Source organism: Spea bombifrons, chromosome 1 (genome assembly GCF_027358695.1).
Source record: "Spea bombifrons isolate aSpeBom1 chromosome 1, aSpeBom1.2.pri, whole genome shotgun sequence".
Lineage (NCBI taxonomy): Eukaryota > Metazoa > Chordata > Amphibia > Anura > Pelobatidae > Spea > Spea bombifrons.
The window spans coordinates 102,996,025-103,140,203 of NC_071087.1; the positions used below are offsets into that span (position 1 = coordinate 102,996,025).

The 144,179-nt window shown below is 38.3% G+C and overlaps 1 protein-coding gene across 3 annotated transcripts; it reads left to right on the plus strand.

Moving 5' to 3' along the window:
* The first annotated feature begins 47,856 nt into the window (after positions 1 to 47,856).
* On the plus strand, positions 47,857 to 110,837 carry LOC128497067 (transducin-like enhancer protein 4). Of its 3 annotated transcripts, none has more exons than XM_053466948.1 (21): positions 47,857 to 48,015; positions 50,295 to 50,392; positions 51,561 to 51,624; positions 51,819 to 51,863; positions 63,859 to 63,921; positions 67,505 to 67,579; positions 79,843 to 80,047; positions 80,281 to 80,297; positions 95,675 to 95,794; positions 96,490 to 96,543; positions 96,703 to 96,855; positions 97,489 to 97,618; positions 98,101 to 98,291; positions 98,580 to 98,656; positions 99,185 to 99,434; positions 100,332 to 100,579; positions 104,712 to 104,859; positions 105,090 to 105,240; positions 106,035 to 106,111; positions 107,825 to 108,290; positions 110,032 to 110,837. In XM_053466948.1, exons 1-20 carry the CDS (start codon positions 47,971 to 47,973, stop codon positions 107,930 to 107,932), a joined length of 2,319 nt encoding a protein of 772 aa, XP_053322923.1. In that variant the 5' UTR covers positions 47,857 to 47,970; the 3' UTR covers positions 107,933 to 108,290; positions 110,032 to 110,837. The 3 variants fall into 3 exon arrangements, with proteins under 3 accessions (XP_053322923.1, XP_053322929.1, XP_053322938.1); XM_053466954.1 differs by having other exon boundaries at positions 79,846 to 80,047; XM_053466963.1 differs by lacking the exon at positions 67,505 to 67,579.
* Positions 110,838 to 144,179: the final 33,342 nt, after the last annotated feature.

The following is a 144,179-nucleotide window of genomic DNA, read 5'->3' on the forward strand; positions in this document are numbered from 1 at the left end:
ATGAAATATTAAACACACACTACAAGGACATTTCTACCATTTAAAGGAAAACATGACATGTATTTGTATTCAGACGTGTCTGAATGATTGAAAGGGTAATGGGCAGATACTTGAATTGGTTGACTTGGGAGGTAGCTTACAAGTCTAAACTGTACTAGGCAGGCAAGGAGTCTCCCTGTGAATCCATCATGCCTCCCCTCCCAAACTCAAACTTATCCTCACGTGTTTTAGGACAAATAATTTAGTTTCCAGATTAAAAAAGCCACTTGGATTCTGTTAGAAACAAGATGACAGTAAACAAAATTATTGGATGCATTTTTATGTATGAAAAACTGATTCTAAACGTAGCCAACTTTGGGAGGCAGAAGATTCCCTATTCCAGTGCAAGTGGATAATCATGTATGGTTCATGCAGACTAAATACATTGGGACATGTTTGGCATTTAATTCAATCAATACATGAGATATCCTATTTTTTTTCCCTTTCCACATAAATTTCAGATATAAACACTATTACATAAGTTATGGTGGGTAAAAGGTGATGGAAACCCTTCCACTTAAATTTAAGGGGTAGTAGAAGTATTATTAAACACTCATCTACACACACCAGACAAGCCAGAAGGCTTGCTTTTCCCTCAGAAAGCTCATGGTGCTTTCGCAACCACAAGGGATTCTGGGTAGGCACATGCAAACAAGGTTAACAATTATCACCTTTGCCTCTATATCCACTTTATACACTGAAACTGTCCAAGAATAGCATACATTATTCTTAAATGAATCATTAGATAAACTTAGGTATGTTTTGGCATGATGTAGACATTATATTAATCATAGCCATTAAAGATATACATTACTTGAACCATTTCCTTAACTGATCTAACAAACACATTTATCTTAAGATGATTTAAAGTATGCCCTTAGTTGTCTTAGTTAGAGATTTCTGAGAATTTACTAATTATGAACTGCTAATATCACATCATCCGCAAACAGAATTATTTTACGTCGGTTTTTTTATATTTCAAATGGTTTTCTATCCAAAGACACTAATTTTGGCCAGTGGCTCCAATTCTAATATATACAGCCAAGGAGACAAAGGACATCCTTGTCTAGTTCCTTTGTTGATTCTAAACCAGTTAGGAAAAACAAAATTCCACAGGCAAAACTAATGAGGCTGGTTTATAAAGCAATTATGACCCCCAGTGTTTGGTCCAGGAAGCCAGAAGAGGGTGTGACAGAACCCTCCATCACTGGGGCCCCTGGAGAGGCCTGAGAGCCAGCCTCCTCCCTATTGACTATGGGCCCAGGCCTTGTAGAGACTTCTGTGTGTGGACACAGGGGTTCAGTTTCTACTGATTTCCCTCATGTTTTACTACTCATGTCAGCTGGACATCCTTTTGTAGGAAGAAGGCTGATTATCTTTGCATTGTTGATTTTATAGGTGTGAAATGTTTCCCCTGTTATAACACAACAGGTAGCTGTTAATCCTGTGAGCTCCTACTATCTCTGTGTCCTAGCCATTGTCTGTCTCAAGCCAATTATATGTCTATCATCGTTCCATGTCTACGTCCCCAACTAATGTAATTATTTATGTCTCATGTCATTCTGTCCTTCCCCCGGATATTGTGTTGCAGGATTTAATCTAATTACTTCCTTCCTGACATGGTAATTAGATCATGTGATATTTGTCTTGCCCCTTTTCTTACTTGTGTATATATCGCTCTGTATTTGGTTTAAATAAAAAGAGTCCTGTTTTCACCTCAACATGAGTCTTGCATGATGCTTGGGATGGGCTGCTATGATCCTTTATTGTCCTTTTAATTTTAAAAGGGGTTATTTTTTGGTGTCCCGGCAGGAGGAAGCAACGATTGGCGGGAGTACCCAGTCGGGGTACAGGTCGGTCCTGTCACAGAGGGCAAAGTGAATTAAATTCAAAATATGTTCAATCGACCCAATACAGTATGAACCCTTCTGACCGGTTCTTCCACAAAAACAAAAACACTTGATTCTGGTGGATTATTCTGGGTATTTATGGTTTTAGTGTTTCTGATAATATTTTAGAATACAATTTAACAAAGATGAAACATTTAACATTAACAGTTTTAGAAACTGTAACACCACTCATGTAATATACACTATTATTTGTGATGGTGGGTGCAATATATAGGGCAAACTACTAGACAGTCAAAAATACTTATTTTAGAACAGGAGTCTTACACAATCTAAAAATACAAATCATTCTGTCCCCCAATACTTTAACACGCTTTCAAAGGGACAATTTAGGGGGCATTTTTAATCGGTGACTGAAATGTATTGTCCGGTGCCCAAATTCACTCTCTAACTTACTCTCTGTCAGGAACTGAGTCCATACAGACGACTAAGCGCCCAAAGATGGAGTTCAGGAGGTATTGCGCAATAGCGGAGATGGATAGGGCCTGGTGCAAGGCGACTGCACTCTCCTGGGTGTTGAGCCCCTAGGGTTGTGTGGCCACATACCAGGGCCCTGACATAGCAGCGGATGTTGTCCAGAACAAAACAAAGTGATATCCTGCAGGAATGAAACATAGCTCTCCAGACGAATGTGCAGGATGCTGTAGGCTGGGACAAAACAGCAGCGCTTCAAGTGATGTCCTCTCCCCTGATTGAAAATAGAAGAGAGAGGATAAAAAATAGAAGATGAAGAACAAGGAGGTGCAGAAGCGGAAGTGGTCATCAGAGAAAGTAGGGAAACATTTAGAGAACGTGAAAGCTAGAGTGAACGAGAATGTGAGAGTGTGAGTGAGGGGGCCCACAAATTTCCGACAAAAATGCTGAGCTTTATTTGGCTATGTACGGATCTCAGAGTTTGCCAAAATTCTGTATATTTGCAATTCCTACAAATTTGAATACACAAGTCTATTATATATATATATATATATATATATATATATATATATATATATAAATACACATATACATATATATATATATACATATATTTATATATATATATATATATATATACGGTATATATATATATATATATATATATATATATATATATATATATATATATATATATTGCAGTATGTATGATGATATTATTACTATTTATGATAGTAAAGTATAGAAGTTTAATTAATGTTTAATATTTGTTATTTAAGAAATAACAAAAATAAAATGTGTGAATAACTCAAAAATCTTTTGTCTTTATACACTGAATATAGAAAAATTAACATGATTTTTCTCATTGCTTGTCATGTTTAATACATTTAACGTATCTAGGCAGTTAAGAAACAGACTTTGGAAGCTATTTTGAATGTCGAAGGACTTATGTACTCCTTTCCAGTGTCCCAACATTTTGTAGTTTCATGTCTATGATCTAAAATGTTTTCGTTACAAGGTATTGATAAGGTAGTCAAGTAACTGAGATATCATCTCTTATATTGAAGAGGTGTGTTCTATGTTTTTACATAAGCCATCCTGCACACACACTTCACTACACACTTTAAATGTGTTTTCATATTTTTTGCAGATGGAGATTTGATTTGATGTTTATTATCTTGGAATCATGAAGGAAAGAATAAAACTAAGCGCTGGCCACTTTTTTTGTGCAAGCACCTGCCCATCATTTATTGAGTGAAGACGTGCATTTTTTGACATGAGTGCCAATCCCACTTTTATTTGTAAGGACTAATGAGCATTTCAAATTATGTAAAATATATAGTGTGATAAGTTAAAAAAACATAAAGGTTGTGTTTAGGATAACATATAAATACAAACTATTAAAACCATATTAAAATCAGCAAGTATGAAGCTACTCATCTTCCCAACCTGGAGACCGCAACAGTATATGATTATTAGGAGTTCCTTGGATAGTTGAGCAGAAAAATGTAATTGATCTACTTTTATAAAACAGAGTTTTGCTGACAATGATAGGTGTAGCTAATAATAACACACTTAGAACGCTATTACATACCTCCAGTAATCTCTATTGGGATTGTAAAAACAAAATGTGGAGCAGACGATCACAATCAAGGCAATACAGATAAGAAGTTGGGGCTCAAGAATTAATTACCTTCCACACAAAGGGACTAAACAGCTGTCTATGGAAGAACTGGAGTATTCAACAACAAGTATATAAGCATCTTGCAGCCCATTAGTGGAGAAAAATGTATTAATGTTTAATTCATGTCATATATTAGGTATAATCATTCCTTAGTGTATATGTGCCGGTAGGTTTAACACATGTTTAGTTTTAAAGAAAATACTTATTGCTTCACTGGGCTGATTTTATTTACATGGAAGAGATACACCTGGCAAAATATCCAAGCACTCACCTTAGATTAGAAAGGTAAGATTACAGGCAAGTATTTTTTATGTAAAGAAGAAACATCTGTTAGTTTGGACAATACTATTCTGTGCAGTGAGTGTCCTATTCAGTACACTTATCCTGAGACTCACAGAGAAGATTGGTCTGACTGCTGACGAATATATAAGCTGGTATTATTACTGAAAAGGCAGAGGTGGGATGCTATCATTATCATTATTTGGGGACGCTTACATTATTATGGTAAGCCCCCAAGGTAGAGCTGCAGATAATTAAAAAGTAATAGTAAAACAAATTTCCCCAAACACAGTGATTTATTCACATTTTGTTATGTTTGGGGCTATATACTGAGCCTGAAGGTGGTACAGAATAACTCCTATCAGTATTTACTGAGCCTGACAGTGGTGCACCACAACTCCCATATATAGTGAGCCAGACAGCATGACTCCTACCATTATATATCCAGACACAGACAGTGGTGTAGTATAACTCCTATCATTATATAGCATGCCAGACACAGATGGTTGTACAGCATGACTCCCATTACTATATACTGAGTCATACACAGATGGTGGAACGGTATGACTCCTATCATTATATAGCAAGCCAGACACAGACAATGGTATACCATAACTCCCATCGCTGTATACTAAACCAGATATTGACGGTGGTACAGCATAGCTCCCATCATCATCACCATTTTCATTCGCATTTTGTTCCTCATTCACTCTCACTCACACTCTTTTACATTCTTACTCACTCTTATTCATGCTCTCTCACTCAGTCTATGACTTATGCTGTCTTACACTCTCGGGCTCTCTTACTTTCGCATTCTCTTAGGTCTCTCACACTCTCATGTTGTCTACACTCTCACTAACATGCTCTCACTCTCACATTCTCATTCACTCTTAGTCCTGTTCTTTCAAACTGTTGACCCTTTCATAAGCTGTACTGAGACTCCACAGCTCAGTGAAGAGAGACAAGAGATGCCAGGACATCTGCTGGTACAAAATTTTGCCAGGACAGTGCCTCAAAAATCGGAACAGTGCAAAATCTGGATAGTTGGCAAGTATGATTTGTGGTGAAAAGGGACCCAATCAAGTATAGAATAAAAAGATCTGCTTTGGATGGATGCAAACTGTGATAGATATGTAACAATATACTGAAGAGTTCTTAAATTGAATCTGTTTGACATACAAGCTAATCTTAAAACTCTGGCAATAACTTTGGTCCTCACCATGTTTGACAGCACTGTAATCAGGGCCGACATCAGTGAGGGGTTTAGTCAGAATTGCCCTACTCCTCTGGCAGGAGTAGATTAACAATGGGCCCCTGGTATCAAAGGGCCCCCACTTGCTGCTTGCATGTTGCAGTGCGGTTTTTGTATTATCCTGCAGGGCAGATTATGCATACAGTCCTTGTGCTGGGTGATGTGGGAGGTTAGGTGGGGGCCAGACTCCATTATGGGCATCAGTGATGTCAGCTTCCTACTTCCTGTCATCTGAAAGGATCTGCCAGTAAGAAGCTCTTTCTGTACTCACTTACATTGCTTCGCAACACTTTGATTCTGTTCTTTTTCAGCCATTCTGTTGTAGATTTGCTGGTGTGCTTGGGACATATGGCCTCACATTTGAGTCTAGAATACTTTAGTATACAGAGGAATTTGTGGGCGACTTAATGACTGCAAGGTTCCCAGGTCCTGTGGCAGCAAAAACAGCACAAATTATCACCCCTCCACCACCATGCTTGACAGTTGGTACACCATGCTTGACAGGTGTTTGTGCTCATATGCTGTGTTTGTTTTCGCCAAACGCGGCACTGTGTATTAAGGCCAAACATCTCCACTTTGCTCTCGTCTGTCCAAAGGACATTGTTCCAAAAGTCTTGTAGTTTGTTAAGATGTAGCTTTGCAAACCGAAGGTGGGTTGCCATGTTCTTTTTAGAGAGAAGAGGCTTTCTCCTGGCAACCCTTCCAAACAAACCATACTTGTTCAGTCTCTCTATAATTGTACGGTCCTGAACCTTAGCATTTTACATGCTAACTGAGGACTGTAGAGTCTGAGATGTTTTTTGCAATTTCTCTGAGCACTGCACAGTCTGACCTTGGGGTGAATTTGCTGGAAGGTCTTGAATGTTTTCCACTTTTGAATAATCTTGATTGTTATTATGCCGTGATATGTAAAACCATAGATTTCAAAGAGGGTGCACTTTTTCTTTCATACAACTATATATATATATATATATATATATATATATATATATATATATATACCATTATATAAGTTACGGTGTGTAAAGGTGATGGAAACCCTTCTTTTTACATTTAAGGGGTAAGTATTATTAAACACTCATCTACAGACACCAGGCAAGCCAGAAGGCTTGTTTTTCCCTCAGAAATCTCATAGTGCTGCCACAACCACAAGGGATTCTGGGTAGGCGCATCCAAATAAGGTTAACAATTACCACCTTTGCCACTATATCCACTTTATACATGGCTCCCTTGAAAGTTATTGCCCGCTGTACAGGACAGCCTTTAGACAAAACTCAGGAAGAGGTGCAATAGCCAGATCACTACTCATGGACAGCTGTTTCGTCCTTTATGGGACTCGTCAGCATGAGGTTGTGATACTGACTTAATACTTGAGGCTTGGGGTAGCTAAGAAATACCATTTTATGTTATATATATATATTGGAGAGGGAAGCAGATGGATATGACACGGTGAGTATAGAAACAGAGGGGTATGGACACCTAAGTGAAGAGTGACGTGGACACTGATGGGAGGAGGGGGCACAGAGGTATAGACACACAGGTGGGGTAGGAGGTAGATATTGGAAGGGGTGGCAGAGAGGTATGGGCAGGGTGGGTAGAGTGGTATGCGACAACCAACTATCATTGTTTACCCAGAAATCACCGTCAAAGTGGATAGAGGCCACAGTCAGACACAGAATGGTGTGAATATGGCGGGGCAGAGAAAAAAGGATACTGGATGAGAGGGTAGCAAGGGGTATGGACACTGAAGAGGACAGGAAAATGGAAATAGGGGACTGGGAAAGAAGTGTCAATGTCTCAGAGAAGTGGTTGTAATGCTGATGTGGTGCCTAGCCACACATCTGTACTGGGGTCAACAACTGCAACCATAGCAGTAATGACAATTAAAATGACTAAAATATCTTTAAAGCTACTGGCTCTAGTATAATTAAATCTAGTGATACCTATTGTGTTATAAAAGACGGTCCCCTAAGTCCGAATACCTAATAAAATTCTGTAAGGGTAGAACATTTGATGAAAATATATTGTGTGCTCTATTGGAATTTTATAAGAAAACATTATCAGTTTCCTTAGGCACAGAAATGTGATGATGGAGTAATATAACAGTGTATTTTTCGACTGGGCATTGATTTCATGGTTTCGGATATCTGCCAGGTTAGCAATCTTCTTTATAATATATAATTTTTAAGATAAATGGTCCTGCTGCTGAAAGGTTAAACTAGTAGAGGATAAATAGATAATTAAAGTCACACGTACTGTCACAGTCCAAGTGCTATTAGTATGGCAGAAAAAAATACTGAAAGTCTAATCTTGTCATTACTTTACTGCAAGATACTAAACATATGTTCATATTTTCATATGTAACATAATATGGTAACATAACACATAACACAACAGCAATCTGCCAGAAAGTTTGGAAATAAGCAGTAAGTCCGAAAGTCATGATCAATCCTTGTATCACACTCAAACATTAATCAATCTGTTAGGATAAGGCATTACCATTTTTTATGTTAAGGAGGTAGAGATAATCCAGGTCAAGGGAGATGTTTGTTTCAAATGGTTCTTTCTCCATCAGATCTGATGAGATAGCTATAGCTCTAACTATAGACATGTGCAAATGGACCACAAATGATTGGGACAAACTTTTCGCTTTGTTTTTGGGCAACAAATTGCCTGGTGCCCACATTCACTTTCAAACACTCACTCTCTCACACTGTCACTCATTCTCTCACACTTTCTCTCATTCTCATTCACTCTCTCATGTTCTCTAAATGTCTCCCTTCTTCGTCTTCATCTTCTATCTTCTCCTTTCTCTACTCTCTTCAATCCTTAATCTGGTATCTTCTTTCTTCGTCCGCATCTCTGTGGACATAACCCGGCACCTTCTGCCAAAATGGCGGCGCCACGGTAACGTCCTCGTTTTGATTCCATTTTTGTTCCATAATAAATTTTAAATGGCACTTGTTATACACAAAGACCTAATAATATTAGGAGGCACTCTTGATGTAAAGGGTGTTAGATATTACAATACATCCACACTTTTTAAATCGTTGATCATGCTGAGCCCTATGGGTAGAATTCAAAGCTTTTATTCATTCATATTTTTATATTTTCTGATGCAAGCAAAGCTGATCTATTAAAGTCTTAATGAACATTGTTCCATTACCAAAAGAGAAAAAAAACACTGTAAATAGGCATGATATATACTGTAGTCTGGAATTTGTGTTCTCAATAAGTAGGAGGAAAAACCTTAAGAGGTCTTGAATACAGGAACATAATCAAATATTGTGTTTATAATACAAAAACTATTTGTCTTTTCTTTTTTCCTCATTACTGTCAAGATAACAGAATATTAGCTTTAACTGTACAAGGAATCTGAGAATTAGCAGGAAAATATATATATAAGGTAAGTCCTATCAAGAATAATATTATCTTCTTTTCAACATACCTTTCTGCAGCAACAAATGTTCAAGAATAAATATATTTTAACTGCTTTTAGTAGAACCAATATTAAATTTACAAGATGTGAGATAGTGTTCCCATTACTATCTTATGAAGGTTGTAACCTTCACATTACTGGCTATTACCGCCTTCCTTGGTGCAGAAAGTCTGTTATGGAAAGCTAATACGAGTACGGCTCGTGTAATGAAGAAATTGGAGTTTTAGGCATGGGAACCCACAGCTCTTAAAGAAGGAGCTGAGAAGATATAGATAAGATTAGTGACATATGTAAGGGCACAGATACTGTGACAAAGTCTGTCCAGCTGAAAAGGTTGGATGCCATAGTAATAGCAATCCTGTGTTCTACTTAATCCTCCCAGATAAGCTGTTCCATCCAAAATTATCAGCTTCAATCTTCAGGGTATCAGGGTGGAAATGAAGTTGCACACTGCTTTGATTCCTCATCCAGAAATGAGAAAGTGCCTGAAAGATCTTTATTTATTCCCTTCAACTAAAATATTCTTCAAAAAGTGGCAATATGCTAGGAATAGATGCAGAAAGTGTCCTTTTCTTTGATTGACAGTCTTGATATAAAAAAATAACTATTTTCTTGACATTTCAGGTATTATAAGATTACTTGAGGTGGAAAAAAACATTTGGAAATACGTGGTATATTTTATGCAGATTTTTCATAGTGCTGTTAAATGTTAAAGTCCTATTACCAGGTAATTTAACTACATAACTTACAAGCAAAGAGAACAAATGCATAAAACAGTATAAACAATTTTAAAGTAATGACATTATATTGAACAGCTTTTTTAATGTACAATTGAGGTACAGGTATTTAATACAACTTTAATTACAAAAGAAAGTGCCATGTGTTTGAAAGTCTATGTATAACAATAGATCTCCATTTCTATGTATTCTACTATTCTAATAGAATCAAACTATTCTAATAGATCTACTCTTTCACATTTTATTCATATTGTGAAGTTATAATTGTATCCAAAAAAAGAGGAGTACAGAACAGCCAGAAAAGGGCTACTTGTTGTGTAGCATTTTAAAGAAAAATAAATCAATTTCCTGCTATGTGAAGATATAGCATTGCATCCCAGTGTTCTGCAGTAAAGCGCATAGACCATTATAGGGACAGCTTTGTCCAAATATTTCTGGGGCCTGGCACTCTGCTTCTAAGTGGGCCTGTTGGTGGAAATCCTTTGATTTTTCCATTGGGCTCTATGGACATGAACCAATGTGTAACTGTGAGATCAGTAAAATAGATTGTAAATTCACAATAGTAGGGCCCTGTTCACTTTCTGTTCCAATATATTAAAGTCTATTAATACTATTGTTCATACTTCCACCGTTCCCTATTGTAAAAGGTCTACGAAATCTGCTGGCATTATAAAAAAAATAAAATAATATAATGGTGTGAAATGTTGCCTTGCACACTGAGCTAAACTGGCCCAGTGTTTTCTTGTGGAATATGGAAATTGGGACTGATCTGAAGAATATAAGGATGCTTTCTAAAATATAGTAGGAATAGTCTGAGCTGTAATGTATATTTTCGCCTACAACATTTCTAAAAATACATTTTTTTCCTTTATTTGCTATAACAGTCTATATAGTAACTGGCTTTTTTTGGATAGCTTACAGTAGGTTGTGGTCTGAAAGATCATGTATGCTTTGGTGTTTAGTGGCACTTTGAAAATAAAATGTAAATAAATGACCTGTAGAACACTGTAGCTACTATTAGTAAATAATCTGCAAGCTGCTTTAAACATAAGTATACTAAAGCTTAGCCACCCAGACTCTGGCTTCTGGCAGCAATCATAGCCCCACATGACAGACGGACATGGATTTCCTTTCTATTCTAAGGGTTAAACTCATTGTATTGCAACACAGTAGCGCACTGTATATTTAATACCAGCTTACATTATTATAGAACATGGTTTTATTTCAGCTCTGTGACTCAAGTAGGAGTATAAGAAGCTAAGACTATATGATTGCTAAATAGGAAAGGGGAGGGAATAGGATGTTCTTGCTGAATGGGGGAGAAGATTACATAAATTGAGGGGAATGATTATGTATTTCACACAGACAAAAATATAAAGCTAAATCGTCTGGGGCAGATGAGGGAAAGGCTGTATGAGTTCAGGTATAAATTGGCCAGCACACAACTAAGTATAGCACTGCTGGAATAGTATCATTTGCAAAGTGATTTGGTCTTCCAATAGAAAGTTATCCCTCCAGCGAAAGCGAAGAAAGTTACACAGGTCGTGGGTCACGGCCATTAGTTCACTTTGTTCATACAGAAACAGTGAATTAGACAGATCCTTCTTACAAAGTTGCAAACGCATATCACATAACAGCTTTTGACATCCTTGCTTCTCTTTTTGAAATAAACAATAAAAAGATGTTGGTTGTAAAGATAAGGAAGTTGCAGCAGCTAAGGTACCCTGCTGCTTTATATTGCACATAAGTGTCTAAGGAAAGTCATGTTTTTTTGCAATGCACAAAACTCCCTTACTGTTTTTCTATACAGTAATTGTAGTCTTCTTAATACCGATCATTAGAAAAGGGGGACATCTAAGGATATATTGTGGTAAAAAAAAACATGTAATCATAATGAAAACATGGAACAAATTACACATCTTTCAGATGATCACAAGGCAAACACGTTTTTTATGTGCTGTTTTGAGATGTGCCCCAGGCTTTCCTTGCACAGTCAAAATTAATGCTAGAAAGAATCTTCTTTGGGGAGCAGTAACTATCTTCTGCTTGGTTTTTGTTGAACACAGTGTGTGAGGGGCAACTGCCTGACGCCAAAATTATTGTGATTAAGAAAATGAACATGTTATTAAGGGAAGGAAATTGTAGCTTCCAAAATAAGAACCCATGGGGAGAATAACAAAGGCTGCAAGAGAAGTCTTAATCCGTCCTTTAATGTATGTCATGTATCGGGGTCATTAAAATACTTCATTGTCATTGTGGCACGAAACAACTCGCAGACCAAAAAATACTTGCACATTAGCACTGCTTAGGTATTTCTATAGGTCCTTAAATGTAATAATTTCAAAAAACAAAAAAAACTGCTTATAAGTGACATCTCAAGGTGGATGAGAAAGGACACCTTCGACCACAAATGTATTGATTGGTTTGGGATTGCTCCAACAGCAGGATTGGTGTCCTGCCTTCAGTTGTCCCGACCAATGTCTAGACAGAGTGGCGGGTATGATATGGCCAGAACTTTGTATTATGTCAGTGGGACAAGATATGGCGTTGTTCTGCCATCATGCAATATGGGAGGATCATGGTCGAAGTTTGTATCACTATCTTAACTGAAACATTCCCAGGAGCAGGCGGTAACTGTGTTTTTTTGATAATGTGCTAAAAACTGTTTATGAAATGCAGAATAAATTGACACTCGTAAGTGTAAGTGTACCATTCATTTCAATATTATTGTCAAAAGGATTACGTGTAAAACTGAAAGGAACCTGCAGTCAACAACAGGCTTTGCGATACACATTCCACCCCATGCACCACATTCACCATGGATTCACATGAGTCAATTAATCCTGTGTCTGTTTAATATTGGGGCTGTAGAGGGTATCTGGCATTCCTCATTGGTCCACAGAGCTGTGTGCTAACTGGACAGCTTACAACCTTTTCTTATCCCAACAGCCAGTGAACAAGCATGCCACAACTAATATTTTGGAACATCAGGAGCTTTGTTTTGTATTTTAAAGGCTGACAGGATACTTCAAGCAACAACTTTTGTGTTGTAGATATTGACAGCATACCAGAAAAATAACTGAAGTCACTAAAATGTAAGTTTTTTGTGAGGGTGTTAGACTTTACAGTTTGTGAGTTTCAGTTCAATTTAACCTTGCATGCCCTCTCCAGAAAACTCCAAATATTTACCCATTCCCTCAAAAATACATTTCAGTGGGAAAAAAAATATTTTCTTTTGAAATAAATGAAACAGGGTCCTTAGGACCTTGTGGGTAAGGGCGTCGGCCACAGCTACCACAAACAGAAACAATCCAAAGAAGGGGGGATTCTGACCTCCGCCACCAGCCAGGGGTGGGCAAACCATTGGTCCTGGAAGTATGCTCCCATGCCAACTGATCCAGACACCTCAGTAAACAGGTCTAGCTCCGTGTTTGTACATTCTGCCTGTTGCCAACAGGTTTTCCCATTATACGTATCCTGGGAAGACTACCATATACCCATATCTGCCCCAATAGAGTGAGTTATACAGATAAAATGAGTGGGAGACCAAACACCAACAGCTGTCTAAGATAAACACCTACAAAAAGTCTGGCCCATGGGTGTCAAGCAAATGCCAAGTGGCCCAATGACATCTGAACTTCTTTGAGCTGGATTTTTTAGAACTCCTAATCCTGGCTAACTGTTATGACAGAGCCTCTAACTTAGCCTGTAGAATCCTAAAGACCTATGCAACTGTATCTTTTTCTATTCCCTAAAAAATAAAGAAAAAACATGGGCCCTGAGTTTTCCTCTGTGCCAGCGGCACTCCAAAATCTCAAGCAATCCTCTTAAATGTAAATAGAAAATTAAAACAGATGTCTGAACCCGCTACCAGCAGACAGAAATGGTCAAGGTAATAAAGCAGCAAGGAAGAACCCGATTCCTGCCAAACCACCCATTCCAAGAATGAAGCAAAAATACCTCATTCTAATAACAAGATATTGTGCAGACCATAGGCGAACATATACTTAAACAATAGAACCCTTGAAAGAAGTAGCCCAACAAATGAAAGCAATCCAAATGGATGAGCAAAAGATGGAAAGCCAATTCGATATCTGCCTGCACCCAGCCAATCGAACTAACCCCAAATTTCTGTCAAAGGAACTATAACGAACTCTGCACTCCTCCCTTGCAATACCACGATAAGCAGACAAACCCACCAGGTGAGATAGGTGATGAATCATCTGGAACTTCCCAGGACCAACCTCACTTGAGATACCCTCAAGTTGTGGAAAGACTTTCCCCTGAGCTGGAAAAGTCTAAAATAATAAGAACTAAATAATAATGAAACAACCATTATTATTTATTGATTTATATAGCACCATCATGTTATGCAGAGCTGTACAATGGCTAAACAGGACAGAACAAGTAGTGTATCATATCACAATTTGGACTTACAAACACAAAAGGTAAGGAGGGCCCTGCTTTAGCAGCTATTGTCAAATAGCATCAGTGGTCACACGCACCTGTGATCTAACCTTATGTTGACCGCTATGTAATAATCTCCTCTTTTCAATTATATAATTTTATCAGGAAACAGGTCCATATGGAGTATTACCATTTTCAGTCATTGTACTGGTCTTTTGTACTTTTGTAGACTATTCCTGGACTAGTTGTAGACTGGTGTATACTTCAGCACAAATTGTTTACATACTACACAGTTCTGTATTTTGTTATAAATAAAGAATCAAAAAGAAGAAGAGAGGTTGTCTGATAATCATATATTGGCCATTGTTTTGCTTATTTTTGTTTGGTCGCAGTACTGCTTTTCATAGCAAGGCATATTGCAAAGGAATGGACTTAATGGAGTTAATTGTGTGCTGTTTGTCTAATAGAATTTCACCTTTGATCAGAGATGGCAGTGTTTTATTGTTACTAGCTCATTAAGGCATTCAATACCAATGAAATTTTCATACATATGGTACCGCACATAAATAATAATTACCCTCATAGCATTGAAAATGTTAAGCAATACAGCAACAAAATGGAATTCTCCACTATAATAGAGCTTCCAAGTGTGAGCTATTAAGTCTCTTGTAGGAGTGGGTGGCTGACCTTCCCACTTCACACTTTTAAATGACTATTACTAAAAAGTTAGCTTGTGAGAGGAAGCACAGCTCCTAATTACAATGAATTGCCTATAGAAAAATGTACTTGTGCATACACAATGTGCAGCAACATGTAAATCAACTAAGACCAGTTATAATTCTAATTAGATTAAAAAAAAAACGATTATGGCTTACAGGAGATCTGCTATCCTAAAGGATAGATTTACCAGGAAAAAGAGTGATACAACACATGCTGGTAGTTGGCTTCGTTTATCAAATGGTATGTAACATGGTGGTCGATGTCTGAACTGCAATTATGTCACAGTAGGTGGGGTGTTTACACATCTATGCTCAGGCAAACAATATGATATCCTTAATTACATATATTGTCAATCTCACCATGCTGTTTACTTACTAAAGTACTTACAAAATTGGGATTGAACAAATCTCACCCTCTATTATGGGAATTAACCGTGAGACACAATTGGGGGAAAAACTGAAGCATTTTTCGATATATACATTGGATTCACTATTACCTAGGGGACATACTAAGGATAAGAACTTCTCCCCATTCCTATAATTACTTGTTTCTAGTATCTAATTTTACTGAGGGAGGGAGAGTGTATCATGACTAGGGGTATTGGGTTAGGCTGGAGTCTCTGTGCAGGGACAGGTTCAGGCTTAGAACTCGGAATGGGGCATGCAGGTGTAGACAACTGTCTGCTGCAACTTTAGGCTATTTCTTAGGCGCCATCTACAGGAATAGGACAACAGACTTGGGAATTGGCAGACAGCAGCAGACGGACTGAGGAATGAGCAGACGGACAGTGGAACCTGCAGACTGACCGGGGAACAGGCAGGCGACAATGGAGGCAGATGAGATTGGAGTCAGGCTAGCCAAGGTCATACACGGATGAAACAATTGCACAGTACTGGAGAATAATCCAAAGAATAATCAAAGTCCAAGCCAAAGCACAAAATCTGGATAACCACAATCAAACAAGGTGCAAAGGGCAAAAAACTGGAATACAGAGTCTAAGACCATGGCTTTAAAACCAGGAAATACACAGCATAATCAAACAGGATTCACAATAATTCAGGGCTATGAAAACAATGCTCCAGCAACCTTAATTGCCACAGGTGTGAGAAGAACACACACTTGACCAAAAAATGAAAAATTTAAAAAGGCATTTTTTCCCCTCACTTTTATTTAAAAAATCTTTTACTCATCTAAAAAAAGTTAATGAAAAAGTTGCTTTGTTTCTCAACGTATAGGGCAATAAGTACAAGTAGTGTTTTTTTTTAAATCTGGCAATTCTGTCCCCATGTCCTATTTGAAGCTGGCCAATTAAATTTACCTGAATCGGACCATATATTTTTGAAACTACATACCCCAGAGTATTTAAAATAGTGGTATTTAAGACTTTACATGCACTAATTCTACAACCAGCCTTTCTCAAACTTTGTGGTACTAATTTACATTTTCACAGAAATTGTTTTTCAGGTATAATTTTACAGCTCCTGGTATATGTCACTTCAAAACAACACTCCAGCATTTTGGAGGTGCTCATTCTTTTTCTTTTCATGTTGGCATCTGGTCAGTCTGTACCCATGTCCTATTTGGGACATCTTTGAATATACTATATACTATGCTGAAGCCCCATTCTCTCCGACACCAGACATAGGGTCTCTAACATCCTAGGCAAACAATGTCTCCATCCAGCATGCATTGGCTTGCTGCACAACTTTAGGTTGTGGCCTCCCTATGAGCCTATAGTAGGGACAGACCTGTGTTTAGAGACTTAGAATGATCCAAATCAAATTAACACTGTAAAATTGATTCAGTTTACATTAGCTAGTTTACAAATAGCCTTTGTATTTCTTTAAATATAGATGCAACAGAAGGTGAAACAAAAATAGGAATAAGAATAACAAAATGGGATATCAAACCTCCCAATAAAAAGAAAAAGAAAATAATGTTACACTTCAGAGCCATGACTTATATATGAGGAAGTATGAGTCAACTTTACAAATATGTGAGTTTGAATGGAAGTATGCCAGTTTAACACTAATACCTGAATCGGACCATATATTTTTGAAACTACATACCCCAGAGTATTTAAAATAGTGGTATTTAAGACTTTACATGCACTAATTCTACAACCAGCCTTTCTCAAACTTTGTGGTACTAATTTACATTTTCACAGAAATTGTTTTTCAGGTATAATTTTACAGCTCCTGGTATATGTCACTTCAAAACAACACTCCAGCATTTTGGAGGTGCTCATTCTTTTTCTTTTCATGTTGGCATCTGGTCAGTCTGTACCCATGTCCTATTTGGGACATCTTTGAATATACTATATACTATGCTGAAGCCCCATTCTCTCCGACACCAGACATAGGGTCTCTAACATCCTAGGCAAACAATGTCTCCATCCAGCATGCATTGGCTTGCTGCACAACTTTAGGTTGTTGCCTCCCTATGAGCCTATAGTAGGGACAGACCTGTGTTTAGAGACTTAGAATGATCCAAATCAAATTAACACTGTAAAATTGATTCAGTTTACATTAGCTAGTTTACAAATAGCCTTTGTATTTCTTTAAATATAGATGCAACAGAAGGTGAAACAAAAATAGGAATAAGAATAACAAAATGGGATATCAAACCTCCCAATAAAAAGAAAAAGAAAATAATGTTACACTTCAGAGCCATGACTTATATATGAGGAAGTATGAGTCAACTTTACAAATATGTGAGTTTGAATGGAAGTATGCCAGTTTAACACTAAGTAGTTTTCACACAGAAATATCCATCTAGTTCTTAAGACTAACATCTAGAACATTGTGTCTGGACTATATCTCCTGTTTTTCTAATACTGTACACCTAATTTAGGCTAGTCAGTTTTAAGGCACAAACTACATGGGATGTTGGGTTCATTGCTAAAAAAAATTACCAAAATGGTATCCTTGTTGTAAGTGACATAGTTCCAGACACAGTAAAACAATTTAACATAAAACAGGTAACATGGCTCTAAAAAAGATACATTAAACAGACAAACTATATAGTAATCATGGGCATTAAAACCAGAGACAGAGATTACTGTATGATTACATTTAAGTAAGTCTTAAAACTGCCCGTCTTCCAAAGTGATTTGTAATATATAAACTCAAACATTCCTATATCTACAGAATCTTATTTTACCATTCCATGCGAAGGATGTTAGAAGAGTAGAAACACAGATGTTCATTGAATATCTCAGTGTCTTTCCACCTATTTGGTGATCTTGGTCTGTCCACTGCTCTAATTTCTACTTACATGCTTACAAGACTTCTAAAGGGCTGTTTCATCATACAGAATGCAATTTCCTGACTTGGTTTATCCTACTCTCCCTTGCCTTCTGTCCTTCAAAAGTCCCTCAAGTCCCACTTCTTTAGAGATGTCTGTAAACTGACAGGTAAACCTATGTCTAGTTCACCTTTCTTAGTCCTGTTCCTGCAATAGAACTGTATTTATGTCCAACAATATTGTTATTTATTGAGCTAGTATTTACACAGGGTTACACTTGGATGGTCCATGTCCATGAGTGGCACTTTTACCTCATGTGTAATATACCATAACTCAATCTACCCTAGAATGTCCGGTCATTGGAGCAGGGTCCTCTTTACCTTTTGTTTCTGTAAGTGAAAATTATGCTATACTTGTTATGTGCCATTTACCCATTGTGCAAAACTCTGGAATATGATGCTGCTATATAAATCAATAAATAATAATAATCTCTCATTGGACCTTTCTATTCAATTACGACTTACTACTACATTTCAAATAAAGGATATTAGAAGAGTGGCAACACAGATGCTTATGGAACGTCTCTCTTCAGACCTCCCTAGAGTTGATGTGTGGTGGGTTAAGGAGTTATCATTAGATAATCTCCTTTGAAGACTTCATGAAATCCTGGTTCATCCCTCTTGGTTGCTGGATATAGCATGACTGACTTCCCATTAGTATTAAAGAACTGAAATGTCAGTGTAGTCAGCTGGACTAGAATACATAGAATTTACTGATAAGTAAAACCTATTCGCACAGACTACTTATGTAACACCGAGTTAATGGATTGGTGATCAGTGAAAGCGGCTGTTATTAAACATGCTAATGGCTTTCTGTTTCTTTTTTTTGCCAGATATCTTATTTGAGTAACTCACATGTTAACACAGTTTTGATTGCAGGAAGTATCGGTTAATTAAGAGATTACAACAATATACTCTTATCATTTTTCTCCACCCCTTTCCTTGTCAGGCTGTATACAGAGACAGAAATGTTAAATAGGTAGTCAGTTATTTCAAAGCCAGTTAAATATTTGTTTTATATACAACCACACACTGAATGTTCTTTCTAACTTGCTGAGCTGCCAAACATAGCCCATTCAATTCATTTGTGGATCAGTTTTGATCAGATGGGATTTTTTTTTGGCATTTTACTAACCAATAGAGTTAAGTTTCTGTACTTCATTTTTGTTTGAATACATTTGGTAGAGTCAACATAGATGTCTTGTGGAAATGTGCTTTAAACATTGATATCGGTCGTTTAAACAAAGAGCAATGTGCAACAACGCATTTACCATCATTGTTCTGGTTGTTTGTTGAGGCTTTTATTTCATTGTACTCTGTACATTTGTCTAGCTTAATGCCCGCTACAGAAGGTGTGTAATGGAGCATGGAAAAGTTTTAGGGAGATTCCTGTTTAGAAAGAATTATTGAACCAGTGTAAATAGTTCTTGTTTGTATAACCATGGCAAGTATTCCAATGGCATGAGTGAAACTGCTCTCATTATGTATTTAGGCCTAATATATACATTAGTGCTTTTTTATATATAAAAATTGTCTTTATTATATACTTATAACGCTGCAACTCTTTTTATGAAGCAGTGCAGCAGTGCAATATGAAATTTCAAACACAACAGCAGCTAGGAGCCAGAATTACACTTTTATAGGTTTTTACTTGGAGCACCCAATGTTTATGCATCATAATCAAAGACGTATGCTTGTTTCTGCTTTATTACACTGTTCACTTGAGATGTAGAAGCCAGGACAGTTGCCAACTGCTTTGGATAAGCCCCTTATTCTCAGCGTGATGCTCTATTTTATTTCACTTTCAACAATATTTTTAAATACACCATTTTTTTTTTTTAAGGTAACTTTTTTCAGTTTCAGTAAGTCTTTGTCAATAGTCTTTAATAAGATCCCATTTACAAGACATCTTTTCTGATTTCTAGTGGATAATAGCTGACACTTGCTGGAAAAAAAAATAACCGAAACGGCGCATTTCTTGAAAATAAATGGTTGATGTTGAAGACTAATCACTTACTTACTTTACTTACTTATACATAATGTCACGTTGCATGAGGCCACCAACTGTCTACCTCTAGAAGAAGGCCAGCCCATTTTGGACTGACCTGAAGAGTTCGTCCCAGACCAGGGGCTATTGCTTATAGGAGGTGCTGTGGCATTTCCTTGTTATCCCATTGTGTATATGGGATAACAAGGCGCCCAGAACAGACTGTCGACGAAGCGGAAGCAGGAGCAGCAGTGGCGGCGTTGTGCCTGGCCCTCGCCTGGCCCTCGCGGGTGCCGGGTATTCAGGTGACACTTTTGTTGCCAAGGTTTAGACATTAATGGCTGTGTGTTGTTTGAGGGGACAGCAAATTTACACTTTTATACAGGTTATGCACTCACTACTTTACATTGTAGCAGAGTGTCATGTCTTCAGTGTTGTCACATGAAAAGATATAATAAAATATTTACAATATGTGAGAGGTGTATGCGGGCTTTTTTCGAGATACTGAACCTGATCACTTCAAAACTATTTTTAATGCAGCTTGAAGATACGTCTAAAAATTGAAAAAGCTTAAATGAATTAGGTGAGGTTCTTGAATTTAAAGGAAATAACAGCATTGTACTGAAGACATAAAGTTGGTACATGATTTGGCATGATTTTGATTCCATAGGCGCTATTTTTATTGTTTTCCTTTTTTACAACGTCACGCATATATTTAAGTAGTCTGTGTTTATTACTGTGATTACAATAAAGTTTGAAGAAAAAATGTTTTGGGTACATTGAAAATTGGGTGTTTTTCCAACAGGAAATGATATTAAATATACTTATGAACAATAGAGCAGCAATGTAAAATCAGATTTGTGCAGAATAGAATAAAGTGCAAATGCTTACATCTCATATAGATTTAATCTGTTTACAGCTATAACCACTGTAGAACTTCCCACACTGAATTTGAAAGGTTTAGCAGCTATATAATTAAATGATCCTCAAAAGAAAATGACATTCTTAAATACAATAACAATGCTAGAATGGGGTACTATTATTCTTCATTTTGCATCTGCCTATAGTTACATTGCATTATATTCTTTTATAAAGCACCAGCAGTGTTCTATTACAAAAGGGGAGGGTGAAAAATATCAATAACATTAAAATTGACAATAATATTAACACATGCTTGTACAGGACACGTGCTCTATGCTCTTTAGTGGATGGAGCGGATTTCGATAATTGTTTGCGTAGGCTAATACCAGATTGGCGTGAAATGCATCAGAAAATGATTGGCGTGAAATGCATCTTTCTTTTGTCCCCTGGGGGCTCATACAACATCAACATATTGTTGATGAAGCAATAAAGTTTCTGGATTATACATCATTCTTCATGTATTGGCTTGTACCAGTCGATACAATCAGCAAACTCTGCTTCTTTCCAGTAATCATAGTTACATAGTTACATAGTTATATAGGCTGAAAAAAGACATGCGTCCATCAAGTTCAGCCTTTCATATATCTGTTAATTTGTTGCTGTTGATCCAAAAGAAGGCAAAAAAAAAACCCCGATAAGTATCCCTCTCTTTGTCTCCTCTGCACAGTATTTCTTTAAGTCCATCTTTTTACTTATCCTGTGCAGGTCACAAGCACCCACTCCTGTCTGTATTTCCTCCTTGGCATTGGAGGAGTTTGTAGTTATTTAATTTTTTAAATATAATATATAAAAGTGTCAAACATGTGGTGACTGCTTTTTCCTTGAGAGGTTCTTTCCTAATCAATCTGACATGTTTCATTTTCTTGCGGTTTGAAACATACAAAGCCGTATCGATATCATGGGATTAAGTACAGGACAAAATGTGATGCATTATAAATGTTTTTGTCAGTTTTTCCAATATCTCTACATAATAGCATGCTGTTCTTCTGTCTTCTTTCTTCTCTCCAAGGACATAACCACTTCCACTAACTTCTCCCTGTTTGGAGGGGGTTACCATTTTTGCAGAAGTTCACCAGGAGGTCTTGTTCGTGGAGATGCAGATGAAGAGAGAAGAACAAGATGAAGAGGATCCTAGAGAAGAGACACGGAAGTGGTGAAGGTAGGGAAACCATAAGAGTATGAGTGAGAGTGAATGTGGACGTTGGACAATTCATTTAGTTTCCAGATTTAACAATTCCCCAGATTTCGCCCGAAAACAAATGGGCTCAAAACAAACCAAAAAATGTGCAAACAGGGAAAAGAAAAAATGTCGGTGCGCTAAGCTAGTCACAGGCTCAAATAATACAAATGTGTAATACGAGGCCTACCAAACAGGTGTAAGCATGCTGCAAGAAACAGTGTATTGGCTGTACAATGTATACAAAAAACAAAAACTGTCTGTATTATTTGAGCCTGTGACTAGCTTAGCGCACCGACATTTTTTCTTTTCCCTGTTTGCACATATTTGAGGTTGTTGGCTCCTCATCAGTCTGGTTGCAGCTTGCTGTCCAGGGGTTAATGGGCAGGAGGTTTAATTGCACCTCCCCCAACACATTAATAAGGTTTTGGTAGCAGTATAAACTGCTTTGTGTGCCCACTATGTAGGAGGTGAGAGTAGGTTCTCACCCTACTGAGAGTGTGCCTTGACGTGGCGGGTGAGCTTAATTATGCTTTGGCCAATTCATATAACCAAAACTTCTCATTTATATTATGTTTATATATTTGTTGCCAACTTTATTAGGGTAAGAAGCGCAGACAGTTTTTGTTTTTTGTAAACCAAAAAATGTGTCCAAATTTTTGGCCCACTTGCACACATCTAATTTATATACACTGTAAATATAATGGCATGTATGGTACCAGCATCAATCCGATCATTTAGTAGCATCTAGATCAAAAAACATCCTAAACTAATTGGAAAGGAGATTTGCTATTAGATATGAAATTACACAAGTATGTATCAGCTCATTGTAATAAATTAGTGACTCTTCTGTAAATTTCCTTTGAAAGTGATATATGAATCATCTGTTTTCGCCACAAACTAACTGGAGCATTATTTTCCAGGCAGTAATGAATCTTTTCCTTGGAACTAATGGAAGGAGAATCAAGGAGAATCTGTAGAATGCATTTAATGATATTTTCTGTTATAAAACTTACATTTGAAAAATGTATAATTTTTATCTTAAATTGTCAAACAACTCATCAAATTATGCCTGGTGTGCATCATAAAACTTATCAGAAAAGATTTTAATATTTATGGCCTGAAGGAGACAGGATAATGGCAGGCACATTAGAAACATAAAAATCCTGCACATTCAGAAATTTTAATGGGCACAAATGTGATGTTAAGAAAAATAAAACACAAGTGTTAGGATTTCCTAAAGGCTAGGCACTGGCTTAACATGAACTGAAATTTATGCTACGTTCCTGCTACTCTGCTCTCAACCTTGCTAAAGAAACCTACTTCACCTCCCTCATCTCCTCCCTGTCTCATACCCCTAAATGACTCTAGGACTTTCAATTCCCTTCTTCGACCTATTCCTACTACCCCTTCCACTAACCTCAATGCCTCTGACATATATTTCAATAATAACATCGAAACATATCGATATGACATATCTGCACAGTAACCACCCTGCCCTGATCCCCCCCTCTGACTATGCGCCCTCCTACCCACTGACCTCTTCTCCCTTCACAACATTACATACATTCTCTGCTGTTACTGAAGAGGAGGTGCTCTTCTTCTTTCCTCTAGTCCAACCACATGCCCCCTTCCCATCTCACCCAGTGTCTTTTATCTACTCTTGTCCCTACTCTAGCTCATATCTTCAACCCTTCATTCACTAATGGATCTGTCCCATCCTCCTATAAGCATGCTACCATTACTCAAATCTTGAAAAAGCCCTCCCTTGACACAACTAATCTGTCCAATTACCGTCCCATCTCTCTACCTCCTCTTACCTCTAAGCTTCTTGAAAGAATTGTTTATACCCAATTAACTAAGTTTCTTGATTCTAACTCCCTGCTTGACCCTCTTCAATTTGGTTTTCACCCTCAACACTCTACTAAGACCGCCCTTACTAAAGTTACAAATGACCTACTCACTGCTAAATCCAAGGGCCACTACTCCATGCTAATCCTACTGGACCTTTCTGCTGCTTTTGACACTGTGGATCACCCTCTTCACCTTCAAACTGTTCATGCTTTTGGTCTCTGTGACACTGTTCTCTCCTGGTTCACTTCCTATCTCTCTTATCGTACCTTCAGCGTCTCTGTCTACAGTAACACTTACCCTCCCCTCTCAGTCAGGGTAACCCAAGGCTCAGTCCTAGGACTCCTTCTGTTCTCTCTTTACACTTCCACACTTGGCAAACTAATCTCATCCTTTGGCTTTCAATACCAACTGCATGCTGACGACAACCAGATCTATCTATCCTCTCCTGATCTCTATCCCTCTGTCTTAGTTTGTGTAACTAACTGTCTCGCCTCTACCTCTACCTGGATGTCTGCACGTTTCCTGAAACTCAGTCTCTCCAAAACTGGATCTCATCTTCCCTCCCTCCAACGCTAAAATCCCCCCATCAGTCTCCCTCAATGTTAATGGTGCTATCATCTCCCCATCTCCTCATGCCCGCTGTCTTGGTGTCACCCTTTCGTTCACCCACTTACATTTAGTCCATCTCTAAAAACTGCCCTCTCCATCTTAAAAACATTGCCCGCATCCGTCCCTTCCTAACACAGCATGCCATGCCCTTATTATCTCCCGCCTTGATTATTGTAATTCTGTCTTAGCTGGTCTCCCTCTCAACTGTCTCACCCCTCTACAATCCACGATGAATGCTGCTGCCAGACTTATCTTCCTCTACCATCCAGATACGCGATGTCTACTGCACCACCTTGATCAATTATTTTAGCCACCCAATCAAAGAAATCAATAAAATTTGTTTGGCATGATCTTCCTGAGGTAAACCCATGTTGTTTTTTATCTTGAAACCCATGTGAAATAAAGGGGAATAGAAGATGGGTATGAGGCATGGTAACTGGATGTAATAGACGTAGGGTGTGATGGTTGTGTATTATGGGCATGTGATGGCTGGTAGGGTTACATAGTTACATAGTTATATAGCCACTGGTCAGAAAGAAGAGAGAAACACTAACAAAGAAGGACAGAAGAAGAAGAGGCAAGAGAAGGAGCAGAAATATGAAAAAGAAGACAGGGACGTGAAGTGGTTGGCAAGAAAGTGAAACATTGAGAGAGAGTGAGTGAGAGTGTGAGAGCTTATGCAAGAGTGAGTGAGAGCGTGTGACAAAATGAGCAAGAAAGTGAGAGAGTTAAGAAAGCAAAAACATGCAAACAAAATTATGGGAAATGGGTGTTATGCTGTACCACAATCAGTGCCTTGATCAGTATATAGTTATGGAAGTTATGCTATACAACCGTCAATGTCTGACTCATACATATAGTGATGGGAGTTATGCTTTACCACAATTAGTGTCTGGCTCAGTGTATAGTGATGGGAGTTATGGCATACCACAATCAGTGCCTGGCTCAGTATACAGTGATGGGAGTTATGCTGTACCACTGTCAATGTCTGCCACAATATACAGTGGTTAGAGTCATGCTGTACCACCATCAGTGTCTGAATCACAATATAATTATAGGAGTCATACTGTACCGCTGTCTGTGGTGTACCATATCAGGGAGTACCTGTACCGAGGAGCATGAAGCTTAATCTCATAGGGTCATGTAACATTGAGTGTCTCTGTCCCTTTTGTTGCCCCATCCTTTTTGACCCACAAGTATGGCCGATATTTTTTTAAGAAAAAGATGGCATCCATAGCAACAACACCTGAGAGGATTGAGACCAGTGCCCCTTCTCTGTGGCTCAGCAAGAGGTGCCTGCTGTTCAGATCAAAAGATCTCCCTTCACCATCCATTTTTCCCGGGGCAGTCATACAGCCTCCCCCACTCCCCGCACGTATGACTTCCTGGTGGTCAGACTCCAAAGACACGTTCTTTGGAACTGCAAAACAGCCAGGCTGAGAGGAGTGCTGACTGGTAGGAGGCCTAAAACTCTGAGAGAAGACCACTGTGGGTATAATCTGGGTAAATTATGTGTCTATGTGTAGTGTGTAATCTGGGTGCTTGAGTAAACCTTGTGGGTGCAATCTGGGTGCTGGGTAAATTTGACGGATGCAATCTGGTCCTCTGACAAGTCCCATGTGCGCTATTTTGGTGCTGGACAAGTCTTGTGTATTCAATCTAGGTGTCAGGGCTGGCCTATGGGGTTTGTGACCTGTGATCCATGCCTGCAACTTGGGGGTTTTCAGATATTATTTAGTTTATCTATACCTTCAAATGTTTCCATGTGTTACTTATTTAATCTATAACTGAAAATACAGGGTTTGTTTGTCTTATTCAGTTGATCTATACCTGCAATGCTGTGTTTCCATATGTTGTTTATTTGGTCTACACCTGAACTACACGGAGGAGGAAATAAGACATGTGCGCAGGAGAGAACAAAGGCACTCTGGGGGTGTTGATGGGGGGGCTCACAGGCAGGGCCGGCCCTGCCATGGAGCAGAGTGGGGCGGCACTTTTGAAGAGGCGGCACTTTGCCGCCCCAAGCGCCTTTTTTTTTTGAAGTGGAGGAGAGAGAGGGGCACCGAGTGGTTTTCGCTTATCAAGTTTTCAGTACCTGCTTGGCGCCCCTCTCTCTCCTCTGTGAGCCCTCTAGCTCGGTCTGGGTGCTGGCTTGTAATACCGAGAGCCGGGATATGATGTCATTTCCGATGCTCAGCAGTGAAGCAGCGTGGACCACGGCAGAGCAGGGAGACTCTCGCCGCAGGACTGCTAGGAGGTAAGTGAAGTACAAAGGGGGGTAGATAATAGGGAGGGAGGGATGGAGGGAGGGAGAGGGTAGATAATGAGCAGTGGCGTCGGCGTCAAACTTCGCCCCAGGCGGCACTATATCTTGGGCCAGCCCATCTCACAGGGCACCTGAACACCTAAGGCCATCCCTGATCACAACTTGCACGTCCATTACTAGTCGCTAAGCAGACCCTCACCAATTATTTACTGTGCAATTGGCATAGTATTGTACTCCTCCTCTGCTATGCATGTGTGGTGTGAAAGAGGGAAGACCACACTGACTAAGACAGTCTCCTCCTAATCTAAAGAGTCAGTGCGACAAGTACTTTTGTTTTTTTTGGCGTTGGGGTGGGTGGCATGACTGTACGCTAGGGAGAGCAAGGGGGTCCAAGCAAATGCCTTCCTATGGTCCAATCAATGTTAAAGATGGCCCTGTGCTTATTAGGCCAGTCTTACAGATCAGCACACAACATACATGAATATAAAAGTTTCACCCTGCTAACTACATTATTGAGTGTGTAAAGAAATAATGGAAGCCATTCCCTCTCTTCAAGCCATATCTCTTCAAGATGGAATTATGTAACAAGGTAAACCCATATTTCCGGTACTTCTTTCAAATAAACCAACAATCTCTTTCAGACAACTGTCACTTCTCAATATATCAAGATTAATTAGAGGAAACCATGTGAAGTGATAAGAAAATGTTGTTGTGCTCTTTAACAAAGTCAAATATTTACATAAAATCTAAACTTCTTGGAATTTGGTTTCAGCTGTGCAAAAGTTATATGTATTCCTTCATCAACATCTTCATTCATTAGGGTCTCTGTTAAGACTATTAAAAAACACATACTCAATAACACAGAGGTGGATTAATAAATTGGAAGATTAATAAATCAATAACCCAGACTTACTTATTAGTTCCAAAGATAATGTTTCCTGGTGTTATCTCTTCTGAAAGCAAATTGATAGCGTGTCTTTATCCAGAGCACAAGTTGATCTACAACCAGTTTGGTTGGTTGGCGAGTATAGTAGTGTGCCCTAGCAGTACATCTACTACTTCCAACTAAATATCATCTACTATCAATGTAAAGTATTTTTGCACTAATGTACACCTTCACTGAACCTATATGATTAAAATGTTACTATAATTATTAAGGTTGAAACAGACACATTAAGTTAAACATTCTTACAAAAATGGGGAAGTCCATTCGTGATTCCAAGAGAAGTCACAAGAATTCCCTGTCAGGCCCAACTGGGACCACGTACCTCACCACGGGGTCCGCCACCCCGGAACGCGGTTCCTGTCGGCCAGCCTCCGGACGAAGAGTCAGGGATCCCTTATCGCGGGAACCGTCGGGCAGGAGTTCTAATCCTGCCCGCGGGTCTCCCGGTGACGCCGCGGCCTTACCTTGTGGCAGGCCGCAACCCCGACCTCGCGGTCAGTGCGCACGGCGTGCCGCGCACGCACTCGCGCTCCCGACGAGGAGGGAACGTGGCTTAGTCCCAGGGGTTGTGGCCACCCTCTTGGTAGGAGACCAGAGGGAAGGGGAGGAGGTGGAAACTCCCATGTCCCCCTCCTCTCAGGTGTATCTGGAGGGAGGGGATCAGGTGCTTCAGGTGGGAGGGGATCAGGTGATAGGGGGTGCACTACTCAATCACTGCCCCTATATAAACCCCACAGACCTCTCTCCCAGTGCTTCTTAGTTAAACTGAGTACCGTGAAGTACTGTCTATTGCTACCTAGCTGCTTTATACTGACTCCTTGGATTTTGACCTTTGGCTTTGTTACCCGATACTGCTGTCTGTTACCTGCCTTGACCTCTGGACCGTGACCCTGACTACTCTTTTGGATTTGCCCCTGTGTTCCCTTGTTGCTGGACATTGTGTGGCAGCACCTGCGCTCCACTCCGCTCCCCCCCAACCTGACAGCGTGGATTATTTTTATAGGTATTGTAATAATAATAATAATAATAATACCATCAATACTTTCTGTCCATTTAAAGATTAATTCTCTGACTATAACAGTTGCTCTGAATATTTCCTGTTAGAAATAGAAATCGAATGTATGTCTACATATTGCTGAAGTCATACCAAAGTTGACCCTTTCCTTGAGTAAACAGAACAAAATATAATTTACTTACACAAACATTCCCCATTTAAGCTATCACCATACATAAAAGGAAAATTCCACCATGATTTCCCTGTATGTGGCATATCTGTATTATCAGTAGGTTACATAGCAGTATGTTTTAGCTGACATTAGAAGTTTATGTGTATTGAGACAAATACGAACACAGTTTGCTATATTTCCAACAACAGGAGTGATGTTTCTATGTCAAAGAGGCGTCCAGGGCACGAGCACTCACTTGAAACATACAAAAAAAATATAGTTACTACTTATCCAATGTTTTGTCTACGGACATTAACAAAAGGCTATAACAGTATGGTAGGAGTTCCCCTTTAAGAAACAACTTCTTAATCTTTTCTAAATAAGCAGGTATTGGCTTGTCCAAGACAATTAATGATTGATTACTGGGGGGAAACGTACATTCAAAAAAACATAGTTCACTGGATTTTGTTTCAACATAAACGTATCTTTACTTAGCATAAGTTTGTTCAGGTTAAAATCAATGCCGTATTTAATAAATAAAAGGAATTAAATACAGATTCTAATTACACACTAATCTAAATATTCCCTGAAGCAAGAGCTTAAGGCTAAACATCAAAATTAATGCCAAATCACTGTCGCAGGTAACACTTTTTATTTGCTACTTGTGGGAAATTAATCATGGACAGATCTGTTTATAAATCATTTAACTGTGACAAAGTCCAGATGGCTTGTTATTGATAAAATGTAAGATAAAATCAGTCACTATGCAATAAGGTGCTACAATATGTAGTGAGAAAACACCTTATATTTTTCTCCTTGAGCATAAAATACAATTCTGTATATACACAAAGGTCTAGGGCCATAGGACTAAAGAGCAATATTTATGACAAATTGTAATTTTAAGTAAATGTAAGCTGATTGAGGAAAATACCTTACTTCAATAAACTAGCTTGAAATAACTTAACCAAAACACACTTTTAAAAGAACAGAAATAGTTTATTGCATCAAAGACAACAAAAGAGCAGATACTTTGCCAAAGGGTGCTTCAACAACATTGTCAGGGATGCCCATGACATACTATACCACAACAATGTAGTGGGTAAAGACATGCTGGAACAGCAAAGTGCCTTCCCCAAACCGTTGCTACAAAGATGGAAGCATTATGCATTTCGGTAGGTAGCGTTCTCCTGATATGTGCCAAACTCATTTTCATACATTAGACTTCCAGATAGCAACACATAATTTATCACTCCAGAGAACATGTTTCTGCCGCTCTATAGTCCAGTGGTGGTGTGCTTTATACCACCCCAGGTGACACTTGGCATTATAGAGATCTTGGACTTGTGTGCAGCTGCTCAGCCATTGGAAAGTAGTCATGAACAAATGAGCCAAAAACTATTTGGACCAATTTTTCTGTTCGTTTTTGGTCCATTCATTTTCGGGCAATGATTTTTTTAAATCATTTTTTTAATCAATCATTTTTAATTTTGGAATGATATTTGTTGCCCAGTGCCCACATTCACTCTTGTTCAATATCTCTCTCACACTCTATAAATGTTTTCCTACCCGCTCTGCTGACCACTTTCCCTTCTCTTCTCTCCTTAATCTTCTTTCTTCATCCGCATCTCCACGGACATTACCTGGCAACTTCCACTGCGGTGATGTCCTCCCCAATCCTCCAATTGGGGGAGGGGGCATGCGGTGACGGCATCTCCACGATCCTCCAATCAGAGAAGAGGAAGTCACTGCAAGCGCAGTGATTGGCTTGCAGTGACGTCCTCTGCCCCGACTGGAGGATCCAGGACGTCACTGCTGCACCACCATTTTGGTGGTAGTTGCTCAGTTATGTTCACCGAAATGCGGTCGAACACAGAAGATTAAGGATTGAAGTTAGAAGAGAAGTGAGAATATAGAAGAAGAAGAAGATCTGGATGCAGAAGAAGATACAGAAGCTAAAGTGGTCAGCAGAAAAGGTAGGGAAACATTAAGAGAGCGTGAGAGAATGAACTAGAATAAAAGTGTGAGGGAGAGCGAGAGTGTGTGCGTAAATACAGACCCACGAATATCTGACAAAAATTCTGAGCTTTTTGCTTTGTTTTCGGAGGCTGAAAATGATGTGCATGTACTGGCTGTCTGAGCATGATAGGAGTGTGATTGCTAACAATTGCTAGCAGCTAACATCAATCGCACTCATATCATGCCCAGGCAGCCAGTACAATAACTTTATGTAATTTATATATTTTTTTAATTTGGGGCTCCAAAATTAAGGTGTGTCTTATACATGGGAGCGTCTTATACTTGGGGAAATAAGGTATATTGGCTACGTTAATTTGTCAGCACCAAGGTATAGGTTTATGATGAGTACTACAATGTAAGAATTGGCAATGCAATAGGCCCATTTTATAACAGGTGGTTTCCCAATCAGTTTTAAGAACTAACTTTTTTACCCCTCTCTCCGCAGCCTCACAGCAGTGCAGGTGTTCAGGATATCCTTATAAGTATAGGTGAATTAGTTTATGGCTAAGTCATTTTGACAGATCACTCTGTGCTTAAGTGAGGATATCCTGCAAAAGTGCACAGTTATGCGTCTCCAGGGACTGCAGCTAAAATCCTCCGCTTTAAGAGATTACTACTTTCAGGAAGGAGCAAAATCATTTAAATGCCAGAACAAGTTTCCAAACCAGAATTGTGGAACAGTTGATTTTTTTCTTTGGATAGTTAGGGGGCATCTTACCGATTTTGGAAATACATTTTAATGTATCGTAGGTTTCCAGTCTACCTAACGAACGGACAGGTACAATACATACGTGATCCTTTTTCTATATTATGAATTTATTTTCAACCTATGGGATCTTCTTTGTTGTTCATAGCAGGATTAAAAACATTTTGTGATAACACTGTTTGATTGGTTCCCTTTTTTATATCTTGTAGATTTAATCTCTTAATGGCATAGCCATAGATGGGATTTCATAGAAAGACTACATTAGAATCCTGCAGGAAGTTACACTCTGTCCAGATTGGGATGTGTGTGTTGGGGGTGTCATAAGAGGCAGCAATGGATGGGGCAGGGCTGGTGCAAGGATTTTTTCCACCCTAGGCAAAACATAATTTTGTGCCCCTCCCATTTTGCCACTTACTGAATGACCGTGCTTCTAATGAATGCCCCCGTGGGCGGTTTGCAGCTGCCGGCACCCCCTCCACGTAGGCGTCCTAGGCCTATTTTGCCTATAGGTGGCACCGGCCCTGGATGGGGGAGTGACTTAAGGTGTTATCACTCACCCTCCTTACCTGAATAGTGTGAAAGCAGGACAATGGGCCAGCTACACAGGACAATGCCAGAAAATGTGGACTATTCCACAAAAGCTAGGTATGTTGGAAGCTATGTGCTTACCTATCTCTATCTGTAGTGTTCCAGCAGGTTGCTCATGTGCCTCTAGTGCTACACCTATATCAGTTGTAAATCTATTCTGACAAATATCTTTATGGTAAAGCAACAAAAAAATAGTGTATAATGTCAGCAAGAAGGGAATTGGAATATATTTAACCTCAACCTGAGTTCGTTTAAGTCTTTCACAGCCAACAATGGTACGTTGTTAACAAGGGGCTCAAGTGACTACCACCTATTTTCTCCAAATATTTGATTTGTAAAAACCCAGTTTCTATATGAACTGGTGCTGCTTATTTCTGAACTGATTGGCAGCACATGCAGTGATAAAGTTTGACAGCTTACAGAAACACATTAGTGTCCCATAAGCTTTCAGATGACAAGGGGCTGTCACACAGGGGGAAATATTGCTGATCAGGTTAGCAACAGCTATCTTTTAGCTGCTCCCTAACTAAAATAAAATACACATGAAATCTCTGCATGAATCCTGTGTCTGTAGTAACAGGTCCATCCTTCAGTGTGGGGGGGGGGCAGGAATATGCTTGGCCACAGCTAAATTAACTTGTTAGAATGCAGTACAAATCCTCTAATCTCTCCCCAGAAGCAGGGATCAGAATTTTTAAAGAAATAAATACCCTCCTCTATATACACAAACGAAACAAAATAAACACACCACATAACCTTTTATAAAAATATCAACACTTGAACTCTTTGTGACAACTCAGCATGATGAATATCACTATAACCATAAGCCACAAGAGCATCTCACATAAAAAAATGTTTGCAATATTTGAGGAAAATGTATGTTTTATGCCAAGATTATATTTTCATTTACCAAGACTGCAATATGCTATGAACTGACACCTAGGGGGCGCCGTCTGCACTCTGCATCTATGTAAAACTGCATATATCCCAAATTTTCAACAGGGAGTCGGGCTTTTAAGAAAAATAATTTATTTTCCTTCCTTTTATTATTTGGTTTTGCATCTATACTGAAATAGTTGTTTTTTTATTGTTGCATTTTTTATATATCTTTTTACATCGTATGATGTGCTAAACTAGGCATTTATGAATAATTTTACTTGTCCTGAAAACAGGCTGTCAAACACATATTTCAAAACTGGGCCTGCCTCCACCAACCCTCAAAACGTGTTAAAGGAACTTATGTTCACTGATCTTGTGACCCCACTCTAATTGCTGAAAAAAAATCCGCTCCAGTAGCATCTAGTTCTTTCACAGAGCCATGCTCAGTTTGCTCATCTTATATGTACAGTCCTCTACTTTAGGGGGTTACATCACTAAAGGTGTGGGTTACAAATGGAAATACCCCCCTTCGCATTTAAACATACACTGGATAGGCATAAAGCTATCCTGAAACTTTACTTTAGGGAAAAGGGGTAGACTAGATGTGATAAATGGTTTTTACCTGCCGTCAAATTTTCTATAAAAAAATTATGTTACAATAACAAATTATGTTTTCTCTTAGCATATCAAATTTAATTGATTAAATCTACATCTAGGTTGTGCCCCATTTGGATTTTATAGATTAATCGTGTAAAGTTATGTTCACAATTTTGGCCAGAAACATGAGACATTAGAGCAAGTACCAATAGGTTGCTGCCATATAAGCCAAAAAGGCGTTTTTTTAAATGTTTCTGTGTTACTTTTGTGAGCTTAAAACTTCAGAAGAAAGAATAATGTGAGAGCTCTCCTCTTGATTTGTTTATCATACCAAAGAATGCAGAGGATTAATCACATAGCTCCTGACTACATAAAAGGATGGAGGAAAAGGGGCAGCAATGCAGACTTTTTCCCATGAATCAATGAGGCACAAAGTGCTTTCTTCACTAATCCTCTTTCTCTCCCTGAAAAACCTCACCTAGTACTGCCATATCACTTGTTCACACATGCATGCACGCACACATATGCATTGAATGTTCACTATTGAACTCTAATGGCTCCCTTGTGCCGTGATAGGTCAGCAATCTAAAATGGCAGAAGCACAGTGTTTCACATGGCAACAAAAGGTAGACCTATCAACAGGGGCAAGCCTAGGGTTAGTGGTGCCTGGATGCAGTATTTCTTCAAGGCCCATCTGTAACTAATATGCACACATAAGCAAAATTGCTCTAACACCAACTTACTCTAACACCATTCATTAACCCATACCTGCCATACACTAACTTTTGTTCATATGCTCCACTTGCCCTAAGTGTGCCCCCTCCCAAATCATACATGTGGTGTCCCAATTCTGTTGCCCAGTTTTACAGTTACCCTTCAACACTTACCACAATTTGACTTGTGCATTCGTCTTCGGGCGTACATGAAAACGAACACGAAGAGTGCGTTTTCGTGTTCGTTCCTAAGACATGAAGAAGAGAAGATAGCGGCGGTAAAACGTAGACGAAGACACACAACACGAAGAATCTTTGGGATCGTCTTCGTCTACTAATCTCCCTGCTCCCTTCCCAATCTAACCTACCTTATCGCAGGAGTTGGCGGAAGCGGAAATCCGTAGGTTCGCCGTCAGGGGCTAAAGAGCAGTGCAAGTGAGCCTATTGGTCGCCTGCAGGGACCTCCTCTGGCATCAACCAATATTCGCGGAATACGAAGACGAGCACGAAGACAAACGCGAAGACCCCCCCTGGTGCCCAAGTCTAACCACAATCTTCTTTCTCTGCCCTAGTAAACACTTATGGCAGATTTCATAAAGATGGAAATGTCAAGACTTCAGCTAGGATGGAATTTACAGCAAGTGCAGCATCAATGGAAGCAACTGAGACAGTGTCTGGCATGTCAGTAATAGTAAACGAAAGAGAACTGAAGGATATTCCAAAAAAACAGCATACAGGAAACACACACAGACTCAGTTGGATAGTGAAAGAGGAAAATTGAAAAGCAAACAGAAGCAGGCTAAACAAATTAGACAAACAAAAGCTAGAGAGGAAGAGAGGATAGCCAAGTCAGTAAGAAGGGTGACAACATTCTTTAAGTATATTAGTGAAAAAAAGCAAAAATGGGTATTGTAAGACTTAAGACAGAAGCAGGATCATTTGATGGGGAAGGGCACCAGGATATACTGGACTGTCCAAATAATTATTTCTGCTAGGCTTTTACAGATTTTATCAAATGTAAAAATAGACAAATTTCTAGGTAAAGATGTCTCATGGCCAAGGGTATTAAAATACCTTAAGTGCATCCACTCCCTAAACTCCCTAAACTAAAATTAGTCACCATCAGCATAAGTTCCAGCAGTTCATGTAGTACCGCTGTACCAAATGAGTTACGGGGAAGATTCTGGGAATCCATAGGCATGGAAGTCTCATTTAAATAGCAGGGAAATAATTGGAATGACTGTAATGACTTAAACGTTTTAAAGCAGCGTTGATTGATTTTAGGGAGATCGTGTTAGACCAATCTAAAATGCCAGATAGGCAAGGAATCTATCGCATAACCCTCTGGCACTGAAAGGATTAAATAACACTCAAAAGGAGGCCTGATAGGACACTGTTGTAAGCAGAAAAAACGTTTGTGAAAGAGGCTGTTGACAGAAGATACTTGTCCTGTCAACTAGAGCTAACCTACACCTGTGACCTTCCGCACCACGCCTGAAAAGCTAGCAGCACAGATACAAACTAAAGTTGGCTCTTCCTTTCCTTCGCACAATATAACAATGTCAACATTAACATTGTGTCTGTAAAAACAATAAAGGCATATTATCTACACACTGCGTTGTTTCAAAACAAACACAGCAAAGTGCTCATTATTCTGCAGAACTGGTTGGAACGATACATAATTTAAAAGAAAATGGATTGAGGTATTAAATTAGAAGACGCTCCCCAGATTACATTTTTTTTTTAATTATTATTCTAAGTATTTTTTTTATTTTTTAATAATGCTTTGTTGAAAATTTGCCTTTTGCTCGTTAATTAAATATAAATGAGGACGGTTTAATTGTGAATTTAGCTGTATGATATGAGAAGCCAGATCCTACTGTACTATATTTGTACTGTACTTTCATTATTAATCAATCAATTCAGCATTAAAGAGGAAGAAATGTATCATTCCTTTTTTTCACCTTTACATTTTGTTTCTTAATTAACAGCCTTGACAGCTGATGCACAAGTTACTGTTTGAAAACTCATGACATGAATGACAATATTTTTGACCGTAGTTTATTTGTTTAGTGGTCTCCATATGTTACTATATTCCTCTATTGCTATACAATATTAGCATTGAGGGAAGCACTATAAACCCTAAAAGATCTTAGGGGAATTATTAACCAAACAGTGCATTTTGCATATATCACATAATCTAGGTGGTACATTTAATTTATAACTAGATACAGAATTGCGACAGAATAACAAATTTACCATAAAATTGTTAGTGCAATGACAGTTACCAGCATGTTACTGTACCCTGCAATGTACAATACAGCCTTCTGGGTAAATTCTGTAAACTTACGATCGCTGCTGTACAACAATTGTATTTACTACCTGAGTGTATACATTCCAGTGTCTCAGGCAGTGTTTAACTCCTTAAAGACAGAGCTGATTTTTGTTAAATTTTTTTGTACACTTTGTGAAAATGGCTATTTTAAGATTTTTGCTGTGTTGCTGTTTAGCTGCAATTTTCTTCTGTGTCATTTAGTGAACTCACATAAATTATATATTTTTTCAGGACTATCATAATTTACTATAAAAAATATGGTGAAATATGGGGAAAATGTGAAAGAAAGTTTTTGGGTTTTTTTACTTTTATTTGAAAACTCTTACACTCACCTATGAAAATTAATGAAAAACCTGCTACATAGATTCTAATATTTATCCTGAGTTTAGAAATACCCAATGTTATTGCTTTTTTTGCTTTGTTTTGCCAGCTATCGGGCAATAAGTATCTGAAGCAAGCAGCAAAACCAATTTTTTCAAATCTAGTGATACTCCGCCCAACTTGGTACATCTTTCAGCCAATTCAATTAACCCAATCAAACCTATGTAAACAAAAACTAGACACTCCAGGGTATTTCAAGTGCTGATACTTTAACTCTTTTCATGCACTAATTCTATCACCAGCCTTTGTCAATGTTTGTGGTAGTATTTTTTGGTGTTTTTTTTCCACCCACATAATTTCTATTTAACCTGCAAGGGGAGACCCTCCTGGGAACTCATTTATTTTTTAGTGGGTGCCGCCATCTTGTGAGAGGCAACACGTCCCTTGCTATGAGGCTTGTGGACCACAGTCCTGGTGTGGGTTTTTGTTGTCTCTGAATGCCTCAGTATCAAAGCACTGATCAACAACAATTGTTTTAAAGTAGGAGTCTGCCCCCATAGGGCACATGGGGCACATTGTCATTGCAGAGAACAATCATTCAGGCCCCTGCAGCAGTTCTCGTGTTGCTGAATTCCTCGATATCGAGGCATTTCAGCAACCATATTTGGGAGAAGAAGACTATCTCTGATTGCTTTCCAAACCTGATTAAAACCATGAGGTGCCAGACACACAGCATTTTCATGATGCACCTGCCATTTGTCACCAAGAGGTTAAAGTACAAGTATGCATTTTCTATATCTGTCAAATGCCGTGGGAAGAAAGTGCTCCTGCATAGAATATATAAGGGGTAAGATTCTACAGAATTGCAAGTCAGGACAAAATTTAAAGGGACCACTCAACTATCATATGCATTAATCCCTTACAGACAAAGGACATAATATTAGGTCCCTGTAACCAGGGCTGCGCCGTGGAGGGTGCATGGTCCCAGGTGGCAGTGAGCAGAAGAGAGATAGGGGCGCTCATGAAAGTTTTGAGCAACCTCCTCTGCTCCCTGTCACCACCCACTGAATACTAATGTGTGCACTTTTCACTTGATCACATTTTGGTAGTTTACTGTTTATTTGTTGATCTGTGATTAATCAATGTTCATATTCTTAATTGTGCATCGTGATGGGGCAACCTTTCATAGTTTCTTCTAGCTGGTCCTTTTATATATTAAACTGGCCCTTAATAATGTATAATTACTGGACATGATTGCCTACAACTACTTGGTGTAAAAGACTAAGCTTGCACCAATGGCCCAGGACATATAATTAAAAAGTGATATTAATATACTGATGTGATATTGGGAGGTATGCTGTACCACCGTCTGCATCTATCTTGCTTTAATGATAAGAGATACACTGTACCGCCATCAGTGTCTGGATCACTACATAATGATAGGCGTTGTACCGTTGTGGTGATGGAAGTTGTGGTATAACACTGTCAGGCTCAGTATATATATTAATGAGAGTTCTACTGTACGACCATCAGGCTCAGTATACATTGATAGGAGTTATGCTGTACCATCTTCAGGGTCAAAATGTGAATAAATCACTGGATTTTTGTGTGTGGTGATTCTATTTTCTTTAACTCTCTGCAGTTTTGATATCAGGAATTTCCTTGCTATTTGGGGGAGGGGGCACAATTTTCTGTTCTTGCCTCTGGCATAAAAAGGGCTAGCTACAGCTTTTCCCTCCTTGCTCAGTGGTTTCTTTAAAGTCAGGGCGCCAGATTTCACCGCCACATTAAGTGGTTGGGGGGGGCAAATATATGACTGACAACCTGTTTGGGCCCAAAATGGCACTGACAAGCTGTTTTGGGACAAAGGTGGCACAGTGGGAAGCGAGTGACATGTTACATGGTGAAGTCAGTGGACCTAAAGAGGTGGAGCAGAATTACAATATTGCCACACCCAGCCGGGGGGGACCAAAAAGTTTTTACACCCAGGTGTTAGGGACCCTAGGCTCGGCCCTGCCTGCAAAACTGGCCTTTAAGATTTAAGGACTTAATGCCCTCTAATACTTTCACTAAGCCACGATCAGTGGCAGGACTGTTGCTGCTGCTAGCTACCTGGAGACTCAGGCAGACCTGCAGCAACCAATAGGAGGCACTTCACCTATCAACATTGTCTTTGGCCGTTTACTGCCTCTCTCTGCTTCAAAGTGATCGTGAAGCAGGGAGAGGCAAAGAACCCCTTTCTCTCTTTAAAGTTCATTTCTTGGAAACCAATCAACTCATTTCACTTCGTCTATCTGGAGATGATACTCAAATCTACTTATCTTCCCCTAATCTCCATCCTTCTCTCATGTCCTATATTACCCACTGCTTGCCTGCTATTTATTCCTGGATGTCCCAACGCTACTTGAAACATAATCTAAAATTGATCTTATTATCTTCCCTCCTTCCATCTCCACCTCAATACTTGAATTCTATTAAAATGACTATCTCTCCCTATTAACCAGGCCTGAAGTCAGTCATCTTTGACTCAGACCTCTCTTTAAATCTCTCCTCGAAAGTGTTCTTCATCCCTCATATTCAATCACTCGATAGATCCTACAGATCGCACCTAAAAAAACACCTCGAACATACGTCAATTCCTCAACCGAGAACCCACAAAAACCTTGGTTCATTACCCTCCTCTTCATCTCCTCCCTCTTCAACTATTGCAACACGTCTCTGGTTAGCATTCCTAAGTCTCAACTCCTAAGTCTCCCCTGCAATCACTCCAAAATGCTGCTGTTAGGCTTATCTTCCTTACACGATGCTCTTCTTCCGCTTCCCCGCTCCCTATTACATCAAGAATTCCTATCGCACAAAGCCCTCAATGATACAACTTCTCCATACATTTCTGTCCTCATAAGAAAATAGTCACCCTACTCGATCCTTTATATGGGCTAAGGTTTTCTCCCTCACTTATTACCTCTTCCTTGCATCACTTACAAGACCTTGTTTGTGCTGCTTACTTACACCAAACCTTCAAATTTCACTCTCTCAATATTCAAGAAGAAAAAAAAAACCAATATTGTCTATGGCACTATCTCTGCCTCTTTCACCAACCCTTAGATTTCTCTACACCCCATTCCCTCTAGGCCCTCTTTACCTAATGTATCAGTTGGACTAAGTCCATTAATTTTTGCATCCTTTGAATATATATGTGATTGCAACAAGTGCTACATAAATTGGTGGGACTATGTAAATAAAAAATGATAAGAAAGCTGGAGTATTTTTTTAAAATAATAATTTGAATTGTTGGCTTATCTCTCTGTTACACAGTGATCATCAGCCTTTGCACAGTAACATGTGTTTTTTTTTTTTTTTTTTTTTTTAATACACATAGCATTGTGAGAGAGAGGGTTAGCAGGACATATCCTACTGCAGATCCTTAGATTTAGGACCAACATTCAGAAAAATAGGCCTCATTTTCGTAATATACTTTTTATACTAAATGAGGACATCTCTCATATATATATATATATATATATATAGTTTCTGAAATAAGTCATACTTATCCAGAAGAAAATTAAACATATATATAATTTGTGTGGTCAAACTGAATGAATAGGAAGTTACACTTGAAAACAAGATAGCAAAAGTACTAAAAAGTCCTTAAGTGATTATAAAAAAAAAAAAAAAAAAAGCAAAACACCCTTAGTCCTTAAGAGGTTAAAGTGCATATGATGGCTGGAGTGTCCCTTTAAGTATTCAAAGGACAGCATAAAATATTTCCTAATATATAATTTGTAAGGCTAAAACATCTTACATTACTAAAAATGACGTAAAAACCATCACAGTCAAATCTATGTACACACCAACAAATCCACACTAAAATGACAAACCTCATTGAGGTTGAAATAGATATTTAGTTAACATTTAATATACATTTGTCAAATTTGCCAATATTTTTTTTACGGTCCCCTGCAATCCAGTACAATAAAATGTATGTAATTATGTTTACAGATTATATATATATGTATAAGAATAACACTATGGGAGCAGCCACCTTTAAAGAGCTATTTGACTTTTTTTCTATCTGCATAAAATGTTTAAATACCCTTATTTATATTAAAAGCAACCATTTCCTTGTTAACATTTATTTAAAAAACAAATGCCTTGACAAGCGAAACAATGAACCACGAAGGAGGTGTTATACTGCAACTTCTGCCAAAGGTGAGCATTTTAAAAAAAAATTACTAATGTATATAAGTCACGTGTGATTGTATCTTTTACTAAACCAAACTAAAATGTAATATTTAAATAGTTGCTAATGTGTAGGGTGACTAAAGACCACATTCATCAATTAAGAGATTAGCTCCCAACTGGCCTTGAAGCAAACTAAGGTCTGCCCTGGTCACTTTCCTTGTTGGTGTTAAGAGGTCATGAGAAGAGAGCCAAATAATTGCTTATCTGCCACTTAGAGAAACAAGATCTCATTAGCACAACCATGAGGGGAAACAAAAAGCAGAAACTACTAGAATGAAGGGGGTGGTGAAAAGGTGGTGTGTATGCGTGTGTGGTTGGAAGGGATTAAAAGTAATTTTAATTTACATCTGCAAGACACAAAAATAAATCAAATGACAATCAACAATAGAGAGGCAACGGGGTATTATGAAAACTCCTAATCTCAATTTAAAAAGCTTTTTAAGCAGGTTTTAAATTGTGAAATAACCAATAAAACAGTTTAAATGGATGGTTGTTTTCTTACAATCAGATCATACTTCTGACTCAATCCATCAGGGCTTTCTTTTAATTACAAGCTTCATGTAACTACATGTTTAACTCTGGCTTTGCCAGAATCACTAGAAGCCCTTTCTAAATATACCATAATGCATAAAATGTAGTTTATTCTTTTAGTTTTAAATTAATTATAGACAGCATATTTTGATTCTTTTTATGATTACAAATAGGGCCTCAAGAGATCTATTAAAGTTGTGTTTTTTTTTTTGCACGAACAACGCTAAAGCTCAACCGTCTTTAGCTAAATGGAGGGCTAGACCTTGTAAAAGAGCCAGCAATTTTTACAATAAATGAAGATTATTAACATGCTACCACAGCATGGGAATAAGAGAAAACAATCAAAAAACCTAAATCCCATAATATTCACAGTAAAAACGCCCAATACCTTGCTAAGGCTATTCATTTTATATAATGCTGTTTGGTACTAGAGAATTACTACTAATACTAATGGGCACATACAGACTACTAAGGTATGTCACGATAAAGTACTTTTTGAGTTACATTTATCTTAAATATCTTAAAGCAGAAATGCATCTTGAGGAGGCCCATGTGTATTTTCACTAAACTGTGTGTTTGCAGCCAGGATATTTGAAGGGTCAAGCATGGCAAGTTTTTAGGTTTTATTAAATACATGATACAAAGATACAGGGTTCATTTGATGACTTTAGTTATACAGTAGGTGATAATCCTGTGTACTTATGAGGTCTTTCTTCACAGCACAGCTGTTTCTGTTCTGGGATTAAAGCCTCGAACTAGGCACAAGCTTATTTTTGCTTGGCATGAACCTCCAGCAGTATGACAAAATAAAGAGTGGTTAATTGTGCAATGCTTTTAGCGTGGATTATTAGCTAGCAGAACTCACATGGACATCCAATGTGTTAGCCATAGGCTAGAATGCATTGTAAATGACCTACATAGATCACCGTTGTGGAATACGATAATATTCTACCCTGTACTAATGAAATTAACCAGTCTTTAACAGAGTTTACTAAATGAGGATGAAAGAACAGTTATGTGAGCTGTGAAATCGACACCGACCGTGGGCCCATTAAATGGTAGAGGGGTCATATGAGAGAGAGCCAGTCTGGCTTGTTTGAGTTTGGAAACTGGGTACACTTAACCTTTTATAGATCCAGTCTGCAAGAATCACTACAGAATAAAGTTCTAAATAAAAAACTAGATGTACAATAATGGGGAAGTAGAATTCATATATATGGGAAAAAACATTGTGGTTTGCATCTTTAACATGAATTAACATGCTCTGAATGTAGGATATTTTTGAAATGAAAGGTTGATCATGAAACAAATCTTGATGGTCTTTTAAATGTTGAGTCAACGTGAACATTATAAGACAAATGAATGCATAACATCTGCCACTGACCCAAAATGCCCCTCCTTCCCCACTTATGTTGAATAAGAGGGGCATTAACTTGGGCGTATCAGATGAACATGGACAGGGTGACCACAGCATTTTTTTATTTATTGATTTTTTTTTTTTTTTTTTAGACGGTACACATTTCTCACGTTGCTGACCAGCATATATAAAGTTGTACCCTATAGTATGTAAGAAATACACAAGTAATTTATCACGTTTGCGTGAATTTGTACTTTTTCGTAACTATGACATAACGTTTAATCAGGGGATCATCATCCCTTCATGTCACATAGCTTTATATCAAGTAAAAGGCAGCAGGGCACTGAACCATTGTAACCATTTTGTACTGTGGATATAAGAATAGCAAAACTCAGGGCTGTGGATTTATGAAAATAAACAACCGTCCTAAAATAAAATTAAAAGCATAGACTTCTGGAGGAGCTGCAGGTTGACAGACAACGTAAGCAAAGGCTGGTATCTAATGGGTTCTCCAGCCCTGCCTGTTCGAGTTTGAGTCTGTATTAAAGTCACATGGGTAGAACTAATCTGTCTCTTGCCATATAAAAAAACGCAACTATAAACAGGAAGCTTAAAGAGATATAGATTTACGATTTAAGGCAGGGTGTAGCAGGCCCTATTAAGATCCATCAAGTGACAAAACAAAGTCATAAATATGCAGAGATAATACTTGAATAAAAAAATTATTTTTAGAATATTTTCAAGATATTTTTACAGGGTGCATTGTAAGACAAAGGCAAATTACACCTATCGAACAGTATATATAGGATGTTAATTTTTTTTTTTTTTTTACCCAGTGCACCCAAACTATTGAGATTTTTTAATCTGGTCTCAGATGAATGCAAGCTGCCATGTAAAATGGCTCTTTCTTATGCAAGTTAATGGCTGCCACAAATGTGATAAGGGCTAAAGCAGGCAATTGCACCACACATCCTTTTCAGCCACATACACAGACTTATTTCTCATTTGTCGGTTTGACCATTTACAAGTCACATTACACCAATTAACATTTATTATGAATGCTTGCATAAACACTGCCCAGTTGCTAAGAACATGCAAAGGACAGTAACACAAGCCCAGAACGTTGGCACCATACACTAGTATCACATTTCCATAGCACAAGTGCCGGCGATTGGGGTAACCTATGAAGATTACGCTTTTCTGTAGCGTAGCAAGGTTTTGCACCTCAAAAGGTGAGAATTACCAAAAATGTGCAGACCAAATGATCAAATATAAGACTAAGTACTCATTTCTATATCACATAACCAATTATCTATGTTGTTGCTTTGTCTAATGAATACAAATGGCCTATGTTTATCTGTGGTTTTTGTGAGTGGGGGGGAGCTAGTAAGAAAAAAGAAAGAAAGTTTAGCTTGGGTGTCCATGGTTCCCATATCTTCCGAAGTGGTTTACAAGCAGTGAACTCAGTGTTCACTATAGCTATGCATTGCCTTTCTTAGGCGGACTTCAGACACTAAGGTGTTAAGGTCACTAAAGGCAGGGTTAGGAGGAGTTGTGTTCGAATTCCAGTGAGTTTCTGCTGCAGGAAGAGCTTGGCGGGCCATGTGTAATGTGTACGTTTGAAAGTTCCCTTGCGCACTGAATAATGTATTATACAGGGCCAGAATCATGCCAGTATTGTGCCTTTTGAATAATGACTCCAGTGAGAATAAAAACACACAACTCTCATGGAGACTCTTCCTTTAGTGAATAGATCCTCCCATTCACAGCATCCGCATCTACACGTCGTCTATGACACAATCACTGCTACGCGGATGGCTCACAGATCGGGGAGCACGGCCATGAAACATAGTAACTTTAAAATGTATTTCTCTTTATGCCACTTTTTACAGCAAATCTTACATACATTGCGGGAGTTCCCCTTTGATGCACAACTAGGAATTCTAGTAATTCTCAGCAACAAAGCGATGCGGCTCCAACAGAAAATAAACTAAAAAGGTCATTAATGCTAATTTCATAGATATAATAAGCAAAACAGGGTTTCAAGAAATTCCAGCAAACACCATCACATTGGCTGAACAGCCTTGTTGCCAGCTGCCTATTAGGGTGTGTCAAACTCTTTGATCCTATCGGCCCATCAGTAAACTACCAGTGAAGTCAAAGGCTCAGCTCCCACCGCATGTACCGGCCCCCAGGCTCATATTCTGGTCTAAGCCAGCAGGTCCAAAGAAGCAGCAGAATGCCTTTGGTGACCTTCCCTCTGCTGCTCAATGGGCTGGTTACAAGGGACATCTCTGGTATCTCACAACCTGCCCATTAAGCCATGGAGGGCCATGCCTAGGCGGCACAACCTCCACAAAGTGCCTTACATGGCGATGTGCTCCTTTAAGACGTGGCGCGCAAAAATATGACATCATGTAAAGGATGGCCCCAGGCACGCTAAGGGTGTGACACAATGTCATATCCTGGTGTGCCGCAGTGAGGGCGCTGCCCTGCGTCTGCCCTCCGGCAGCGCCTGAGATTAATATGCCGGTGCTCGTAGCACACGCAGAGCCTTAGCATAGCATACAGCGCCACTGCAAAACATGCAGAGCCATGCATTTGAAGTAAGGAAAGGAGTCAGTCATCCATGCAGCATGTTGGGTCTGTAAATAGCACAGCACAGCTTCTCCCTCCACCCCCTCTTTTTTCACATGAAAATTATGCCAGCTCCAGTGGTGCGTAAAATTGGTATGAGCAAAGGGAAGTAGGTTACGCCGGATCCTTCCTCTCTGCCTTCGCTGAACGTGGAGTTTTCAGCACGGTCCACAAGGCCTAGTAGCCTTGTCTCTTTAAGGAGACATTGTACCCTAATTAGCCAGCATTCCTTGATGTGGCTGATAGCTAACATAGGACATGGGAGCGAGAGGAGGGGAGGGGGACGTGTGGTAATGTACGACTACAAAGAGGAACCCCCCTCCTCCGCCTTCTCTCAGCTCCTCATGCCTCCATGCTTGTTTTCACCACAGATTGCCACACAGAGCAGCAGCGACTCATCCACAGACTAGCAGCTAGCAATGAGACCCACGTTACTTTGATTGACAGCCGGACAAATGTTTCCCCTGTTCGAGCGCTCGTTAAGAGAGACTCCAGCCCATTCACCCCCTCCTTATCACACCGCCCAAGGCGGGGTTCCAAGATAACTTGTGCTCCCATTGGCTGAGCTTAGGAGGCCAAAGAGGAGAAGGATGAATCGGATACGTCTTGACCCCACGTGGGGATGAGCCAGTGACAAGGGGGTTCGTTTCTATCCTCTTATTGGCCAGTAGGGAAATGATAGGCAGTCATAGGAGAGTGGCGATTAACGTTCCTATGCTTCCTATTGGTCAACCTGGCCACCATCCGTGGCGTCCTTGGGCGGCCTCTAGCTTACTACTGACTTCTGGGAACGGTAGTCTTTTGATATGTTCTGCGTCCTTAGCAAGAGCAGTCGCAATACCAATAAATGGACTACATATCCCAGCAGGGCTTTGTGTTTTCGCTTTAATGTTGTGAATATGTATCAGAATGTTAATGATTTGCTGCTGCTAAATTTGGTCATAGAAGTCACCTACACAGAGCGTGTTGTTGGAGCTGCTGAGAGCGGTAGCTTTTGGTTGTGATTTTTTTTCTCCCTCTTCCTTCCGTCGCTTGTTCGTTTCCACCTCTGTTCCTCATCAAAGTGTATGGCTTTCGATCGTTTGAAAGGAAAAAAAGAAGTAAAAGAATCAAGCGATTGAAGGGTATTTCTTCGCTGAGTGGGAGGAAGAAGAAGAAAACGGTAAAGAAAAGGGGAAGGCAATAAAAGAAAGAAAACATTAAGCGATGGGATTTAAGGATTGAAGGGAGCAGACAAGACAACAACGAGTGATCTGAAATCCTTGAGATTGGAGAGGAAGAATTCAGATCTACCGGGGAGCAACTTATTGTTACACCGGAAAAAGAGAGATCGGAGAGTCGGGTCGTTAAGCGGGTCGTCGTTCCTTTAATCAGACTCATCAGAAAGTTGTTGTTTTGTTCTACGGAAGCCTAGGTGTATTTTTATTATCTATCCCGATTGAATATATTTTTATTGGCTTTACTTTTTATGTTACCGTGATCGTGGGGATCAAGACCTTCCTCGATTTGTTATCGTTTCTTCAGGTTTTTTTTTTTTGACAGTTCAAGAAGGGGTGACAAGTGGGAGCCTAGAGGTGGAGGGTGTCACGGAGCATCTCTGCGTGAAGACAATGCGAGTTCGATCGTAACATTTGAACGCGATCTTCGTGTCCGTGGAATGTGGAAGGTTGCGGTTTGGGGATCGGAGATACCCTCGGGCTGAGCAGCAGCAGCAGCAGCATCATTAGCATTACTATTAACAGAGGGACCCCCGGGGGCAGCAGCGTTATTAGCTGGATCACAAGCTCAAACTCTTCCCACCCCCTGCTTCTCTCCACCTCCCTTTTCCTCCTTTACCCTGGTCACCGGGGGAATACCCCCCTCTCATCTCACGTGGGCTTCTGCAATTAGTAAATGAACCTTAGTGCTCTTGGGAAGAGGTACCTAACAAGCGGCTTGGATGATTCGAGACCTGAGCAAGATGTATCCCCAGACCAGGCACCCGGTGAGTACACTGACAATACGTGCTGATGGGAGGGGTGAGGGTGTGCGGGCGCAGTGTGATCTCCCTTCCTCCTCTTTACCCTTCCACTTAACCCTTTCACTGCGCTAGGCGTTAGCGAACCTCCGGCAGCCAAGGGGTGCAGTTGCACGAGCTCGCTTTTAACAAAGTAGCCGTTCGGAACCCGGAAGGGCTATGCAGAAAAACCCTCTTGTCCTTCAAAGGGTTAACCCCCCCCTCGTGTGTGTACAGAGCTCACAGTGTAGTGTGATGGTGGACCTCCATGATTTGGTGCGATGTGTTCCTTTGTTCCATCCTGTCATGGCTTAGCGTGCGATACTCGGTCCCCTCTCTTCGCCCAGCATTCCTGATCCCTCCCCTCGTACTAAGCTCCTGTCCTGTCCCTCATCTGGGGTTGCCTTTAAATCCCATCCCCCTTCCTTTTTTTAGGGGGGGGGGGTTTAGTCTCTTTAGTAGAGATAAGAAGGAAACTGTTTTCTAGGCAACAATGTAACATTTCTTATGTTAAAAAAAAATGAAAAAGATGGTTGTGGTGGTAGTAAGGGGGGAATCCAGGTCATTGATGACTGAGGCTCGGTTGTTATAAATGGGACAGTTGATGGTGGAGCTGAATGAGCCATTATTTCAGCAGGGAAGACTCCCCCTCATTGAGTGAGCTGTAACATTTGGTGATTGAAATTCACCCCCCCCCTTTCTTCCCTCCAATGCTTATATTGGACAGCTCTGCCCTCCCACCCCTCTTACTGCCTTGCTTATCTTGGATGATGTGATTTCCCTCTCTCACATACTGTACTATGAGGCTTTTCTCACTTTGTCATGTGCCTTCACACTCCGTGACCTCTTATTATCCGTGGCTTCATTTCCATTTCAACATATATGCCCATTATAGCACACAAAACCCATCAAATATTTGTCTGTTGGAACCGTTTGGCCTCATTGTAGAAGTATTCCGATGCTTGATAGAGGGAAAAAGGTTCTAATAGATTTACATAATTCTACAGCGAAAGTCCAATTAAAAGGGGGAAAAAAATCTAAATGGACAGGTGGGATGTCCTCTCCATCGCTTGCTTTTTTTGGTTCTCTAACAGCAGGATATACAGCTCTATCCAAACAAGTCAACCCAAGTTCTCAGCTTTTGGTTCCTCTGTATTGGGAATTACCGGAGAAGACATTATTATAATAATTAAGGGCCAAAATCATTTCGAAGATTTTGCAGTGATGTCCTAACAAGTTTGGTCTCCTGGCGTTTCCGGCCATTAGCTCGATTGTAATTGGAACAAAACGTTGATCCTTTAAATATGCTATTGTGTAGACACTGGAGTTACCAGCAGATAGAAGATTGTCCGCCCCGCCGTCTGATCTCTTCTCTCAAATGACCTTACTAAAGGAAAATATGTGCTTGTGTTGTGGCCATTTTCTCGTAGACAAAGCCAAATTAATCTGCAGAGTGGCTGAAATAAGAGAAGCGAGAACATCTCTGCCTTGTTTGTTTTTTTTTTTTTTTTTCTTCTTCATTTGACTCAAAAGTACTGATCCTCAATAGGGACATTATATCCTCCAGCCCTAGGCACTGGTGCCAGATGAATCTCGGCTTTGTGGCTCTGTTTCTTTCAAACAAACAACAAGGAGGAGGGAAAAAAAATTTATGCGGCTTAGTACCTTTTTTTTTTGTCTTCAGTACACTTTACATTGCACACTAGTTTCATTCCTTTTATTTTCTTTTTTTTTTTTTTAAAGCCCTTGTTATTTTCTACATCAGTTTAGGTGTCGGAATGAGTACCCACTGTAAGAATTATTTTATTTCTGGAAAAGCCGACTAGGTTTTTTTTTTTTTTTTAAGCCACACAGCTGGGGGATCACATCTAAGGAAGCCATGATAGCCAAAAAAGAGGTTACGCTGCGCAGTTTAACATTAATTTTTTTTCGTTGCTTTTTTTTTTTTTATTGTGAAAATATTTTAATTTCTATTTTATTGTATCTTTTGTGTTATGCCATTCGCAACCCGCATTTTTTTTTTTTTAAATTAAAAAAAAAAATAATAAAAAGCACTTGTTTGTTACAGATGGCCTTTTATGAGTTTATTGTACTGTATGATTGGGAAACACTGCTTTTGTTTGTGTGTAAACTCTTTAGACCTCTTGGACTTTGGCTCTGTGCGGGGATTATAACCATCTTCTTTTTTTGATAGGGCGAACCCATGCCGTTTTGGCAAAGCGGCGGCTTAGACTGATACATTTCATAATTAATATTTATTGTTTTAGGCTCCGCATCAGCCAGCTCAGCCCTTCAAATTCACCATATCCGAATCGTGTGATCGGATTAAGGAGGAGTTTCAGTTTTTACAAGCTCAGTACCACAGGTAATGCTGTTTACTTTAGCTGATCCTTGTGTTTGCTTAGCCCTTGTTGTCAGTCTATTTTGTGTGTGTGTGTGTGTGTGTGTGTGTGTGTACATAAGGCGTTAACTGTTGAAAGGGCTTGGCTTCTTCCTATAGGAAATGCGAGTTAAAACACCTTCACTCCAGAAAGCCAAATATGTGGCGGAGAATAGCCATTATCTACAATTACAAGCATGTGCTTTTATAAACTGCTGAACTGTTACGACAATGGCATGAATGCACCGTTGAAGTTTACTTTGCGGTGACCTCACCTGTGTGGATTACCTTCTTCGCTGTTGAGATCAGAGGTGCACAGTTTAAGTCATGATTAAGCAGCACTTGGCATGTCGAGAGTAGGGGTTCAATCGGTATCCCGCTGAGCAGAACAAAACAAGACGCGGTTGACTTATGCGTTACCGGAAGGCTTCGCTAACCCGAATCCGACGACTTTACGCACCTCCGGCGACCAGACGGGGAACCTCCGGCACAAAAAGGGTTACTGCAATCAAAACCCTCTCTTAGTCGCGATTCTGTTTATAATGCCGGATTACGTTTTTAATCCCCTTTCATTTGAACAACATGCAATACATGCCATCGCATCAGTGAAAGGATTAAATAAATCGGGGTGTGTTGGTTGAGAGAATCTCCGTTTTGTGGGAATAAATAAAGGTGTCTCGGAAGCCGGCATACGGTATACACACACACAGCATGTCTCATTGTATTGTGTATTATGCAATATATACATATTGTATATATTTATTTATCCTAATGTACACAATGCCCCTTGCAGATATTTCCAGTTTCCCAGGAAAACGCCATTCTTCTGGAAAAGCGTTAATTAAAAATGATATTTTTTGGAATATGTTAACCAAGTAAAAAGCACGCTTGTTGTTGTGCTTTTTTTTTTAATGGTTAATTGTTAAGCTTTTCCGATGTAGTGGAAGGCACTGATTTAATGTGAGCAAGGGGAAAAGAACTGTATGTTATTACTGAGCCATTAGCGTTAAATGCACCCAGTGCACCCCCTAGTTCAGGATGTCTACAGGGGAGACGGCTCTGCTGTATCACAGGCAAAACCAGACCGCATTGCTTCTTGGTGGTTGAGTTCTGTAAGTCGCCGGGATGCATAATCTTTTCTTCGTTCTTTTAGCTTAAAGCTGGAATGTGAGAAACTGGCCAGTGAAAAGACAGAGATGCAGCGACATTATGTCATGGTAAGAAAACCGTAGCGTAAATTCAAATTGTTACTCTGACGTTCTTTCTGTTTTTGTTTATTTTTGCATGCCACGTGTGGAATTGTTTGATGTAGCGTAATAGATTTAAGTATGGAGTGCTCCATATGTTCTATATCATTCTCTCTTTTAAAAAAACATGCAATAATGTCTTTTTTTTGTTGTTTTTTTTGTAGTACTACGAGATGTCGTATGGTCTGAACATTGAGATGCATAAACAGGTATGACAGGCTATTTGCTTTGCTTCATCTTAAATAAATTTAATGCAAAATCCTCTTATGCTCCAAGATATATGTCTGTCTGTCTATCGATGAATATATAAATTGTAAACTATGGAAGGGCTGAGCTTCTATTGATTATGGTGGGTTTCTCCTTAGGTAGTATGTAGGTGGTATTGCTTTATTTATTTTTTTTGGAAAAATTATCTTTCGTGCTTAAATCGTTCTACTACGTTATGTTTTCAGGTATTGCTTGCCCAAGGGTCATGATATATATATATATATATATATATATAGATATATATAGATATCTATATATATATATATCTATATATATATATATATTATATTTTATATTTTTTTGGTGCTCATAAAACCCATTAATTGTCTGTACTTTTCCCCATGTGTAGGGTCGTACGATAAATGGTTTCTCAAATTGCAAAGAGTTAAAAATCAAAGCAAAGCGTTCTCTTTTGCTAATTAGAAATTTTTTAGAGATAAATGACATTTTAATTCCAAACATTGCACAAACAATTATGTTAAGGGCTCCATTTATACTTAAATGGGGAAGTTGTATGTGTAATTATGATTGGAATGGAGGATTACTGAGGATTATGTTTAATTAGAATATAATTTTCCATTACTGTCGTTTTATTTATTTATTATTTGTTCAAATTAGTAGTGTAAACAACACGGCCACACTTACGGACCCGGTCGTCTGCTTGTGGCCCCGATGAACCGCCGCATCAGACCTGCTTAGTAATTATTGTTGTAATTGTGGTGTCGGCTTTGAGTTTTTGTATGTCACCGTTTTGCAGCTGGGAAATTAATTAGTTGCGTTTAAAGAGTTTAATGATTTAAGATTTAGTGGTAAATGTCATGCTGAAGAATCGTGTGCGTTTTTTTTTATTATTGCTTTTTAATAATTCCCGCGTTTTCATTGGGCTCCGTTTATTTGTTTTTCACAAGGGAATTTTACGAGCGTGATTATGCTGTCATATCCGCCCCCCCCCGCTTCCCAATTGCTCTCGGATTCTCTTGGTTTTTAAAGCTTAGACAAGAAGCCACGTAATCCCCCTTCTACTCCAGAATTGATCTTTATACAGGTTTCCTAAATGCAATCTTACACAAAATCCTGCAGGCTGTTTATTGCATTAAGAACTACAGACAGCCTTTGCAAAAATCACCTACTTACTATATTTTCTTCTAATCTCTGCTTCCTCCTCCTTTCACCAGACCAGGAGGGGGGGAGGAAAAAGTAAGGGGGGGGGTGTAATATCTGTCTTTGTTTTCATCCACTAGACAGACGGCCTTGGCTCCTCTCGGGCTCTCATCCAGATGTACTTACTCGATACCCTTGTAATAGAAAACAGGTTCTATTTCTGTGAAGTTGCCCTGCGGCGTAATTGGACAGAGTGCTCCAGATCGGATAGGTTTATTAGTCTCCTGCCTCTTGGGGTTCGGGAACAGAGAGATCCAGAGACCTTTTAGGAGCACCATATTAATTTAAGGGGTTGGGGGGGGGATTGTAAGATTGCGAGCAGGGTCCTCTTTACCTAATGTATCGGTTTGTCTTAGTCTGTCGATCCTAGTTTCGTCGTACCCCTTGAATAAATGTATCGTATTAAGCGCTGCGTAAATTGTTGGCACGTTCTAATAAAAAAAAAAAATAATAATAATAATGTAAATGTATCCTTTATTGTGACGAGCTTCTCACTGCGGTCATTGCGCTGGTCTTTGGCACCCGCGGTGTTAAACATTCTTGTTATTTCACGTTTTTATTTTTTTCTCCGCTGAATCCCGTCTTGTTTTTTTTGGCCCGTTCTAAATATGACTTTTTTTTTTATTTGACTTTTTTTTTTATTTCTGGGATATAATTTCATTGGAAGAGAAAACGAAGGCTGCGATCGAGGCAGAGCTCTGTGACTTGGCAAATTGATGAAAGGATAAACACGTAGAGCGCGTTTAACTATGTGGGGTCGATGTTTCCAGCCCCGGCCCTCCCCTTTTGTTTTGATGTTCATCATCAGTCTTCCAGCGTTGATTTTGATAGAAGACTATTAAAGCGAAACCTATGGGGAATTTGTCATTCTGAAAGGAAAGCTAATGCAATTAGTACCAATTAAACTACATTTAGTAAATTGGATTTAATCTTAATTAAGCCTGTGTAATGTTGCCAATTTTTAACAATTATGTTTGAGAACATAATTAATTTAAATTTTGGTAACTGAGTAAATAGTGTTCGACTAGATGTAAAATACATTTTTATTTATTTACAAGGAGACGGGAAGGTCTATGACGGGGGGCTGTGGAAAGATGTTTTTTATTAAAAAATTAATATATATATTATTGTTTGGTGCTGAAAAAGCAGAATTAAACACAACTGAAAACCGACGTTGAGGAGAATACAAAAAGATCAAAAAGATGGGACATTTTTTAATTGATTTCTTTTCTTTGTGATCGGAGGATATCTGATGACAGGGATGCGACTTGCGTCAGTACAGGAGGCAGTTAACGCGTAAGGGACTTAATGCAACCACTCCGTCCGGCTCTGGCTCTCGAGGGCCGTAGACTCACAACGCTCCCAGTTTAATCCTTAGCAAAAGCGAAATTGGAGAAAATCCTAAAACCGTCAGTATTATGGCCCCCAAGCAAGATATATGTACTTGCTGGAAATGTAAAAAAAACCCTTTGTCCGTTGGCAGGTTTAGTGGTTCCTTTCAGTGCAGCGAAGGAGTTAATCGAAGCAGCGTTGGCTGAAATGAATCTGGCATTCTTGCCATGTAAATTTTATTGCTGGAATTGGGCAACAGCCATTTTGAAGTGCTGCTGAAATATTAATTGAGCAGACATGAAAGGGCTCGGCTGCCTGATAGGATGTCATAATCGTAGCTGCAGCAGTCGATGGTAAATGATGATAAATGACATTAGAATCCTTTTAGCAAACTGTAATAACTTCAAGGAGGGAAGCGGTATGGATTTGCATTATATCTGATACCCTCTAGTACCAAGTGGATTGCCAATACTGCTTGTTTAGCATTTTCTAAGGGCAATAGGATATTGATTTTTGACTTACAAGGAATGGCTCTATTTTCACCATTGAAAAGTATTGCAGGTTGTTAAGAAGAAATTGACTTGAAGAGGTCTGACTGCTGCCCATCATGGAGCAAATAAAGCAGAACTGCCGGAGCATGGTGGAGCGGCGAGATGGGCCCTCAGCAATTTGTTGCTATTAATTTACCATGCTCGACAGCAAATCAATCGCCATCTACTTCATCTGCTGGAGAAAATGCTGTCCAGGGCAGATAAAAGGCCCTGCGTGCTACAGTGAATGGACTGGATTTTTCCGAAAGGAGGCTGAAGTTAATGTGTAAATAAGCAAAATCAAAGCCGTGGCTGTGGAAGAAGCTGTTTTTAATTAGGCAGGGTATTTTTTTTTTTTTGCGATCTGTATTTTTTTTCTTCTTCTTTAGAATAGCTGGGACTCGCCGAGCATGAAAGATTTAAACCATGTTGAGGCACTGTGTGCGCTGAATCGTAACTTACACCACATTTTTTTTTTTGAAACTCTACCCCACACATTTAATTTTTTTGGGGACATTATTATTACATTGGGCTTCTAGATTAATCCCTTCGACCCAAGACCTTTTATTATATATATGTTGCCTGATTTATACGCCGATATCGCATGTTTATTTTCACCTTCTCCTTAGCATTTTCTCCAATGCCTTGCGAAGCTAATTAATTAATAATTACATAGACATGTTTAGAAACCATGGAAAAAAGGCCAATTTCTGTTCAGATTTTGTGTGAACCAGCTCGGTAACCCCTGCCCGGTTTCGCAGGCTTCTGTGCAGCTGCACCCATGAAGTTACGTGTTCTCTGTATCTGCCACGGTGGAAAGAACGCTCTCCTTATTTAATCTTTAAACTGTTGGCCGCGGCGTACCGATGTTTTGGCTTTATGACTGTGATGAAGGGTTGCATACTGCTTACGGGGATATTTCCGAGCTGCACCTGTGTCTCTAATTAGTTTGGATTGTTTCAGCTATTCTTTTTCTCGCTGTTTTATTAGCTGTTCGCTCCTTTTGAAACTAGTTACCAAGAGGCCATTTGCTTCTAACTACATTGTTGGGAAAACTAATGTTTTGTCATAGAAGTGGCAGGCTTACTATATCCACGTCTGCAGTTGTCTCTCTCGTTGTGATTAATTGAAGGTGCTTAGCGGGTGGTCCATCGGAAGCCCAATTTGTTTTACTGTATTTGCCGATGTGTCTCTCTCTCACTTACCTTTGGTTAACACCCTGCACCGTTCTATAATCTATGTTGGAAGGGAGTGTACAGAAGTGAGGGTTTCACTTCTGTTAGCGGTTCTGAAAAGTTCAGATCAGTATTTCCTGGAAAATTGGAGAAATGAAAACTGCTGCTGTTGGCTGTGGTCAGTTTTTAAAAAGAAATCTGTCATGCTGTCAAAAATGCAAAAGGTTAGTTAAATTTGTGTTTTCGTCGGCCTTTCGTATCAATACTATTGAGATCATCTACATTTTAGCTTTGGGATGGGAAGGCGTATTTTGATTTTTATCAAAAATGGACCGATTATGATATTTAAAATATATTTATTAAGTCGGTGAGTCACCTGTATGAGGGGATAATGACTTGTACGGGTTAGATGCTCTTTAAAGTAGCCCCGTCAACTTGTATGTAACTGTTTACTGAAGGAAATGAGAAATATACATGGATTAAAAGCCCATTTTATGTGCTTACCTTTTCATGATTCCCATGTTTATTCCGTCCCATCATATCTCCCCCTTTGGTTAGTTGCTGATTGCTGTTGATTGGTTTAGGCAGCCTTCATAATGGTGGGAGAAGATAACAGAGATGCTGGCCATGCCACTCTGAGGCACAAGTTTAAGCAACAATTCTAGGCTATAAGTAGTTTTGATTTAGAATTTTGCAATGTTAAACGATGTGACCCTTTTAAGGGCGAGTAGTGTTTTTCTACGATTACAAGGATCCTATTTGAAGCCATTTGGTCACAAATGGTCTGTTCATTTACGGAAGTATTTAGCTCTGCAGTTGGTGATTTATGCATCCTGTTAGCATCATTTAATGTTATAATGATCCATTTGTTTCTGTATAGAGTCCTTTGAGACAAGTGTTTCTTTTTCGCATATAAGTGTTTTTTTTTCCCCCCTTTAAATTGTGGTAATTCTTTATCTGCGCTGTTAACGCAAGAACGCTTACAATGCATAGTCAAGATCAGTTGACTATAAACTACCACTCCTATACCAAACGCTATGAAATATCAGACAAGACAACCACAGACACATGTCTGTCATCGCATATTAATTTAAATTATATTTTTTGCGTGAAGAAAATCAACCCACAAAATTAGCAGGTTGGTTAAGGAACTCCCATTTTTTTTCCTGGCAGTTTGATCGCCGCGCAAGTGCAAATAGCAAGTAGTGATTATCTTGAAACAAGATTGTAAATGAGTAGTTCACCAACTCTACAGCTCGGTCATTGATATGCTGGCAACTTTCTTAGGTAAACATAATAGCTGTAATCTGTCTGTAATTGTCACGCTATAAGCTATAATATTGTCAAAAATCATATATTGTACTTTCTAAAAAAGAAGCGAGTTACCAGAATTTCTGCAGAGTATCTGCAGTCGCTTTTTTTTCTTGCGTCCTTACGGGCTTTGAGAAAATATGGCAGGAACACTTTTAAGAGACCCAGACATTACTGTTTACTGCATTTTGGTAAACCAAAGTATTACTCAGTGGCTTTATGCCACATCCATTAAACGGTGCAGAAATGTGGTTTTGCAGTCTTCAGCAACCAAGCAAAACATGTTGTGTCTTCAGAGCTTGGTTTCTGTTCCTGTAAAAAAAAACAAAAAACATTTTTTTTTAAAAGAAATATGCTATATCTGAGTCTTCTGATAAATGACAAGTGCAGGATATGGAATATCACATGTTTTATTTTATTGGGCCTTGTCCATCCTTTACGTAATAGTCTCTTATCGTTAGGCCAACTTTTCATAATACAAATTTCCAAAAGATTAATTATCAACATGTCTTAATATCTTCATGCCATCCATTGCGGACAGTAATTATGGAATAAGCTATATTTGGCACAAGTTATCCTTTATGTGAGTACGTACGTCTTCCCTTTATATTATATTATATATATATATATATATATATATATATAGTCATCTTAAGAATATTTATTTCAGTGCAGCCAGCTGCCATAATGGCATTCTTTAATGCGATTCTATGTCCCTCTGGGGTAAATGAATAAGGAATCTGCTACCGTACACATTATTGTTCTTATCTGGAATTTATATCTTTCAAGGCTAAAATCTGTTTTTTTTTTCTTCTTGGAGGAAGTGGGTACGCTCGTAGTTTTCATGTATAGTGTGAGAGTATTTTTATTGTTCCTTGTTATCGACAACATGGTGAGAGGGGAGAAAGTATAAAAGCCATTCTCTAGCTGTGATTACTGCATCGCCAGAGGGACCTTCAGATGTCTTGCATAGGTGGAGAATGCATAAATCTAAATGTGACAGACTCTGCGTGTTCCTGTACTTTTCTATTAGATTCTTCATTACACTGCAGGCAAATCTGATACTGAAGGAATTAATGGAGCATAATGCTTTATTTAAACACTTTCATTACCAGAATGGTATGTTGCACAATGTTTTGGCCACCATCTCTGGTGCTCCAGGGGTTGTATGTACCATTTACTGTACCAGCGGATTTCCGTACAGCTGACTTCTTAAGGGTTGTTGAAGATAAACTGCAGGTTTTGTGTAAAGTATGATTCCGGTGCAAAGTTTGAAAATCAATTTTACCACCATAGTAACCAATAAAAGGTTCCCATTTACCAGTCACAAGACCTTCCAAAACTTCGCACCAGAATGACTTTTTATACAAAACACACAAACCCTATAGTTCTTAGGTACTTGTTTATATAACTAGCATTGGTTCTGTTTTTGCTGGCATGTTTCGGTATTCCATACATGTTGTTGTGTTTTGAGAGAATAATGGTAGACATTGTGGCCAGATTGTATCCCAGTCTACATCCAGGATCAGCACATCTCTTGGTGCAGCACACAAATCAAGCCAATTTGTCTTCTGAATGCCTAGGTTGACTTTGGCACCCAGAGGGATTTATTGCTGGGGTTGGCAGAGGGTTCACTCTTCTACACCAAAGAGGGATTCAAGGTCAATAATGCCTGTCAGGGTAAAGGAAAAAAAATAATGGGACGTGTATAATAAATAAATGTCCTACCTTTTACATGCAGTGATGTATTCCTGCCTAGGCTGACAGGTCCAGGGGGCTAAATATTATTCCATGCCACTTTACTGTGGATAGATAGCCAGCTAGGGAAGTCAGAGGCCATCTTTTTAACCAGATTATTAATTCCACTGTGCGGATCTGTGCCTATCTGGTATCACCTCCATAATATCTGTACCCCATAATGCATCATTCTAAAGGGGGTGCTCACCACAGAGGATTTATGATGCTAGGAAGAAAATCTGCTGTGTCAGGCCTACACCTTTGTGTAGAAATTAAACATTGGAGTTGACATTGCAGATTTAAATATGACTCTCATATGCCCAGAATATGTTTAGTTGCTACATTTTCCCTTTTTAATCTGAAGTAGCTGTGAGATAATTGGCCATATTTCTCCATATTTAACCATCCAGATTATTTGACCTTGCATTAACATGCCTGGCACTTGAACAATCAAGTTCTCAAACCTGTTAATGTAATGTATCACCCTCCTAATCATTCTTAACCTTTGGAGCTAATTAAAGGATGGTAACCATAATGTCAAGGAAATTCCTATGATAATAAAGATGGTAATCTTTAGCCGAAAAATAAGAATCTGAAAAGCCTGTACCCAGGTCTACAACCGGTAACAAACTTGATGTTTTTAACAGAGCAAATACTTTTAATTATGTTTTTTTTAATCTTTATTTATTGTAGGTGCGTGCATTCATGTTTGTTTTCTCAAGTATTCCAGATACGCTATTACAATATATAAGCTAAAGTAGATTTTTGTTACATTCCCTTCCTGGTGCTTTCATCCTGGCTGGTACATTTATTGTTTTGTTCTCAAAAATGTTGCATGGTCACAGCATATTATAAATTAATTTATTGACAAATACACAAAAAATCGTACTCCCCTTTGGCTACTGTTCCGTTCACATGCCTACCAAATATCAATAACCTTTTAACCGTATTTTTTTGTATATCACATTATTATATTTCAAGGCATTTTGATCTTTTGCCTCCTGGTTATCAGACTGTTTGTTTAAGCAAATTGCTGACCTTGTGAAACATATTGTAATTTTATGACATTGTGATAAATGTTGATTTTATTTAATTTTTAACTGAACTTTATGACTTGTAAATAACTGTTCATCTAAGCGTTGGCGAAAGCGGCTTGGCTTACGTGTACAGTTTACTTCAGCTTATCGACTTTATGGTATGTTAATCTTGCACGATTAAAGGTATATGTTTTTTTTTTTTCCTTGGACATTGATTGACTCATAAGTAAACAAAGGCAAAAGCACTTGAACACTCTTGGTTTAATCAGTTTGCTCAAGCACTCCAACAAGCTGTCAGATTAGAAAGTTTAAGTTCAACTGATCTGCCCTTCAGCGTGGACTGGTGTTAGATCATTCATCATGACATATGGGAAAAACATTACCGCTGACGTAAATAAGTGCATCTGTAAATTAACACCTTTGCTAAAGGTCTTTACCAGTAGCAAAGTAAATGTTATACGGTAACCAACAAACAATAGACATGCAAAATGTGCGTTTTTGTTCCTTGGGGTGGCATTATTGCCGTATAGTGAGTGCCGTGACTGTGTCTATAATGTACCTATGTGTACACTAGAGTATTTTCCAGCTTGTCGGTGGTTAGCAAACACGGACATTTCATCTGCGATCAAGACAGTCATTATTGATTTGACCTGTGCTGCTATTATCCTTTTGTCAAATGCGATGGTGTAAGGATAAGGTCCGGATGGCTTCAGAGGTATATGTAACAGCATTGCCATTTTCTTATATTGACTTTAATACGTCACCACCACCCACTCTTGTCCTCCTTAGCAGACCTGCCACTGAGCAGTGATGTGCATTTTCTAAGCAGGAATGATGTATTGATTGAACGGTTGACAATAACAAGTCCCTTTTTGCTTGTTTTATGAATTATATTTTAACTACGGAGTTGATAGCCGAATACATGCACAATGCAGCCTTTTGATGTTTCGGTGTATGAGTTTAAAAGCCTTTTTTTATTATAAATATATATTTTTGTTATTTTGCATTTGTGGCTGAAGGGAATAATAGGTGACATCTGCTTTTTTTTATTATATTGCGAGAGATTTTCGATTTCACAAAGCCAAACTGCTTCTACCGGTAATAATTTAGCAGCTGTTGATATGGAAGGTTCTTAATGCATTGAATAGTATTATAACGTGTAGCGAGCCTAATAGCTTTTTGAAATCTGTAGTGGGATAAACATGATCTTCATGAATGTATGTGTTCAGGGATGCGTGACCCACATAACCTACTAATTTGATTGGAAGTTAGAGGGCTGGCATCGACTGATGGATAGCAGATTAGAATCCCGTGGTTTACAGGCTACAAATGTGTTGTCAAGCAAGATTTATCGGACGCAATCAGAATTTCAAGAGGTTGAATAAAAATTCCAAAGAACAATTTATGTCCCCTCCTTCCGTCTTGTATTCATTTTTTTTTTGTTTCTTTCTAATTTTGTATTGTGGTTTAGTATGAAAGGGAAAGTACATGTATATCTGATGAATCTTCTCCCGCTCCCTAAAGCTGTCTGTCTGTTATTCATCAGAAAGCAGGTCGCAGTTCAGTGAGCAGAAGAAAGGATTTTAATAGAAGTTGTGCCAAGGGCTGTAATGCATCATTTTAGGGCCCTAATTACATTACAATGACAAATATCAATGGTGACAACAGCAATAACCTGCATCCTTTAATGGCTATGCTGGAAAAAGAGTTTGGGCTCTGCGCCATTAGTTCGGACTCCGTTTCAAAACATAGACCATTAGGAGCGTGTTTCCATAGCGTTACTGGGCCCTAACCGAAGCCCCAGTATCTAGACCTGTGAAAAAAGCCTTTCAAAAGCTTGGTCTCATGGGACAACAAAGGCAGGTCTGATGATCCATGCCAGGGGCTTTGTTTCCAAGGCAACAGAGACTGTCAAATGGGCAGGGAGGTGGTTAGGGGGGGGTAGCGCTCAGATTAATATTGAGAAAATGCTGATTTAGCAGAGAAGCAGCCCCAACCTCTCTCCAGTAGCCAGCAGCCTCTAATTTAGGTACATGCCGGACATAAATACACGTGTATAGGTTCACTCTTGCCAGCTATAGATGTTTGCCTTTGTGCCTCACTAACAGGGCCATAGGGCACATCTCGCTTAATTCAGTGTTATTTCCACAGTGAGGGCAGTTTGCACGAGCCCGTAATTATATAGTGTGTCGACCATGGCCTCTGACCCCACCGTCATCATATATCAAGGAAATCTCCCCGCATTACCTGTACATTATACAGGGCCTGCAAGGGTCTGAGCATTGATCATGCGTGGCAAACTCCTGCATTGTCCTAATACACGAGTGACGTTCTTTCTGTAAGGATTTAGCAATAAAATAAGATTGATCTTTTGAGTACGCTTTGTATTTTCTCGTCTTATTAATTGAAGGGAATTCTCCAAAGTATGGATATACTTCTATGTGTGGGTACAGTGTTTGGGCTAGCACACCTGCGCAGGCTCATTGCATAGCAGCTGTCAAAGTATTATCTCCGTTTAGCAGGTGAACGTGGGTTTTGACGCTGTACGGCTGCAGGTAGCTTGTATGGGACTTGTAGATTTGGCAATTGTTCAACTACACATATTAACACTTGTTTGAGAGTTCATTATTATTTTAAGGCACAGGACGTTTTTAACCCTTACTATGATACCGCAGTCTCAAATGGTGTGCACAGCCAAGTTCTCATTAACATTGATTAACAACATGCGGACCGGCTCAGCGTGCGTAGTTTTGAAATATGTACATTTTTTTTACACTGAGGTGCAACCGTCAAAACACCTATCACATTGTGGCTTTAATCCAGCTAATCATTTTTAACCTGGAGGCTCTAAGTGATGGGACGTTCAAGAAATCTCTGTTCATCAGTTATGCATTATGCTGGGAAGGCTCAACCCTTTCTGTAGGAGAAGTACACCACGGTTGTTCCTTCATAATGTATAATGAAATCAGGGAGTGAAGCCACATATGACCTTCTAATACTTGCTTTGCTAAATAAGCACCATAGGCTCATTTTGTCTGGATCATGCATGACCTTTATACATTCTAAAAAAAAAATGGTGAACCTTTTCCTTTAGAAAGCCACCAATTAAACATATCACTTCTACGAATCTTCTGCTTGTTATCGCAACGTCCTTTCAGTGAGTGCAGGGTTGTATTTTGTTTGTGTGAGCATCATTCCGTCTGTGCAATCTGCTAGCTATGTGTAAGATAAGCTATACATACTTGAGCAGTTAACTCGTTAGATGGTGTCAAATGCCACGCGGATGTACGCATTAATGAGTCGCTGTCAGATTTCAAGGCTGACTTGGCATCTTCTGAAAGGTTTCAGTGGTCTACAGATCTAGCTCTAAAGACGTTGGAAACAAAAAAATGCAAATCATGAATGGAAATTTTGGCTAAGCTTTCATCAACACAAAAAACTTTTTGAGAACTAGCCTTATTAACATAGTGCTGAGCTGAACGGTTTGGACGCAAGCCACCCACTTACGGCAGATCTGTGGTTGCTCCACAACTTAACATTCTCTTGTATTCCTTGCTTTTAGGACTCGATCTATCGCATTTTAATACATTCCTTCTATTTCTTGTTGGACAAATGTTTTCTCTAATGAAACGCTTTTATTTATTTTTTCTATAGGCAGAGATCGTCAAGAGGCTGAATGCAATATGCGCTCAAGTCATTCCTTTTTTGTCCCAAGAGGTAAGATAAGTTTGAGGAAGCTTAGTTAAGTGATACTATGTATATCACATAAAAGCATAAGGAAAAAAATAAGCCTTCTACCCCCCCACACACACACCCTTTCCCTTATTTATCTCGCTACCTGATCTCATAATGCTTATATTTCATTTTTTTCCATTTCCACCATGGCATCTTATTAAAATTCAGAACAAAATAATTTAAATGCACTTATACAGTGGAAAATGTCATAATGCTCTGAGCGTGATGCTGCTGTTTTTCCTGTCATGCACGCTCACTGTTGCTCAGAATTTTGAGTGTTTATCAGAATGGCATTTAATAGAGTAGATTGAAAAATTGCCAGAATTGGCAGAGAACTGTTCTGTTCTCTTGATGATAGGCATTAAACGTTGGCAGAAGTGTGGTTAGGCATGTCAACTGGAAGTGCTTCTGAAAGTAAATAAAGCGAATGAAGATTGTGGCTAACTGGTTCTTAAACACACAAAAAATATTATAATATTAAATCATTGGCTTATCCCGCTTTATAAAAAGAAATGTTCATTTTGGCAGAGGTTGATTGTGCAGTATGAACGCCTGAGATCTGGATGGAGCAGTCCAGTGTTGAGATTGTAATAAGTATAATGTATTAATAGTTACTTGATATTGGTTGGAATATGATTGTGGTTAGGTTTCTGGCAGAAATTGGCAAATAAGTTATTTAATGAAATTTCTGCCAGTTCCACTTGTCTAAATACTGGAGGTGGAATTTAGTGTAAATTTCATAATTTTTGGTCTTTCTTAGTCATGTGTGCATGAAATCACTTGACTATTGAGGTTTTTGCCGTGTGTGTGTGTGTGTGTGTGTGTGTATATATATATATATATATATATATATATATATATATATATATATATATATATATATATATACATATATATATGTGTGTGTGTGTGTGTGTGTGTGGATTTTCACAAAAATAAACAAAACAAAAAACTCAAGATGAGAAATTGAAAACTATGAGAAAAGAGCATGCCATTGTACAAGAAGGTCATTGATGGGGATCATATAGACCCAGAATTTACAAGTGTACATTAGTTCTCCTCAATCCAAAAATTCAACACGCCAATCTAGAAAAAATATAAGCCAGGGATTCTTAGTTTAATTCTGGTCCAGGAAGTTGAGCGGTCTGACCTTTTGGCTTCCTACAGGTTTTTAATTAATAGTTTGTTAGAAATCTACTGTTTTGTATCCTTGGAATATAAATGATATCCTAGTCCTAGTTATGAAATCTTTATTGTCTAAAGTCCTTGTTAAACATTTTTGTAACTTTTGTTTACCAAATTATGCAGGTAGCACTTAAAAATGCCAAAAAGCTTTGTTTCTGTTTTCCAACACAATTTTAGGAATGAGCCATTTTACTGTACCCTATGAATTTCAGAAAGCCTGCAAATAATTGCACACTGTGATTTCATTCAATAGATCTTGGGCTCAGTTCAATGACGTCTAATCTTTATTTGGCGTTAAGGGTGGTTTGAAATGCATTGTTTGTCATTGCCTGTTTAAACTCCAACTAGGGTTTGTGGAATCGGGCCTGCAATAATGCAACGCTGAAATCAATAGAAAACACATTCTATGTGATTTAATTGTATACAGTTTTATTTTAGATGTATGCTTTAGATCATGAAAACTAAGAAACACATGCTGCATTAAACACCCTGCACATATGCAGACAGGAGGGGATATGTGTATTGTAGCATGAAGAAGAAGCCAACTTACATTCTAAACTATGTGCCGTTGAATTAGATTTTCGTATTACCACATCAGTCACTTCCATAAGAATGGTTTCTTATGAAATCATATACTTTAGTTTCATTCCTGCACTTCACGTGTAAGAATTATTGTTACTTCTTTAGATAGTAACTATATTAAATGAATTTCATAGGTATCAATCATCTAACATAGGAGTAAACAAGCATAAAAATAGCAAACCTAAAAGTACACACATAGAAGTTTTCCTTCTTGTCAGCCGCATTGGTTTAATTGTGGAAGCAATGCACTCTATGAGTGCTATGAGTATGAGATATGACACTTCAGCAGTTAGTGATCCTTTTTTTATTTTATATCTTGGTCTTTAGTGTGTGTGGCCTTCCCTTTCATCAAAAGTCTAGGTCAGTGTGTCAGCTAGAGTGACCACATTGTCCACTTTTTCAAGGAAAACTATATGTGTGGTATATATAAACTCAGAAGTGATTCAGTAACTCAGTTCTACAACCCATATACTGCAGTGCAGCAAAATGTAAGTGTATGTGTGTCCTGGAAAAAAACACTAACTTGGTCATCTTAGTGCCAGAGTGGCTATTTGATTTATTTGCTGTATGTTTTCCAGGAGTTTAACTCCTGAATCTAAGACCTTCTTGAAATCTATGTGGAAAACCACAGAAATAGGATCACACAATAAACACAGACATAGATATACTTTACACTCTGTGTATGTGTGGTGTGTGTTTATATATATATATATATATATATATATATATATATATAATATATATAACGTGTGTGTATATATGTATATTTATATATATTGATTATTTGGCGATATTCTGATTGCCTTCTTTTATCATTTTGTTGAACAGATTGTAACATCATTTTCCTAATTGGCCCATACTGACTTTAATTCTGCCTCATTAACCAATATTTCATTCCCGATGCTTCCAACTCTGATTTGCTTGCGAAGTGGATAGCCTGGTGATTAGAAAATGATCTATTCAGTATGACAGCAGAATGCTGCATTTTCTGTTTTAATTTTAACACAAACAACTTGCCTAAAAATTGTTGTTTACCTGCCTGGATAGTTTCTGTTTTAACAGAAAAATCAATATTTGAATGCTCACTATAATAGTAAGATAGTACATGATATTCGCTGCCTTGTGTGTATTAGGAATCTGTTTAATGAGGTATTATTGTAACCTCCGTGTGTATGTTATGCCTGAAATGTAAAATTTAGGGTTAAAAAAAAAAATCACTAAAGTTAAATGGCAAAATATATGATGCGATACATTTTAAAGGCAATTAAACCATTTTCCCTCTTCCCTGCTGATCTGTGGTAAACCACTTTCATCCGTGCCATTTCATGAGGTCACGCAAGAGATGTGTATGCTCTGAACGGTTTATTCCGACGCAGCGTGCATATGTATATAATGCAGTAGTTCCAACAGCTAAAAAATGTTTACTTTTGGCTCGGAGCTAAGGGAGAGAAAAAAACCGAGGTTGTTGTTGTAAGGAAATCCTTAAAAGGGTCATTTATCAGCATCACCCCCTCCAAACCCGCATATGAAATTGTGCTCAGTCTTGAAAATGCATTAATAAGCTGCTAAAGAAAACCGTGCGTGTTTAAATTCTGCACTCTGACTTTGGCATGTTTACAGAAACTGCTTGCTCAGGCCAGAATTTCTCTCGCCATTGTTGGTGCGCAACTCCCATCGAGTGCTGACTGGATGCGATGGGAGTTGAGGCTTCCAACGGCAGATACGATACAGTTTGACAACGTAGGCACCAGAGCTCACAGGAATGTGTTTTTCAATTGTTCTGTATTTTTCTTCTTAGCACCAACAGCAAGTAGTACAGGCGGTGGAGCGTGCCAAACAAGTGACAATGGCAGAATTGAACGCAATCATTGGGGTATGTTTTCTTTCTGTTCTAAATAATCATTCATAGTGATAACCTAGAAATGTGAAAACATAGTGGTATTGATTGCACAATTGCTGTTCTTTGCTAATTGAAACTGGTATGGCTGTTAAATGAAGTATCCACAATTGAGACATGGATATTCATTTAGGGGATATAACCAATAACCTAACCTAAATCATCTTAGAGTCTTCTTGCTTCCGCGTTATATCAGTACATTGATATATTTTAAGGTGTCCTCTATTCAGCAGAATTAAAATTACTTTTTTTTTTTTAAAGTATTTAGCACATTTTAAAAATAACTAAGTGTCTTTACATTCACCCTGAAAGTTTAGCTGTTCTTTTAATTTCTTGTAACTTATTTGCGGCTGGTGAATTTACTAGAAATGAAGTCCGCGGCAACAATAACAAGGTGATCTGTTGTTTGCCCTTTACACCTATTGATCAGCGTGTTGAGTCAAACTAAAAAGTGCATCCTGTGTAACTTAGCGAGTGACATCATGACCTGACAAAGGCTGCTATCTTCTCACACAAGTTAAATAAAGCCAGACAAACACTAATGGATTGGTTTATGCCTTTCCCACCCTTCTCCTATCTTGTTGTAAGAGGAAAATAAAATAAACCAGAAAACAGAACGGATTCCGTGTGTTAGCACTAGACAAGTTAGCTGTATTATTAACACGTTCTGTCGGTCGGCGGATCTGGGCAGTCCTTTTGTTTACATTTACAACCCGCGAGAGAGACAATGAAATATTGTCTGTTTCTCATCACAATGCAGAGGTGAGAAATCATGGTTTAATAACACTTTATTCACATCTATAATTATACAGCTGGTGTTGGCCGCTAAGTTATTCTAATGAAGGCACTACAACTGTACTTTTCTTATTTGCCCCCCCTCCCAAATGCTTTTTTTCTTTTGTGTATAGATTATACATAAAAGTCTTTTCCTCTTTTATTCAGTGTATCAAACACACTTTGAAATGCTAATTATTCCATTTACTTTCATTAAAATTCAAATTGCTGAGTGAAGATGTGGATAAGGGTCGCAGAATAATCAATCTGAAGTGAAGATATTGCTACAATTATGCCTCTGTCTTTTAACAAGGAAACCAGCCCTCTCTGATCCTTGCTGGCGGAGGTAAAGTGCAATGTTCTGATTGCGGCCTGCATTTAATGGGCTATTTCTTATTCTGTTTTGTGCCCCTTTGACCGCAGGAGAATACTGGTAGTCAATTAAGGGTTATAAATGGAGAAAGAGTAACCTTTTATTTCCTGTGAAGTCCCCCCAATAAAAAAAGATAAATCTGAAAAAGCCGTGATCAGCCATGCATTACGCTTGCTGCGTTTCCTTGCCTAAGAGTGAAAAGAGGCATTTCCCACCCTTTCTGTTTACTTATTACTAAGTATTGCTTTAGTATTCTGGAAGCGGCAGTGGCAGTGAATTTAGTGGTCTGCATCGAGGATGAACATGCACTGAGGTCTGACATGGCCCTGAATAATATGAAGCTAATACTCTTGAGATCTGAACTGCATTATTGAGGACCAGATCTTCTTACAGGAGATGCTAAATAGGGTTTGCCCATCATAAAGCATAGTGACGATAGTGTTTAAATGCTCCTGGTTTGGTTGATGCGCCCCAAATTCTGATGTATCACAGACATTATTTCAAGAATCCAGTAGCATTCAAGGTCGTTATTCCATGTTCTGTGCGTGGAGCTGCTTCAGAGAAGGTCCAAAGGCTTGTCAGCAGGTTCCATGAACTAAAGATCTAAAGTTCTTCAGGTGACACTGATGTCTCATGCTCCGAAGTCACTGGTTGAGGCAAGGAAATAAATATATTTGGCAAAATCCAGATATAACCTTGCTTTGTTTATAAAACAGATAGACACCATCATGTAAATGAGGTGGAAATATGTGCTTTGAGTAAGAATTTACACTCATTGATATGCATTTTTCCCCTTTTCCTTCAACCGGCTATTGGAACAGATTGTATGTTCTGCACTGCTGATTCTCATGCTGCAGAACTTAAACAGCAAATTGTTTGCAGACTGTGCGTTGTCTGAAAAAAAAAAAAGAGAATGTTTTTCCTGAAACTTGATTTTCTTTGTCACTGTAACAAACAGCATTGTTCCAGTGCCTTTATATTCAACAAATGTAAACCCCAATTTATCGGCAATTAATTCAAAAATAAAAAAAATTAATTGACTTAAGTGGAATGATGCTACATTTTATCAGTAACTTTTTGCATTCTGCAGTATATTTAATGATCCTATACAATTGTATGATGATTCCTCCTCTTGCTTTGGATCTTACTTTGGAATCCCAGTAGGGGGAAGAGAGTGGAAAGAGAGGCTTTGGTAGATCAATTAATTTATTATGTAGGATCTGCTGCTAAACTGAGCTTTGCTAAGATAAGGGAATGCTCAATTCAATATTCTCTAAACTGCTACGTGATTAAATTCAGTATTATTCCTGAAACTCTGTAGGTGTTTATTCTTGTTCTTCATTAAGGAAACTAGTAATGCAGTTTTGTCCATTTCATCTAGGTACCGAACATCCTTAAATCTGGTTTTCAAGGGGCGCAGCAATTTAAGATTGTCAAGGAGAATAACCATTTCTGACATCCCTCTTCTTACATTTTAGATATAGATCTTGGATAGTGATGCTTTTGTTATGGTTATGTTCTATTTGTATGTATATTTTTGTTGTGGGCCAAATGATAAAATACTCCTTTTTCCAACTGTGTAATGTCTTGGCTTATTTTATGGACTGAAAAATAAGTTGTGTCGTTGTATATCACCAGTTCATTTTGTATCATGTTTACCTCTTGTCCTAGATCTGAATTGGTCTACCACATTTTCATGTTTTAGTTTTAGTTTTCTAGTACCTTCCAAAACAAAACAAAAAATGGATGCATCTGGTGACTATCATTATTTGGTCCACCTTGATTCCCCACTGTGATATGAACTTGCCAAAGCCAGTGTACACTTAATTGTTATCCCATTTAAATCCTCATGTACGGATTTGTCTTCTTCTCCCTTCATGCTCACTAGTCAACTCCCATCAACTCTTTTTAGCTTATAATAATCTCAGAAGATTTAGCTTGGCCAGCTACGTGGGTTTTCTGCCGTTTCGGTCACATGAACACGGCTTGATTTTCTTGGGGGAATATATATATATATTCTGTGATTATGTACTGTTATCAAATGCTGTCTAAATGGGCAGTACTATACAAATAAATTAAGACTGAATAAGAGCAGTGGCACACCTGCCACTGTAACTTTGAATGGTTAGGGTTTTATTTATTGTAACTTTTATTAGCCATGTTTCCAACAATATTCTTATTTTTTATATTCTTCCCCTCATTATGCCCAACGCTGATGTAGAATTGGGGATGTGTGACTATCTTTGTCACTGAAATCCGTGCTTAGTCACTATTTTATAAGCCATTCAGAGAACAAATGAATGTATCTATCTCTTTCGTGACTGCATAGAAGCTTTAGAAATAATTTCAACCCCCAACTGTTAAATAATATTAACCTCTGTCTCTTATGCCCATGCAGATGCATTGAATACTTGAAATATTCTAAAGCACTTTTAAAGCAAAATTGCCATTTTTAGACATGTTATAGCCTTGTGAGAGTCTCCACCAAAAGTGATTTTATTTAAAGTTAAAGGCCCTTATTTTTTTATGTTTTTTCATCAGTGTCTCATCAGTCTTGCATACCTGTACAACAAATACCATATTAAATGGAAATCGGTGTCACTTTATTTGCTGTTGTGTTCCATTTTGTGATACGGGACTTCTTTGCATATTTAAGCATGCTTTCTACAATTTATGTCTATTGGCCTATTTTTGGAGGCCATTTTGTTGCTCTAGGTTTAGAAATCACAAACCTTGTGGTAGGCACACTGAAACATTTAGTTTTAATGAGAAAAAGGCAGAAAAAAGCTTGAAAACAACAAAACAAAATGCTAATGCTTTCAGTATTAAGCTATTTTGGGCATTCCTTGGAAACATAATACTTTAAAATATAAAAAAATCAATCCATTTGCTTTTCAAATACTTTTTAAATAATTATGTTAATAGCCATAATTTTTTCTTTCTTATTCACTTTATGCATAACTTATTCTCCCCAACATCAGTAATAGAGAATATCTTTTTTTTTTAAATTTTATTAATCGCTATTATTATATAATTTTATAGGCCCAAGCCTCAATCAGTACATGCACATATACTTAAAACTTGTAGCAGAAAATACTTCAATCAATGAGACATGAACTAGTGACGTTGCTCATTAGTTCCAGAAATACTCTTGAAATATCAGTTGCTTTTGTTGAAGTTAATGGGGATGGATGGCGCATAAGAGGCATGAACCGTTTTGCTTCTGTTTGTCAGTGTGTGTGTGTGTGTGTGCGACCCTGTAATGCTGGCCTCGACAATGGTTGTTCATGGCTGGTTAGACAGCAGCAGTTCTGCAAGAGTGCACCAATGCTGCGGAGCTGGGAGGTGGTGCTCCGCTTGCAAGCTAATTATTACACTTCACAGCACCTACTGAAGCATATCTTTCCGTGCCAGTGTCACACACACACTACACTTGTGAGTAGGTATTGATGATGGCCTACATTTTCCAGTGGTCCACTACTTTTTGTTCTTTAGGTTCTTGTTTCAGCATTAAAGGAGCCTGTAAGTGTGCATCTATGTATCTTTTTCTTTTACTAAAGGTCACTGCTCTATTACAGATGACCTCAAATATATAGAATTTGGTTTCATTCGGTGAATTAAGTCATAATGGTTATGAGACATCAGGGTAGTGAATCCTGTTGAAGACAACACATTTTGATGATGTCCTTTTTTTTTTTTTTTTCTCCAAGAAGTGAAAGTCTCAGGTCAGCGACAGATGAATGGTAGTGCGCTGAGCTGTAAACTACCTGTCAGCGCCTTGAGTGTGCCTGTATATGGCTTTATGTACCTCACGCCCCTTCTATTCCAGAGTGTCACTCGCCATATTTCTCTCATGTGTTAAGATAATAGCACATGCATGAAAGGGAGACATAAACATGTTCCTCATTACACTCTGTAATAGAGTAAGCGTTCAGAAAATACAGATAAGTGACTATTATGAAGAAAGCAGCTTTTGGTAAAAATGTAATGTCTTGTATGCAGCTTATATGTTTCACGTCTCCTTTAAGTGAGCCCTACACGTAGAAGCGATGAAGTCAAACAATACCTGTCAAGCCTGCTCGCTACCTGTTATCTGTCATCTGCTCATGCTTTGCATTCCTGTAACAGAAGGGTATTAACAAACTCTATTATTCCGTACAGCCTGCAAACCAGTGAATCGTTTTCTAGATAATGTATGCTGTCCATTTGTTATTCTTAATTACGAGATGTCTGAAGGTGACTTATTTTCGAGCCGTACCCCTCGTGTGGACGTCCATTGAATGGAAAGGCCAGCTTGCTAGGCTGCACAGTGGGAAATAGAAATTCCACTCACGCCGCAAGGCTTGCAACAGTAGAGGAGTCATATTTTGACCTATATCTCCCAATTAAACGACGGGGATTTCCTATATTTCTTTTTTGTATTCAACACTAAAGGGGAGAAAACCTTTGTTCTGAACAGGTATACGCTGTCCTGGTGGAAGAAAGAAATACGTAAAATAAGGCATTTTAGCACCTGAAATGCTGAACCTCCATTTTTAGCAGTGACATTTTAATGATAGGAAGTCTGCAAAAATGATTTGCCATCAATTGTAAAGGCAATAACAAGCCTTGGTGGTTTTTCACACTCTCTGTGTTAAGTGCTTTCAGAATGACAGCGTAAACTGTGTTCGAGAACTCCAAGGAAGTAAAACTGATTAAAATGTTCATGCTTGAATGCTGCTGATGGAATAGTTCATTTGGACTTTCTATACCTCCCGCAGCTCAGGCTGAAATATTAAAATTCACTGGATTTAAATCTCTCTCCCCTCAGCTCGGGGAAAAAAAAAAACCATATTTTAATAGGTTTTAAAGTCATAATTCATTGGCTTGGAGCAGCACGTATTAAATCTATTAAAATATTACTTAGGAGGTGGCTTAAATGATTTTTCTGCGGTATCTTTGTCCTTTATTAAAGCAATTTAGGTTCCTTTTATAAAATTTATATGACCACAAACAGCTTTTCCCCTGGAAATATTTGAAGGTTATTGTATGATTGCCAGCTGTCCCAAATTCTTAAACACAGTCCTAAGATGTAAGACGCAGCTTGTTTTATTATTTAAATTAGCCTTTTTCTTTTTTTAACCTTGTAAGTTATTGCAAGCAGGACCCTTCACTCTTTTGTTTAGCGAATCTACCCCCATTAATCGCTTCAATATAAACAAACATTAATTCTGAATTGTTTTTATATAATTAATTATAAAGTAGGTTCATCCTGATGCTTTTTTCAGGGACAGAAAAAAATCATGTCAAACAGTGTTGGTTACTCTATCCAGTTATTGCAGTGGGGTTGGGTGCATTGAAATAAATTCATATTTACTGACAGCAATGGGAAAAGGAGATGCATATACGCATTTTTAAATAATGATAACGAAGATCAATATGGCTAACATACTGCATACATATATCTTTGTAGAAAGTCTAATTGCTCCTGAGTGTGGTCATAATAGACAAAGAGGTCTGTGGAATGTTCAGTGTGGTCTTTAATGGATTTTCTATGGACCCAGTAATCGCTTCGCCATATTTTATTGCATCACCTTATTTAGTGTTTATCAACCTTACGCCAATCCAGTACCCAACTCTCAACGGTTCCCTTAGCAAGTATAATTAAAATGGTTTCACGCTAAACAGTTGTAATGGAACTGTTTCTCTTGTGCTCCTGTTACAGATGAGCACTATGGAACACACGTGTCACAGGTTGTGAAACTCTAATCCAATTGGACCAGGGACACCATCTGCATTAGATGGTCAATTCTGATAACCTTGTTTTACTCCTTTCACAATCAACCTTATCTTCTCCATGGCTAAAAGAACATCTAAATAAACAAATTGTAGTGGGATCTGTGTGCATAAATGCCATTTTGTTGTTCCATATCAATCTCTATTCTTCTAGTTTTGTCTACGTACAGTAGAAAACTCAAGCTGATAGTACTTGTGACCCGTCAATAGTCTTACTTCACCTCTCACACCAAATATATCACGTTTCTAACAGCACTTTCAATTTTTTAGGCACTTTTAGTATTTTCTTTTATTCTTTTAGACAGCCGTTTTTATTAACACTTCCCAGGCTACCAATACACTGTTTGTTTTTCTTGAAATCGATTCTTCAGATGTCTAAAGCTCCTGTGTAGAGTCATCTGTTTCCTTAGGGCATACAGTGACCAGCATAGTGAAGACAAAAGTGTCAGATATGATTTATCTGTTTGCACGTTACTTGTTTTTCTCAAATCTCTCTCCCTCTTATCAGATATACTGTTTCAATGGCCAGCATCTACGATTATACAAGCTCTTGTGTGGCACGTTCTGTAAGGGACTTAGAAGTCCACGTGAGCTAATGGGCTATTTTTTTTAGCCATTTTTTTAATGTACCATGTGTAACTTGGATTTATTCATTTAAGTGGGTGTTTGCTGGTGAGATGAAACTTACTATTAATTGTGATGGACCAATGGCTGTGAGCTTCTAAAGGAAAATAACTATGAAATCTTAAAGATAATACATTTTACTTTCTTCATTTAGGACAACTTCTGTATTTTATATGTATAACATTGAAACATGGTCTATATCTATATAACGAAACCTTTGTTATAAAACCTTTAAAAAACTGTCTTGACACATGTACTAAAAACAAAAATCTTTATTCCTGTGGTTAAGACTACTTTATGGGAAGAATGTGTTGGATGTTGGCCAGATTGCTTCTTGAAGAATGGCTGAGGAGATTAGAATTCCTATATCAAAACTAAGTCATTCTTTAGGGCTTTCCTGTCTCAGGAGATTTGGGAAATAGTAAAGTCACTTATGCAGATTCCTGTTGACTGATCATTCTTTAAAGATCAAAGACAGGAGCACATTGTGTTTGTGTCCAAGAAGGTTTTGGAATCTCATGCAAGATAAAATCATTCAACTTCAATAGGCCACAGTGAATGCACTGCATTAACAATAATATTTACATTTAAAGGGAACCTATCCAAGCATTGGATGTAGTCAGACTAGTGCAATACAATATAAATGTTTTAGCGATTTTATGGAGAGGGAAAAAACTGGGCAGAACATCAAGGATTTAAGATGTTTGACATGACATGTTTTAGCTTTGATCTTTAAAGGCGTAAACCTTAAGTTCTCAGTCATATGTTAAATCCATTGAAGGCTGCAGAAAAGTCTCTGTATAATAAATTCCAATGGGTTTTAGAATATAGAAGCATCTCAGGTATGTTAGAATTCCGTTTGCCCTACAGGAGGATGGAGCAGGCAAATTGCTTTGTAAATGCAAACGGTATTTGAAATCACTGTAAACCTGCTTTATAAATTGATGCTGTATAACACTGGTGCAAGACCGGTAAATTACATGGACTATGTATGCAGGTTGTTAATGGTTTGGACTAAATAAGTTAAAGGGCAGTTGGCACCTATGTGGTTATACTCATTTTAAGTTTTTATGTGGTTTGCATTCCAGATGATCCTTGGCACTTCCATGCTAGAGATGGAAAAAAATATAAAAAACAGTTATATGAAGTGCCTGTTCCAATAAGCAGGGAAATAGATGAGAAGAGATTGCTTTTGAAGCATATCTTGGAACTTCCCGGTAGGCAGCCTGAAGCTCTCCCTTTTCTGGTGAGAAGCCTTGTGTGCGGGGCAGGGTTATCTGCACGTTCTGCAAAGGTGTCTGACATGCGGCCTGCATGGGATCTGCAGCGGTAACTGCATCTCCAACCAGAGCCACACTTAAGTGCTCTGAATTGCAGGTGTGCAGCCCAAGAGGTGACGTCTGTACTAGCTGAGTCTCCCTACCTTCGCTTCCGACTGCTTATTTGTTCCTGCCTCCTTTTCCGGCAGTCCTGGTTCAAGGCGAAGAAAGACATGGGGCAGAATCAGAAGAACAAGAAGAGGCAAAAGAAAAAGTGAAGGTGTGGGAAAGGAGACAGGAACACAAAACAGTTGACAAAGAAGGTAGCGAGAATCAGCCAGCACAGACTTCACCCCTTGCGCTGCGCTCCTCGCATGATATGCCCCTGCTATTCACAGCGGTTGTGGATAAGGCAGGGAGACATTATGTGAAAGTGAGTGTCTGAGAGTGTGAGTAAGAGCGAGGGAGAGTAAAAAAAAAAAAAAAAAAAAACCCCAACAAAATAGTGATGGGAGTATATGGTGTACCACTGTCCGTGTTTGGATCACCATATAATGATAGGAGTTATGCTGTACCACTGTCTGTGTTTGGATCACCATATAATTATAGGAGTTATGCTGTATATTTTCTCTCAATGAAAAACGAGTGCCCACGCACAAATACATTTTTGATGAAGCGGCCCACTGCAGAAAAAACTTGTACACCTTTGACGTAGGGGGCTGCGTGGTACTAGCACCAAACAGCCTTTAGTTGATGGAAAATGTGTGACCAAGTGTTGCTGCCCTTAAATCTTCTGTACAATAAGATTCACGTTTACTGTAGTGTATAGTGTGTTGTCCTCCCTTTAAGGGCAATTCTATTCAAAGTATGCATACTTGTTCTGCTCCAGGCAACAAGGAGATGTATTTATTGCTCATCCCCCACTGTACATTTATGCATCAGTGATACCTGATTGACGTTTCATACAAGGAAATGATTTGTCTGCGGCTTGAGTTTCAAGTATTTCGTTGTTCTGGGTGTCATGTCTCAGTATCTGATAGCTCTAATATAAAAACAAAGGACAGCCTTTGTTCTAATCTGCCTGCCGTAACGCATGCTAAAACAGGTTTTAGACCTGTACATGTAGTATTTGTAGTAAATTAAGTTAAGAAAAGGCCGGGGCTTATTGCAGAGAAACAGTATATGTTGGCTTAACCAGATGCAGTATGCTAACTTTTAGCCCAGGATGTCAGCCTGATCTAATGAGCCTGTGTGCAGTGGTTGGCCCTACCAACCATACATTAGCATTTAGAGACTGCACATATAGTGTGGAGAAGAAGAACACAAAATATGGAATTGTGTACATTTTAACATAGCTATGACCCATGCCTTGTGTGGAATTGTTAGTGAAAACAAAATCACTTTTTATTCTTGTATTTTCTGCAAACGTACTCTTGCTGCGTACACTACAGGGCCATATGGCAAATGCCACCTTTGGTGATCCGTTCTCTTGGCAGAAAAGTCTAAAAAAATATATGTAATGCATTAATACACCATGAAAACCTGTGACATTTGCAGACAAAGGACTGTAAATCGTTGAGTGGCTGGTATGCCACGGTACTTCAAACCTCAAGAGTCTGCCTTTTCAGCACAACTCTTTAAAGAATGGGGCATCAATATATATGTGTGTATATATTGTATTCTCTGTTTATATTGAAGCTTTCCGATAGTTGAATGTATATAAAAAAAAACCATAGCCACACTTGACCTAGTTAATGGCCCATCTCATTGCATGTGTCTTGACTTTTTCTTAATCAGTTTTAAGATGAACTATCCTGCATCCCAAAAAAAAAGCGATTTAATCAAGGGATGTGATGCAGTCTGGGCGGAGGTCAAGCATTTCCATTTCTAACCTCTCAAGGGCTTTCTATATGTGTTGCCAGTGTTAGTAAAAAAAAAATGACTTTAAACTCTTGTCAGCGCGGTTACTGGTGCATGCATCACAGTCCCACTCAAATAAACCTGTCACAACACAGAGTCAGCAGCAAGAGAAGAGTACAAGGGCAGGCCTCTAGCTTTCCATTCGAGCATCACTAAACGTGCACAGAGTGCCCAATTATTTCAGCATTATTGAGCAAGCCTACAGGAGAACCCATGCCTTGCTACATTAGATTTTCTTTAGTAATTTGCTCAAGTACCGCTGAGGACACTTAAAGAGCTTAAAACGGTAGCTGCAACCAGTTCCCTTTTCTGGGTTGTTAATTCAGGATTTTTTTTTTTTTTGCCTTCAAATTAACTCTCTCTGCATGCTGAGCGACATGGCTAGGAAAGCTGTTAGCACTCATTTTCTCAGTTTTAAGTTTTCTTTGTGTCTGGACATATTTTTTTTTCTATATTTCTGTGCTTACCAGCATATTTTAAATTAATAGGATTGTAACGGTGTGTGTGTGTGTGTGAGAGTGTGTTCACATGTATTATTTATGTAGTATGGCTGTGTCTTGTTCACGGTGTATTGGCCATGTAAATGAACTCTCTGCTTGTTATGTATCAGTAGGTTAGTGTTTTCACATGCACACATGTACCTTTTTGGTTCTGTAGAGCTTAAAGGGGAGATAAATACTATATGATCGCCTTTTAATGTTTCACAAACCCACCACACTTTCAACTGGCCATGTAATTATCACCCAAGATTTTATTTATTTTTTTTAACCTTTTTTAGTTTGATTAAATTTTATTGATTGATTGATTGATTAATTGATTGGGAGAGTCAACTGTACTATGAATGGTTATTCCAGGGCTGCTTTTAGCTAGGAATTGAGCAGAGCTAGTGGAACAGCACCATGATAGTTTAACCTGATCTCTTTATGCTATATTAAGCTACAAGGCAAGGGTATGGACTGACTCTTATGTTAAGTAGTTGTCTGTCTACTGTCGTGTTATCTTTTATTTATATAGCGCCAACATTTTACGCAGCACTTCCTACAGCACATATATGAGGGGCATGACAATACTAGAACTGGCCAACAAAATTTAACAAATACTTCAGTAATACATTAGATATAGTGGCCCTTAGTCGCATGCTTACACTCTGTTTAAACTGTTGTAAAACATAGCCATTAAGGCATATATCATGCCTTAGTATTTTTTCAATATAAGATAGAATCATGTACGATTATGCCTATGCATTACTATTGTGAATAGTGTGGTTTAATAAGGGATCTGTGCTGTCACCAATTCTGACAGTGCAGCCATCTGCTAATAGGATGCCAGGCTGAGACCCCATTGAATTGAGCCAGCGAGGCAGGACCTTTCATATATATATATATATATATATATATATATATATATATATATATATATATATATTATATAGTTATTGCCTTTTTGGTTTGGAATTATTATTCTATATTTCTTTATGCCGAGCAAATTCGATATCTGTGTTTAATTTCTCACAGCAGCAGCAACTCCAGGCACAGCATTTATCGCATGGACATGGTCTCCCGGTGCCTCTGACCCCACATCCTTCGGGTCTGCAGCCCCCAGCCATTCCGCCCATTGGCAGCAGTGCAGGATTGCTTGCCCTCTCCAGTGCCCTCGGTGGACAGTCCCATCTTCCAATTAAGGATGAAAAGAAGCATCACGACAGCGACCATCAGAGAGGTCAGTGTCATTGCATGTTAAGTCTCTGATCCGGATTAAGTTTTTCTCATTATGTTTCGACACAATTAGTCTTAATGTATATGTGTAATAAATATAATATGTTTGTAAGATTTAAATTGCAGTATTTCTTGTATCTACACAGTTAAATTCATGGAAAATAATAATTTCTCTCTTTTCTCCCCCCTACTCTCTCTCCTCATCTACATATTGTTTTCTTCATTTGCTGTTTGCAGACAGAGATTCCATTAAGGTAAGGCCTTTTTAAAAAAAAATCTCATTTCATTTACCCTCGGCTTATGTATGTCTTCATCTATTTAATGCAATAACTTCTCTTTATAAAGACATAATACACTGAGGTAGCCCAGTTGCTGCAGGTTTGATGGAGGTGGTTTATTTGTGTGTGTAGCTGACCTTAACCACAGTGTTTATGTCTTCTACATGAGCAACCACATTTATTTTATTATATACATACACATATGAGAATGCTCTTGAAGGCGGTTAGATGACTAGCAGTGCTAAACATTTACTAAGTAAGGTGCTGGTTACCAAATGTGACGTGATCCTGTAATGTTGTAAGTAACAGTGACTGTATGAGGGTTTTAGTAGCTAAAAGACACGCTAGCTGTTGTGAAATTCCAACTCCATGCTTGTTGAAGATCGCTGGTTTTCATGTGAACACCATGTGCTGCAATCCCTTATATATTTAAAACATTTAACAATGGTTGGCAAAGAGCAGTGGTGAAGATGGTAATGCCCGTCTCCATGATAAGCATGCTTTATTAAAGCACACTGTCTGTACGTTTTCTTTTAAAGTACTTCATGACATTGCTGGGAGTATCTTGAGAATCAGTGACCTAGCACATAAAACATAATATGTCACAGAGCTCAGTTTTGTTTAAAAGTAAGTCGGATTGAACCGTATGACAGACGATCTTAGTGAAAGGATGCAACATTGTAGGACTTTATAATTGGTTGCAAAACTCAACAAACCTTTTACCAAGAACCCAAAAACAGATGTGGCCTACATCCATTGTGCTTCTCGGTCCTTAACTATGGTCCATTGGGAGGGCTTATTGCCACTTGTTCTTCAGTGAATGCTGAATACAATATGGATTGCTTTTCAGAGTGGGCATAATATAAACAGGTCTTAGTCTTTGTTTTACCCTAACTTTAGAGGGTGCTATTACTAAAATGACTTGTGAACCAAGAAAAGGCTGAATACACAATCACTGGAAAACTTCTAGTAGTTCCTAGCATGATATGGTTAGATGCTATTGTGCGTTTATGAAATTATCTCCATCCTTCCAAACAGGGCATGTAAGGTTGGTTCGCAAAATGCAATGGTGGCAAACCCCGGATCTCGAGGGCCAAAGCTAGGCCATAATTTTTAGGTTATTCCAGCTTTAGCACACGCAGCTCAGTCAAACTGGTATTTAATCACGTGTGTTCGAAGTGTTTGACACCTCCGTTTTAGAGACGCATCAGATGCAGTTACTAGGTCTTTAACTAATAGGGCAATTTTTGCAAGTTGTTTTGACTGGAATATGAATAACTTGTGTTGTACTGAATACCAGGCCAGGATCGCAAGTACATAAAAGAATAATGATTCTCTAGATCCTGCCTTATTTTCCGTATGTTTTATTTGTATGTATATTGGCCCCAATACAGAAAGAAAAGGGTGGTAAAAAAGTAGTAAGGGAGTTCTTTGAAGCAAATCTAATATTGAGAGGACTTGTTCCATTTCAGTCTGCTCCTTCTTATGACCTAAAGGACCCCCTTTGGTCTTGTAGTCAGAAGTACATACTATTGGAAGCCGTGAAAACTGACAGATTTGCCGCTATATGCTATTTAAGCTGTTGAGTTAGGCTCTGTCAACATCTGAGGCTCACTGCCAGCTCTACAAGGTGAAATAGTTTGCCAATTTCATTAAATGTTTTGCAGCAATGCCCAGAGTAGCAGTTAGCTGCTTGTTCTATTGATCCACACTCCCTTAAGTGGCTCCTTGTTAAGATGGTTCTCTAATTGTTTGTGTGTGTGAGTATGTATATATATATAAATATATATATATAGATATATACATGCATTCTTTTAATATACGATTGTCTGTTGTGTGGCACAGAAACTTAAAATGACTTGTCTTACGAGCTTAAACTTGCTTCTTGCCAGCATCTGGAAGCCTCTTTGTTCTTCTCAGAAATAATTTATTCACCCTTGGTTTTACTCCTAAACATTTAACAGGTAATGAACGTGGTATAAATTTCCTCCTTTTAATTTTCCCCTTCCCCTCTGCTCCTAATGTGCAAACAGCTTTGGTACTCTAAATAATAAGTAATTTTTGGCCATCTGTCAAAAGGAGATTTCAATACAAATTTAAATTAATGGTGCCTGAAATTTTTTTTATGGCTTCGCTAAAAGCCTCTAATGTGCAGAAAATTCAGGATCTGCTGCTAGTAATTAGTGTAGCATGTAATGAGTGTTATACAGGCCCCCGTGTAGCATTTTGATATGGTAGCAAAATCTTGATTTATACAAGGCATTGGGCAGGTTTAATTGTCAGCGGCACTTGAATATATATTAGTTGACAATGTTGATTATTAAATAGGGCAGGGTTTTTTTTTTTTTTAGGAGTGCTTGTAAAATGCATTTAAACTCCCCAAATGATTCATGTTAATAAGACGCATTACTCATCAACACAAATGGGGCATAGACTGAGAGCGGAGTTTAAAAACCACTCACCTGTAATTCATTGCGTTTTCTTACATCCTGAAATTAATTGCTTTTATTTATTTATCCTTTCCAATTCTCAGCGTGCCTTCCCTAGTGAATGCATTTGTAATAAGGTCACAAGTTCTGGCTTGCGTCTGGAACAGGGAAGGGATCATTCTGTGTACATTCATCCCTGATGATCTTTGTTTTCTCGCCTTCCCCTCCCAATATGCCCATGTCAAGCAAAACTCATCTTGTTCAACATGATTTCCATGGAAGTCTGTAAAGATAAGTCCGATTTACAGTTGGTTGCTGGAAATATACAGTGCTTCAAATCTGGGGCTACAATAAATGGCTTGAGTGGACCGTTTCAACAACTACTCTCAGCTGAGCTCGCCTTTTTGAGCATATTTATTGCTTGGAGCATCTTCCAATTTCCTTTAAGGGATCTCCAACTGAAATTTTTAATATGCCCTGGCAGTACCCCGCCACCTACCTAAAGCTTCTTAGAACGGAGCATCCTCATGTCCACTGGGATATGATTTGTTTGGATACATGGTGCTGGGTTAAGACTATGGAGGCTATGCCGGCAGGGCATAGATGTTTTTAGCGTGAATGGGTTAGTTACAAAAGAGATCTGTTGTCCTCAAACCTGCCGGTTGATCAGCAGTGCCCAGTCAAATAACAATAAACATAAAGGTGTAAGCGCACATGCCCCAATACACAACCTTAGAGTAAATCTGTATATATACTTGCATAAAATGTGGTTTAGACCTCTCTTTTAACCCTGTAAATTGAGACACAGAGAGATCATAGTGTAACCTATAAATGCAGTAATGATTGTAATGGGGTATAGAATAGACTCACATGGGATAGAGCCGTGAACAGGCTCTATATAAACAGCTCTGGGTGCCCACTTGGGGTGTAAACCAAAGGATGCCTTCCTTCTGAACCCACTCCAGGTAGTAAAAGGATCCACACAGTTCTTTTCCTTCTGGATTCTTTTATTATTAAAATAAGGAAAACTAGGTATAAAAACCTATATTGCCCCAAATATAAAAAGTATATTTAAAAACACAATGCGTGCCCAGGCAAGCCTAATAGTCTAAGGAATAATATGCGACTTCTTAGATTATGTTAAAGTCAACTGATTAGGTCTCCCTTAGCTGTTTGTATACAAGCCTTTCCGAGCATGAGACAACTGGCTAGTGGTCCCCAATGGTTAGAGAAATTTTACTCTTTAAAAAGCTTTACTGGATACAAATCACTTGAAGATAAACGTAATGTTTTTCCCTGATATCTCACCAAGATGTATTTTTGAAAATGGTTAAACTTGAGTTGCAGATTGCTTTGGGTTCCCTGAAGAAAGGCACGCAGGGAAAGCAATGTTGTGATTTTGCTAAAGCTGTGGAGGTTCCATTTGGGAAATCTTGATTGCTACAGTTCTTCTAGAAACATCAGTATATTTACATTTTAACCTTTTGTTTACTTATGAAATACACGGAGAGAAGGTTTAATTTGAACAAGTTCCCAGCTCAGGCTTTTTCTACTGAGAATATACTGTTTGCTTTCAACAGTTAGATATTTTGGACAGCCCTATCAAAAGAATAATTAGGATTTTTTTTCTTTATTCTTGTGATGCAGTAATTTGTTAGGTATTTAACTGATATCTGCCTCTGGGCATGTAAATCGTGTGGGATGTGGCAGGTGCCGTAGCTACAAAGAATGTGTTGTAATTGTTTGTGGAGGAGATGAATAAATATCTTTGGGGCACTTTTGGTTAGATGGAGAACTTGGAGTATATTCATGTCATCAGGCAAGGCAACATATTTTTTGTTATTGTTTAGTCCAATTGTAGTAACCAATATAGACGAGCACTAGTGTATATTACTAAGCTTTCCATCAAATTTCTGATTATTTATTAAATAAAGTCCATTGTTTGGTTATGGATGGACCAATTCTGGTGTACAGTAAAAGAATGTGGTGCAGTCACCATAGCAACATTTAGAATTTTTTCTTCTGACCGCTTTGGTTTGAATTAGAATTTGTTTCATACATAATGACGTGCTATATACCTCACTGTTATTTAAAATACAGGACTGGTCAAGCGTTTCCTGCAGCAGAAGCTCAATTAAGGGTAGACCTCCATAATGAATTGTAACGTCAAAAAGTTGATGCCACAGCTTTCCCGCAAACTCTCCAGAAAAATATATGTTTTTAGATTGGTATCAATTGTACATGTTTTCACTAGCTCTTCTATACATAAAACAAGGCAAAATATAGATTCAGTGTTTGTACAGGCAATCGAGAACTGGTGTAGGTAAATGTGTACAGACCACTAGAAAATGATGCTGTTTACACTTGTGGTTTCCTGACAGCCTGCTCTTTCTTTCTTCTTTTTAAATCGTTTGCCTTTTCTTTTTGTTTTTTTTTCTCTGGGTGCTTTTGAATCTCATTTGAATTGCTAGGTAAATTGTCATGGTTATGCAAAGACTCTCATTGTTCGGAGCAGTTTGTTTTCTGTTTGATAAGAACACAAGCCGAGTAACAAAGAAGTGTGAAAGCTTAATCTGTTTGAACTGCGCTAACCGCATTGTTCTCCATAAAAAGGTAGACCGTTCCCATCTCTTGCTAGCCCCCTTCTTGTAATACAGGGGCTTATTCGCTTAAGCCTTAGTTGGTGTGACTGTGACCACATTTTGGATGAGCTGCCTGGGCCAATATGGTGGGGGCTCAACTGTGGTCCCACAAGAGACAACATGGGAAAATCAAATCTATTCGGCTACAAATTAATTTACTAAGCATTGTGAACTGAATACTTGAGCAGCTCCAACTCTTTCTGTAGTGTTTAGTAACTTGGTACCTTAAATAAACCAATCTTCATTTGTACTACCTGGGGATCAATAAATTTGTCTGAGAGCAAATTTCGGTTTTGTTTTCCAATCAGAGATGTATTTTCTCCCTCTCCATTTTGGTTTTCTTTTTTTTTCGTCCTCAAGACACTTGGCCTGCAGAGCAGCCACGAAAACAAAATTGGAAAATGTTAATGTGTGACAGAGAAGCGGTAGAAAATGAAGTCACCATGGTAACCCATCTACTTTTGTAGATGCTTTGCTAAGATATAGCTGAACTAGAAGCAGATGTCTGTTTTGAGTATTTTGCCTTCTTCAATGTAAACAAATAACTTGTAGGCAGGTGTTAGAAATAATATGGAAATCCTATTAAGAGGCAACGGGTTCCTGTCAGCCTGGAAGCCTCTTCCACAAAAGCAATTGTTGTCAGAACAAGCGGTCGGCAGAATCATTTCCCACCGTTTTTTTTTTCTTTTGAAAATGGCTTCTTCTGCATCCTCTTCCTGGAGGTCTGACTAAAAGATCTTCTACCTGTTACTGTCATCTCTGAGCCTCCACTACAATGCTTGAAGCATCTCTCAATATCAAAGTGAGAAGAAAAATGATGTTTAAGGATTAGCTAGTGTGGTTTATTTTTAATAGTGTATTATTTAACTCTTTTAGGGTGACTAGGTTGAGGAATGTGTTGGCATATAAAACATTAACCATAGAGTAAGAGAGTTCAGAAAACGGCTACCAAAATGGTGAATGGTTTGGAGAACAGATTAAGGGAGATCAATATCTATAGCTCGGAGGAATGAAGAGAGAGGGTAGATGTGACGGAAACATTTAAATACTTAAAAGGGAGGTTATTTCAAAGAAGGAAAAATGTTAGCGTAATGTTAGGTTGTAATCTAAAACTAGAGGGTCACTGTTACATGTAATATAAGGAAAATTTATATTACAGAGAGGGTGGTAGATAAATGGAACAGCCTCCCAACAGAAGTGGTAGAGGCTTATACAGTAAGGGACTTGCATGGGGTAGGCATATGGCTATCCGAAATCAAACAAGAGACCAAGGACTGATTAGGTCTTAGGTCTTTATATCCGGAAATACGGGCAGCCAGATGGGCCAATTGGTTCTTACCAGCAGTGAACTGGTAACCGCTATAACTGCTTTGGGGCGAGGGTCATGTTAACGTCTAATTAAAAAGGCATCTTTCGTCATCCTTGATATGTGGGTATTCTGAAGTAGGCGTTTATGTGTTAGTGTATATGTGGCTATGTTCCAAAGCACTTTGGGACTTCTATGTGGAAACGTGCCTATAAGGACACATTTAAATTGATACAGTGTGTGAGTTGTGTATGTGTCAGAGCAGGAGAAAGATAACGAAAGGCTCATTATGGCACATCAGTGTTTCACTGCCTACAGCCCATGAGAATGACTTTGTAAAGCTAATACATACACTGGTGGTCTTCAGTTACCCTAGCAACAGACCATAGGGTACAAGGTATGTGAAATATATGAACATCTGTGATTTTTTTTTATTTATTTTTTTTATTATTTTTTTTTCCCCCTGTCTTGCTCACATTTCAATTTCTTGGCACTGATTGGGCCGCTCTGGCTTGTGTCTGTGACATTGCGTGAGCGGGGATAAGCTGAAGGGCTCCCCTGGGTCCTGCCCTAAGTGGTTGGCAGAATGGAAAGTGAAGTGAGATTTATCCAGGCAGTGCTTTCAGTGGTTGAGGGATTTGGCCTGACAATACTCTCGGTGGGATGTTACTTGCTTTCTGCTACACAGAGACATGAATAAAAAATGATCTGGTAAATCTAGGAATTATTGGGCTTATTGGTGTGCCTCTGGATGAATAATCGAGGAGGAAAATGGATGTGATTGCGAATGTGCAGGCCACATTTTTATGGTCATTAGCCTGTGTTTATGTGGTTCCCACTGGATCTTTTTAGATGTGTCAGGCTAATTGAACTGCAACCCAAACCAGAAACTCCACTAACATCACCAGGCGTAGCGCATGCTTATGAGTTCCACTACCAGAAACAACTGGTGTAATTTGCAGCGTCTGGGACGTGCTGGGTAATCTATCTGGGAATTGTTTACAAAACTAGGCTAAAGACACAAGACTGCCATGTTCTTTCTTTAACACACACACAGCTTGCAGCAGTCTACCAAATTATTTGTAGATCTCCCCCAATTATACTTCTACATCGAAGAGCTGTTCGCTACGTTTGCATTGGAGAGGAGTATGTGATGGCAATGGAGGTTATGTGTTAAAAAAAAAAAAATGTTTTAAAAGCGGATTTATCACTATAGCAACTGAGGGTGATCCTGATTTAAACCAGAAATGACATTCAATTATAAGCCCCACGATTCTGATTTGCAGAAGGGAATATACCGCTACATACAGTAGGGCATCATGTTTTGTATTTCAGCATTAGGCTGCCATTTTTAAAAGGTGCCATATGGGGTCATTACAGGAGAGGCACAAGGATTAAACTGGAGACAGATACATTTTTATGTGGGCTACGATTTAATTCTCATGATGTACAGTTACTGAAATTCAAACTGTGTTTTCCCTGTTATATTTAAGATGGGGCACGCAATCCAAAGCAATTCATAACGGCCAAGATCATCAAAATGTCACCCACCTACAGCCTGCTAAATGTTTGTCGAGGGTACTATGAGTTGTAGATGACATCTACAGACGTAATTGTTGGCTACCCTTGAATTAGTTCACCGATAGATAAAATGCGTGTACAAATTAAGTTTCCTGTTAAATTTTCTGTGTAGCCATAATAATGTAGTAATAATTATTTCTAATAAATGCACAATAGTTTAGCAGGAGGCCTGTGGTCTTTTATATCCGAGCCCTGCATGCGCAGCAATCCCAATCTTCAGTAGTAAACATCTAATCATGTGTTAGAAATATGTGAAGTTACAGGATCCACCACTTTAATCTGTACAAAGGCCAGGGAATATTGCTACACTTTGAGAGTACTGCCCTATCATGTTTGTACACACGCCGCCGCTCAGGAAGCTTGATATAAATCTGTTTTCAGAAACGTGATCGATTGAGCAACCTGAAACCCTCCAGTACTACATTACAACTCTGCAGTCCCCATCACCTAGGTCTTGCTATGAGGATTAGGGGAAGAAGTCTGCATGCTGCCAGAAATCAAAATACTTATAAATTCCCACCACAGCACAACTACATATACAAAAATATATACCGCTCTACCATAACCCTACCGTAGGCAAACACACATGACTCATATTGTCCTATTGACCTTCTGAAACAGGAACAGGTCTATCAGTGTGGGTTTGACTAACAGCGAAACAGATGTTTCACATTGCGTTGGATACCACGTGACCGTTTGTGATACTTCTATTTAGTTAAACTGATTATACGGCTCCTCTTGGACAAAGATCTGTAGTGATTCCAGTGCTTAAACAGATACGCAGTTTATTTCTCCATAACTATATACCCTTATTTCAGTAATCCATTGGACTGTTATCCGCAGGCCAGAAGGCTATATGGTGGATAGATGGATTTCCAAGTACTGAATTTTATGAGGGCTATAGCTCTTCCCTAAGCTAACGGCGTTCACCACACTGATTTGTCAAGTCTGTGAACAGGTTTTTGGCCTTTTGCTTATCTCCTCGCCCCGTTTATCCTTGTCAGTGAAGAGTTTGAGCAGGCAGTGAGCGGCTGGAATCTGTGTGACCCGTTCACACTTGGACAAGTCATGTTCTTAGTGGGCTGTTTGCTTTTTATTCTTGTTGAAGCTGTTGACAAAAGCTTTAGGTACAAATGGGAACGAGCTTGAAATAGTCCTGTGCCAGAAAAGCCTGGCGATTAGTGCCCTACTTGGAGTTCCCAACTCTTGGAAACAAAACAAGTTGAGGGAAAGGCCAGCTTGTCATCACCATGTTTCTTTATCTTGTGCCTCTGGTTTGAGCACAGACGGTGATGAATTGAACTGCCCAGTAGGGCTGTGCTTAATATAGGAAGTATAATTAATCATTTTACTGCCTCCCAGCTGCCAGGGTAATTGAGACATAAAAATACCTCCGCCAAAGTAGAATGTAAACTAAATAGCGTATGTTATCTATGAATCGATATTTCCTGTATTGCTTCAATGCTTGTTTTTCCTGGTAGGCGTCAGACTTATTCCTGTTTTAGAATTTCCTCAAAGATATTTGTGTACCATATATATATATATATGTGTGAATACTTATGTTGCTTTTTATGGTGGGAAAACATAGAGGTTGTTGGTGATGTAATGGAAATTAAATGCAATTCTATACCATGAAATAGTAGAAGTAGTAGAATTAGAAGTCATTTACTGGAACATAATGTTTAAACGTAAATTAAATTGTTTTCATTCAATAAATTCAGACTCTGGCTTTCCTTTTGGAGCCAAAAATAAACAAAACAAGTTTCAAATAGCTTTATTGTCTGGTCATTAATGGCCCACAATTCCTATGAAATACCAACCCCTGCAAAACAACATATGATGATACACTTGGAGTTCTCATGAGGTCCTTTGCGTCGCACAATACAGCCAAAAATAGAGGAGATGTCTCCGTAGGGAAGGTGAGGGATGGTATTTAGTGAACACAGGTTCATTTGTTAACTGTAAACAGGTAAAATACACATCAATTGTTTTGTTGGTGCAGGAGTATCAGGTAGGGGTGCAGAGCCATGATTCGAGGGGAATGAAGGCTTCATTAAAAGAATCATGACACCAGCCTTGTACCTAAAGTACTAGGTGTGTGTGTCATCAATTTAAGACAAAATGGATATATCTGGTTGAAACTGGTTGTCAGGACAGACCGAGGTGATTGGCATGTTTTACTCATACGGGGGACACTTTGACCCCCTCCTGCAGAATCCGAAGGGTTAAGCCTCTCGCTTTTCCAGTATTTATAGATCATGTGCTGCAGTTCCCGGTTTGACACAGCTCAGCTCATTTGTTGTTATACTGAGCCCGAGGTAATAGAAGCAAAGCTGCGTCTTTAATTTCACTAAAATACTCGCGCATATCTCATTATAGCCACCACAAAGCTCTTGACAGAGAGGCTCATAGGAGCAGTGTCAGTTTAGTGTGTCGCCACGGGGAAACCGAGTGTGTCCTGACATGTCTGGATAACATGGCAGTGGTGCTCATTGTAATGTGATAGGCTTAGCTTTGTTCATGTTTTCTGAGTGTCCTTTTGACACCGCTAATGACTGAATATAAAACGATACCATATTGACAAGCTTGGTCTACTCCCAGAGTAAATTGCAGAAGTTATTTGAGACGCTTGAATAACTCTTCGCCGTGAACCCCCCCTTACGTTTAATTGCCGGTATGAAAATGTGTATTTGGTAGGCTGCACTGGGATAAAGTGTAGATTACAGACACACGGTTTTCTAATAAACCCATCCTCCCAGCCAACACTTCTGTAAAGTGGATGTTCCTGAATTACAACCCTTCAGTTTCGCCACCCACATTCCTATTATAGAAAGGCTGAAGCATTTAGGCAGTGTTAGAAGCTGCTAGTTAAAGGATGATTTGATCTCTATTCTGCAGGATGTATGAGAGACAGGTTCTTAATGCAAGCGGGCCATGGGAGTGCTTTTTTTTTTTTATTTTATTGTCTTTCTATCTCGCTTATGGACAGGGAAGAAAACAGCCCTAGTTCAGTGTGGCCATTAGCGTTCAGGAATTAAGAAAGTTTGAATAAATTTGAGTTTATAGCAGTTTTTTGTTAAATTATTTTTATAATTTATATTTTATAGTTATCATAGTTCATTTCTTATGCCAAGCATAGAGGAAAATATTCTTTATCAATTTGGTCTCACTCCATTCAGAGCTTGTACTTTTTTTTTTTATTAGTTAAACTTCAGCTCTGGGAAGTTGACACCAAGAACTAATACTAAATATATATATATAGATAGATAGATAGATAGATAGATAGATAGATAGATAGATAGATAGATAGATAGATAGATAGATATATTTGTACAAGGATTATCTGGACGAATCAACAGCAATCAGCAACTTTACAATAGGTTACTGACACCATAAAAGAGAAGAAGAATAATGGGTCCCGAAAAATTACTGGGTTTCCCTATAGTATAAACATTAGGATTAGGGTTTTTAATATAAATATATATATATTTTTTGTAACAATAGTGGAAAGCGGCAGAGCAGCTTCAATATGCTTTGATAGTAGAAGTCGACACACAAGCGAGTGTCATCGTCTGCCTCCGCCTGTCCTCACCCTGGTGTGGAGCGTATAGTGTTTGGCTCCCCCTGGTGTGCAGGAACCTTGTGGCGCAGGTAGCTTTGGCAAGTTGTAAGAAAAAAAAATAAAAAAAAGGTTCTTAACCTACAGTTAAATATAGTTGACATGTTTACCTACCGTAAAATATTAAATGTGTATTGTAACAGCAGTTTATGGGTTTCCTTGACTTATGACTGCTTCTTTGTCAGATGTTTGCTTTTTAACTTAGTGCTTGCGCTGTATGGCGATTCTTATCTCCTATCGCATTAACCTCCGGAATATGACCCATTTTGTTTTGTGAGCTCTGCAGATCCGTGGTATTTTGAGGTTCCTTTGTATGCCTTTCTCAATCCTTCTGCAAATTCATTTTATTCTCTGTTACCTGTATGTATGGTTTTCTTCTATTTCGTGGAGAAAAGCCATTTGTTAATACAATGTGCTATGCATATCAATTTGGCTCCTACTATGATTATGTTGTCTCCAAGCCACTCGTTTTTTTTTTTTTTATTCCTTTACGCAATAACATTTTGAGCTTGTGAACTCAACGTTCTCTCTGCAAGCTTGTCCCCTGGCTCTTTTTCAATATTATATAATTTAATACTCATTTAGCCGTTTCCCTAGTTGTATGGGTGCCTGTTCCCCATAACTGCTTACCGAATAACACTTTTTTTTCTCTCCTACTTTGGCATACAATCTCGGCATACCATCGCATACTCCACCTAAATATAACATTGTACTGTTGTGGCATTTTTCCCAGTTATTATAGACCTGTCATCTTAAAAGCAAATAAAAAAATATTTAATAATACTCTGCCACCTAATATGCAAATGTTGATGAATTTAATACATTTAATGGAACTTATTGTTATGTATGACACTTTCCTAACCATGAAATTATATCTCCCTGTGTCCTGCATCAGTAATTACATGTAATTTAAATTAAAAAAAAAAAGAGCAAAAATCAGGGAGATTGCATGTTTCATTCCAGGAGCCAGGTAGTAGGTAGACTTTACATCTGGTTCCTAACTTTTTGTTGCCTTTTCATATTAATCTCCGAGCCTTTTCTGGTTCCTAAATAAATAATAAAAGCTGGCTCCCTGATTTGTGTGTCTGGCTCATAACTTCTATACAACTTTTTCTATCCCTAGGATAGAGTCCTAAGGCTTGACACAGTTATCATGTAATCTATTTTACATGTTCTATTGATTAGTGGAAATATGTGTGTTGCCAACACAAAATTGCCAGTTCAGATTGCTTGCAAAAGTACAGCTCATATAGAATCTGTGCAGTCAGTTTCAGATATATTTGGCAGTGATGTAATAAAGTTGGCACAGCCTACATGGTTAACTTACAACGAACCCTGTACATCCTTAAAAGCCATAGTGCTGGAATATGATGTCATCGCACTGCGCTTAGCAGAAGGATCGCAGTGCAGAGGGGGTGGCTGATGGCGCTGTCCTGGCTAATATGTCACTAGTCCTCGGTACACCAGATATAGAAAGCCTGCAACAATATTGTGGGGGGCAGTACTTGACTTAAATTTAGTTTTTAAACAGGTGATTTGAAAGTTGTTTTTTATTTTATTTATAAATTTAAACATGGTGTCTAGCAACCGGTCTTTTAAAATATTTAACAAGTGTATTAATAATTGTTAAAGTATATGGTTGAATGCTGATCATTCTTTAGTAAGAACCACATTCCGCCCAGGCAGAGTGTTTCAGGACTGTTCCATGTTCAGTGGGCCATTGGAACAGCCATGCACTCGTGTACTTAATGGAGTACAGCATATATTGTTTTACAAATTGCAAATGGTCATTTCAGCGTGTTCTTTTATCAAGCTAAATGGAGCAGTTAGTTCCACAGGATCTTCAGTGGAGCGATTTGACATCTCTTTTAAGTCCATTATGAACAATGCTCCCCACTGACTTATACTGGCAATACAGCACTTCATTAGATTTCAGAAATCTTGACTAGTTCTTGACACAGTTTCCAGAGAAAATAAATGAGAACTCAATAACTCCCGGGATACTATGCGTTAATATCATGGTACGGATTATATGGATTTATATGAACATGCCAAATAGAAATCCACTAATTATTTTCCCAAGGATATCAGAAAATTAATCAAATTACAAAGATGCACGGCAGGCACTTAATTCTCTTTCTCTTTTTTTTTTTTTCCTTTTTTTTTTTTTACTTGTATTTTCAATATGGTGCAGATAGATTACTGGTATATGAGAGAAAAAGGATGTAGACTTCTTCTCCCTCAAAATAATAATTATTTAGTCAAACCGCTTATAAAGTAGATGATACGTATGAAAAAGTCAGTCATACGGAAAAGGAGTGAAACTGAACTTATAATCAGCGTTGTATCTAAAACTCATATAGTAAGCGAAAAGAAGGGGGAACATGTGAGCGATCCAAATAAGAAAGACAGAAATGTTAATAACGTGCAGTATGCAAGGGTTGATGGAAGCTACATCTTAGAGCAGCCAGCTGGAGCGGTCTATTGGTTGCCATAGAGACTGCACCACATTTACCACTTTACACTTCAACACATCTAGAAGATGTTATTAATCAGTGTACGCGTGGTTGAGTTTCAGATTTCCACGTATTTTTTTTCCAAGCTACAACGCAAAAAGCTTTTCTTCAGAAGACAAGTGAGGCAGTGTTACTTTAAGGAGACACAGAGATCATTTTGTGGCAGCCTGAAAATGAGGCTTTAGTAAAGAGAAGTTAAGTCCAGGGTGCTTCCTAGAATCTTGACCAAGAAAGGAACAGGCCCTCTGGTTTTCGATATAAGTAGAGCAGAAGTCCCCAAGTTCACAGATCAAGAGGTTCGTTTGCACAGCCTAGATATTTTAGAGAAATAATGTTGTATTCAGGCCATCTATACATAACATACTTCTCCTTAACCTTTGCCCCTCTGAGTAGCAGCCTAATTTATATAGCCCCTGATGGCCATCATGCTTACTGGTAACAGATATTAACTTCTCCCTTGTTGGTTAGCAAGTCGGACATAGGCAAGGTCCAGTATCCAAGCTGCCAACGACCGGTGTCTCCAATGACTAAAGTTGAGCAAGCTGATGTATATTAATAACATAAACACAAAGTACTGGTCCAAATTTTTACACATATTTAATAATATTGCCTCTAGCAAAGAGCAGAGGACTTTATATGTGCTGGTCAGAAACACATGAAACATGTGCCCTGAAACATAGCCAATGTTGTCATCCAAATGCCATTCAATTACTTGTGATAGAAATATGTTAGACGGTTGAATCCAGTCACCACATGTGCAAAGCACTACAATCCTGTTCTCAAGATTGGCGTGATTATTCCACCTCATTGAGTTATTTATCCTCTCTTGTTTAGCTGCTGTCTGCCATTGGTTGACTTGATTGGTTCAGATAGATTGTAGGCATAGAGGACGGAAGGTTAAGATAAAGTAATCATTATGCTGGTCATAATACCGTTTTGGTGCCGATCCTAAGATCTGTAATATTTAATAGTCCTTTTGTTTTAAACCAAATATCTCCAAGCTATAGGCAGTAAGTGAACTCTTTTTGGCGCCGAAAAATTCAAAAATTCAAAAAAAATATCTGAATTAGGGTTTTGGATCAAAAGCAGGATGGATAGGTAGAAGGGTTGAACTTGGTGGACTGATTTTTTTCAACCTAAATTGCTAACTGACTAAACATCTCTGAATTAGAAGCTTATGAAGATATTGTACACGCTAAACAATTCTTCGTATGAAACCAGGTTACAGGATGTCTTAGTATGTCACATGTCATATTTCAGAGTTCTTCTGTATCACCATCGGCAAGCTTCAGAACTTCAGAAAAACACAGGAATTCAACCGATTATTCCTCAGAGAGCAAAAAGCAGAAGACTGAAGAAAAAGACATTGCTGCCCGTTATGTGAGTACAGAAGGATTGCATTTTGATGTAAATCCATATGGCTTGTAACCATTGCTGTACTCCATATGGCTTTGGATGGTTTTGAGTCTTAAAGTATAGCATTAAAATATCTGAAGCTTCAGAACATTTAGCTGCAGTACGTACAACTAATCTCAAACACACATTAGTTTTAGCCATTGTTTTATTTTGTTGTTCAGTTTGAATGTGACCAACGAGCACATATTTTATCTTTGACAAACAAATATGTTTAAAGGAGCGTAAAAGTATGCAAATATTTCCTTAGGGAGTATTTGGAAAAACCGAACCTGGCCAGGCACTTTTGTTTCGGGAGTAGTTAGGAGATTTCGTGCAATATGTCTGTTTATTTTGGGTTTGTATATGTTGCGCTAGAACATTACCTTAAATTACAATGTGAGCTGTCATTTAATATCTATGTTGTAGATTAACATTTTGTTTTTGTGTGTGGTTTCTAGGGTCAAAATACAGTCTTGAAATAAGTAGTTATGTTCACTTACTACATTAATTAGAACTAAAATATAGGTTTCTAGTCTGTGTCCACAAACACTTTTTTCAACACAGCATGTCATGAACAGACTCTGTATAATAAACGTCCTTGGTATTCTTTGTTTCATGTCCTGAACTGGTTACTATTTCTGCATTGTCATTTCATGAGGAGTATTTTATTTTCCATGCAGGACAGTGATGGTGAAAAAAGTGATGATAACCTGGTGGTGGATGTTTCCAATGAGGTGTGTGTTCTGCTGTTTTTCTAATATTTGCTCTCGCTTGAACTCTCTTACTATGTGCTCACGTTGTAGAAGTACTACTGAATGTATTGGCACATAACTAACAGGGTTGCTAGTAGTTTCTTGATTTTTAATTGTATTTATTTGTTTTTTTGTTTTAAGGATCCTTCTTCACCTAGAGGAAGCCCACCACATTCTCCAAGGGAGAACGGTTTAGATAAAGCCAGACTCTTAAAGAAAGATGCTCCTATTAGCCCTGCCTCTATTGCATCCTCAAGCAGTACTCCTTCTTCAAAGTCCAAAGAACTTAGCCTTGTAAGATTTTTAATAAAATCCTTACATGTTACAATGTTTTATTATATCCCATGTGAGAAGATAACATGATTTGCATGAAATGCAACATATATTTCTGTACTTTGTTACTCTTAAGGTTTGCGAACATCACATTGGTTAAAATATCACTGAATAGCATAGTACTTCTGCGAGATAATATTTTGGGTAAGCTCCTCTACTTTAGTGACCTCAGAACTCTAGATTGCTTGACAGGTTTTGATGCCAATTACCCCCCCCCCCGCCTTGTATACTATACAGGTGTGTTTCCATTCATGCTCCTAGTTCGTCTTGCTGTACACTCCTGTGTTATGAATAGGTACTTGAAAGATATGATTCAAAACCGCATATGTTATGACTTGTCCATTAGGGTTGTTGACTTTAGCAGGGTGAGTGTTTGAGGTTTGCTGTAGAGTAAACCGTAAAGTCAATAAACTGTTTACTTTTGGGTGGATTTGAATCATTTAGCATGTTGTATCTTTTGATTTAGCCAAGGATCATTTTCTTGTCGGTAACTGGCTGATGTAACTCCTGCACATTTTATTATCCAAAAGTATTTGTAGCAAAAATAAAAGATTATTTTTTATTTTTTTTTATTATTTCTTCATGGTCTCAAAGAATGAGAAGTCTACTACTCCTGTTTCAAAGTCTAATACACCCACTCCACGAACTGATGCCCCCACACCTGGCAGCAACTCAACCGGATTACGGCCTGTGCCCGGCAAACCACCAGGAGTCGACCCATTAAGTAAGTTGCAGTTTGATTGTAGATATTGTTACGTTGGCAGCAGAACCAGAGCCGCACTTAACAATTTTTAGAGGGTAATAAAAAGACTAAGGAAAGCCACAGACGGGCAAACATTGCTTATATCAGACAGCCACTATTCTATTGTTCTGTGATAGATATTACATAAAAAAGCCAGTGTACTAAACCTCCAGATTATTATATAGATATAATAATGACATCTATTTTATTGAGTTTCAACTTTTACTTATATATTCTTTAGAATAACTGCGTGCATATGCTAAACTTTGTTGAATCCCTTGTACTGTTTACCTGTACTTCTTCTTCGGGAAGTCTCTGGCAGATATCTACTACCCTTCACAAAGCTTCTATAATATCACCCATTTTCATTTCCTCCTGCAGGCTTTCCCCTTTGGCAATTTTTACTTTAGCATTGTGTAGTCCTGTATAATCTACAGTCCGTATTCTTTTGTTTGTTCAAGCAGCAGGTCTTAGGACACCTATGGCAGTTCCTTGCCCTTACCCTACTCCTTTTGGAATTGTGCCACATGCTGGAATGAATGGAGAGCTGACTAGTCCAGGAGCAGCTTACGCCAGTCTTCACAATATCTCCCCACAAATGAGTGCGGCAGCAGCCGCTGCCGCCGCCGCTGCTGCTTATGGAAGATCCCCAGTGGTAAGCGTTGGAACTATGATTTTCTTTTTTTAACATGGAATGTGCTTGGTGCATTGTCTACATTATGTAGCTTAATATATATATATAAAATGTTAAATATTAACATTTTTGCTCCACATATATGGCATGTTAGTGTCAGCCCCTAAAAAAACTGCAGTAAAACCGCTCTCTTTACTTTTGTTTTACATTTTAGACGCACTAGATTCTCCTGGCATTAGAGGATTTTTCTGTCTCTTAGTAAAAATTTCTTAATGGAGACAAATGTTTGCGTTTACTTATATCCTTCAGGTTGGTTTTGACCCACACCATCATATGCGTGTTCCGGGTATGCCTCCGAATCTAACAGGAATACCAGGGGGCAAGCCGTGAGTATTTTTATTTTTAGTAAATTGAGATTGAGATGGAAATGCAAAGCTCTATTTATTTCACTACCTGCACCCCGTTTTATGTCCTCACATGCTGTCTGCCTGAGAGTTGAAAAGTGGTCGTAATTAAAGTGGGATGCACAATGTTGTTGTTTTTTTTGGGTTTTTTTTACATTATGGTATTACTATTATACTCAACTCATGTTGAAATACACTAGGAGACACAAACAGGTAGCTCTCCAACTGTTGTTAGACTGCAAATACCATATGCCTCACCTGCCTTATTGCTTTGTGCACATTGCTTGGGTTCAGCAGCAGCCAATGAGCTACATTTTTGTGATATACCATAATTATTCACTTTTAGCATGTTATTTCTTACATTGGGTTTGCGCTCTTAGACATAGCTCAAGCTGGTGGAGGTGCACCAAAAAAAACAGAGAGCTGCTCTTTTAAATCCTATGTTGTAGTTAAATAAAATGATCGCTCTTGGACCTACAGTCCAATAATTCTATTTATTTTTTGTTTCAGTGCATATTCATTCCATGTGAGTGCTGATGGTCAAATGCAGCCGGTCCCGTTCCCTCCTGATGCTCTGATTGGTCCAGGGATCCCTCGGCACGCGCGGCAGATAAACACTCTAAATCATGGTGAAGTTGTGTGCGCGGTTACCATCAGTAACCCCACGAGGCACGTGTACACTGGCGGTAAAGGATGCGTCAAAGTCTGGGATATTAGCCACCCTGGCAACAAAAGCCCCGTCTCTCAGCTGGACTGCTTGGTAAATAAACTTAACACACATTTATATACATAATATACACTGTTTTATATCCATCACCAAGTTTTGTTTTACTCTCAAAGCCCGCTCTCCACCACTCTTGCCACATCCTATTAAATTAGTAAAGCTACTTTCTGGCGTTGCAAAATGTGACCTTTGCGTCATATAGTTGGTCAAAACCATTCTGATGGGCGCTAACTAATAAGAGTGCACTACAAATTATTCGGTTATCGAAACATATTTAAGATATATATCAAACCTTTTGTTTTTTGCAATCAATTTCAAGGGAGTATAATTTTAGTATAATTTAACATAAGTTATGTTTTATTAATACAGAATTTCTATTCTCTAAAGGCTTTTTTTCCAGTAAAAGGACAGTGGGAAAATATTACACATGAATTTGAGATTGTGTTTCTGCAATTACTCTATTGACATTTACATTGAACGATGTATCATTTAGACTAAGTTGTAGAGTTCAGCTCTGAAAAGTTTTGGTTGGCATTACGGCTTCGCATTTTGATGCTAATTAAGATGAATTATCTCACAACAGTAAATTTTCTAGATCAAGTTTAAATACTTGCCTAATGTCATGTAATTTTCTGGCATTAATCTACTTTATCATTGTCATAACTACAAATGGCTCATTAAAATCAAGAGGGAATGCTGTGCTTTTTGGAGATTTCCACTGTTACGTTTAACTCATAACCAGTGAAATTTCGAGCAGCAGCTAGATATACCCCAATGGATTAGATACAAACTACCGAGACAGCTAACCTTGTCGGAGAGCCTAATCAGCACAGTAAGCTCATGAGAACTCCCGATTGATGAAAGGCTCCAGAACTGTTGGCCTCGTAGCTTCCACTTGCTGATTTCATGTCTTGATGACTTTTGTCTCTGCAGAACAGAGATAACTACATCCGTTCCTGCAGATTGCTCCCTGATGGGCGCACACTTATCGTCGGAGGAGAAGCCAGCACCTTATCCATTTGGGACCTGGCAGCTCCTACCCCACGGATAAAAGCAGAGCTGACATCATCTGCTCCTGCCTGCTATGCCCTGGCTATCAGCCCCGATTCCAAGGTCTGCTTCTCCTGTTGTAGTGATGGAAACATTGCAGTGTGGGATTTACACAACCAGACTCTCGTAAGGTAGGAGAAAACGTTTTTTGTTGGCTTAAAGCAGAACAGTGAGATGTGGTACTTGTAATATTCTAGGAGCAACTTTTATGCCTGTTTAAGTTCAAATAGTAAAAATTAATAGGAAATTGTTGCTAGTAGGAGTATTCAATAACAGAAGTTCCGTGATAGGAATATATAGCACTTGCTTAGAAATGTGTGGAGGGACTCTTAAGTAATCTATTGTACACTATGTTGTTCAATGCATGTATCATTATCATGCTTATGGGTGCCAGATAAGAAGCCCTTGGAATACTCCCTGTAATCCATAACACAAATATGTTGCAATGGCATTGTGTTTATCTGATGCCACTAAAGCTTTTTGCTATTGATCAAATGTTTAAGAAAGAGAAAAAAATGACCTTTTGGTGACGTGTAGATAGTTGTGGCTTTTAAAGGACGACATAACATTCCAAGCAGGAGTTCTCTTTGCTCGAAACTTATTTTGATGCAACACACCCTGGCTTCTAAGTTTCAAGTGTTACAATATATATACCGTGCCTCGTAATGAATATTCTTTAAATACACTGCATAAATATTATTTGGATCTTTTAGTATGGCATGTATACTTTATGTTGGGCAGGCGTTTATTATCCGGGTACGTGTACTGTGCCTTTAATGGATGAATGACCACCCATCGCACTGACCTAAATGTGTTTCTGTGTGCCCTGCTAAGATTTGGTGTATTTATCAGGCTGGTGTGTACATCTCAAGTTCAATATATCAGTTGTTATCGTAAGCGCCCGGTGTGCTGGTATCTCTTGACCTTCCACAGCATCAATAGCTTGTTATCTTATGTCTGCCACATTTCCTGACACTCACTCTATTTTCTTGGGTATCTTTTATAGACAAAACTACATATCTGTAATGTATAATGGGACACAACAAAATGCTGTTTGAGTCAAGATTGGGTTTTTTTCTGTTTATTGAACAGCTCATTAGATTAAGCAAACAAGCAAATGTATTTTATGTAATATGCACTGCTGTCGATTTAACCCTTTCAAAGTAGCACATTCAATGTAATCTGGAAAGCATCAATATGTATATATTTTTTCCTGATGAGTTGCTCGCTTGCTTTTACAACGCAGAGAACCTTAAAGACATAAAAAAAAGTTAAAATATTCTTCCAGTTATAAAAATAAAAAAATACCGTCTTGTCCTGCAGAATTTGGTAAGGGCTATATGGATCAACTGTGAGCTATACCATGCATGCGCAGGAATAAAGGCAGGAAGTTTTCTCTGAGCAGTAGGATATATGAGGACATGTCTTTAAGTAATTGCGAGACGCGCTATTTCCTCCATCAAGGTCCTATTGTTTAGCAGGTGTTTGTTCCTGTTCAACCAGAACGCTATCTCTGGAGTGCCAGCGGCTATTGTTCACGAGCACTGACCGTTCAACAATTGATTTTAGTATAGATTTATTAAAATATAAACTTGACAAGACTTTCATCTAAGCTCAGGGAACGCAGGCCTTTGTGTATGTTTCACATAGAGCTATTTTCGCAATTTGTAGATGTCATGCCATGACTGCGCGCTACAGCTGTAGGGTTAAATTTTATGAAATAAACAGATACAGCTCAGGGTTAACATCTAAAAAAAACAAGGAGCATGCAGGGTGATTTATGACTCTGGGAAGCTAATGTGCTCTATGATAGCTAATCCCTCTGGCTTCTGGTTGTTCTAGGTCAGCACAAACCTGTTTTTTTCTTTTTTCCTTTTTTTGCCCCTTCTAATGTTCCAGTTAATAGGATAGAGGAAAAAACGGGTATCTACTGTTACATGAACCAAAAGAAAAAGCGATTAACGATGGCTATTTGCATATTTTGTAATCATCGACATTTAAAATCTGCAAGTTGAAGATTTTGCTACAGAAGCCGTTGTTAAACGAGGGATCGTGATTTAAAGCTAGAATTGGAAATATGCTTACAGCCGAAGTTTTCAGTCCCTCATGTTCACCTTAGTTGGGGATAAAAAAACTAATTAACAACTTCCCAAATAATGTTGGATTTCTGTAATTTGGGCTAATTTAAAAAAAAAAAGACAGATTTTCATTGCTTTAATTGTTCTGTCGCTGCCTTTATACAGTGTCTAACACAAGGTCTACTTTATTGCAACCAGTGATTGAGTAATGTTGTGATAAGTTCAATCTGTTACCTTCATCGCTTTAATTATTACAGTTGTGTATTTACATATGTCACACATCAGATGTTAGGATAGACACCCTTCTGGTATACAGAGAACTCCCCTCCAGTAATCTCTATTTATAAAAGCAATGGCGTGATGCAAATACAATACATTTCATTACTTTCTACAATCTATGGTTTTCACAATTTCCATATGCGTGTGTATAATGTAGACATGTAGAAATAGTGATTTATTTTATGTATGGTTATATGCAGTAGCTGGATTACTAGTTACTGATGATGATTCTGCCATTGGTTAGGTAACCTATTAGTAGGACCAGTTTCTTGAAGATCTCCCAATTTTTTTTCTTTCATTACTAGTATCAGATTTGGAACATTGTTGGTTTTGGTTATGAAACAATTGTAGTTTTCACTTAATACACTTTTGTTATGTTTGTTGATCGCGTTTTAGCTCTGTTAGCATAGACAAACGCACTTTTCATACTGCATTGTCGTAGACTATAGAATGCCTGTGTCTTATTCTACAAAGGAAGCGTGATAAATGGGTCTCTGGGAAAAAGACTGCATTAGCTTTGCCGTGAACGGCTCAGGATTTTAAGTAGGGGATGTCGCCCAGAGATCCTGGGACTACCCACATTGGTGACCTCTGGTTTATAGATAAATTAACTTTATTGCAGCAACATAAAACTGAATCTGACTTTTCTCCAGTCCCACGCTCCATTACTGCGTGCAACACTATTTATTTTCCTTGGGGCTTCCCCCTTAATGGCTTTATGGCATTATCAGATTGACTGTGGGATACGTGGAACCTCTCAGGCTGTTGGATCTGTTAGAAGAGAGCAGGGTTTTCAATATGAATATTTATAAAGGCCAAGTCTTTTCATCCTTGTACCCCAAGTATGTTTTCTAGCAATTGCTTTGTGTATCAAAGCTAATAAATATATCCCTAAGATATTTAAATTTTCCATTTTATACATCATGCTGTAGGTATTAAAATGCTCATATTAGGTTACCTTGTCTTTTTCAACTTTCCCTACATACCATCTTGCAGTGAGTTTGACATGGGATGCTCTCAATGTACTAAGAATTGATGCTCAGAATGGGAGACAATAAGTCACTAAGACTGACAAAGGTTGGGTCAGATCCTGAGGGATTCCACCGGCGTAAAATGGTTGCTTGCCTTTTACGCCAGTGGAATCCCACAGGATCTGACCCAACCTTTGTCAATCTTAGTGCATTAGGTGAGGTTAAGCCTTACGCGGACTATAAAAATTAACTTTGGGAGATAGGATGAGTGTAAGTACCATATTTTTATGGTGGCCTTGAGGTTATGGATGCAGGGGAGGGAATAATAGCTCAAACTTAAGCAATCTTAATTATTAATTATTCTTTTAACACGTAGGAATCTTGGATATAATTTGAAGTATAGAACTAGGAAACATTTTGGATAAATGCTTATTTTATTGAGAAGTTTAAAGTGCAGCTGTACAATAAATATCATGAATAGCATTTTGAATGCAGCTATTTTATTTTTCCTACCTTGCTCACTTGGACATTGTCCAGACACCCAAATATTAGACACCCAAAATTGTAACTGGCTTCAGTGATCTTTTGAAGTGAATTTAAATGCTTTTGTTTCTGTTCAAACTGTCTGCTTTCCAAAATTTCACAAGTTTTAGAGCAGTCACTTTGTTTACATTTGTTCATTGAAAACAATAATTGAACCTGCACTTAAGAGAATGATTGCTCTTAAATGTGAAAATTGTATAATTGCACATCTCAGACGTTGCATCATCTGTTATTACACTGCTTCTAAAATAGTCCTGTTTATATTACATACAACTGTAAGTTTAATAACCCTACTCGCTGCAGCTAAGAGGACCCGGCCCACTTTTTTTCTACATTTATAGAGCAAATCACTGTTTTTCACACCTTTGAAAATGTATATATTTTTCTCCTAGGCAATTCCAGGGCCACACAGATGGAGCCAGCTGTATTGACATTTCTAATGATGGCACCAAACTCTGGACGGGAGGTTTGGACAACACCGTACGATCCTGGGATCTACGCGAAGGACGGCAACTCCAGCAGCATGACTTCACGTCTCAGGTATAAGGATCACAAAAGAGCAAGCGCAGCAAGTACTTTAACAAAAAAAGGCTAGCAAGTAACCGGTAACTAACAGTCTTTGTTACTAGGATTGCATTAAAAACAACTTCTTTAAATAAATCCATCTTAGATTGTCCTAATAGTCCAATTCCATGAACATTTTTCTGTTTCTTGTCAAATAGGTATCAAAGGCAAGTATCACATAAGAGGTTTTTTTTTTGTTTCCTTAGATCTTTTCACTGGGATACTGTCCGACTGGTGAATGGCTGGCTGTCGGTATGGAAAACAGCAATGTGGAAGTTCTGCACGTCACCAAACCAGACAAATACCAACTCCACCTTCATGAGAGCTGTGTACTCTCCCTTAAATTTGCCCACTGTGGTAAGTATTTATGTTGCTTATTTTGGCCTCCGAGGACACTGTCCATTGTACAGTGTTGATCTTCCCCGGCTCTACTACTGGTGCCAAAGTGTTGATTTCTTACTCATGAATTTTTTAGAGGATTACAGAGGATAAGGTGGCTCTGTGTAAAGTCATTGGAATCCAAGTGAACACATTACCTTAAAAAGCCTTTGGTTGCCCCTCTTAACCCTTACTGTGCTAAGCAAGTGTCCACAATCGCCACCGTTCGTGTCTGGGAGATGATGCTCTCTTTTACCATATACATTTGTTTGTTCACCTATATGATATTATGAGTTCTTTTCTTGTTGTGAATTGCAGTACTCAATATGTGAAGTTGAATCATATACTTCATAAAATCCTAATCATGCCTTAAGTATAAAGGTTATACATGATGCAAATATTTAACGTTAACGTATTGGCTTTATTTAATCTGGCATTAAAATAAATGTAGGAAGGCTATCATGCTCTCATAGCCGAGACTGACACCGAGTGATTAAACTGGAAGTCATACACTTTATGCACAGCACATCCTTTGGTGGACAACAAATCGCTTTGGACTTGTTACTCCCTTTTCAGCTAACCCCTTCGGGAAACAGCCCAGTATATTATTTAAGAGATATTGAGGATATCCTTTGGATGTGGTTAACAATTTATAAAAGGTCTGACAGGTCAGCTGCTAGCATAATTAAACTTAAAGCAAGTCGTGTAGGGGTATAAGGAAGCTCAGATGTTTGCTGAACTCCTCTTCATAAAGATACTTTTTTCCCCCCAAGGTAAATGGTTTGTGAGCACTGGAAAGGATAACCTACTAAATGCATGGAGGACACCGTACGGAGCCAGTATATTCCAGGTAATTGTTATACCTTGTCATTTATTTCCCAGAAATGTAAATTACATGGCCATTTGTAAAGAGCTTTTCTGGTGGAACGCTTCATAAGTGGTCTTGTCGCCTAGCGACCCATTGAATGGTACAATCAGCAAATCAGGATTTCTGAGCGTTGAATAGGTATATGGCCATACTATGACTTCTGCACAAAAACAGATTTCATATCAATTAGCCGCTGGCAGGCCCAGATTTGCACCACATGCTCTTATTTCGCCCCATGTTTCATAATCATTCACTCAGTTTTTTCTTTTTCTAACGCCGCTAGGTACTTCCACTAACATTTACACTTGTTAAAATGTGCGAGTCACGCCTTTTCTAGACATTTGTAACTAAATAAAACGCTTAAAGCAATGTTTCACTAGTTATGAATAATGGTAGTATACATTTCTGTGTGACTAAACAATGTACTACTTAGCTGCTGTCAAAAAGCATTCACTATCAATATAAATTCATTGTGCCATGATTGGCAAGATGATCCTGTAATGCAAGACTTCCAGTCCCTAGTAAGGCTGCACCCTGATTACTTAACCTGTAGTTTTTATAGTGGAACGATAAATACAATTGGCTAGTTAAAGCAGAGTTACGATACTGGTAGTGATATTCAGTGTCGCCTATCTAAACTAAGCTACAGAAGTATTTACAATAGCAAATTAAAGGTTCTAAGAGATACCCTGAAAAAGGGTAGTTTATGGAGCTTCAGCGAGCCTGTTTATTTTTCAAACGCCATTATCTTTTAAAGTCTAAAAGAAGAAGCTGGCCTGTGTGTATCTTAAATGTAAAGATAACTTATAAAAGTAAAAAAAAATAGTATCGCAATTCCTCCTAACTCTTATAATATACAGTTTGGGAGAAGCCATCTTAACATCCTGTTTTGGGGATCTGCGTGATTATTCCCTCCATTAGGTTAATTCTTAAGTTGTTAAGTTGCCGATTGTGGTTGACTGATTCATGCATTATTTGTAACAGTTGGTGAGGAGAAGGGAGGGGTTTTTTTTTTCTGGGAAATAACCTGTTTAGAAAATGCTAATTATGGTGTTTTGCCACAGATTCCCATTTATGTTGTTTGGAAACAATTACATTTATTGAGAAACAAAGTTAATAAATCTAGTCCTGCTAAAAGCCATGGAACCGATAGTTCTTTGAAAATACCGGTATTGTGGTTGGTGAAGGAGTTCTAATGTTGTCCTAAAACTGTCCTTTTAATGTATTTATATTAATTATCTGCCATTAAATTCTACAAACATTTGTATAATCCCGCAGAGCTATATTTTCACTGATTAGTCCCTTTAAACAATAAAACAATGCCTTCCGATGATATAGAATTACTTTTACATTAAGCCAATTGTGCCATAAATGTATTCAATTTATTGAATTGTTATTGAACATTTCCTGTTGTAAAAATGTTAAATGTAAGGAATCTTTTGTCAAAAATTAATACATAAAGCAAGCGATTACATCACATTAGATGATAACAATAACGGATGCCCACACTGTTGGGAAATAGTATTACATTTCAGTCATTAGAACACAATCATTATCAGCTGGAAATCCAGTGTTTATTAATTTGCTCGGTATTACATGTTCTCTGTTTAATCAGACCTCTCTTATACATGCATCAGCTACCCTTATTATTTGCCCTCCCTGATCATCAATTGTGTTTTTTTTTCCCCTACACAGTCCAAAGAATCCTCGTCTGTGCTGAGCTGCGACATCTCCGTAGATGACAAATACATCGTCACAGGATCGGGGGATAAAAAGGCTACAGTTTATGAAGTTATTTATTAGAGACACAATGCCAACCGGACGCTAACTTGTAGCACTTTTTTTCTGTAAAATCTCAACTTTTTTTTCTTCTTTCCTGAAACCAAGGACTTGGAAATATCTGCCACAAGGCATAAATGTGCTCTCTTTTTTTCTTTTTTTGTTCCCTCTACCTTATTGACTACCAAGGCACCCTTTTAATTGTGAATGCTTATTAGAAACTTGATACCAAATCTACAGATGATTCTTATGAGAATACACGTGGAAAGAGTGTATTATTTGGCTCCAGTTCTTTAATTATGTATTATACTTGTAATATATTTATTTTGTGTAAAGAAGACTTTTTAACCAGTGAACTGGCTCAATGGTCATGGAAATGAAGGTGAGTTTTTGTATCTTTTTATGCTAAATTTTAAAATTGTATAAATTATTAATTAAACATAGTAGCTTAATGGAATAATCGGGAAACTTTGAGGTTTATTCACTAAAGGGAGAGTCGGCAGTTTAGTTTTTTTTCAGCTCACTCACTTCACTGTTCATTATGAAGGGCCAACAGTGGCAGGTTTCTCCAACAAGGACTGGTCAGGCCCTATGCATGGCATAATTTAACGGGTGAGGAACCTTAGGTTATCTCACTGATTTTATTATACACTGTACAGGCAAGCCTGTATTTTCCTGGACTAGGGCCACAGTGATAGTGAAGTACTGAGTCATTCTTATATGTCATCATTTGTTTGATCACGTACGACAAAAATTCAGCTCTTGAGTGATTATTAAAGCGTTTGCGTATGAAAACTGTGTTAAGTGCATACAAATTCTATTTAATATAACAGCTTTAGAAATATTTAATCATGTTGGGATTATGAATCAGTAAATATTAACAGTAATGTTAATAGGAAAGAGACAAGACACTCTTAGCAACCTAGGGGTTAATGTAAGTCTGGCGTTCACTTTCTGTTTAGATAACCTTGGCAGGCTCTTTACCTAAAAGTTTCAGTTTTGTTTGGAAAGAGATGCTCAAACTTGTTGATAATGCTTTCAAATGGCGCCAAACCTTATTTGAGGCAAACGAAGAAGGCAATATAAACATCAAGGTTTTACTATTTATATAAAAGTACAATACATAGCCCCACAATTATAGCCAGCTGACAAGGCAGGGCTGACAACCCAAGCATTACCTCATAGTAAAAGGAACATTTGCAACTTTATTTGTGTAATGGATGGAACAATGTTTTGCATAATGAAGTCATTGACAGACTTGACAAAATAATACATTCATTAACATCCGTGGGTAATCTTTGCCTGATAACTGTTCATATGGAGTTATGTTTTCATAGCCAAATTATGGCTGTAACTGATTAGCGCGCACTCATTTTCCATCATTCAGACAAGTAAAACAAACGGATAATGGCAAATGTGGCTTCGGCCAAAATATTAGGTGGAATAAAAAGCGTCTACGGCCTCTTTTTCCTTTTTCTGAAATTAAAGGCGATCAGGAATTCTGATCAAATATTCTACGTACACGAAGGGAGCAAGGTGTGCTTTTTTAGTACTTTTAGCAATATACCGTTTCCATACTAATCTGCCTAAAAATGCAATTCTCAAATCTGGCATCCCGTAAATATTAAAATAAAGCTATGAGGAGTATAGCTAGTGGTTTTCCTCATGTACAAAAAAAAAAAAAAACCTTTCTTAATAGTTTGAGCACTAAGCACTTCACATTCTCCACTGCCCTATTCAGTTTACAATTGGAAAGAACACACTGCTGTGTTGAAGGATTTTCATACTGGTTATTACTGAGGATTAGAGGCCGGTAGGGGCAGCGGTAGCACAAAGGCCTCATTTTAGCCATGCCTCAGTTGATAGACAGTAGCTAAGTCATGCCATATTTCCAGAACAAAGGAGGTGTTTTAGACTACAGTTATGCACATTCACAGCCCTGAATCATACGCAGTCATCCTTTGATTGCAGGTGTCTTTCCCTTCAGTGTTTATATCTCGTTTATTAGCTGAATAATACATTAAGATGGATAGATGTGTTGCTTTTACTGCAATCATAATATTGTTACAATGTGTTTTTACTCAAGATAGAAAATTTACAGTTTTTTTCCTTTTTTTTCCCAGACTTAAGTCCTAGTGTGGCCCAAACAAATCAGCATTCTCCTTCCTGGATATTTAAAGCATGTAGCGTTTACACACGAGTCATGTTTTTTGCTCTATAACTGTCATCGCCAGTGCACGAAACAAGAAGTGCCACACCAAACCCAAAAAGGATTTTACTTACAGCTGTTTCACGACTACTTACAACGGACAGAATACAGGAAACGCAGGAATCCACGAGAACGCTATCGAATGTAATGCGTCTATTGTCAAACGGTCTTCATTTCCAACCTACTCTTTCCTAAACGTCCTAAATCGGAGGCACACTGAGCCATCATGCCTCAGACGACATTTTAAACTTTTTATGTCATCACTGTTGCTGTTTAATTAATATGTGATTTTTATTTTTTTTGTACTTTTACTTTTTTGTTTTCAATGCTTTAAAAGAAAAAAAAAATCTTTAAAGTCTGTGGATCTGCTGATGTACAGTGCCTTTGCTGCTATGGATCAAAATCAAAAGAACATTGTAGATAACTCTTACCGTATACGTAGAAATTCTTAAATTCCTACTAGAAACGAATCAATGCTGAAAGTTGGACTGTTTTACTGAAGTTGCAAATGTGGTAGCAAAAAAAAAATAACAATGGTGTTTTAAGTACTCAGTGTTTGATGTCATTAACAGTTTCGTAATAATCTACAGTGTAGAAAGATTTTGATACTAAATTGTGTCATTGTACATACTTATATTACATTGTTGACCATAAGTACATCTATAATACTAGATTGTTTGTGCATTCAGACTTTTAAGCATTAAACTTAAGTAACTTCTAGGTTTTCTTGTACGTATGTGGTTTTCCTTTTTCTTTTTTGTTTTTAATACATAAATGACAAGCAAAATAATACAGAGCGCTCTGATCTGTTCCTTACTAGAACTAGTTATAATCGGAGATGTTACAGTTTTGTGACATTTTCAGTATGGTATTCACTTCCAAGTCTTCTACTAATTGCACTTTTTTAACAGAATCTCGAATATTTGCCAGGAATTTTTTTTTCTATATTTTTTAATTAATCAACATAGTCCATCTGGACATGGCAAAACGATAACCACTTCAAAATGCTCAAAAGCATTTAAGCCACTCTCCAGCAGAAAGTATACCACATATAAACAGGAAACTAAAACTTCATAAAATGTATTTCTTTTTTAATTTTTTTCTCAACACCTTGGCCACACTGGCCTCGTGATGTTCTTGATTGTTCCATTTTCCAGCTGATGGAAACCACTTTTTGAAACACATTTCTAAATATTACAATTTTGCTGAATTGCGTTGTGGGGGAAAAAGGGGCTTGTATGAATGTAGAAGTGTTTTTCTCTGTGCAAAATTTACATTTATACAGTTGACAGTACAAATACTACTTTTCCAATGTCTGAATGAATTTAACCCTTTTTCACGTTTACTTCAGTTAGCCAACAAATGAATTTATACAAAATGTGCACAGTTACAGTTGTTTTATGTTGATGGAAGGACTATTTATGAAGAAAGCCACATATGTGTGAGGTCATCTTTATACGTGTCAGTATTACATGCTGGCGATATTGGGTTTTTTCTGTGGTAAATGTGGAACAACATATGCATGCCGCAGTGTATCTGAACAGTATAACCAATCAGGTACACATCTTTATGGTAGCATTGTGTTTCATGCTTCCACTACAGTGGTCTGCTCATCTACCAGAACTAGTGCAAGGAAACCTAACCCAAAAGTGGAAAGTATTGGAGACAAACATCTATTTGCTTTTTACAGAATATTACATTACCTAAACCAGCTGAGGTTTTTCTTCTGACAAAAAAAGGTTCTCTTAATGCTTTATATATTTACACATTTGGCTGCAGGTGGTTTTGGTCATAGCCTTATGTAAAAAGTGGACTTTTTGATAGGTAATAGAAGTAGTATGGCAACTCTTAAATAATTATTTTGTTTTCTAGTGGAAAGAAGGAAACTTACTTAAGATGTTCCTGTTTTTTTACAGTAACTCCTAGCCAATGGCAACAATGCACAGGAAGCTTGTCTTAATCGTTTCTGTACCCTATGTATATACTATTAGGTCCACCGAAAAGAAGGTGTCAAGACCCTTTGGACATCATATTTTTTCTAGCATTTTTTGGACTGGTAGGGAGATCTCTGTGACCCGCATTTTATATAAAGAAATCTATAGCCAACCGTGGTATAATCACACCAAAAAGCATGAGGACACCACCAAAAACCAGAGAACAAGCTGCTGGACAGTCGACTGGTGTATCTTCCAGCTCTCCATCTGCCTGGAGTTAAGGTTTAACATGTAAAGTATCCATGCGGTAACTTGGTGGTGAAGGAGGTTAATCTTACCTGCTCCTGGGCACAACAGACCACAATATCCCTGTGAAGAACTTGAGGAACGCCAGCTGCCTGATGAGAATGTGATCAGAAGACACCATGTGGAGTTTTTTAAGGCCTCTGGCCTAAACAGGATAAACCTGTGTAATGTTTTCAATTGTTTGATATTCATGAGCCTTCTTTGCTCATATTTACCAAGAGCGCCAATATTAGTGGAGGACACTTCCCAAGCTACCTCAAAACCTTGTTGGAAAAAAAAAGATTCTCAGCAAGAAAGCAAAATAAAACTTACCTCTGACCTGACTCAAGAATCAATCCCCAGCACGTTACCTCTCCCTGGTTTTAAATTTAAGTCTGGGTGACATTGCTCAGGAACCATAAAGGTCATCTGTGCTCTCTTTGATGCCAGACACTTAGAAATCAAAGCTACCATTGACAATCCTTAACACATCCAAGATCACCGATTAAAAACAAGGCAGAGCAACCTAGAAAATATGGTTACACAGATGCAAGAGGAAATGGTGAACCAGACAGCAACTATCGAGCTCATACAAGAAAAGATTGATGATCTAGAAAACAGGAGTAGGAGGAATAATTTAAAGCTATCAAACCTGTCCGAGAGTGTCAAACCACATCAACTAATCAAGACACTTTGGGTCAGGAGTACCCTAAAAATCATATGATTGAAATTGAAAGGGTATACACGCTGGGCCAGGAAGAGGAAGGTGAAAGATTGCAACTGTGACTAGTCCTTTTTAGGCTACTCAGTTTTCAGGACAAGAATACAATCCTAACAGCCTACAGATGAGGGGTGAGCTCTACTATGAGAACCAATTACCTCTCTATGCAGCTCTACATGACCTGGGTATACACTTCGCCCTCATGTACCCGGCTAAAGTAAAGATTCAACACAAAAGGCACACTTACTTGCTTGATACCCCAAAAAAATGGAAAAGCTTGCAGAGGTCAAACTGTGCATACTAGCTAAAAATAGGACAGGGAAAATGTCACATTAGCAACATAGTTAAAAATATGGGAAAGATGTTCCACAATCATTTTCCAAAACTATATAGCACCAATCCAGAAGATAAAAATCTGCAACAGTCTGCGCAATCGCCGGAAGTGAGCACTGATTAAAGGGAGCTTCAGAATGACGAGATCGAGGATAGCGAAATAACTAACGTTATCAAAAAATTAGGGAATGATAAAGCACCAGGTCCATATGGATTCCCTGGAGAATTTGATAAATTACTTGGTCCCCATATTATTGCTTACCTGAAAGATTTATTTAATGACATATTCCTTGGGGGAGCCCCCGGTAGACACCTTTACTATAGCCAGGGCAGTGCTCATTCACAAACAAAACAATGACTAAACAAACATTTAGTGAACGTGGCAAGAAAGCTCTAACCCTTTGGGTGTGACAAGCCCTTGGTCACAAAAGAAATAATCTTGGTGGAAAAATATATGTGTGTGTTTTCAAATATGTAAAGTTCTGCCAAAGTTTTAAAATAGTTTGATCGTTTGTACTCCCACCTAACATACCTTTCTCTGAAGGTTTAATTGTAAAAACCATGCTTTTAAAAAGATTTTTTCAGTTTCTATGGTAACAACGTATTACCTGTCTGGTTTTGTATTACATTACTAAGTGTTCCCAGGAAAAATGATGAATAAGGCAAACTTTTGCTTAATTAAAGATTCATTTCCAGGAAAGATTTAGACATTCAACAGTACTAGGATTCATATTACAAAACTGTTAAATTCAGCATAGTAGGTGGAGTGGCAACTTTAAACTTTGAACTGGTCAAAACTTTGGATTCAAGGAAACTATTAGGTTATGAGCATGAGAGGGTTATTTAGTGCAAGAATACCTATACTTACACATGTAGCTCGCATTCATCAACAAATGAAAAGCTAGTCCTGTCAAGATAGCACCAGCGTGTGTCATTCTAAGTTAAAACGAGATTAGAAGAGAGAATACACTAAGGATTTAAACTTATTGCATGTTCCACTGTATTTGTAAAGTGTGCCCAGATTTTTTTTTTTTTTTTTTTTTTATCTAGAGAGGGAAGGGAAATTATTCTGGTAAAAAGTCCACTTTTGTTAAATTACACAGTGTGCTTATTTTTCTTTAAAAAATAACATTGTCACATTAAGCCAGTAGCTTATATTAAACATATTTCTACTAAAATGTAATGTAAAAAGTATAACGCTCTGGAAAATGTGGCACACATGAGCAACCTAATTAGTATTTTTAAAATTACTTATTTTTAATATTCGTATTAGATTTTCGGATATAGCTACACCAGTGTATGCTAATACTCAGGAATTCATTGTAAAGAACGGTGTTATTAGCAAAAATAAGCATGGTTTTATGAAACATAGGTCACGTCAAACTAAATTTAATTGTATTCTACCAAGAAGAAAGTAGAAGTGTAGATCAGGGTGTTGCAGTGGATGTAATCTACTTGGATTTTGACAATGTGTTTCTAATGGTTCCATACAATAGGTTAGTATTCAAACTGAAAGAAATTGGTCTAGATGCATTGGGTTGAACATTGGCTTAATGATAGAGAACAGAGAATTGTTATAAATGATACATTTTCAAGCTGGACGAAAGTGGTAAGTTGTGTCCCTCAGTGTTCTGTTCTGGGACCAATTTTATTCAACATATTTATAAATGACCTTGCAGTAGGCATTGAAGTCATGTTTCCGTGTTTGCAGATGACACTAAACTCTATAATATAATGTGAGCAGAATATTACTTTGCCGTGATTAGGGGTAAGGAATGCACAAGCAATTTGCACCCTAAATGGTAGTGAATTAGGGATAACAACAAATGAGTAGGATCTGGGAATTGTTATAGACAACAAACTAGTGCAATGTCAGTCTGCGGTTGCTAAGGCCAGTAAGGTATTGTCATGTATAAAAATGGGCATCAGTTCGCAGGATAAAAATATAATTTTGCCTCTTTATAAATCAATGGTAAGGCCGCACCTTGAATATGCTGTGCAAGTTTGGGCACCTATTCTAAAGAAGGATATCATAGCACTAGAAAAGGTGCAGAGTCGGGCTACAAAAGTAATAGAAGGAATAGAACACTTTAGTTATGAAGAAAGGTTTATTAATTTAAATCTGTTTAGTTTACAAAAACAGCGCCTCAGAGGGGATATGATAACGTTATATAAATATATTCGGGGCCAATACAAACCATTGTGTGGAAATCTGTTCATAAACTGGACTATGCATAGGACACGTGGTCACTCATTCAGACTGGAAGAAAGGAGATTTACTTTAAGGCAAAGGAAAGGGTTTTTTTTACAGAAAGGACAATAAGGATGTGAAATTCTCTGCATGCAGAGGTAGTTTTATCAGACATTTAAACAACAACTGGGTGAATACGTGCAAAAACATAATATTCATGGATTAATTTTTTAATTATGGGGAAACAGCTTCTTGATCCAAGGAGAGATCTGACTGCAATTTTGGGGTCAAGAAGGATTTTTTCCCCCCTGGTTTGTGCAAAAATTTTTTGCCTTCTTTTGGATCAACAGCAGTAAATAAACAGATATGGGAAAGGCTGAACTTGATGGACGCATGTCTTATTCAGCTTATATGCTTCTTCAATCAAGATAATAAATGTTGTAACTCAAAGCCAACCCTACAGTACAGGTAACCTAGGTGGCTGTCTACGGTGGTGAGCTGGTGAAGGCCACATCCATTGTATTCCCTCCTACATATCTAAGCAAGTGTATGTAGAAGGTGATGCAGAGGCATCTTTCACATAGGGTGCCTGCTATCATAGAGACAACACTGTTACAATAAACCCACAGTAAGCAAAGTATGGCACAACCTATGCAGTTGTTCTCTGTCTGAAAAAGATTTCCACTTAACATGTAAAACATTGTTTCTACACTCGTATACTTCTATGCATCAATCAAGGATTAGGCTGCGCAGGAATGAGACTTCAATTAGATAATTAACAGTAACCGTGTAAAGATGTTGTTGGAATACTAACCTTGCAGATTTAAAAGCACAGTGGGAAGTTACTTTATAATGGATCCACTTGCAGAAAAGCTTGATTTAAATTTTTAATGAGTTAATTTGCGCAGGAAATGAAGACAGAAATGTTGCCCGTTTGTTCCCAAACTTTCCTATATGCATTACTAAGGATTTTATATAATGCTCACTTGCATAAAAGCTATGTCTTCATTAATAAAAACACTCTTGTTCAAAGTAGATAATGTACATTACTTACAGTTAATGTAAATGTCCCCCCTGGCCTTTCTATTATGAAATGTCTTTCCTATAATTTTATGTATGCTTCCTCCCTGTAACTAGATGGCAGCAAGAACCACTGGATACTACCATAATGTGTTTTATTATTAATATCATATTCAGCTGAAATCATCATATAAACTCCTGTGAAATAGTTATAATTATTATTAATCAATGTTATATATAGCACCATCATATTCTGCAGCACTGTACTATGGCCAAACAAGACATACGAAGTAGTACAGAAGTGTGTCCTGGAAGGAAAATCAATTTATATATGATCTACCTGAAGAGCTCTATATAGCATATTGATGTTCATCAGTACAGTGATGATCCAATACCAAATGTCAGGCCAGAGACAACCAGCACATTTTGCCACCTACCTGCATTTATGCTATGTATTTTTCATTTAGTATGCCATTATAAATATAGGCATACATTCTTCCAACAGTATTAGCCTGCTTGCGTAGAAGGGGCTCGATTGGCCATGTAATGTCACCTTACGGTAGTAGCACAGCAGTACAGTGAGTGTATATTTGTGTGTGTGTGTTACAATGAGTGTTACTGTTTGTGTGTGTCTGTTAGAGTGGTGGAGTTTAGTCATCAGGGAGCCACATGGCTATATGTGGTCCCCCAGGCCAGAAGGTACCAGCCCCCAAACATTTTAGGCACATGTCAGTTTTCTCAGAAATTAGAAAAAAAATGTAGTTACCATGTCTCCATGGACAGTCATAATATTTTATGAACATAAAAAGTATGAATATGTAAAGTATACATAATATTTGAATCCATGTACACTTAATCTGTTACTTCAGTTTGATAGGCAGCCAGGGAACGCAGCCAAGAATGCAAAGGTCTTGGTAACATTTGAATTACCGTGCCTCTACTTTTTAATAGTGTTGTGGTTGAAAAAAAACATGATTTCAGTAGCTGCTTGTATTTTGTGTAATCTCTTTACACTCATGCTAATTTGTAATTATTCATATGTTAAAATAATAATAAAAAAAAATAGTTCATATAACCATTGAGCTGGTTACAAATTCTTCTAACTATAAGGAAAACCTGTTCAAAATATTATGATTATTATTAATTTTTTTTAGATTTTGGACCATTGGGATTTAGGAAAGTTTGAAAAGGAAAGTACCCCTCTTTCAATTCTATGGTTTTACATATCAGGATGTAATAACAATCAACCTCAGATGAACAACATGACATATTACACCGTGTCATGACTTTGGTATTGTCCGTCCAAAGAACATTGTTACAGAAGTCTTGTGGTTTGTTTACATGTAACTTTGCAAACCTAAGCCATGCTGACATGTTCTTTTTAGGAAGAGAAGAGGCTTTCTCCTGGAAACCTTTCCAAACAAACCATACTTGTTCAGTAAAAGATGTAACTCTTGAGTTTTTTGCAATTTCTCAGAGCACTGCATCGGTCTGACCTTTGCATGATTTTGCTGGGACATCCACTTCTGGGAAGGTTGGCAACTGTCTTGAATGTCTTCCACTTTTGAATAATCTTTCTCACTTGAGATGCTGATGTCTTTCCTCCTTGGTATTGTGTTACCACACATTTGATTGCTCAAGACTAGCAAACTGCTAAAACTCCTTTTATATGGGTGGTCAAACTTACTGATTATTTATTAATCAAGGAAATTTGATTAGCAGCACCTGTCTGCTGCTTAGCATCTTAAGTCCTATGGAAGCAGTAATGGTGTACTTACTTTTTACATTACATTACATTTATTTATAAAGAGCCGGCAGATTCACACATGGCTTCTCCATTTTGGCTTTATTTTTGTTGACAGTGTAATATCTCATGCATTGTTGTTCATCTGGGGTTGGATTTATCTAATTTTTAGACCTACTAAAGAATAGATGATTATTATTATGCTCTATATATACATGTATTCATACATGGAAATCAGAACTTTTTTTGGCTCAGTTGTAAAGTATTAAACAAACATAAAAATGTGGAAATGTTAACATAGATGTTCTGCTGGCAGCTCCCCCTCCAGCAATTGCAAATATTCATTATGAAGATATCAAGACATTAGCAAGAAAAAAAAGCCTTTTGATAAAATAAGGTACCCAAACAGAGTTTTAGGGTGAAGGAGTTCCTTAATATACACCACATCTGGGAATAGATTTGATGTCACAGGGTCCAGTACTGGCATCAAAACAGAAATTGACTTAAGTAAGCAATTGTGTGCGGTGTGTAGACTTTTAATTAATTTTAATCAACTAATATGTGAAAACACCTTCTTTATTCCTTTTGTGTGAATATATAAATCTACCAAACTTCTCTTGTAGTATATGCCCTATTGGTACTGGGACCAATGTTTTGCCAGTATACAAAGAATATTATTTCTTATTAGTTTTGTTACGATTGCATTAATTAGAATAGCTTCTTTGTAGCAGGCAACCTGACCTCAGGTAGGAGATGTCTATAAACCTTACACTATTTTCACTCCAAGATGAGCTCCTGGGATAGCAGTATCATAAAGTATATTTAGCCAGCTACATATGTACTAGTCTGCATTGGAGGAAATATCACTTTCTACTGAATCTACCTGCTCAGTTGATGCATCCCTTATCTGAAATAAAAATGATTGAGAACAGTATAGTTAACATACTTCCCTTGTTCTTTATTATATGTCCTCATTCTGTAATTATTATCCTGGGTACAAAAGACCGTGGATGTTAACAATAGGAGAGAGAGTCGTTCATGTTGATTATGCTAGTATACACAATTTATTGCCAACAATAAACAAATACAATTTTATATAGACTTACAAAGTCTAACACCTCCGAGAGGTTTGGGTTTCGCTTTGCAATGCAGTTGACACCCCTTAAACATTCAATTAATATGTATGCACCAATAGTTCTGGAAGCATGTGCTGTAGAAGATCATATCTGACAAGCTCTTAAATAATGCACCTGTAATGTCTGTTTCCTGACCCAAGAGTTACTGAACACAGCCCCAGAGAGTTCCTGTTTCTTCCGGCATTTGGAGTACATCATTTCCATCTCACAAGTTTTTTGGGTTTTTTTTAATATATTTTTTTATGTCAGAACAAATAAACGTTCTTACATTTACCGAATGATTTCCTGTCCTGGATACAGGAAAACGATATTACAGTACCTTATAAATTAAATAATAAAAAAAAATATATAGTAGATTTACACGCCAGCACAGAGAATCATTGTGGTCAGATCCATATCTCTAACCGACTATCAAAAGTGCGGCTTTCTGGACACAGTGATTTTGACACAGATATTTAGGAAAAAAGTTTCACTTCTTGTCTTGTCAGAACATTAAAATGCTGAATTACAATGATTTACATGGTATGGTTCATTGGGTGGTGTTGTGAAGTTCACGCTTTTCAAGATAATGGCAACAAAGCAAAATTATAATCATGTTTTTTTTCCGCAAACATATCTTTGCTCATCACTTTACACTAATAGGTTCTGTTAGCTACAGAAACCGAAGGCCCATGTGACATTTAAAGTCCATTAAAATTCCAGCTGAGTGGATTAAGGGAAGGTTGTTTTCTCCTTTTAAAAATTGTTAAAAAGTGTGAATGCAGTGACTCATGAGAGGTAGGAGTTAAAGGTTATTTCTGTATAATTGACTTCTTTGGTCGGGAATCTTTAGCTTTAATCTCGATGAGCCCACTGCTAAGGAAAAGTGTCTTTCAATACGTTAAGATTTATTGCAGGATCTGCTTCCAAAAGAACTTGATTTGGAGTTGGTGCCAATTGTGTAAATATTATGGGAAAGTTAAGGCTCCAGAGATAAAAAGCATGTTCTATAAAACAGGTTTGTTGTTGAGAATTAGGCTTTGATACTAACCAGATACAGAATTTTAGTGTGCTTGTCTCCCACTTACAAAGACTATTAAACAATCTTTCTGTTACCATAGGAAATTTCACAACTGTTTACATGGAAGTGTTTCAGATGCACTGACTGATATAAATTGTGTGTGCAAATAGGTATGTTAGATGTTTATGTGGAAACAGACTTTTTCAGTAAGAGCACAATATAAACAGTTGCAATGAAATAAACACTAACCTTTTTGTTTCCCCCCCTTATATCTTGAAGTGCTAAATAATTGATGTATGCTGCCCACATACAAGCAGGTTGCATTCAATTAATCTATCTAAGCTGTGTTTATAATAAATATAATTAATTTTGGATCCGATACTGGTAGTTACCGTATTTGCTCGATTATAAGACGACCCTGATTATAAGACGACCCCCAAATCTTAATATTAATTTAGGAAAAAAAAGAAAAAGCCTGAATATAAGACGACCCTATAGGAAAAAAGTTTTACCAGTAAATGTTAATTCATTTAAACTATTTATTTTAATAAAAGCTATGATTGAGAAAAATATTTTGGTTTTATTTCCTTGTATTTTCCAACCTGCCCCCCAGTTATGCACATCTGCCCCAGAAGTGCCTTATACCCCCTATATGCCACTGTGCCCCATGATATGCCTTTTAACCCTCTAAATGCCACTGTGCCCCATGATATGCCTTTTAACCCTATATGCCACTGTGCCCCATGATATGCCTTTTAACCCTATATGCCACTCTGGCACTTAGAGGGTTAAAAGGCATATTATGGGGAAGAGTGGCATATAGGGAGGTTTAAGGCATTTCAGGAGGCAGAGTGGCATTAAAGGGGTTAAAAGGCATTTCACAGAGCACTCTGCCTCCAGAAATGCCTTACATCCCCCATTTAACACTCCCCCTCCCTCCTCCAAACTTACCGGTGCTTCTGAGTTGGGGGGGTGCATAGCACAGGAGGGTCAGGGTCCCCTGCATCTGAGCCCCAGGTTCTTAGTCCGGGCAGCATGTAGAGCTCCACGCGAATCGCGTAGAGCTCTACACGCTGTCCGGACTAAGCACCGGGGACTCAGAAGCACCGGTAAATTGGAGGAGGGGGGGGGCATAACACAGGAGGATGCAGGTCCCCTGCATCCTCCTGTGTTATGCCCCCCTCCAACTTACCAGTGCATCTGAGTCCCCGGTGCTTAGTCCGGGCAGCGTGTAGAGTTCTACGCGATTGTATCGTGTAGAGCTCTACGCGATTGTATCGTTTAGAGCTCTACACGATTGTATCGCGTAGAGCTCTGCACACAGCCCGGACTAAGCACCGGGGACTCAGATGCACCGGTAAGTTGGGTCGGGGGTTAACACAGGAGGATCCAGGTCCCCTGCATCTGGGTCCCCAGTGCTTAGTCCGGGAAGCGTGTAGAGCTCTACGCGATTGTATCGCGTAGAGCTCTACACGCAGCCCGGACTAAGCACCGGGGACTCAGAAGCACCGGTAAGTTGGAGGGGGGGGGTTAACACAGGAGGATCCAGGTCCCCTGCATCGCTGCGGGGGATCTGGATCTTAGTCTCATAATCAGACCTATTTGAGGTCTGATTATAAGACGACCCTGATTATAAGACGAGGGTTATTTTTCAGAGCATTTGCTCTGGAAAAAACCTCGTCTTATAATCGAGCAAATACGGTAATTTAATCTTTAGAATTTCCTGTCCTTACTACTTGTGCCAATAAATGAGTCATTAGATATGTTTTATGCACTTCCAATTCTTATGCCGTTAAATTTTAATTAATCTAATTTTTATGGTGATCAAGTTTTTATACAGTAGCTCTGTAGAAGAGCATACAGGTTGGCAAATTAAAACTTTGAAGAACAGTTTAATGGCCTATTTTACATTTTTTTCCCTAAAATGTTCTTAGTTTGACATGTTTAGCTTAGCAGATAATATATTTTTAATACATTAAGGGTCCTAATGGGATATCAGAAACACATTTTTAAGATAGAATAATCAAAATGAAGCAGCAAAGTATACGCATTATTAATATATGATGTGTAATTAAAACTATTTTTTTTGTGTGCTTTTTTTTACGTTTTAATCTTTGACACAATTGATTTATGGAGAAAAGTAAAAGCCCAGGTCTTGGAATGTAGCTCTTTTTCTGTAAGAACCCTGGTTTGTACACCAGGGCGTCATGTGATGGAGCGGACAGGTGAGGGTTAATGCAGCTGGGCTTTGGCACCAGTGTAGGTTTGTGTGAGTAAAGCACAATCATCTAGGCCACGCCACATTTTCTAAGGGAATAAGAAGTATAAATATGGGTTGTGCACTGCTCTCAGGCAGTGACCAAGGCAATATTGGCAATATGGGACCTGCCAGGCCAACTATATATATATATATATGTGTGTGTGTTAAGTATTATATGTTTTATGTCATAGATTTCTGCTAGAGGGAGTGGACCTGGTAAGGATCAATTAGCCTTCCAGTTTAGAATAGTGAGCTATATGCACTCGGGGATGTCCAAATGTGTGTGACAATGTGTTTATTTTTCAAATGCTCTTTGGTTGCAACATTGTCCCATCCCACCACATCTAGATTAAGAGTTCAGTCTCTCAGTTTAATTACAATAACCCCCCACTCAATAAAAAAGATTCTACTTGTTCTTTTGAAAGATATGCTTGCTTGCTGAGTCGCGCAATCAGTGGCAGATCGGGTGCACTCCAGCGGCAGATCAAAGGCTGCACGCGTGTGGTCAAACTTATATCATAAAACTATAATGATTGTTTTAACACCTAGCATTACATTTCTATAATATTATACATTTTTTAAACATAAGACCCCAAGGTTATTTTTTGTTTGAGTTTGTGAATTTTCTATCTATTAAAAAACAATAGAACAAACTTTAATTAAAATTGTAAAACGTTTTTATTAAAGTCAGTTATGTTTTCATACAAACTCAAGGAGCTTAGCCTTAGAAGTACAGGTTAAGTTTCTGAACATTATTCCATTTCTCATGACATCACAAATGGCATCATCAATACCATACCTATGACATCATTAATTAAATCACTGACTCTTTTGCAAACAATCTCATCAATAGAATCATTGGTGACATCGCTATTGCCAGGACTGCATATCATCAATGAACACAGCTCTGCAATACCAACCACTTTGGAAACACCAAAAAATGATGTTTAAGTAAGAACTTAGTCTTTAACTGACTTATTGCTACCTGTATGGGAACAATAAAGCTTTAATAATTTAAATCCCGGGAGTGCTCATTCTGTTACGAAGGAAGTTATACGTAACCAGGGTGCCAGATGCAGTTATATATAATATATTATTCCTCTATAGATATACAAATATAGCCACTTAGCTAAATATATACATCATATGCCATAGTTGTGGCACAATTGGGAATGGAAAATTGGTAGCCTTCATGCAGGAGAGATGGTTTTAAATTTCAACAATACATCTTAAATCTAATATCCCAGTATATGAATCCCTTTTGTATCAGATCAATGTAGGCAGTATTGAATAGGTTTAAAAGAGTTTTTCTGTGATAAATGACTGTACTATACCTAAAATCATTTATAGTGCCTCTGCGTGATCTATGTGCACACTTATAAAATTCTACTAAAATAAGATTAGTCTGTTCTTATTAGACTTACTATCCATCCATTGATTAATGATGGTGGTCCTCTTTGGACTTTCTCCAGTGGCTTTATTTTGCTATTTTTTCTCTAGCATTCAGGTACACTTTACTAAATGCCATGTGTGACATCAGTGTGATGTTCTGTTATATGTAATCTCCATTGTTAGCACTAACAAAACTGGAGTTTAACATGCTTAGCACCCTTGGTATTTATACTTTTTGATAATAAAATCCAATACTTACTCCAAGATAATATCACTGGTGGACTAGTGTCAACAAAAATGTATTAGTGTGCCAAATTGCTGATCTCATGACACCACATAAAGGATTTGGGGTACACTATCCCCTTCTATATGTTTTTGGAATAGAAGAATTCCCTCTCCAAACATATATTTACATCATGTTTTATAATGCTGATGCCCAGACAAGCAAAGTGTTCAATAAAGATCTTCTAAACAATGAAGTTACCGAATATCATTTTAAATAGACAACTGGATATTTAACACGGTTTGCAGTAGACAGTGGACTTTAGTGGAATTAGACTTGGGCGCTGGCCAACTCTTTGTGTTCGTCTTTGTGGGGAAAAAAGTCTTTGTATTCCACAAATATTCACCCGTTCATGTGTTCCGTTCGGGCGAATATTCGTGTACATTCTTCATGTTAATTTTTTGTAGAAGGGGTTAATACGAGGTTAACATGGTATGCAGCAGCTTTGGGCAGGATTTTAAAGGTCCGTACGAGCAACTTGTCGCTGACAGGGGCCTCCTCTGCCATCAAGTGCACTTCATTGGTTGATGGCAGACGAGCCCCCTGCTGGAGACCAATAGAGTTGCTCGTACAGACTTTTAAAATCCTGGTGCCGCAACTTGGCCAGGAGAGACCACTGGTCTCCCTACTCCAAGAGTTAAAGGGCCGTACGAATGACCAATAGAGTTGCTCGTACGGATCTTTAACTCTTGGAGCGGGGAGACCATGGTCTCCCCAGGCCAAGTTCCGCCGTCAGGAGTCAAAGGGCCATGCAGGTGACTCTATTGGTCGCCGACAGGGGCCTCCTCTGGTATCAACCAATTGGTTGATGCCAGAGGAGGCCCCTGCCGGCGACCAATAGAGTCGCTTGCACGGCACTTTAACTCCTGACAGGGAACTTGGCCTGTCTCCCCGCTCCAAGAGTTAAAGGTCTTTAACTCCTGACGGCGAACCTACGGATTTCCGCTCCCGTTATCTACGCAGCATCGCAGGGGTTAATGGGAGCCGAAATCCGTAGGTTCGCTGTCAGGAGTTAAAGGGCCATAAGAACGACTTTATTGGTTGCCGGCAGGGGTCTCCTCTGGCACTCCTGACAGGGAACCTACGAATTTCCGCTCCCGTTAACTCCTGCGATGCTGCGTAGATAAGGCAGGCTAGATGGGGAATGGACTAGGGAGATTAGTAAACGAAGACGAACACGAAGATTCTTCGTGGTGTGTGTCTTTATATACGTTTTGCCTCTGCCATGTTTGGTATTCGGCTCAACAACGAAAACGCACCCTTCATGTTCGTTTTTATGTTCGCCCGAATACGAATGCACAAGTCTATTTGAAATGTCACATCTGACCATATTAGCTTATTAACACATTATAAATGGCCTGTTTAGATGAAATTCCCCGATCAGTTTAACACCTCTGGTGATTTTTTCCACTTAGCCCCAGAGAAGATATTGATATGGATTTCCAGAATACCCTAAGGTACAAAATCACAGAGTTATTCTTGGGTCAGCTCAGCCTTGTGAGGGAATTCCTTCTACCAGAAAAAAACAAAATCAGATAGGAAATGGCATGATATGCTTTAACGACATCTGTCAACAATACACACAAAAATCACGGCTGAACAAGCCTTTGCATTGTTTATGCAGATTAAGCAATCCAGGTAGTAACAAGCCCATACTACCACTACTGAATTTCGTGTTTAGCATGTGGGGCTGTTGGAGACTCAGACATGGGATATGGTGAGATTTTTGTTCTGTGCTATAGCAAAGCAAAATCCACTAATTAAAATCGCAGAGAAAACCACACATATTTTTCACTGATTTAAATCTGATGTTAGGAGCCATTACATCATCATTAAGCTGTTCATTGTATTCTAACAGAATTACTCAAATCCTTTGGCTACAGTTCAAACCTTAATGCAGTTAACTAAAACACACTGCCACACTAAGGGTTGGTTTTGTGGAATTTCTAAGTAATTTACATACGATGACTGGAAGATGATTTCTACATTTAAAAGAATAATCTGTGTGCTGCCTAGAAGCAGTGAATATTCTGGTGCTCTGGGAGATATATTCATAACTAAATACAGATTTCTTTCTAATACTAGGGATATGCAGAATTGGCCTCCTTGGAGACAAAACAGAAGAATTGTGATTTCTTGCCTCTGGTGAAAGCTTTAGCTAGACTTGCAATTTTTCTGTCTTCCTCATTCTGTAAGCATACTATTACCATAAAAATTAAAGTGATGTTTAACTTCCCTAATGGTTTTAACAGGAAGCCACTAACAGCACGTGCTGTCAGCCAATGTGATAATGTAGTCACCTGTGGTGAAGGGAGGTGCCAGATGTTCAAGTGCCCCCAAGACATTAATGACATCTGCTGCTAATTAATTCTACAATTATTTATTACCAGACATGCGTAAGAAGATGCTTTTTATCATATGACTAACTTATTTTAGTGCAAAATTGGAATTTTGAAGTTGTTTGCCTCATAATATAACCTCACACACCTAAGTAGCTGTTTCACATATTCACAATGAAAAGACTGGAAACAGAGCTGTTAAATACAAAACTGGAATCATATAAAGAGAGGGCCCCTGAACACCTTGCACAGAGCCCCATCATCCTTCAATTGGGGAGAGGACATCACTGCAAGCACAGTAATCACCATCATTTTGGCCTTACATGAACTGAGGGCAATATGGTGGCGATTGTGGTGACATCATCATCCCGATCCTCCAATTAGTTGAGAGGACATCACCGTGAGTGCCATCTTTTTTCCATTTTGGTGGAAGAAGATAGCAGATTAGGGACTGAAGATTGAAGATAGAATAGAAAAGAGAGAAGAGAGAAGGTAGAAGATGTGGAAGAAGATGCGGAAGAGGTCAGCAAAAATCGTGGACAGAGAAAGTAGGGAAAGGGAGCGTGAAAGAGAAAGTGAACAATGAGTGTGAGAGAGTGAGAATGTGAGAGAGTGTGAGTAAATATGGGGGGGGGGGGTTCTGGGCTCATTTTCAGGGCTTCGTACGAATCGCTGAATTTGCCAAAATTCGGTAAACTTGCAATTCACATGAATCCGAAGGCACAAGTCTAGTAACCAGCAAACCTGGGAAGTTCCCAGGATGGACTACCCTAATGTATCACTCTTCTGGGACAGTTGCTTTATGAAGGAACATGGAAGCAGAGTAGTCATGTGTGTATGGATGGGACTAGCAACAGACACCCTTTAATGGGTGGAGCGTAAGAGGGAAGAAGGCAGAGAATAGGCACGGCTTAACTGGAGAACCCAAGGGTTCCCAGGTATGACAATCAGTTTAGACAAAAAATGAGAACATTGAGGGATTGTATCACTAAGGTGCTCAATTCTTGTGACAATAAGAGACAGGCGTTATCCTTATAGTTTAAAAAAGCAGAGTTTGGAATGATGCTTGAGTGCTTTCTTTCTTTACTGATAATGTTACCACTGCAAAGCACTGTGGAATCTGTAGATTTACACACCTATATTTTGCACCTCTTCTTGTATGTTTTCTGTGATACTGGAAATGCTCAATTTGCAATTTCTTTCTTTTGCAAATAATGTAATTATTTGAAAATATAATCCTTTAATTATAAATGTATATGTTTGAGATCCATGCATGGGATGTCTTTATTTTAACTTCCAGTCACTATACAATAAACCACAGCAAGTGGTTTAAGCAAATAAACCTAAGCAAATAAAACAAGCCTCCTTCAAGCTGTTTCATTGGTTGACAGTCAGCGTTTTAGGGAGATTAACAGATTTAAATAATTTAGTCAAGTTGCTGGTTTTCACTAACTGACAAATTACAGACAAATGTTCTGCATATTGGAACAAAAGTGCTAGTCAAGTCTCTTAGAAAATCCATCCAGAAGAAATAAAACATGAGTATCTGTAGTTCCAGGAAAAACAGCTTATTTACCCTTTGGAAGATTAGACTGCCTGGGGAGTAAGAAGTACATTGTAACACCAACCAACGTGTGTATTGGAATATTGTAGGAATTTTAGTTTTACCAAATATTGGTAAATATTTTACCAAAAAAGCCAGACCCCCTTACCTTTTCTGCCCACCACTTACGCACCCAAATATTCTTGTTCTTAACCTTTTATCTTCTCTCTTTCTGCTTCACTTTTATCCCTTTGTATCTTCTATCTCTGTTCGCATTTGCAGAGGTGGTAGATCAGTGAATAATATATTGTTGTAATAAGCTGTGGGAGATGTTTGATTGTTGGGTCAAGTAGGTACCATCGATGGGGGAACCAGCTGTTATGTGCTCTTGGCTATGTGTTAACAGTATTGAATGTGTTCAGAATTAATGCAGAGCACGCAAGGGGTGCCTGTGGTCTGGGGAGAGAATGACAGAGAGATTGCAATGATGAGCCAGTATCCTACAACCTAAAAAAAACAGAGCCAGCAAGTTTGGATAAGAATGACCACTGATGTATTCTTTTTTGCCAATTTACATTGTCCAAATAAACTAGCTGGGTCTAAGATGTCACTATCACCAGCTTTGCAGGCTTCCTGGCTCACTTTCTAGAGGCCCTCTTAGCTGTTCAATTTTCAACATCCCAAAAACGTCAACAAAAACGAAATACCAAATATAACTCACAACCTAGAGCCCAAATTCCGTGGGCATCCACGGACTCCCTCTGAACCCGCCTAACCTCTAAATACTTTCCTTAGTCCCTGGCCTTATATCTAGCTTAGATATATGCCTACCCCATGCTAGCTTAAACACCTTCACTGATATTAGTTTTAAACCTTTGCCCCTCTAATTGTCCTCTTGTTGTTGTGGTAAGTTTATCATGTTGATTCCGTAAGTATTTAAATGTTTCTATCATATCCCCCTGTCACCTCTTCCTACCAGTTTTATCCTACAATCCATGAACCATTTTAGTAGCTCTTCTATGAACTTTCTTCAAAGTATCTATATCCCTCTGGAGATAGGGTCTACGGTACCTAAAATAGTCCCAGTGTGATAGTGATTTATTTACACATATTTTCATTTTCGAAAAGTCAGAAAACGTTAGTTCTAGTGTGGTATGACTCACCGTTCGTATATTAAACCACACAGACTGATGATCACTAGATCCCACACTTTCACCTACGGTGATATCCAATACCAGATCTCCATTTGTGAACACTAAATCTAATATGACTTACTTACAAGTTGACTCCTCAACTACTTGTTTTAAAGATAGTAGGGAACTTAGTATATATATGTACTCCTGGCAAACCTGCCATCAAACTCCATGTTTCTATCTTTTATGGCATGCGCTCTGTCCTTGCTTAATCCCCTCAAGGGGAACCCCTTCAATTCTTTGATTGATCCGTTCTCACCCTTTGCCCAACCCAGTCGTGCTGTGCCTCTCTCTAATCATCAGCTGCCTTTTTAATTTAGGTAACGATCATATATCACTACTAACTTAATATAGCACGGCTAGCAAGTGTGGCCTTGAGCGCAATGCCTGACTTAGCCAAGCTTGTCAAAAAGGAAATGTGTACAAACCAAAGGTGAACCATCTTAAACTCTTCCTCTTCCAAGTTGGCCTGAGTGTTTATCTCTACTAAAATGTGTCTTTACTAATGAAATCTTACCACATCTTTAAGGTGACAGCATTGGTGGTTTTCTCAGAATTGTCTTAACTAATTACACATTCACATACAAACAGTTCTGTTTCCATGCATACACATTCTAATATATTAAAAACTGACTGCAAGATTTCTGCAGGGTGTTGTAAAAATTCAAAGTATCCATTGGGGTCTACAAATGGCATGTCTCAGTACTACCAGAATAGAATATCTACACACCAAATGGTGCTTAGCATATATTAATAAGTTATGATAAAGATCCAATTATGTGAGGATTTAATCTTATGGTAAGAATGAATTAAATATTGAAACTGTTATATAGAAGTTGCATTTAGATAAAAAAAAACATATTGTAACATTGAAAAATATAGTGTATTTTCTGGTTCCTACCCTGTTAAGATTTTTTTCTTTTTTAAATATAATGGAGAAAAATTTTCATAATAATGTATAGAATATATTAAAAGGGTGCATTATATAGGGGGTGGGGAGTTGTTCAGGGCTCTGTAGGTCAGGGTCACAAGTTTAACAATTTGACTCTGGAGGGTATGGTGAGCCAACGGGGTGGTAGGCATAGTGAAACACCAGATGAGGAACAGTATGAAAGGAAGATTAGTCTGGTTGCAGTGTTAAGCATTGAGTGAAGAGGTGAAAGGTAGGACAATGGGAGACCAGTTAGTAGGGGGTTGCAATAATATCACAAGGGAGTGGATTAATATTTTGATTGTTTCTTTCGTGAGGAATGGGTAAATTTGGGAGATGTTTTCAGGTGAAGGTGGCAGGATTTGGCAATGGACTGGATGTGAGGGATGAAGGAGAGAGCAGAGTCAAGCATAAGACAAATGAAGCGAATATGGTCTGTCGGTTTGACTGTCAGATTCATGTGGTATTATAATAATGATTGTTTACTACTATGAAAACCAACAAATTCTAATAATGCAATATACTTAGCATTCTTAAATTTAGAAAAAATGGCAACTGGTTACGTTTCCTCCTTAATCCCTAAACAGAGTTTTTCCCAGGGAAAATTTATAACGTGTGGTGTCTGTATGCAGTCAGAAAAGCTCTTTGTACAAAAAAAAATGCTTCATGGTAATGGAGACAAATTCAGACAGTCCTTAGGATGAAATATTAACAAAAAGTTATCTTTGACATACTGTCTTAGATGTTGTTTCTAAATGTATAACATACAGGGCTGGTGCAAGGAGTTTTGCCACCCTAGGCAAAACATAATTTTGCCGCCCCTGGCTCCACCCATACAAGCCCCCCTCTTCTGCCACACCTACCTATATACCCCATAGTGACCGCGAGCTGAGGCCGCGCTTCTAATGAATGACCACGGCCGGCGGTTCGTGGCTGCAGGCAGGGCCGGACTGGGAATGAAAAGCAGCCCTGGAAACATTTGGAGACCAGCCCCATATAGTTTATCTCACGGACGAGCTCTCTTACCCTCACGCACCCCTTATACATACCCGAGTCACACTATATGCCATACAAATAACTATAAAACATTCTTTTTATCACATTATTTGTAATAAAATGCCAGAAAGCAAAAGTGTTAAAAGGCCCTAATAAATTAAATACATTACATGGAATCAAATGCCGTTGTATAGAACACTGGTGAGACCTCACTTGGAGCATTATGTACAGTACTGGAGACCGTATCAGAAAAGGGCTGCTAAAATGGTTCCGTGACGGGGGGATATGATACAAACATTTAAATATATCAACATGATAAAGGAAGAGAGTTTATTTAAAAGAAAAAATACTACCACAACAAGAGGACATAGTCTTAAGCTAGAGGTGCAAAAGCTTAAAAGTTATATCAGGAAATATAACTTTAATGAGAGGTAGATGCATGAAATAGCCTTCCAGTAGAAGTGGCAGTGGTTAATACAGTGGAGTATAGTATATTTATAAGATATAAAGAAAAGGCAAAGGACAAAGGAAAGTATTGGTTGGGGAGATTAGATGGCACGAATATTTATCTACCGTCACTTTCTATGATTTTTTGTTCAGGTGTTTTTGATTAACTCATCTGTGAGGTGAGTCAGTTTTGTAATATGATGCATTTTTTCAAAAATAAAATGTCTTAGAAGTTTCATTGTGTGCTTGCTATTTCATTAAATGTGTCTGATAATTCTTCAAGACTACAGTGATGGACAAGTGGATGACAGCAGACATCTTTGTGTATCATTGTATGGACTGTTTACAGAATTTTAATGAAAATATAACACTTCCATAATTAAACTTTCACGGTGTAACCTCGAAGAGCCCAGACTGACATCACTATTCCATTATAGGTGATATAATGAAAACTGTTTATTGAAGCAAACAGAGATACTTTTCCAGACGGCCTGGGTTTCCTAATAGGTTACCTCTGTCCTGTTGTTGCTGCACCAATTAAGTCAATTTACATAGAAAAATAATTTTAAGCATCAATGCACATTAACATCTCATGTACAAAGGTTAATCTTATATTAAACTGTTTCCAAATGCTATGCCTCATTAGACTTAAAGATGTTGAGTGTACCTCAGAATGCTAAGGTCATAACAGACATAATGCTTGATAGAATAACACCTCTAAACTTGTGGTAGTAGTAAACAAGAAACCTAAAAATATCATTTTTCTTCATGCACTTCCCCCAATAAAACACACACATCCGGTTTCTGTATGTCCATTGCATAATGAACAGATAAAGCTCTTTGGCCAGTATTTGTACACCACCCAGCATTGCCCTGCAAAGTACAGTGTGTGGGCTTGGAACTTCTCGGACATTTTATAGATCTCTAATTCATGTAGGCATGGCCATGAATTACATGATTTACCACAAACCTCAATCATAAGCATGTAGTGTGGTACACGTGGCTAGGTCGTCATCTTAACTTGTCATTACAGGGCACACTCACACCTCTCATTAACATGTATTCTTGGAATAGTGGTCACAAGGATGTCACTGAGTTTATAGAACACTTCTACTTGTAACAAAAGAGGTTGAGTGAATTATACTGCTTTATTTGTGAGACTAACGGCTAGAAAAGGCCCCAGAAAAACCTACAGAATAAATGTATTAATGTGAAAGGTCCATCTCCAATCAAGGCACAAATAAGATACAACGGGGCTGATGCTAAACCACATCTTTATTTTTGAGTCCCCCAACACAAAAATCATAAAAAAAGTAGGAGAAATGTTAGAACAAGAGAAAATAATCTAAAACTGGAGGGTCTGAGGCTTAGATGTAATGTAAGGAAGTTTTACTGTATTGAGAGGTGGTAGTTAAATTGAACAGACTCACAGCAGAAGTAGAAGAAGCTAATACAGTGAGGGAATGTAAACATGCATGGCATAAGCGGAACGATATATAGGGGCACATAACATACCACAGTCAAAAAAGGGGAGGCACTAATAAGTTCCACCACTTATTAATGCCACATGAAAAAAAATAATAAATATATATATATATATATATATATATATATATAAAAATACAATGCGAAAATACCAGAGAATCGCAGTATGCAATGATACCTTTTTATTGGATTAACATAATACTTAAAAGACAAGCTTTAAAAAGTTTTCCTCTCTTCCTCAGGTATTGCTTCAAGAGGAAAACTATTGAAAGCTTTTCTTTATAGTTTACAAATAAGTGCAGAGACACAGCGACAGGCTCCTGAGGCAAGAATGGAAAATTTGCGCCCCCTCAGCTATTTTTAGGGTATTTAATTAACACTGCCCTTACACACACCTGCCCATAAATACACATATACACATACCTTGCCCTTTCACACAACTGCCCATAAACACACACATACACTGCCCTTACACACAACTGCCCATACATGCTGCCTTTACACACACTTGCCCATTAACACGCATATACACATACACTGCCCTTACACACACTTGCCCATTAACACACATATACACATACACTGCCCTTACACACACCTGTCCATAAACACACATATACACATACACTGCCCTTACACACCTGCCTAAAAACATGCATATACACATACACTGCCCTCACACACCTGTCCATAAACACACATATACAGATACACTGCCCTTACACATGACTGTTGATACATGCACATATACTGCCTTTACACACATATACACTTACACTTTACTTATACCCCTTTCTCCCCATCTCTTACCTTTCTCATCATTCACCCCCCATCCTCCAGTGGGAGCATGAGGTCTGTCATTTCCCTAATGCGCCAGCTACTGATGCATTTAGTGATTAGGGACTGATGCATTTAGTGATTTAGTGATTAGGGAGCACGGAAGCCGAGGTCTGAAGTGACAGACCTCGCGCTCGCTAATGTTGGGCCGGTTAGATTGGGATTGTGATCTCCCTACCCAGCCCTGCTCCTCGTGCGCCCTCCCCTATAGATACGCTACTGTTTTAGGGGCTTTGTGGGGGATCACATTGCTGGCAGCAATGTGATTCACCACGTGGCCCCTAGAATGCAGTGAGCACATGCAGTTAGATGGCACTGTGCCATATAGTCCTGCAGCTGGGGGTTCCAAATTGCCCCCCTTGCCCCCCTGTAGCGATGCCTATGGATAAGCATATAGCTTCTGAATCTAAGACAAGACCAAGGACTGATGAAAGTCTGAGTCTTACATCAGGAAAAATGTGCAGACTAGATTGGGCAAATTATAAACGTGTGTGCATGGACCAAAAACAATCTGAACAAATTTTTTATTTTGTTTTTGAACAATGAATTTTGTTTCCTGCTTTCTTGGTTTGACAAAATTTGGAGGGCTTTTTTAAATCTCCCTACTATCAGCTCTGTTAACCAGGACTCCTGGAGTTCTTCCACAAAATGTCTCTGTGCTTACCCTTTCCCTAATTATTATTATTATCTTTTATTTATGTAGTGCCAACAATCTACGCAGCGCTTAATACAATACATATATTCAAGGGGCATGACAAGACGAGAATTGACAGACTAAGACAAACGTATACAGAAGTACTCCAAAAGAACAGAATTATGCAGAGGGCTTGGTGGAAAAAGAGGGGTACAGAAATGCTTCTCTTTTCCCGTGAATCCGCCCGCATTGCAGTACTTTCGCAAAAAGTCAGAGCCATGGAGCACACCACAAGGACAGTGATAGAGGGCATGAGAGAGTATTAGAAAGTGTGAGAAAGATCGAGAGAGCATGAGAGAGTGTGAAAGACCGTGAGTCAGAGTTTAAAAAAAAAACCCCAACCAAACGCAAATGAAAAGTCATAGCTTCCTGCTTCTTTTTCATTTGTTTCATGGAGGTCTGTCCTTGTTCTCAGACATTTATTAATGAAATTGGCAAAGTTAAAATTTGTATGAATCCAAATGCAGAAGTCTAGTGGATATTTACCCGCCATCAAATTATATGTTTCTATAAGAAAATCAGGCTAATGGAGTGCAAACTAGGGGAGGGACATACTTCTTATGTACATATTTGTCAAACATAGAAGACCCCAAAATACTTATGTTTAACATGTCATATAAATATATGCAGCACATGCTCATCAAGGTATTTGGCCACCGGGCACCTTCGTTCCCCCACACTGGTGTAACATCACACATGCTGCCGTAGCTACTTGCACAGTGGTAGAAATATCTGGGCTAATCCTCATTCAGGCTCTGATGGCATTTGCCATATAATATTATTTCCCATCTCTAATCCTTATGGAAATATGACATCAATTACCACAGACAACTTTACGTACGCAATTTTTTTTTAGGAAGGAAACTCTCATGATTTTTTTCATTACAAATATTTATTTCAAAAAATATTTTGCTGTTTTTTATTAAAGCAGGTTTAGTTATTGCATAATATTTTTTAGAAAGCCGGATATCAGTCATTTGTATTCCCCAGCTTTGTTATCTTAGCCCAGTCTACTAGACAAACACCCTGTCTCCTTTTCATACTGCATGCGGTAAAAACCAAACAGTGTCACCACTGGGACCACTTTGCCAACTACATATCACATATGCATTCCTGGGAACTCTCTGGGTTTGACCGGGAGAAGCACATTCGAATCCTCCGGGTCATGGAAAAAGGGTCTTGACAGGCCCCACTTCCGTCCATTTTAAATGGGGGTGTTTCCCTCTGAAGTCAGCTTGACCGACCACCAACGTCAGTGGTCCTGCCCTCAGAAGTCAGTGGGCAGTCCTGGCCGCGTCCAGCAAGGGTAGGCTCTGGGTAGTCGGAGCCTAGAAGATCCCAGGTATGCACATATGTGGTCTGTACTGAAAGGGTTAATGGTAACTATAGGCCATTATGCACCACAGGACCGGATAGGGAGATAAAATGTGCCATAGCATGTTATGCAGCCACACACCACACTTTTACATTAGTCATGTTGAAGTTTGGCTTGTGGTTGCTTGCATCCAGTATTTAGTCTCTTGTAGGTGGGAAGGGTTTTTGGGCACTGGCCGCTGGGCATTTTCCTAGCATGCCCAATAGCAAGTCTGGTCAATATGTAAACAAAACAAAGAACATTATACCTTTATCTGGGATGTTCTGAATTAATTTTAACATGACTGCAATGATGGACACATTCTGATCCCTCTGTTTGCAGTCAACCTATGAAGATGAATGGGCATAATAAAAGCAGAGTAGAAATAGGAAGAGCAGGGTTGTCTTTATACAAATCCAAGGGAAGCTATATTCCTGATGGTGTTCAGCAAATTAACAGCATCAACAACCATAAAGAACATCTGTCTCATACATAGTAATAACAGCATTCACTTATAATTTATTTACTGGTGATAAAATATGTAAAACATTTTGTGAAAGTACAGATTGTTGAATACATTGCACATGAATTACTGCCAGCTTACAAATAGATTTTTAGTAATTTCAATTTATTATCGATAAAAATTGCAGCGATATATTTTTAGATGAAAAATAGTAACAGCCGATAGGTATTTTATATTACTTTGCTAACATGTGAAATGGTGTGGTTTTGCAAAAAGTTGACTGGTACAGCTCCATCTTAATTTTATGGTAAGACCAGAGGCATATTTACCATGGCAGCGTCACTAGACCTGACCCATGGCTTTCTCCATGGCCGCTGCTCCTCGGCACAGTAAATGGGCCGGTTAGCGAGACTAGTGATTTCCCTTTTAACTGAACCATGGAACAATGACATACCCAAGAGGATGATCTGCCCCACCATTTTGTGGCTACAAAATGCTTAGATACAAAAATAATGCTACAGAAAGTAGAAAAGTAACATTGAGACATTTAAAGAAGTATAAATAACAAAAACACAATTAAAAAAAAAACCTTGCTAAAACCCCAAAATGGATATCTATTTGGCAAGGTTGGAGATTTTAGAATAATTGATTTAAAGGTGTCAAAAAATATTAGAAAAACTAGTGTATGTGACCATCAAATACATTGTTTAACTGTACTTTAAATACCAATGTTCTCTATTCTTTCTCTTTATTCTCCGTGTCTCATTCTTACCTCTTCCCTGTCTACTTTTTATTTCGACTCCATCTGCACACAAAACTCTCCAGCAGCCCCTCTCCTACTGAGTACAACACTATAAAGCAGTCTCACCACTGCACAAAACATTACATGGCAACCCTTCCCCACAACACTATCTGGCAGCCCCCTATACTACATGACAGCCTCAAACTCTACAACACTATTCTAGCAGCCCCAACATAACACCTGCTGCACACACCATCTAGCAGCCCCCAGTTTATGTGACTATAAATCGATTTCTGTGTTGGACCAATAAATTGCTTCAACTTTGAATGAGGACTTACACTATATGGACAAAAGCATTAGAACACCTGACCATTACACCAACAATGACTTTTATTGCATTTTAAATACATAGACATTGCTATAACAGCTTTTACTCTTCTGGGTAGGCTTTCCACAAGATTTTAGAGTGTTTCTATGGGAGTACCATGTTGAATTCACAGAGTTCTTTCGAACGTCCACTGCAAGTGCTGTTAACGTGAAGTAGAAGCTTCTAGGAGTAACAGTAACTCAGTCACAAAGTAGTAGACATGAATGCTGAAGAGTGTAGTGTCGGAAAATTGCGTTGGCTGGAGTGGCATAAAGCGAACCACTGCTTGGCTGTGGAGCAGTGGAAATGTATCCTCTAGCATGATGAATCATGCTTCAATGATAGATAGGAAGGTTCAATGAAAGATAGATAGGGTAGATGAATATGGGTTTGGTGGATGGCAGTAGATCGCTACCTACTGGAAACTTATATTGTCTACTATTGGTGGAGGAGGGATAATGGTCTGGAGCTGTTTTTCAGAGTTTGAGCTAGACCCCTCAGTTCCAGTGAAGGGTAATGTTACAGCATACAAAACCATGTTAGATCATTCTATGCTTCCAATTTAGCCATTGTGCACAAAAAAAGGTCTATAAAGAGTTTGGTATGGAGAAACTCGGCCTGCACAGATAACTGACCTAAACCACATTGAACACTTTTGGGATGAATTGGACTGTCAATTGCGAGCCAGGTCTTCTTGGTCAATATCAGTGCCTGACTCCACAAATGGTCTTTTGGCTGAATAGGCACATGTTCCCTTGTGTAAAGAATTCCCAGAAGAGTGGAGGTTGTCATAGTGGAAATGGGGAGGGACACATCCATGTTAATGGCCATGGTTTTGGAATGGAATTTCCAATAAGCTCATATAGGTATGATGGTCAGGTGTCCACATATTTTTGGTCATATAGTGCATATCTGTTCAATAATATGACAGTCCCTATGCATTTGGGAAGCCATACACAAACAGACCCACAATAGTGTGACAACATTTAATCAAGTGCAAGTAATTTAAGTTTAAGTTCAGGCAATGTGAGCTAGCCTTTTATTCTATAAAAATGTTTATTCTATAAAAATGATTATAAAGCACAGTTTGTCATATGATATCAACCACTGTGGGATATCTTCAGAGTGTCATATATAAATCGCTGTATAGCAGATTAAACATGCACATATGCTTCTACAATCGGCGTGTATAAAAAAGTGATTATTAATCATCCAGATTGCTTACCCTGTGTATGATTAGACCAGCAGCCGGGGTTTGATAGATGCAAATTACTATTTCAAGTCTGGATGTTTGGCTGCTTACAGGTAAGAAAATCAAAGCAATCCTCATATGAAGTGCAGACCTCAAGAAATGTTATTTAATCCATAGACAGGACAAAAGTTGGGGGAACACAGAGACAGAAAGATACAAAACGCCTTATGTGCTTCAAGCTGCTGAACAGATCTTAATCATAATCCTATAGGCCTTAGACACATTTATATTGAGAATCCTGCCATACTGTCTGTCTGATTATTTGCTCAAAAACAGAAAATTTTGACTATAGGATAATTGTGCTTGTCAGATGCGACTGAGCATCGTGATTTGCTGCTGTAAAGCAAATAAAAGCATTATTAAGCATTTTTAGAATGGTTTCGTAGTATACTCTGAAGAACTGTGGTGTGTTTCAGCTCAGAGGCATTGACAGGTGATTTACCAGAGGAAGTAAAGCACTGATATACAGTAGTGGACACTAAGTTTCTTGATAGTTTCATGTCTGGTTTCTGTAATTCTTCACTGCCAGCTGCAGAGCCACTAAGCCATATATGAGACGGTTTTTGGAAGATGGTGCAAGGGATGCCTGGTACTTTGATATTATGCTCATGACATTAAAAACAATTCAACTTTATCTCTACAATTATTCTTCAGAAGAAATAGTAAAATTAGGCATAATTTGTATCATGTTGAGATTTACTAAAGTTTTTTGTGGATTGCATATTGTTGTGTGACAAGAATCTTGTGAAATGTATCTTGGGCTTAAACCAGAACCCACATTTTCATATCCTCCAAATTATTGATTCCCTGTTCCCTTTCTAATTTTTACGTATTTTTTTTTATCCCTCTACGTGACTCCACACTCATTGTTAAATGATTACATGCATCTTTCCATCGGGTCACCAATCCCGGACAAAAGTGATCATTTTCATTTGCTTGTTGTCAGAAGATATTTTTTTCCATTGGTGGTGTAGTCTAGACCAGTTCTAATGGAATATTGTTCTATTTGTCTCTTTGTCTCAGTTTGATGCAGTTTTGTTTGTCACAAGAATTCCTGAAAAACCGCTGATGTATTTTTTCGCATACAGAAACATTTGGCTGGCTATATGAGCATCTAAACAGTTTGCTAGCATGTGTATGTTTAGATTTCAAAACGTAAGCATCAACAAAAAATTGTCACAATATGGTAACAACTTATGAGATTTTCTTACTTCCTGGCTCATGTGATTGTTGAGCAAATATCTGAATCTTGGTTGTTTGAACAGTGGATCTGGTTTAGGTAATTGATTCTTTAATCCTATCAAATATTTGTTTTGGTTTTTATATCAAATATTGGCAGTGGTATATAACCAGTCAATGCAAGGGTAGTTTTGTATGTTGCGTTTCTTCCAACTACAAGACAAACGCAATAGCATTTGCTACCTTCGGGGTAAATTTGTTCTAAAATGCAATTTCTTAAAAAAAATAAAAACAATTTAAACTATTTAATAATCCTTTAGAATGTGATGTATTTTTTGACTACCTAAACCACTTCGTTTTTTGTTTTATGTGTATGAAGTGAAAAGCACTTCTATTTTACCGGGCAATGGGTGCTGATGTTTGTAACAAACTGTCATGATCCCAACTTACCTCCACGGCAGGTGCTCCGTTACCCGACGCACGTCAGGTGTCCTTCCCGCATTTCCCTGCCCTCAGCTTCACCACATCATGTGGTGTTGTTGCATGCTCACCCATGGGGGCTCTTAAAGGTACCACAACCCAATTCCGAGAGCAGCATGCCAAAAGGCAAGTATCCACCCCATTTAAACCCAGAACATGTGTGGTCCAGCTCCTGTTTACCATCTATCTAGGTCTCTATCGGTGAGTGACTACAGGTTGTGGGCACTTCTACTACATACAATTTATTTTCCTAAGGGAATGGACCAGGTAAGTTCTTGATATTAAAACTAAGCCATTATGGAACCCACAGGAGTGGCTATCAAGGCACTTATACACTAACTTGTAGTTTTATCGGAGTCCGTGCAGACGTTTTAAGAGCAACTGGATGAATACTTTGAAAAACATAATATTCAGGGATATAATCTTTAATTATGGGGAAACGGCTTATTGATCCAATTTGTTAATTAAATAAATACAATAAATCTACTGAAAACTTTTGCTATTTGTTAAGCAATAAGTGTAATAGTTTTCTTCGAAAAGTTAGTGGACAACTTGGTACAATTGGCATGTGGCCAATATCTATTGGAGGTCAACTTGTTAGACACTGTTTCTGGGTTAACCCCTAGTAGGCTGGAAATAAGGTTACATAGTTACATAGTATATAAGGTTGAAAAAAGACCTAAGTGCATCAAGTTTAACCCTTCTACCTAACCTTCCTACTCTTGATTTAAAGAAGGCAAAAAAACCCTAATTAAGCTACTTTGAATTCTGCCATCAGGGGAAAAGAATCCTTCTTGACTCCAAAAGGCAATTGGATTTCTCCTTGCATCAAGAAGCTCTAAAATATTAATTCTATTTATAGCCCAGGTGAGGTGTGAGCTGGGCTGGGACATGGAATGATTGAATCTAACACCTCTTCCCCCACTCAGGGATGAAAGGATGCCCAGAAATCCAGAGAATTTCCTTGTATGATTGAGATAGTATACACTTGTGCAGTGTGTTAGTTAGAGGATGATTAACCTGGTTTGCTAAAGAATAACCATTTTTAAGAGATTAAAATAAAATTCTATGAGGTAACAGACAGTATTAGGTACAAATTTTGTATAACATTAATTAAATATATTTTCCAATTGTTATCATGTCCCATTACTGTCTTATGTAGTAGAAATGGCACTGGCTGTGTTGACAAATTGCACGTACATGCTACTGTGCAAGTATCTGACAGCTAATGGAACCTAATTTTGAACCATCGGACAATGAAGTCACTTTTTAGTAATTTTAAACTAGCATAAACAATGAGGAAGATTGAAAGGTTTAGTCTTAGAAAATGTCATATTCTGTGGAAGAGTGTTTTTTTCTATTTGATCTGTCACTGGAACTTTCAAAACATGACACTTCTTGAACATAATATAGTTTGATAATAAACTAAATTAACTTCCTCAGTACAAGTGAAAGGCCACCTGTTACCAGAATGGCCATATTCCTCATTTGGCTGTCTTGTAGCTGTCATCACTTCAATGCAATCTGCACCCAACATGCTGGAATATAATGAATATGTCAGGAGTTGGAGGTCAGCCATCAAAGTACATGAAAACTTGGCTAGCATACAGTGTTAGCATGTTGGACTCGCCTATCATCTTGTGCAAAGGATTTCTGCTCCACTTGATTTTTTTCCACAGAATGTGTTGCTGTTGGATAGAGCACATATACTTAAAGACTTTTTGACAGCTAATTGAAATATTTTCACTTTATATAATAATACATCTACAAATCCCCAAGCTGATACAAGCTATGAAGGACAATTTAACAGAGTGTGTTCAGTGTCTGTTTGGGTTTACTTATTCCTGGATTTTATTAACAATACTGACAAGTGTTGAATCGTGTTTCCTAAAGGGAGAAACACCTGGCAAGTGTGGACTGATCTGTACTTAGCATAACCAACTAAAAACACATAAGGATCTATTCACCAAATGGTTAGTTACCAGCTGAATGTAGCAGAGGCATTATTAAACATAAACCTGCAACCACCAGACAAGCCCAGAGACTTGCAGTTCCCACTGAAATCTTATAATCCTGCCACCACTGCAAGGGATTCTGGGTAGGCATGTGCAAATAAGCTTAACAATGATCACCTTCTTGCATCTTTATCCACTTTACACATGGACCCTTGGAGCAAATGTTTGTTGTACTAGACAGCCTTTAAACATCATACCTCCCAACATTTCAAAATGTGAAAGAGGGACACTTTTTTTTTTTTAATCTCGTGGAACACGCTTTATTTTTGTCAGCACAGTCATGCATATTAAAAATAACCAACACATTGAATTGAATTCCCATAAGGCTCAGCCAGACATACTACTTCCATGATGCTGGCTGAGCGTCATGGGAAATGCAGCAACAGTAAAGCTGCAGATGCTAGCTGTGAACTAAAATTCCTATGATTCATAGGAAGAGTAGTCCACAGCAGCAGATTTTTTTTAATTCAAAAAGGCTAATGTTAGCCTCCCTCCCAGGACTCCTACACACTGCCTTTACACACACCTGCCCATAAATACACATATACACATACACTGCCTTTACACACACATATACACATACACTGCCCTTACACACACCTGCCCATAAACACACCTGCCCATAAACACACATATACACGTACACTGCCCTTACATGCACACATATACACGTACACTACCCTTACAGACACATACGTCTGGGACCAATTTTATTCAACATATTTATAAATGACTTGGCAATAGGCATTGAAAGTTATGTTTCTGTGTTTGCAGATGACACTAAACTACGTAAAGTAATACGGGGCAAGCAGGATATTACAGTGCTGCAGAGGGATCTAGATAGACTGGGGGACTGGGCACACAAATGGCAGATGAAATTCAATGTAGATAAATGCAAAGTTATGCACTTCGGGGTAGGGAATGCACAAGCAACCTACACCCTAAACAGTAGTGAATTAGAGGTAACGACAAATGAGAAGGATTTGGGAATTGTTATAGACAACAAACTAGGCAACAATGTGCAATGTCAGTCAGCAGTTGCTAAGGCCAGTAAGGTATTGTCGTGTATAAAAAGGGGCATCAATTCCCGGGATAAAAATATAATTTTGCCTCAATCAATGGTAAGGCCGCACCTTGAATATGCTGTGCAATTTTGGGCACCTTTTCTAAAGAAGGATATCACAGCACTAGAAATGGTGCAGAGGCGGGCTACAAAATTAATAAAAGGAATGGAGCACTATAGTTATGAAGAAAGGTTAACAAATTTAAATCTGTTTAGTTTAGAAAAACAGCGCCTCAGAGGGGATATGATAACATTATATAAATATATTCGGGGCCAATACAAACCATTGTGTGGAAATCTGTTCATAAACAGGACTATGCATAGGACACGTGGTCATGCGTTCAGACTGAAAGAAAGTAGATTTAGTCTAAGGCAGAGGAAAG

Coding starts and splice junctions, on each gene's coding strand:
- LOC128497067 (XM_053466948.1), top strand. CDS start 47,971: ATGATTCGAGACCTGAGCAAGATGTATCCCCAGACCAGGCACCCG. Junction 51,625..51,818: donor TGCAGCGACATTATGTCATG/GTAAGAAAACCG, acceptor TTTTTTTTGTAG/TACTACGAGATGTCGTATGG. Junction 95,795..96,489: donor AAGACATTGCTGCCCGTTAT/GTGAGTACAGAA, acceptor TTTTCCATGCAG/GACAGTGATGGTGAAAAAAG.